Raw genomic sequence first — 104,525 nt, forward strand, 5'->3', positions numbered from 1 at the left:
AGGTCCGCACTAGATATTGGAGTTCCTGGATATCTGGTGAAAAATGGGTTACAGGACTCAGGACTGTTGGCTGAGCAACCAGGGCCAGCAGCTGCAGAACTACTGGAAGAAAAGGTGTTTACCCTTCGCAGATACACAGTGATGGAAAACAAAGAAATAATGATCTGTTACTACAGATCAAGTCCAACAAGAAGAGGATATCTAAAACTAATGCACCAGTTCTGGAAAGAACAACATCCAGAATCAGAAATAACAGAACAGAGACTAGCAGATCAACGCCGATTTATAATACTAAATAAAGTATTCACAGAAACAGAATTGGATGAACTGCAAAGGTTTACCCAGGGCAAAGAAATCAAAGCCTTACAAGAAGTAATTCAGAATGTAGAGGCAAACCAGGGGGAGTTGGCCGTGAAAGAATCCAGTAGAGATATACAACTGTTCTCATTTGGAAACCAGGCACCTCTTCCTCAGGAAGAACAAAACCCTCTAACTAAAGAAATAAAAGAATTGAAACAAAGAATAACTGAGCATCGAGAACAGCACAAAAACAACAGAATAAGGCTGCCTGCATTGAAGCTTGTTTCAAAGAAACAGCTAGCACAAGCATTAAAAGATGCAAATACTGCAATAGCAAGTATAAGCACCAATTCACTGCAAGAAACAAACCAACTAATGTACATCACAGCTGCAGTTATAACAGAATACCTGGGATGTAAAATCAACAAAAAAGAAAAACAAACAAACAGTGCACCACAAAAATGGAAGTTTAGACTAGAAAATAAGATCAGCAAGTTAAGATCACATGCAAGCAAGCTAGAACAGATGAAAGAAAAGAAGCTGAAGAACAAGAAGACCAAAGAATACCTAATCAAGAAATACCACTTAGGAACAAGGAAGATCAAGGAAGCACTGGAAATAATAAAGCAACAAATAACAGCTATAGCCAGGAAAAGCAGTAGATATGAAGCTCGAATTGCAAACTATAGGCAGAACCTCCAATTTCAATCCAATCAGAAACGTTTCTACCAATCCATCAATGGAGAAACTGCAAGGAATCAGTCAGTACCTGACAAGGAAAAACAGTGCAGTTCTGGAAGCAGATATGGGATAACCCAAAGAAATACAACAAGGATGCGGCTTGGTTAAAAGAGGTGGATGCAAATAAAACAGAAGTTGAAATGAAAGAACTAGTAATAACAACAAATAGATAGCAAAAAGAGCAAAGAAAATCAAAATGGTCACACCACAGGAAGATAACTGCTGGGTTTTTGGTTGAAACATCTAACTGTTAACCACCGCCTCACTCATTGACACCGTTCACAATATACTACAAGGAGGAGAAATTGAAAAGTGCTAACAACTGACTGGGAAAACCTACGCTAGTAATGAAATCCAGCAAAAGGGGCACACCAGTACTACAGGCCAATTAACCTGCTACCAACAATTTTCCAATTACTAACTTGTTTGGTAGCTGTCGTCACACAGCATCTAGTTGAAAACAATCTCTTTCCACCTGAGCAGAAAGGAAACCGCCCCAATAGCAGAGGAACAAAAGATCAACTCCTAATAGACAAATTGATCTTGGAAAACTGCAAGAGAAGGAAGACCAACCTGAATGTGGCATGGATTGACTACAAAAAGGCATTTGACTCTCTGCCACATGATTGGATGATCAAGTGCCTAGAAATAACAGGAGTCAGTAGAAACATCAGAAAATTTGTGCAAAAATCGATGGCACAATGGAAGACACAGTTGCAGATCAATTGAAAGCTGGGAGAAAAGGGGGTGTTTTTTTTAATATCAAGGAGAATTTCAAGGAGATTCATTATCACCATTCTATTTGTTTATTGCACTGTTCTCTGTCAAGATACTGGTCACTCAGGACATGGCTATCAAACATCAAAAACATCTGCCAGACTATCCCACCTCCTTTATATGGATGATCTGAATCTGTATGGAAAAACATCATCTGAAATAGAATCGCTGCTCAACACTGTCTGTATATATAGCCAAGATATTGTAATGGAGTTTGGCTTGGACAAATGTGCCACGCTTACTATCAAACAAGGAAAAATAATGAAAACTGAAGGAATCAAGATGCCCCACGAAAATAACATTAAGAGTCTGGATGAGGAAGAGTACTACAAATACTTTGGTATCCTTCAAGCTGACAACATCAATCACACTGAAGTCAAGAAAAAGATTAGAGGTGAATACATCAAGAGAGTGAAGAAGATCTTAAAGTCCAAACTCAATGGAGGAAATACCATAAGGGCAATCAACACCTGGGCAATCCCAGTCATTATGTACACAGCTGGAATAGTGGACTGGACTCAAGCAGAACTAAAAGCAATGGATAGGCAGACCAGAAAAATAATGACAATGAATCATGCCCTTCATCCACGCAGTGACATTGATAGACTTTATCTACCAAGGCAAATAGGTGGGCGTGGAATGCTACACGTACATCAGATGGTTGAAGAAGAAAAAATGGCTTTGGAAGAATATCTGAAGAACAATGATGAAGATGCACTGAAATTAGTATATCATGAAGGCTTACTAACTACTGGAGAGACCAAACTGGCCTTCAAGAAAGACCAAATGAAGAACAGAATAGAGGCATGGGAAGACAAAGCACTACATGGCCAATACGTTAAAAAAATAGCTGGGAAAGCAGATAATAACAAGACCTGGCAATGGCTAAGAGCAGGAAAATTGAAGAAAGAGACCGAGGACTAATTCTGGCTGCACAAGACCAAGCCTTAAGGACAAATGCATATAAAGTCAAAATTGAGAAGACAGCAACAGACAGTAAGTGCTGCCTATGCAAAGAAGCTGAAGAAACAGTGGACCACCTGGTAAGCTGTTGCAAGAAGATTGCACAGACTGACTACAAGCAGCGGCATGACAAAGTATCAACAATGGTGCATTGGAAGATCTGCAAAAAATAACATTTGCCTGTAAGCGAAAACTGGTGGGATCATAAAATAGAGAAAGTCATAGAAAATGATAAAATTAAACTGCTCTGGGACTTCAGAATTCAAACAGACAAGCACCTGCAACATAACACCCCAGACATAACAATTGTCGATAAGAAAGACAAAAAAGTCTGGATAGTGGACGTGGCAGTGCCTGGAGACAGCAGAATAGATGAGAAAGAACTGGAGAAGATCACAAAATACAAAGACCTACAATAGAAATAGAAAGACTGTGGCAATAGCAAGCAAGGGTAGTACCATAGTCCTATAGCTCCCTTGGCGTGCAATCCCAAAACAGACTGGATCACCACTTGAAACACAATTGTCATTGACGAATTCAGCTATTAGTCAATTGCAAAAGGCGGCCTTATTAGGAAACTGCTTCCATCCTGCGACGATATCTGTAATACCATCAAACAGCCACATCTGCCTATCCCAGGTCCTGGGTAAGGACTCGATAGGTAGACAAAATGCCAAATCCAGTCTGAACATCTGGCTGACTGTGCGATGAGCCATAATAATAATAATAAGTATAATAATCATAATAAATAATAATTAATAATAATAATAATAATTAAGAATAGTGATAGCTCCTTGGGTGCAATCCCAAAACAACTGGAGTACCACTTGAACACCATTGGCATTGACAAATTCGCTATTAGTCAATTGCAAAAGGCGGCCTTACTAGGAACTGCTTCCATCCTGCGACGATACCTGTAATACCATCAAACATCCACATCTGCCTATCCCAGGTCCTGGGTAAGGACTCGATAGGTAGACAAAATGCCAAACATCTGGCTGACTGTGCGATGATCCATAATAATAATAAAGTTGGAAGGGACCTTGGTGGTCATCTAATCCAACCCCCTGCTCAGGCAGGAAACCCTATACCATTTTGGAAAAATGGCTGTCCAGTCTCTTCTTAAAAACTTCCAGTGTTGGAGCATTCACCGCTTCTGGAGGCAGGTTGTTCCACTGGTTAATTGTTCTAACTGTCAGAAAATTTCTCCTTAGTTCTAAGTTGCTTCTTGTCCTGCCTTCAGGGGCTTTGGAGAATAGCTTGACTCCCTCTTCTTTGGGGCAATCCTTGAGATATTAGAACTCTGCTGTCATGTCCCCTATATGCTTTAGCCTCTAGTCCCCTGATCATCTTTGTTGCTCTTCTCTGCACTCTTTCTAGAGTCTCAACATCTTTTTTACATCGTGGTGACCAGAACTGGATGCCGTATTCTAAGTGTGGCCTTACCAAGGCCTTGTAAAGTGGTATTAACATTTCCCGTGATCATGCAGTTGCAACATTTCGCACTGTGTCAGTCAGGGGGGTATGGGTTAGTCCTCAACTTAGGATTACAATTCAGCCCAAAATTGCTCTTGCTAAGCGAGACAGTTATTTGGTGAGTTTTGCCCCATTTTATGACCTTTCCTATCAACATCTGTTAAGTGAATCACTGCAGCTGTTAAGTTAGTAACATTCTGGGAGTTAAAGTCCATGAGTCATAAAAGAGCCAAGGTTGCCTACCCCTGGCCTACACTAGCAATAAGCCTAGCTTGATTTTTGGGGGTGGGCCTAACATAAGACCTATCCCAAAAATAAGCCCTAGTTTTGAGGCGAGGCACACACCTAAAAATCAAGCTGGGGTGAGGGTGTGGAGCTGCCCCACCCGCCCCGCACCCGCTTTCCTTGCAGCCAGGCCTATCCTCCCTGGCCCACTTCTTCTTCTGAAGCCTCTTCTGCAGCCAGGCGTGCATTTCTCAGTCACAGGGCTTTCCGAAAGGCCTGTGCAGCCGAGAACTGAGCTATGGATTCAATCCAAAGCTCGGTTCTGCAAGACCTCAGCAGCCGAGCACTGAGCTATGGATTGAATCCACAGCTCGGTACTCGGCTGCCTAGACCTTCTGGAAAGGCCTGACTGTAAAATGCAGGCCCGAATGCAGCTGCAGAACTTCGGCCCCTGAGGAAGTGAACCGGCTGGGTGGCGCTGTCAGTGCTGGAGGTGATGTAAGGTCTCCCCTGAAAATAAGACCTGCTGCTTCTTTTGGAGACAAAAATAAATAAATAAAATAAGACCTGGTCTTATTTGGGGGAAAACATAGTAGCTGTACACCTCTATTCACTTCTTTTCCCCCCTGGCCCTCTATTCCACGCCCCCCCCGTTTGTGTCACCTCAGGTGCCCGCCTCTGATGGATATCACTCTGCATATGCTGAATGGCTACCTGCTGGCTTCCAAAGCCTACCTGAGCGCTCACCTGAAAGAAACAGCAGATCAGGACGTCAGGCCTTTGCAAAACAACGCAATGGGTTTGGAAGCCCCGGAAGTGACGCGGGACGAACTGAAAAACGCCTTGCTAGCAGCCCAGGTAATTTTGCAAATATTCAGCTCTCGAAACGGCCAGTTTTCAACAGCTTAGCTTCAACAGCAGGTGTTATGGTTCCGGTTAATGAAACATTTCAAAGAACTTCCAGGCATTTATTTTCCTAAAAGTCTTTTACTATTACAAAATGTCGGCACAGGCACAATGGAGGGATGCTAGGATCTAAGTTCTCTTCCTCTGAGCCAATTAGCCGTCATATCTCACATTATCCAATTAGTGTGAAGGTCAAAGGTTTTCTTCCTCTTTCTTTCCCGGGCTTTACCCCCATCCCCCTTCTGCTCTGTATTAACCCCATAATTACCAGACAATTTTGCATATTGTCAAAAGCAAGAATATACAATATTTGCAGCGTTGACATCAGGCTGGCTGAGAGTAGCTGGGCCTTAAGCTGAGCTTTCAACATGCCTGCCGCCCTCTTGCAGTTTGCACCATTGAAACTGACACGATATGTACATATCGTCCTCAGCTTTACAACAGTTCATTTAGTGACCGTTCGAAGATACAACGGCCCTGGGAAAAAAGTGGCCCAGGTTTTTCACACTTTTTTTTCATACTTCGGACCATTGCAGCACTCCCATACTCACCTGATTAAAATTCAGATGCTTGGCAGATGACTCAAATTTACGACGGTTGCAATGTCCTGGGGGGGTGTTCATGTGATCCCCTTTCGCGACCAAAGTCAATGGGGAGGCCAGTTTCACTTAACGATCGTGTTACTAATGAACCAATGATTAAGAAGGGATTTTGTTTAACCGCCGGGTGGCTAACTTAGCTCCTGCCGTGATTCACTTTGCAACTGGGGCAGGAAAGGTCGTAAAACGGGGCAAAACTCGCTTACCCACTATCGTGCTTAGCAACAGAAACTTACGAGGTTGTAAGTGGAGGACTACCTGAATTATGGGGTTAATGCAGCTCCTGGTGGTTGGCTTCTGGCTGCCAGCGCAGAATTCAGTGGGCCATTTATCCTTTGCGCTTTCTGTCTCTGCACAAAAGGCTGCCAACTTGCGTCCCACCTGCCTTCACCAGAGAGAGTTGCAGAATTTGGTCTTTAAATGTGACCTTTTGGTGCGCCAGGCAAAGTTCAGCACATTCTTACTGGCTGAAATGAGGGATCCTTGGTGGTCTCTGTGCTCCTCTGGATGCTGGTGGGGAAGTGTTTTTGGTCTTTTTGTTCCCTTTCTGGCTTGTTGATTGTGTCTTTTGCGTAGTGTGTAAATATTGTTTATATCTATGTGTCTGTTGAAGGCTAATTTGTTGAGAGTGCCAAGCTTCTAGAAATTCCCTAGCACCCAGATGAGCCTAGATCAGTGGTTCTCAACCTTTTTAATGCCGCGACCCCCAACCGGTCGTAAGTCGAAGACTACTCAACCGGTCGTAAGTCGAGGACTACTCAACTGGTGCAGCACCATTTGCAGAATTGGACTTTTGGCGGGCTCAGCAGGGCAGAGACAGCCTGGACAATTCCTATTGGCTTTTGAAAGCCAATAGAATTAGACACTATTCAAGAGAGTCTATTCTATTGGCTTTCAAAAGCCAATAGAATAAAAGGGAGTAGCACAGCTAAGGAAAAGGGGGAAAAAATGGCGGACTGCGTTGTTTGGCAACCCCCATGAAATGGTCGTTCGACCCCAAATGGGGTCCCGACCCACAAGTTGAGAACCACTGGCCTAGATTAACTCCCCAAGATTAGCACCAGACTAGCAGTCAAGAAGTAGAACAACTTGACTCCAGAAGTTGTGAATGCTCCAACACTGGAGGTTTTAAAGAAGAGATCGGACAACCATTTGTCTGAATGAGGTTTCCTGCCTGAGTAGGGGGTTGGACTAGAAGACCTCCAAGGTCCCTTCCAGCTTCTATCCTATCCTATCCTATCCTATCCTATCCTATCCTATCCTATCCTATTCTTCTATTCCTCAAGTAAACAATATCTCCATCAAGGAACTGCCAAACATGCTTACACTAAAGACCCGAACCAAAGAACCTCCAAGACCATCCCCCCAACACTGAGAGAGCAAGCCACTAGAATATAAAATGAGTGCAAACCCCGCTCCCTACTAGCACTGATGATGTTACCTAATTTGGGTAGTGAAACGTCTGCAAGAAAACAAGTTCAGGCCTTTATTACTTTATAAGTATCTTAAGACGGCAAACATAATTAATATCCTTCTTCCTCCATTTTCCCTACAACAATTCAGTGAATTGGGTTGCGCTGAGAGAGAGCAGTTGGCCCAAGTCACCCAGTTGGCTTTCATGCCTACGGTGGAACTAGAACACACCCTCGCCTGGCAATTGACCCAAAGTCCCCCATCTGGCTTTCATGCCTAAGGCGGAACTAGAACTCACCATCTCCTGGTGATTGGCTCAAGTCACTTAGCCGGCTTTCATGCCTAAGGCGGAACTAGAACTCACCCTCTCCTAGCGATTGATCCAAAGTCACCCATCTGGCTTTCATGCCTTAAGGCGGAACTAGAACTCACCGTCTCCTGGTGATTGGCCCAAAATCACCCATCTGGCTTTCATGCCTAAAGCGGAACTAGAATTCACCATCTCCTGGTGATTGGCCCAAGTCGCTTAGCCGGCTTTCATGCCTAAGGCAGAACTAGAACTCGCTGTCTTCTGATGATTGACCCAAAGTCACCCATCTGGCTTTCATGCCTAAGGTGGAACTAGAACTCACTGTCTCCTGGCGGTAAACCCAAAGTCACCCATCTGGCTTTCATGCCCAAGGCGGAACTAGAACTCACCGTCTCCTGGTGATTGGCTCAAGTCACTTAGCCGGCTTTCATGCCTAAGGCGGAACTAGAACTCACCCTCTCCTAGCGATTGATCCAAAGTCACCCATCTGGCTTTCATGCCTTAAGGCGGAACTAGAACTCACCGTCTCCTGGTGATTGGCCCAAAAATCACCCATCTGGTTTTCATGCCTAAGGCGGAACTAGAACTCACCCTCTCCTGGTGATTGGCCCAAGTCACTTAGCTGGCTTTCATGCCTAAGGCAGAACTAGAACTCGCTGTCTTCTGATGATTGACCCAAAGTCCCCCATCTGGCTTTCATGCCTAAGGTGGAACTAGAACTCATCCTCTCCTGGCGATTGACCCAAAGTCACCCATCTGGCTTTCATGCCTAAGGCGGAACTAGAACTCACCATCTCCTGACTTGCCTTCTTCCAGGATAGCGCTGCGGTGCAGATCCTTCTGGAGGTTTGCTTGCCTTTGGAAGAAGAAACCTCTCCAGGTAGCAGGTCCAGCAGATTGCTGATGAGCCAGCTGGGAACCGCTGAACGCAGTCCTCAAAACATGCAACCCAAGGAGAAAGAACGGGAAGAGGAGGAGAAGGAAGATGGAGAGGGGGAGGGAGTAGAAGACAGCCTTCTCTGCAACCTGCGGGAAGTCCAGTGTCTGGTCTGCTGTCTGGTGCACCAGATGTTCATCGCCGATCCCAACATCGCTAAGCTAGTTCACTTCCAGGTGTGTGTTGGCTGTTTTGCAAGAGGCCCTTTGGAGAGGTTGGGTCTTTCCTGGCTTCTTTCACACTTGACCTTGAGGTGCCTTCAATTACCGTGTTTCCCAGAATATAAGACCCAACTGGAAAATAAGCTCCAGCACATGGTTCTCAACCTTTTTAATGCCATGACCCCCAACCGGTTGTAAGTCGAGGACTAAACCAGTTGTAAGTCGAGGACTAAACCAGTCGTAAGTCGAGGGCTACCCAACCGGTCGTAGGTCGAGGACTTTCCCTGTCTGGGAGCGCCACGCATGCGTGGTGCCACCCCCTGCGCCAGCCAAAGCGTAGCTGGCAAGCGGCAGAGACAGAGCAGGCCGACCTCCGGCTGAGCCACCAGCTGGCCCAGCCCAAGGGAGGTAAGGCACCCGCTGGAAAAGGGGAAAAGGCGGACAGCCTTGCTTGGCGACCCCTGTGAAATGGTCGATCGACCCCAAATGGGGGGTCACGACCCATAGGTTGAGAACTGCTGCTCCAGCATGATTTTTCAGGATGCGTGTAATATAAGCCCCACCCTCAAAATAAGCCCCAGTTAAGATCTTCAGCATTTAGTATTTTCCCGAATATAAACCCTAGCCGTAAAATAAGCCCTCATGCTTTTGGAGCAAAAATTAAGACCCGGGGAAACACGGTAAATATGTCAGATAATTACAGGTAATCCTCAGGTTATAACAATTATGGAGCTTGCCCATGACGGTCATAGGTTGTAGCAGTTGTCAAATGGGATAGGTGACCACATAGAAGAGGGAGTCAAGCTGTTCTCCAAAGCGCCTGAGGGCAGGACAAGAAGCAACGGATGGAAACTAATCAAGGAGAGAAGCAACCTAGAACTAAGGAGAAACTTCCTGACAGTTAGAACAATTAACCAGTGGAACAACCTGCCTCCAGAAGTGGTGAATGCTCCAACACTGCAAGTTTTTAAGAAGAGACTGGACAGCCATTTGTCTGAAATGGTATAGGGCAGTGATGGCGAACCTTTTAGAGACCAAGTGCCCAAACTGCCACCCAAAACCCACTTATGCATCATCGGGGGTCGGGTGGGTGTGGCCATTGGGTGGGTGTGGCCCATTGGGTGGGCGTGGCTGCGGTGTAACGGCAGACTGGGTGGGACTAAAAAGTTCAATCAATTCCAACTTTGCAAGATCTTTTTTTTTCCCGCAAGAAGTTAAAACTGGCTGATTGAACCTTTTTTTTTTTTTTTTTACACATGGCGGCGAAGGCCTAAAGCGAAAAGGTTTTATAAAACCCAGCTGAAGGCATAGGACTGGGGCAACGACGCGCGTGCCCACAGAGAGAGCTCTGTGTGCCGCCTCTGGCACCCATGCCATAGGTTCGCCACCACTGGTATAGGGTTTCCTGCCTTAGCAGGGGGTTGGACTAGATGACCTCCAATGTTCTTTCCATCTTCATCATTATTATTATTATTATTATTATTATTATTATTATTATTATTATTATCCCAGTTTATGAACATTACCACTGTTGACTGTAATGGGCAGTCCCCGTTATGGTCCTGTATTATCTGACATATTTAATTGATGGCATCTCGAGCCTAATGGGTAGGTAACCTTGGCTCTTTTATGACTCGTGGACTTCAACTCCCAGAATTCCTGAGCCAGCTTGGCTCAGCATGGAAACCTCTCCCTTTCTCCTCAGCATGGCTGGCTCAGGAATACTGGGAGTTGAAGTCCACGAGTCATAAAAGAGCCAAGGTTGCCTACCCCTGGGCTAAGCCATATGGACTACTCTTTTTCATCCCTTTCTCTCCAAACAGGGCTATCCTTGTGAACTGCTCCCCCTCACCGTGGCTGGCATCCCCTCTATGCATATCTGCCTGGACTTCATACCTGAGTTGATTGCTCAGCCTGAACTCGAGAAACAGGTACGGTTGCCTCCCTCCCCCCTTCTCCTTCCCGTACGTGTGGGTCTGGGGTCTTCGATCAGGGGTTTTATTGGTTTCAACCCAATCTGGAAGAGTGGCTGTGTGCCAGGTCCCCTTGGCGAAGAAGCAATGTCCCCTGGTGGGTCCCCAGGAAGCAGCTCACCTTGGTGTCCTGGCACGTGTTCTGTTGGAATAGGCTTCCCCAGAAATATGGATGGCCCCAAATTTGTTGCTTTTCCCAAAGTTGGGAAGACCTGGCTCTTCTCCCAGGCTTCAGGGCCAGGACGTTCCTTTGGAGGGCTCTCCATGGGTGAATGCGTAGGGTGAACGAGCTGAGACTTTTTTTGGGGGGGAGGGTAGGTTTTTAGGCATTATACTTTTATTCGATCTGCGATTCAGACATTCCCGACAATGGTTGGAAACCGATCAAAGAGAGAAGCAATCTGGAATTAAGGAGAAACTTCCAAATAGTGAGGACAATTAACCAGTGGAACAGCTGGCCACCAGAAATCGTGGGCACTCCGTCACTGGAGGTCTTTAAGAAGAGGCTAGACAGACACTTGTGTGAGATGGCATAGGTCACAGGTCGGCAACCTGCGGCTCCAGAGCCGCATGCGGCTCTTTGAGCCTTGCCCTGTGGCTCCCAGCCTCCTCTGCCTTTGCAGAGAGAGAGAGACAGAGAGAGGCAATTGCGCTTCCCTGCTTCAATCTCTCTCTCTCTCTCTCTCTGTGTGTGTGTGTGTTTGTGTTTTGTGTGTGTGTGTGTGTGTATGTATAAAAGAGAGTGTACTCACATGTTCTCCGAGGAGCTGAAAAGCTTACTGGGCGGAGCTCCTCCCTTTGCTACATCTCAACAGGAAGCAGGAAGGGCAGGAGAGAGCTAGCTAGCCCAGCTAGGCTGACTCAGGAATTCTGGGAGTTGAAGTCCATGAGTCATAAAAGAGATGAGGTTGCCTACCCCTGATCTTGTTGGACAACAGCTTGAAGCTTGCCAGGTGAGCAGCAGATAGGAGAGGGGGGGGGGAGAAAGAGAGAGAGAGAGAGAGAGAGGGAGGGAGAGAGGAGAGAGAGAGAGAGAGAAAGAGAGTGGGGGAAGAGGAGTGGTAGACCAAGGGCAGATAGAGAGGGAGGGAGAGAGACAGAGAGAGAGAGAGACCCTCTTGACATCTAAAATGAAGATAACACTGCATATATACTTTTTTTAACCTGTGTGTGTGTGTGTGTGTGTATACACATACATACATACATACATACATACATACATACATACATATACATATACACACAAACACACACACCTATAATAAAGGTAAAAAAGGATATATGCAGTGTTATCTTCATTTTAGATATCAAAAGGGTTTTGCGGCTCCCAGTGTTTTGTTTTTGGTGGGAAACAGGTCCAAGTGGCTCTTTAAGTGTTTTGGGTTGCCTACCCCTGGCATAGGTTCTCCTGCTTGAGCAGGGGGCTGGACTAGGAAGACCTCCAAGGTCCCTTCCGACTTTTATTATTATTATGATTCTGTAACGCAGATCATAAGTATGCTTATTCCAGGATAAAATCTGTCCACGGGCATCTCTGGTGGCTCAATCAACCTAGCAATCTTTTCTTGACTGCTGTTCTAGATTTGGTTGTCCCTTTTTTTCCAGATTTTCGCTATCCAATTGCTGTCCCACTTGTGCATTCAGTATGCTCTGCCCAAATCCCTCAGCGTGGCACGTTTGGCTATCAATGTCATGGGAACGCTCCTGACAGGTAAGCAGTGCTAAAGGTAAAAGTTTCCACTGTCCAATTGTGTTTGACTCTAGATGCCATTGGTGCTCACCTCGGTTTGTTAGCCAAAGGAGCCAGCGTAGTTCGAAGACATTTTTCATAGTCACATGGCGAGCGTGACTAGATGCCTAAGGCAGGGGTCCTCAAACTTGGCCACTTTAAGACTTGTGGACTTCAACTCCCAGAATTCCCCAGCCAGCATGGCTGGCGGGGGAATTCTGGGAGTTGAAGTCCACAAGTCTTAAAGTGGCCAAGATTGGGAACTCTGGAAGGGCACAGAACCCTGTTACCGAATTGCAGTTATCTTATAAACAAAGAAAGAAAATAAGTTCACCTCTGTTTCTTCAAACTCTAGAATAGATTAGAATAGAATGAAATAATATTTAGCGTAGAGTAGAGTAGAGTAGAGTAGAATAGAATAGAATAGAATAGAAAATAGAATAGAAAATAGAATAGAATCTTTAATTAAAATAGAATAGAATAGAATGGAATGGAACAGAATAGAACAGAATAGAAAATAGAATAGAATAGAATCTTTATTGAGAATAGAATAGAATAGAATAGAATAGAATAGAAAATAGAATAGAAAATAGAATAGAATCTTTAATTAAAATAGAATAGAATAGAATGGAATGGAACAGAATAGAACAGAATAGAAAATAGAATAGAATAGAATCTTTATTGAGAATAGAATAGGAATAGAATAGAATAGAATAATATTATTAGGATGTGAGGAGTCTGCAAGTGTTTTCTCAGTCCTCTTTCTGGTCCGTGCAGACCAGCACAGACAATGTTTCTCTCGTCTCAACAGTTCTCACCGAGGCCAAGCGTTACACGTTCTTTATGCCGACCCTTCCCTGCTTAGTCTCCTTCTGCCAAGCTTTCCCTCCGTTGTACGAAGACATCATGGCGCTGCTCGTTCAGATCGGACAAGTCTGCGCTTCGGACGTGGCCACCGAGACGAGGGATTTTGATCCAATCATTACACGTAAGCCATTGTGTCCAACGCTTTCAGCCTCTTTGGCTTCCCTCGGGCGCCTCCTGGCTTCAGTTGTAGTACAGGTCGTCCTCATCTTACAGCAATTCGTTTAGTGACCATTCAAAGATACCGCCACAGTGAAAAAAAAATGACTTAAAACAATCATTTTTACACACTTACAGCCACGGCAGCATCCCCAGGGTCACGTGATCAAAAGTCAGATGCTTGGCAACTGACTCGTATTTATGATGGTGGCAGTGTCCCCGGAGAATCACGTGATCCCCTTTGGCGACTTTCTGACAAGCACAGTCAGTGGGGGGAAGCTGGGGTCACTTAACAACCCATGTTGCTCACTTAACAACGGCAGTGATTCGCTGAACAACTGTTGCAAAAAAAAAAAAGGTCATGAAATGGAGCAAGAGTCACCTAATGACTGATTTGCTTAGCAGTGGAAATTCTGGGTTCAGTTGTGGTCGTAAGTTGAGGACTCTCTGTACCCCCGCTAGAAACTGGTTCCAAGCTCCCACTATTCTTTCTGTGAAGTTGTCCAAGTTTTGAACTTCCCTCCTGTCCCTTTGACGTTATGTCCCCGTTCTTGATTTGTGCTTAATGTTGAAAATGCTGCCTTCTAGAGCCCTATTCCCACCCTTATGAGCCCTGGTGGTGCAGTGGTTAGAAGGCAGTATTGCAGGCTACCCACTGCCTGGAGTTCAATCCTGACCGGCTCAGAGTTGACTCAGCCTTCTATCCTTCCGAGGACGATAAAATGAGGACCCAGATTGTTGGGGGCAAATAGGCTGACTCTGTAAACAGCTTAGAGAGGGCTGTAAAGCATTGTGAAGCGGTCTATACTTGCTATTGCTTCCTTCCCTTCTTTCTCTCCCTCCCTCCCTTTTCTCTTTCCTTCCTCCCTCCTCTCTCCCTTCCTTCCTATGGTGGTGCAATGGTTAGAATGCAGTATTGCAGGCTGACTCTGCCCACTGCCAGGAGTTTGATCCTAACCAGCTCAAGGTTGACTCAGCCTTCCCTCCTTCCGAGGTCGGTAAAAGGAGGACCCAGAATTAGTATGCAAATATGCAAAATAATGCTTCTACATTGTAAATCTCCCAGAGAGTGCTGTGAAGCGCTATGGGGACAGTATATAAATGTAAATGCTATTAATATATTTAAAGGTTTCAATCATGTGCCTTTTTTTCTTATGCTCTTCAGGCTTGTACATAGTCAGATTCCCCCAGTCTCTCCTGATATTTTTATCCCTTAGACCGGGGGTAGGGCAACCTTGGCTCTTTTATGACTTGTGGACTTCAACTCCCAGAATTCCTGAGCCAGCATGGCTCAGCATGGAAACCTCTCCCTTTCTCCTCAGCATGGCTGGCTCAGGAATTCTGGGAGTTGAAGTCCACGAGTCATGAGGGGTCCAATAGTTCCCCCATATTGGCTCAGGAATTCTGGGAGTTGAAGTCCACAAGTCTTAGAGCTGCCAAGGTTGAGGACCCCTGATATAGGGCAGGGGTGGGGAACCTTGTCTCTTTTATGACTGGTGGACTTCAACTCCCAGAATTCCTGAGCCAGCACGGCTCAGCATGGAAACCTCTCCATTTCTCCTCAACATGGCTGGCTCAGGAATTCTGGGAGTTGAAGTCCACCAGTCATAAAAGAGCCCAGGTTGCCTACCCCTGCACTAGACTTTGCACCGTTTTTATTGCCCATTTCTGGACTCTCTCAATCTTAACCACTTTCCCAACCTCTGGGCTCATCTGCTGATGGATGGTGATAATGTTATCCATTCCGTCATGTCTGGCGAGTCTGTGGGCCACATCTTCCCATCTCGCACTGCTTCTTTGAGTTGTTCTATGCTCTGCCTGGTGTCAGTTTTGATGGCATCCAGCCACCATGTTCTTTGCTGGCCTGCTTTCCTTTTACCACTAACTCTCCCCAACATAATGGCTTTCTCCGGTGAATCTCCCTGCATGACATTGCCAAAGTAAGAGAGACACAGTTTTGTGATTTTTTCCCCCCTTCCAGCGACATGTCTGGTGTTATGCGCACCAATACTTGCTTGTTAGTCCCCGTTGCTGTCCAGGGAATACGCAGGGGCCTTCTCCTGCACCACAGCTCAAACAAATCGATTTTCTTCCCGTCTGTTCTGTCCCAGCCTACGTGAGTCCTTGTTAACTCACAAGGAGAAACCCCTCTTCCAACAAGCGGGCTGGAACTGTAGGAAAAACAAACCCCTTCTCTTATTATTTACAGACCTGCAAAATGTCCAAAGGCAAAGGCCAAACAAACACGATTAAATGAAACTGGATTCTTTCTCAAACGGGAAATCGTTCCAAAGTCATAGGCAGACAAAACACAATTCAAACAAACTTGATTCCTTCACAAACGGTTGCCTTCAGCAACCAGCCCCTCCCACACCTTCCCTTTTTATTATGCAGCCCCAATGGCGTGGCTTCCTAATGCCTTCTCCTCTGCCTTTGGAGTCGCCCCGTTACCTCCCTCTGTCCTGCTCTTGTTGCTTGTCGGCGTTTGCGAGCATCTGTGATGTCTGCCAGCTGTGAGTCCTCAGAGTCTGACTCGGCTTCCCAGCACAGCTGTGACTCAGCCTGAGCACGAGTGGAGGGGCCAGGCTCCTCATCAGATTGTAAGTCTTGGAGCTCCTCAGAGCCTTCCTCTGACACTGATGGCACTCCAGGCCCCTCCTCCTCCTTCTCCTGCTCCTCCTCCTCCTCTGATTCCCCAGACTCAGTTGCTGGGCCCACTGGCTGGCGAAGAATCACAACACCTTCTTGTTTTTTTTTAAACTCCAACTTTCAAGGCCAGTTAGGGAACACACTTAACATTAATAGCCGGGCTGATATCCTTATTTTTCCATGCTGATGGGCATCCTGTGCCTAACTTCATCTAAGCCTTTCTACTCTCCACGTTTAACTTTTTGTCGTTTTTATTTTTCCTGCCCTGAATTCTCTCTTAGGCCTCCAGCAACTGAAGGAAAAACCTACCGAACACGTGAGGCTTCCTAAGAATCTGACTCACAAGACCGGAGGAGGGACCACCAGCACAGACCCCAATGTCCAGCTTTGTCACTGCATCGAAAACACCTTCGTCGAAATCATTAATATGAGCGTCGGCGCCGTTTAAACGCATCTGGGTCGGTTGGCTTGTCACCGAGTGTGAGATGCGTCTGGATTTGGGGCTGACGTAAAAACCAAGGATTGTCCAGAAACATGTGGAACGTTTTTCACTCACCGCAAGTCAACAACAGCTGCTTTCAGAGAAAGGGTCTCTAGGCTGGGATGATTAAGATCTGTTTTGTCCAGCCAGACCTCTTCAGACAACCGTCCTGACTGGAGATTCTGAGAAAGAGGAGCATGGATCAAAGGCAGGGAAAGCTGGTCTGGTGTTACCCTTTCCCTTAATTGGGAATCCAGGTTTCCTTGCATTCCCAAGAGAAGGCCGTGCAAAACATGATTGCCAGTGTATAATGTAACATCATTCGTAGAATTGGATTGACCTTTTGTAAAAAAAAAAATGTCTTATATTCCTTCACCTGACTCCATCGTATCTTGGATTAAAGCTGAAAAGGTTAAACCTTAATCTATGGAAATGACTTATGACAGTCCCATCAAGAGTTGTGGGGCTGTGAAACACGCTCTCCTCTTAACTCCCAAGCAAGAATTCAGAGGAAGCTGGTAAAAAGAAAGAGAAAGAGATTATGGACATGCCATTTTGAGGGAACCATCTATTTTACAGGCAGTCCTGGACTTCCAACCACAACCGAGCCCCAAATTTCCATCGCTAAGCAAGACAGTGGTCATGCTTTGCCCTCTTTTACAACCTATCTAGTTGTTAAGTGAACCACTGCTCTTGTTACGTTTACACCAGTGGTTCTCAACCTGTGGGTCGGGACCCCATTTGGGGTCGAACGACCATTTCACGGGAGTCGCCAAACAACGCAGTCCGCCATTTTTTCCCCTTTTCCTTAGCTGTGCTACTCCCTTTTATTCTATTGGCTTTTGAAAGCCAATAGAATAACTCTCTTGAATAGAGTCTAATTCTATTGGCTTTCAAAAGCCAATAGGAATTGTCCAGGCTGTCTCTGCCCTGCTGAGCCCGCCAAAAGTCCCATTCTGCAAACGGTGCTGCACCAGTTGAGTAGTCCTCGACTTCCGATCGGTTGAGTAGTCTTCGACTTACGACCGGTTGGGGGTCACGGCATTAAAAAGGTTGAGAACCACTGGTTTACACGGTTGTAATGTGAATCCAGCTTCCCCCTATTGAGTTTGCTTGTCAGAAGTTCGCAAAAGAGGATCATACGATCCCTGGCCACATTTTGATCACGTGACCATGGAGATGTTGCAGTGGTCATAAGTGTGAAAAACACCAAGTTATGTTTTTTCAGCGCTGTTGTAATTTTGAACGGTCGCTAAATGGACGATTGTAAGTCGAGGATATTTGCGCTGGCATGTCCATATGTAGCGGTCGTAAAATCTGAAATGCTGAATAGGGAAGTTAGGAACTAAAGAGCCTTGGAGAGTCAGTGCAATTCAGCTGTTTTTGATGCCTCATCTCGCCTCCAGCTTTTAAACTGGAGGAGGACTCCGAAGAGTAATAAATACCTGTTTGTTTCTGCAAAGTAGAAAAAGTTTAAACCCCCTTTGAAAATTGGGAGGGAGCATGACTTTCACTTGCTTGGAAGGGAAAGAGTTTCTAAGCAGATCCTTGAAATCCATTTTTATTCTTTTTAATGGTGTTGGGTGTTGGGGGAGGAAAGCAGCTTTAAAATAGGATTTCACAAGAGCTATGTTAGGCTTTTCTTATCCTTTCCTCCCTTTTTTTTAGCAAAACAAAAGATACGTGAGGGAGCAGTCTTTCTCAAACTTAGCAACTTTTAAGGTGTGTGGACGTCAACGCCCAGAATTCCCCAGCCAGCATGCCAGATTTATATGCCAATATGCAAGAAAAATCAGCACGTTTATGAGTTGGAAACATTAAAAGTTGGCATGGGAAATTTTTGGCCCTCCAGGTATTGCCAGCCTAACTCCTATCCACTCTAATGTCTCTTACCATTAGCCAGTCTGCCCAAACACTGTTTTTTTCACATCTACAAAAATGTAATACCGTATATTCCGGCGTATAAGGCGACCCGGCGTATAAGATGATCCCTGACTTCGGCGCCAAGTCGCATGCCTAGAAAGTCGTCTTATACGCCGGAAACTACCGTTATTTCCGGCGTATAAGACAACTCGGCGTATAAGACAACCACTGACTTCGGCGCCAATTTTAATGCTTGCGAAAGTTGTCTTATACGCCGGAAAGTACGGTAATTTTTGTTTCCAATCAAGAATTAAAGATATTTACGATGTTTACGATGAGGAAGAGATTTTTGGGAGAAGGAATTATTCCCCTGTATAATTCCTTCTCCCAAAAATCTCTTCCTCATTTCAGAACTGTTGATACTACTTAACATTTCAAAACTGTTGAAACTGTTAAGTAGATATACTTAACAAACTGGTCTTAGTTAAGTATATCTACTAAGATCATTTCTAATCATTGTGCTTTTATCCATTACTTGGAGCCCAATCTTTGACAGCCGTGGATGTTTAGGGGCTTTGTGTGTCTGTGTGTGTGTGTGTGTGTGTGTTTTAATGATTGAAGAACAAAACACAAATTCATATGTTACATTAATAGAAGAGAATTATTCGAGTTAATATGGTATAACAATCAATCCTTGGCCAGCTGAGAGTCTAAAACTGTTAGATCTGGTCTCTCAAAAAGTCCAAATAATTTTGGCCTTCGGATATTTTAGCATAATTTTGCTGAGATGGCTAATATCAGTGCTACAAAGCAATATTATTATTCTTTTTTGTATGTATTGTCGAGATGCATTTAGAATGCCGTTTTTATCATATAGATAGGCGTCTTGTGGATAGTGATGTAATATTTGTACAGAGTTTTTGTTTTCATTGCTGCAGTTTCAAAATGGGTGCCGTGTTTTAACCTGTAATTGATAAGCATTCAATTTCAAAGAGATTCATTGGAAAGAATAAGTTTCTTACTGTATAAATAGGTGTACTTTTTCTATTCATTCTTTTTTTAAAAAAACAACACCCCAATGTCTCTTGTACAGTCATAGCAGATTCTTATGCATTCAAACAGATCTAACTCATACAAGAGAGGAAATATTGGAAGTTTGCGGGAACATTTTCAGACATGTAGAAAGTCTGCTCTAAACACATCTTGAGCAAAAGACTGTTCCTGTTTCCAAATAAATGCTGTCCTTGGAGACCAAGATGTAAAAAAGATGTTGAGACTCTAGAAAAAGTACAAAGAGCAACAAAGATGGTTAGAGGTCTGGAGGCTAAAAATATAAAGAACAGTTGCTGGAATTGGGTATGTCTAGTAGCTTAATGAAGAGAAGGATGAGGGGGGACATGATAGCAACCTTCCAATATCTCGGGCTGCCCCAAAGAAGAGGGAGTCAAGCTATTTTCCAAAGCGCCTGAAGGCAGGACAAGAAGCAACAGATGGAAACTCATCAAGGAGAGAAGCAACCTAGAAGTAAGGAGAAACTTCCTGACAGTGAGAACAATTAACCAGTGGAACAACTTGCCTCCAGAAGCGGTGAATGCTCCAACATTGGAAGTTTTTAAGAAGAGACTGGACAGCCATTTATCTGAAATGGTATAGGGTTTCCTGCCTGAGCATGGGGTTGGACTAGATGACCTCCAAGGTCCCTTCCAACTTTATTATTTTTATTATTAAGATAGTCCTCGACTTATGACCGATTGCTTAGCAACTGATTGACATTACAATGGACCTACCTGGGGAATACTTATGATTTGATATGAAATTCCCGCAGCTGCCCCGTGATCACATGAGCACCTCTCCGAGATTTGTAGCCTTCTGCTGCATCCTACAGTCATGTCACCGCGTTTTATAATGGTTTTGCTAAAAACCAGCAATTCCTGTTTTTGGCAAAACCCTCCCTTAGATATGGTTCACTTAACACCAAAAAAAAAAAAGTTATAACATCAGGTCAATCACGTGGGTGACCCAATTTACAAGCATCACGATGTAGACCTGATGGGCAGGCTCCATTATGACCCTAAACTGGGGACTTTGAATTACTGTATGCCTAGAGTGGGATATGTATTTGATAATGTTAATTGAAAATAATTCTTGGCTGTGCACTGTTGTTTAGAAATCACCATATTAAAATAAAATAATTACTCCTTTTAGTATGCCACCACAAATCAGACATGTTTCTCTTTTGTGATAAAGCTTAAGAACTGCAACTGTCACTTAATAAATTAGCACATTTCAGCCCCTTGCGGATTTCAGCTGTAGATTTTTTTTCCCATAAACCTTTTGAATGCATAGTGTAGAAGGCAGTAGATAGAAGAAATAGAATAATAACTTTATTGTCACTTTGAATGTACATTGCATTCAAATTTCATTAAAATGAAATTTCATTGTATACAGCTCTCAGAGGGTCACCACCTCCAATATACACTACATAAATCTGACAAAAATAAATACAGAATTATGCATATACCCACATATATGACACAGAGACAACACAGTCTAGTTCGGATTATGTAGATATTCCCAGTGGTGGGATTCAAAGATGTGAACAACCGGTTCTCTGTGTGGATGCCACTTCCGGAAGTTCATTCTGGGCCTGGGCAACAAAAAATTAGCTACCAGTTCTGCTGAAGTAGTATGAACTGGCTGAATCCCACCACTGGATATTCCCAGTTTCAACCTATATATAGGTTTATACATACATAGATACATACATACATATAAATAAAACAACCCAAAATTATTTGGGACACCATCTCTCCTAACATTAGATGGGCTTCAGCTGTATTGACGTGTCAACTGAAGACCCTGATGGTATGGCTAGGGACCCTCTGGAGGTAGGCAGCCTGCAGGGGTAGCTGTATTCATAAATTTCTGATTGACACTCCCATGTTTTATGTTTTTAACCATTAACTTTTTTACCATTTTGGTTGCTTATTTATTCATGTTTTGTGGTTTTAACTTTGTGAGCCCACCCACCACCAGTTCACGCATGTAGGATATGTGGCTATATTCATTCCTGTGGGGATCTTTGGCGCTCTCTGAGCTTGGTTGTTTTCTTGCAGACGTTTCATTACCCTACTAGGTATTATCATCAGTGGGGTTTGTTTTCTGTTTATACATGTGGGATTCGTTGTCTAGTTGAAATAAACAATCACCAGCCAAAACTTCCAAGAGAAAACAATGGTTTTGTACTCCTTTGCAAAGAGGATGCTCCTTGTGCATGCAAGCACACAGTGGACACACCTTGAATCTTCATTCTTTATAGCAGTGGTTCTCAACCTTTTTAATGCCGCGACCCCCAACCGGTCGTAAATCGAGGACTACTCAACCAGTCGTAAGTCGAGGACTACTCAACTAGTGCAGCACTGTTTGCAGAATGGGACTTTTCGCGGGCTCAGCAGGGCAGAGACAGCCTGGGCAATTCCTATTGGCTTTTGAAAGCCAATAGAATTAGACTCTATTCAAGAGAGTCTAATTCTATTGGCTTTCAAAAGCCAATAGAATAAAAGGGAGTAGCACAGCTAAGGAAAAGGGGGAAAAATGGCGGACTGCGTTGTTTGGCGACCCCCGTGAAATGGTCGTTCGACCCCAAATAGGGTCCCGTCCCATAGGTTGAGAACCACTGCTTTATAGTCTCCATTGCGGTTACAAATTTACCTCCCACTTCTGCTCATTGGCTTAGTAATTATGCTGGAATCATGCCCTCACAACCTATCCAAAGCTTCTAAAGTGAATATATTATCTCAACCCTTGATTACGTCCCCCACTCCTCTAATTTGATCATCCCCTGCCCTTTAGGACTGTTAGTTCCTAGGGATTGTCTCAATTCTCAAGTTTCAGCTAGGCTCATGAGATTAAAATATATACAGTGTATTTCTTCACAGGCTAGCATGTCTTCTGCAGTTTCTGTAAAAACAATAGGCCTTTTTTCTCATATACACAAGTGACTTGCCCTATCTGTGTTGGTGGGTATTCTTGGTAGACCCTTGATTAGGCTGTTACTTACTTAATTTGAGTTAGTAGTTCCTTGATTGGGGTATTGTTTGCTTATTGATTGTTGGTCTAAAATTAATCTTGAAGTTAAATCTCTGTTCATCTGGATGTTGATTGCTGGTGAAGAGGTATTTTGGTCTGAGATGTGTTTAAGTATTAGTATTTTGGTCTTTTTGCTTCCTTTTTTGCTTTTTGCTTTGTCTCTTTTGAATAGTATGTAGTTGGTACTCAAGAGAGCTACAAGTATTCTTGTACTAATTCCATTCCTCTCCACAAGATGTCACTATAAGCTAAGTTATCAAGAGTTGTGTCAAAACCACATCCCATTGACCTTGCTTGTCAGGATTCTGCTGGGAAAGTCACAAATGGTGATCACTTGATCTGGGATGCTAACCCCCCCCCGTAAATAAAGGTAGTCCTTAACTTATGACCACAATTGAGCCCAAAATTTATGTTGCAAAGGGAGACCTTTGTTAAGTGAGTTTTGCCCCCTTTTATGACTTTTCTTGCCTCGTTTGTTAATTGAATTACTGCAGTTCTTAAATTAGTAACAGTTAAGTGAATCTGGTTTGCTCATTGACTTTGCTTGTCAGAAGGTCGCAAAAGAGGATCACATGACTTTGGGCACTGCAACCATCATAAATGTGTCAGTTGTCAAGCACCTGAATGTAAATCATGTGACCATGGGGATGCTGCAAAGGTGGTAAGTGTGAAACATGGTCATGTCACTTTTCAGTGCCGTTGTAACTTTGAATGGTCACTAAATAAACTTGTAAATCAAGGACTACCTCGACCTGCCAGGTGCCAAGCACCCGAATTTTGATCACAGGACTATGAGCGTGCAATCGCAGTTGTCTTAAGTATGGGGACTGGTTGAAAGCCACTTTTTTCAATGCCGTTGTTATCTTCAAAGGGTTGCTAAATGAATGGTTGTAAATCAAGGACTACTTGTATTTATCTGCAGAAAATACTGTTGAAGGAAAAATCTTCACCAGGATCCAGTCCAAGCCGGGAATAATCAAAATGGAGACTGCTTTAGAAAGAAGGTTGTAGTTTATTGAAGAGAGTCAGACAGAAAGATGGCTCTGGGAAAACTGACCACATGTAGCTGTGAGTGGTGGGTTTTTATACCTTCTGGGGCTCTTGAGGTTGTTTGAGGCTTTGTATTTCCTGTGTCATGTACTTTGACCTGGGTCTCTGTGTGCCCTTTTGGTATTGGTGGGTTAATCCTATTATGTTTCCTGTCCTTAGAGTTTGGGTGGGGGTATGTAGATTTTAGGGGGCCTTTGTCTTCCTAATCTCATCAGCTTCTAGCTTCCTGGCTCCAATCTTTCTGAAAGGATTATCACATCTGCATTTCTAAAAGCTGGCCTCTGCTTGGTTTCTGCTTGAGGGGAGAGGAGCTGAGGCTGGTTTCTGTCTTTTTTTAGATCTTATCCATTATTCCTCTGGGGAAATATATTCTGCCCTTTTAATATTCCTCAAAATATTTATTTCTCTGGATTCTTCCCACAATGGATAGAGTCAGAGAGCACAAGTTGTTTGGGGAAAAAAGGCAGGACCTCTGATTACTGTCTTTTAAGACAAAGAGCAAGCACGGGCGGTAGAATAAATCAATGTTTATTGATGGCTGGGGAGTTCTGGGAATTGAAATCTACCCATCTCAAACCTTGGCTGGCTGGGGAATTCTGGGAGTTGAAGTCCACCCAACTCAAACCATGGCTGGCTGGGGAATTCTGAAGTCCACATTGTAATCACACTTTAACCTTCTTCCCATAATCCACTGTCCATCTTGCGCACTCAAAGATCATGAGGCGCTATAGAGTCAGTGTCAAGGGATCAAAGCCTCTACCAGTTCGAAAGACCCTTCATGGTGTTGCGTTAGGGGTCTTCCCCTCAGCCAACTGAATGTGAATTCCTCAAATTCTTGGATTAGCCGGCGGAATTCACGCCAACCCAACAGAAGACCACTAATCTGTCCCCGAAAGCAAGACCGGGAGATCTAGGCCGCGAGGTATCTAAGCAACCGAAGGACACCGGAAGCCGCGCTACCGACGGCTCTCGTTGGCGCTTCCAGCTCACCGCTGATTGGCAGAAAGGCCGGAAGGGGGCGGACGCAGCCGAGGCGGGAAGGAAGGTTCGAAGTCGGAAAAAGCGAGTGAAGAAGCGCTTGGCACCCTGAGGTAACTCTTCTTGCGCGCGCTGGGAAGAGAGGGGCGCGTATTGGTTCCTGCGCGTTTAGATGAGTCCAAAAAGCGGGTGGCTGGCGGGGGGGGGGGAAGAGTACAGCACCTTTCGACTCTTCCATTCCGAAGAGGGGGGGAGATTTGTTTTTAAAGCACGCTCGGATTTTGTGCCTTTCTTTTTCTCTGACATAAAAGGGTTTTTGAAGGATCAAAAAGTGGGGCTTAGGGGAGAAAATAAAATGCCCCCTCCAGCGTTTAGTGAGTCAAAAAGTCTTTTTTCGGGGTGGTGGTGGTGGTGGGTTATTGGAAAGAACCACCATCCCGCAAGTAAAGTTTGCTTTTTTTCGTGCATCAATTCCTTTAAAAAAAATATTCCTAAAATTCCTAAAATTATTCCTAACCTCCATTAGTTATTTAATTTTAATTTTCCATAGTCGGTTCAATTATATTCGAATCGATATATATATGTATGTGTGTGTGTGTATCGATGGCATTAAAAGTATTACTATTATATTATTACTATTAGTGTTATATTTTATCTATCAAATGAGATAAAATGTATATATTTTATCTCATTAGGTAGATAAAATATAATATAGTATAGTATACAATAGATAGTATATCTTAGATAGATAGATATATATACATAGATAGATGTAGGCAGATAGATAGATAGATAGATAGATAGATAGATAGATAGATAGATAGATAGATAGATAGATTCTAATAGTAGGAATAATACTTTTAATGCCATTGAATATCCACATCTGTCTATCCTGGGTCCTTGGGAAGGACTCGGAGAGATGGATAAAAATGCCAAATCCAGTCTAAACATCTGGCTGCGTGTGCGAGAAACCGTGATAATACATTGTATAGGCTGACTACAAATACCAGCATGGCAAAGTAGCAACAATAGTGCATTGGAAGACCTGCAAGAAATACCATTTCTATGCAGATAATCCTCAACTCATAGCGATTCATTTAGTGACCATTTGAAGTTACAATGGCACTGAAGAAAGTCTTACGACAGTTTTTCACTGGGCATTCCTGCAGCAGCACTAAGATAATAGCTTGACTCCTTGTGACTTCACAGATCAAAGCTCTGGGAGTTTCCTTATTAGCGAAGTAGAGGTGGTTTGAACTAGCCTTTCTTCACTTAGGGATGTTGAAATTCTCAGCTGAGAAATTATTTTATTTTATATTTGTTTGTTTGTTTGTATCATGCCTTCAAGTAACTCCAGGCGGCAAATGTATCCAACACATCTTCCTCCTCCTATTTTTATCACAATAACAACCCTCGTTGGTGAGTTGGACCGAGAGGGAGGGACTGACCCAAAGTCACCCAGCTGGATTCACGGCTAAAACAGGACTAGAACTCTCAATCTCCTGGTGATTGGCCCAAGGTCACTGTGATGGTTCCGGCTAACGAAACACTTCAAAGAACTTCCAGGCATTGATTTCCCTAAAAGTCTTTTATTGCTTCAAAATGTCGGCACAGGCATAACGGAAGGTTTATTCTAAAGCCTTTATTACCAGTGTTACAAACTGACGGCACATCATGGAGGTTTATGCCAGAATCTGAATTCCTCTTGCTGGCATCTAACTTTTTTTGCTAAATCCCTCTCTTTTCTCTGTCATCTGAATTAACTCTAAAAATACCAGACAGTTCTGCATATTTTGTCAAAGCAAGAATATTCAATATTAGCAGCGTTGACAGTCACCCAAACAGCTCTCATGGTTAAGGCAGGACTAGAACTCACTGTCTCCCGGTGATTGGACCAAGGTTTTCATGTCTAAGGTGGGGCTAGAAATCTCAGTTTCCTGGTGATTGGCCCAAGGTCACCCAAACAGCTCTCCTGATGATTGGCCAAAGTCATCCAGTGGACTTTCAAGTCTGAGGTGGGATTGAAATTCAGAGGTTTATAATTTAAAACACTGCTTCTTTTTTCTTGAAGGTGGATTGTCCTGAAAAGTCAACGTGATTATGGCATTACAAACATCAGAATACACCATTGGTGGAGTGAAAATTATCTTCCCTTGTAAGGCTTATCCATCACAGCTTGCTATGATGAATGCAGTAAGTCTGTAAAGCAATGATTTTACAACAGTGATTGTAAGGTTATGCTTAAGTCTTTGCAGCAATGTTTCTTAACCTTGGTAACTTAAATGTGGACTTGAACTCCCAGAATTTGAAAAGTTGAGAGAAGAGCAACTAAGATAGTAATAGTAGTAAAGTTGGAAGGGACCTTGGAGGTCATCTAGTCCAACCCCCTGCTCAGGCAGGACACCCTACACCATTTTGGACAAATGGCTGTCCAGTCTCTTCTTAAAAGCTTCCAGTGTTGGAGCATTCACTGCTTCTGGAGGCAGGTTGTTCCACTGATTAATTGTTCTCACTGTCAGGAAGTTTCTCCTTAGTTCTAGGTTGCTTCTCTCCTTGATTAGTTTCCACCCGTTGCTTCTTGTCCTGCCTTCAGGTGCTTTGGAAAATAGCTTAATAACTTAATGATTAAAGGCCTGGAGACTAAAGCATATGAAGAGCAGTTGCAGGAATTGGGTATGGCCAGTCTAGAGAACTGAAGGTCTAGGGGGTACATGATAGCAATGTTCCAGTATTTGAGGGGCTGCCACAAAAGAAGAGGGAGTCAACTTATTTTCCAAAGTACCAGAAGTAAGGACATGAAACAATGGATGGAAACTAATCAAGGAGAGAAGCAACCTGGAATTAAGGAGAAACTTCCTAACAGTGAGAACAATTAACCAGTGGAACAGCTGGCCTCCAGAAGTTGTGGGCCCTCCATCACTGGAGGCTTTTATGAAAAAACTGGACAGCCACCTATCTGAAAGGGTATAGGGTCTCCTGCTAGAGCAGAGCAATTTTGGTCACCACCATGTAAAAAATGTTGGAGTCTCTGGAAAGAGTGCAGAGAACAGCAACAAAGATGATCAGGAGACTGGAGGCTAAAACATATAATGAACGGTTGCTGGAATTGGGTATGTCTAGTTTAATGAAGAGAAGGACGAGGGGGGACAGGATAGCAGTCTTCCAATATCTCAGGGGCTGCCCCAAAGAAGAAGGAATCAAGCTATTCTCCAAGGCAGAACAAGAAGCAATGGATGGAAACTCATCAAGGAGAGAAGCAACCTAGAACTAAGGAGAAACTTCCTGACAGTTAGGGTTGGACTAGATGACCTCCAAGGTACCTTCTTTCTCTATTCCAATTGATTGAATTGTTAGATCCATGCAGCTGGCCAGCCTGCTGGATGGGGAATTCTAGGAGTTGAAGTCCACACTTTTAAAAATTGCCAAGATTGAGAAACACCGCTTAATAGTTCGTTGCAAATCAGGATTTTCTCCAGCTTCCCTGAATTTTTTTTGTCTTTCAACTTTTAAAATATTTGCTTGGTGCTGTTTTTTTTTTAAAGCAACAGGATTAAATTCAAAATTTTTAAATCAGTGAAAATTATTAGCCCCATTTTGTGACCTTTTTTTGCTGCGGTTGTTAAGTGAATCACAGCAGTTGTTAAGTGAATTACATGATTGCTAAGCAAATCTGGCTTGCTTCATTACTTTATTGGTTGGAAGCTGGCTGGGAAAGTTACAAATGATGAGCACATGATCCCAAGATGATGCAGGCAATTCAAATTAGAAATGAAAAGTTTTTAATATTGGTTGGGGAGTCAGGATCCAACATGTCTCACTGAGTAGAAATGGTTTTTTTCCATTGAAATTCCATGTTTTAAAGTAGATGGCCACCTACATTGTTCTTCAAATTCAGTTCTGCAATGAATGAAATTAGGGGAATAGTTTGAAAGCAACAGGTAAATCAGATTTTCAGGGTTTTTTTAGTTGCCGTCTTACAGCACAAAAAAACCAACAACAGCAGCTAGTTTTTCATGCTGGTAAAAATTCATCTCCTTTGCAGATTGTGAAGGGGCTGAGCTCCAAGCAACACTGCCTGCTGGAGAGTCCCACAGGAAGTGGAAAGAGCTTGGCGCTGCTCTGCTCTGCGCTGGCCTGGCAGCAGTCCCTTTATGGTGAGGCCTTAGGTAGGCCAGCTTGAGCCCATCAAGACTCTGCTGTTGGCTTCATTTTCCCTGCTAAAATGTCTATTTATCCATATATATCCATCCATCCATCTAACCATATGTATCCGTCCATTATCTCTCTCTCTCTCTCCATTATCCATCCCTACCCATTATCGCTCTCTCTCTCTCCATTATCCATCCCTACCCATTATCGCTCTCTCTCTCTCCATTATCCATCCATCCCTATCCATTCTCTCTCTCTCTCTTTCTCTCTCTCTCCATTATCCACCCATCCATATCCATTCTCTCTCTCTCTCTCTCTCTCTCTCCATTATCCATCCATCCCTATCCATTATCTTTCTCTCTCCATTATCCATCCATCCCTATCCATTATCTCTCTCCATTATCTATCCATCCCTATCCATTATCTCTGTCTATCCATCAATCCATTATTTATCCATTTTCTATTCATATATTCATTATCCACCCATCCTTATCTATCTATCTATCTATCCATATATTCATTATCCATCCATCCCTATCCATTATATCTATCTATCTATCTATCTATCTATCTATCTATCTATCTATCTATCTTTCTATCTATCTATCTATCCATTATATAGCTATGTGTCCATCCATGTATGTATGTATGTATCTATCTATCTAACTAACTATCCATCCATATATTCATTATCTATCCATCCATCCATCTAGCTAGCTAGCTATCTTATTTAAAAACTGTCTATCTCCCTCACAGAATAAAATATTAAAAGCATAAAAACAGTATATAAAATTTAAAAGAGGCTGTTAAAAATTGATTAAAGGTGGGAGGGGAAGAGCTTTCAGGTTGCTAGCAGTTGTGCCCTTTTTTGCCACCGTCGTTAAGCAAATCACTGCAGTTGTGAAGCAAACCACACGGTTCTTAAGTAAATCTTCCTTACCCCATTGACTTTGCTTGTTGGAAGCTGGCTGGGAATGTTACAATTGGTGATGATATGTTCCTTGGATGCTGCAACCATCGTAAATACAGGCTGATTGCCAAGTGCCCCAATTTTGATCATGTGATCCTGGGGATGCTGCAACAATTGTAGGTTTGAAAAAAACTGTCATAAATTCACCTTTTTCAAGCCCATTGTAATTTGAATGGTCATTAAACAAATGGTTGTAACTCAAGAATTACCTGTATTTTTTTTTTTAAAAAAAAAAAACTTGTCTGCTCTTTAGATAAACCGCTGGATGACTCAAAAGAATGCAAGAAGACTGGGGCTTTGAAACCGTGCCGCTGCCCATGCCATGCTAAATCGTCTGGTCAGGATCTACAAGGAGGCAGCCAAAGCACATCTTCTTTCTTCCCCAACCATGCAACAGAGACCTCACCAGGCAGTGGAAGTAGCTCATTCAACAAAGGTATTGTCTTATCTGAGGGGCTTTTAAGGACACCACCCTCATTTATAACAGAATAACAGAGTGGGAAGGGACATTGGAGGTCATCTAGTCCAACCCTCTGGTCAGGCAGGAAACCCTATACCATTTCAGACAAATGGCTGTCCAGTCTCTTCTTAAAAACCTCCAGTGTTGGAGCATTCACCGCTTCTGGAGGCAGGTTGTTCCACTGGCTAATTGTTCTCACTGTCAGGAAGTTTCTCCTTAGTTCTAGATTGCTTCTCTCTTTGATTAGTTTCCATCCGTTCATTGCTTCTTGTCCTGCCTTCAGGAGCTTTGGAGAATAGCTTGACTCCCTCTTCTTTGGGGCAGCCCCTGAGATACTGGAAGACTGCTCTTATGTCCCCCCTTATCCTTCTCTTCGTTATACTAGACAGACCCAATTCCAGCAACCGTTCCTTATATGTTTTAGCCTCCAGACCTCTAATCATCTTTGTTGCTCTTCTCTGTACTCTTTCTAGAGTCTCCACAAGTTCTCCATTTTTATTTCCTTCTTACCTGCCGGGTTGTGTTTTTCTGTTGAATTAGGATGTTTATAAAATTGTTTTCTGTTTCACAGACTCCCTTTGATGTAATTGTTATTGCAGAAAGCCTCTCACGAACGACATTGGCTTCAAAACTGTCTGCCAAACAGCAAGCCTCGTCCCATGAAGAAGACGACAGCGACAACGATTTCAAAGTAGAAAGGAAGAGGATTCGTTCACTCGAAGCAGAGAACCAGGTTGGCAAAAACGTATACAGGCAGTCCCCATCTTACAACCATTAGTTTAGTGAGCGTTCGAAGTTACAGTTGCCACTAAGACAAGTGGCCTCTGGCTATTTTGCACATGACGGTTGCAGCATGCCTTTGGGCACGTGATCAAAATGCAATCACTTTAGCAACTGTTTCATATTTACGATGCTTGCAGTGTCCCAGGGTGTTTATATAGAATAAAGCTGGAAGGGACCTTGGAGGTCTTCTAGTCCAGCCCCCCGCTTAAGCAGGAGAACCTACACCATCTCAGACAGGTGATTGTCTATCTTTTCTTAAAGATCTCCAGTGATGGGGTGCCTACGATTTCTGGAGGCCAGCTGTTCCACTGGTTGATTGTCCTCACTGTCAGGAAGTTTCTCCTTAAATCCAGGTTGCTTCTCTCCTTGGTCAATTCCCAGCCATTGTTTCTCGTCTTTCCCTCTGGTGCTGTGGTACACAACGTGACCCCCTCTTTTTTGTGGCAGCCCCTCAGATACTGGAACACTGCTATCATGTCTCCCCTATTCTTCTCTTTAGACTGGCCAAACCCAAGTCCCGCAGCCATTCTTCGTATGTTTTAGTCTTAGTTGATCATCTTAGTTGCTCTTCTCTGAATTTTTTCTAAACTCTCAACATCTTTTTTGTGATATGGTGACCAAAACTGGCTTCAGTATTCCAGATGTGGTCTCACTAGGGATTTGTAAAGCGGTACTAATACTTCGCGTGATCTTGATTTTATGCCTCTGTTTATACAACCCAGGATTGTATTAGCCTTTTGGGTTGCTGCCGCACACGGCTGGCTCATAGTCAAGTGATTGTCCGCTAGGATTCCAAGGTCCCTCTCACAGTTACTGACTCACAACAATTCGTTTACCAATCTGGTTACGAGTACTGGTTATAAATACTAAACACCTCTGGAGTGGCAGAACAGCGAAGAACATCTCCCATTGTGCCAGCTTTTCAACCTCTTCCTCTTCAGACCTTTCTCTCCATGCCACAGCCTGCGATGTGCTCCTTGGGGCAAAAAGAGACCTTTTTCCCAGTGGCCGTTGTGCTTTTTGCAGGGACATCACCTCTTGAGGCACAGTGGCTCAGTGGCTGAATGACGCTGGAGATGGTTTCTGCTCCAGCGGTTTGACTCCTAGCACAGTGTGGCAGGGTGAGCTCCCATCCTTTGCCTCAGCGTCTGTCCACCTAACAGTTCGAAAGCATGTTCTCTGTGAGTAGATAAATAGGTACCACTTCAGCGGGGAGGCAAGTTGGTGCTCTGTGTAGGCAGTCAGTGTTATGGTTCCGGCTAATGAAACATTTCAAAGAACTTCCAGGCATTGATTTTCCTAAAAGTCTTTTATTGTTACAAAATGTCGGCACAGGCACAACGGAGGGATGCTAGGATCTAAGTTCTCTTCCTCTGAGCAGTTAAATTATCAGCGTGTTCCCTCCCTAAATTAGCCGTCATATCTCACATTATCCAATTAGTGCGAAGGTCATAGGTTTTCTTCCTCTTTCTTTCCCGGGCTTTACCCCCATCCCCCTTCTGCTCTGTTTTAACCCCATAAATACCAGACAGTTCTGCATATTGTCAAAAGCAAGAATATACAATATTTGCAGCGTTGACATCCGCCCCCCTCCCCCCTTACAAGAAGGACAGATCCTGTAAAGTAAACAAAAGCATATGTTAAGGGTTATCTTTCGCTTTGTTGGGGCGTTTCATATGAAACCTTTTGACCAATCTGTCAGCTTTCACTTTGCTGGCTTTCACCCAGGTGGCTTCAGACAACGGGTATCCTTTCCATTGGATTAGGTACTGCAATTTCCCTGTAAAAATTCTAGAATCAAGAATACGTTTTACTTCATTGTGGGTCTGTCCCGCGACTACGAGGGGCCCAGGCGCCTTCTTCGGAGGAGGTCTTAAAGTGGAGCCCCGATAAGGCTTCAACAAGCTACAATGGAAAACTGAGTGAATTTTCCCCCCAAAGTCTAGGGAGTTTTAGTTCTACTGTAACCGGGTTGATGATCCTTACTATGGGGAAAGGCCCCAAGAATTTTGATCCCAATTTCTTGCTGGGCAATTTGAGGCGTAGATATTTAGTTGACAGTCAGATTCCTGCCCGCTAGGAACCTTCCCGGTTGCGGTGCCTGTTTGCGAGGTGGCTCCAGGGAAGGTAGCGGACCTTGGGAAACGTTGCGGGAAGATCTGCTTGTGTTTCTTTCTGGTGTGAAGCCAGTTCACCCTCCTTGGGAAGCGCACGAACGTTTCCTAGAACAGCCAGAACGGGACAACTCAAGCCGCCACGGGACAACTTGCCACGGTCAACTTGCTGCAGGACAGCTCGCTGCGGGACAGTTCAACAATTCAATTTAATTATCTAAAACAGTTAAATTGTTTTATTTTTTGTCATTCGCGTTCCATTTCGTCCCTCCCTTGGCGCCCTTTCTTTAGCGATTCTGTTCCGCCATTTCCTCGATACTAGTGTAATTCTTGTTCCGTGGCACATTGTCCTGTGGCAAGGTGGCCATGGTGAGTTCGCAGTTAGTTAGAGTGCAGTACTGCAGGCCACTTTAGCTGACTGTGTTCAGCAAGTCAGCGGTTCAAATCTCACCGGCTCAAGGTTGACTCAGCCGTCCATCCTTCCGGGGTAGGTAAAATGAGGATCCAGATTGTTGGGGGCAATGTAAAATATATATATACACATTGCTTACTGGTGTACACCGCTTAGGGCAGTGGTTCTCAACCTGTGGGTCGGGACCCCATTTGGGGTCGAACGACCATTTCACGGGGGTCGCCAAACAACGCAGTCCGCCATTTTTTTCCCCTTTTCTTTGGCCACGCCCCTGGCACCCAGTGATGTATAAGTGGTTGGGGGTCACCACAACATGGGGAACTGTATTATGGGGTCGCGGCATTAGAAAGGTTGAGAACCACTGGCTTAGAGAGTGCTTGCACTTAAAGCGGTATATAAGTCTCATAAATAAATAAATAAATAAAATAAAATTGGCTGTGGTTAATTGGCAGCCAAGCTACTATTCTGCAATTGCATTGGGGTCTCCTGGCTACTGTAACAACACCATAGGTTAATAACAACAACAAACTTCATCTCTTCAATTCTCCTAGCCCTCTGTTGCTGTTTCTCTTTCTAATAACTTGTCTTTATTAGAAAAAACACTTTATTTGGGGAGGGAAAAAAAAACATTGATTTGTAGACTTTTAGCCTTCTGAATTCAAAGGCATGTTTGCGTGGCTTATAGGCGAGAAAGCGATATCGGCTGGCCACAGGAACCCAGCTGGTGGATGCTTTGGAAGTTCACGAACAGCGGAAAAATGGGGAATTGACTGTGACTCTTGGGAAAAGTGATCCTTCCTCACTTAAAACCGTAAGTACAGTAATACTAAGATTTATTTTATTTTATTTTTAAAAAAAAGACGTATTGCATCGGTTTGGAAGAGCTCAGAATTAAGCTATGTGAAAAGATTGCTTGGATTTTGCCTCCTAGTCTAGTTACAGGTAGTCCTTGACCAGTGGTGGGATTCAAATACCTGAACAACTTGTTCTCTGCGTGGACACCACTTCCGGAAGTCCGTTCTGAATTGGGGAGGCCTCCCAGACCCAGAACGGCCCACCGGAAGTGCGTGGATGCCACTTCCATTGGGCTGTTCTGGGCCTGGAAGGCCTCCCCGGATCAGAACAGACTTCCGGAAGTGGCGTCCATGCACTTCCGGCGGTCCTTTCTGGGCCTTGCGAAAAAGGGCTAGGGCATCAGCTGATTCAACGAAGTCAACAAAAAATTAGCTACCGGTTCTATTGAACCGATGCAAACCGGCTGAATCTCACCACTGTTCTTGACTTACAACTATTCAAGTTATGACAGATTCCCCAAAGTTATGATGCCTCTCCCTGTCACTTGATTACATTTCGGGTGATTGATTGATTGATTTTTTGTGTGTGTTGCGTAACCAACCACCCATCTCCCTCAGACAGATTGTTTGTTTATTTATTTATGAAATTTATATGCTGCCCTTCTTGCTAATCCGAAGTGACCTTCGCTTCTGGTTTTTGGCAAAAATGCCCCAGAGCGAACAAGGGCTTTGCTTAATGACCATAGCATTCATTTAACAACTGCTTCAAAAAGATCATAAAATCGGGTCTCTTATGTGGATGACCCCTTTATAGCCATCGTGACTTACTAAGGTAATGAGCAGGCTCCGGTACAGTGGTAAATTGAAGACTACAGATAGTTCTCCACTTACAACAATTTGTTTAGTGACCGCTCAAAGTTACACTACCAAAGGTGACTTTTCACACTTAACAACCGTTGCAGCATCCCCATGGTGTCTGACCAAAATTTCAGATGCTTGGCAAATGACTCAGATTTATGACGTTCACACTGTCCCAGCGGTCATGTAATCATTTTTTTGCGACCTTATGGGAAGCAAAGTCAATGGGGAAGCTAGATTCACTTAACATCCCGGTCACTAACTTAAGAATTGCAGTGATTCACAACTATGGTAAGAGAAGTCATAAAATGGGGCAAAATTCACTTAACCACTGTCTTGTTTAGCAACAGAAATTTTGGACTGTATTGTGGTCCTTAGTCAAGGACTATCTGTAGTGCTTTAAAACCGAGATGCGCTTTTGGCTGTGTTCAGCCTGGCATACTTTACAGACATTCTGGCTGAAATTTTATGCTTTCTGTTTTCTTCTCCCTACTCTCTTGTTTCTGTTTCTCTGAGTCAGATATTTGTACTTTCCTTCATCTCTTATCTTTTTTGAAAGTATGGAAAGGTTTTCACAAATTGAGCCTGGAGCAGCTCCTATTGCTACCCTCCTTCCCCCCCCCCAAACTGGCTCAGTGCTACCTGTCAGAATTTGAGATGTACACCTCTAGAATGAAGGGGGCCTCTGAGATTCAAATGGTCTGACTCTGTCACGATAATGATTTAAAAGCTAACCAGCTGATGTAAGATGTTGCAATGATGGGAATGACTCAGCAGGGTCTGTGTCCCTTTAAGAGCCTGAGTATAAAAGGGAGGCTTTGCGCTGGAGTCTCTCTCTCTCTCTCTCTCTCTCTCTCTCTCTCTCTCTCTCTCTCTCTCTCTCTCTCGTTTCCTGCTGTAACTGTAGATCTGCTGTATTACCACATGTATGTTTTTTCTGGGTGTATGATATTGTAGATAGTGTAAGATAAACCACCATTTCATATAGACCACTGTTTACTATGCTTACTCCTGGGTTACCTTGCACAATAAGACTGTGCACGCTCCGACAGACTCTACTAGTCCACGTAGTCCTTGACTTATGACTGGTCACTTAGCAACTGTTTGAAATTACAATGGACCTACCTTTGGGGTTCCCATTGCATGGATTTGAAGATCCAGAGGTCAGCCCCCCCTCCCCCCTGTGGTGACATGGCTGAAGTCCAGGCTTGGCCTGGTGGCTGCATTTACAGTTGTGTACACCATCCTGCACTCACATGACCGTATTTTACGACGGTCTTGATGAAAACTGGCATTTTTGCTTTGGGGCCTTTGATTCGCTTAATGACCTTGACATTTGCTTAGTGACTCCAGCATTCACTTAACGACCGTAGTGTTTGCTTATTCATCACTGCAAAAGAGCCCTAAGATCCTTTACGACCATTACAACTTACGAATCTGTATTTTAAAAGGACTACCTGTATTTTAAAACAGGGGTCCCCAACCCCTGGTCCGTGGACCAGTACCGGGCCATGGCATGCCAGCAACCGGTCCGCACAAACAAGGAAAGCCCCATCCACAGAATGCAGGCAGTACACAAAACCATGCACCAAATGAAATTCAAAATGAAATTCAATGGTGAAAAAAGCAAGGTTCTACATTTAGGCAAGAAAAAACAAATGCACAGCATAGGTGGCACCATGCTCAATAGTAGCAACTGTGAGAGGGACCTCGGAGTCCTAGTAGACAATCACCTAAATATGAGCCAGCAGTGTGCTGCAGCTGCCAAAAAGGCCAACACAGTGCTAGGCTGCATTAACAGAGGGATAGAATCAAGATCACGTGAAGTATTAATGCCACTCTGCAATGCCTTGGTAAGGGCACACTTGGAATACTGCATCCAGTTTTGGTCACCACGATCTAAAAAAGATGTTGAGACTCTAGAAAGAGTACAGAGAAGAGCAACAAAGATGATTAGGGGACTGGAGGCTGAAACATATAAGGAACGGTTGCTAGAATTGGGTATGTCTAGTTTAATGAAGAGAAGGACAAGGGGGGGACATGATAGCAGTATTCCAATATCTCAGGGGCTGCCATAAAGAAGAGGGAATTAAGCTATTTTCCAAAGCGCCTGAAGGCAGGACAAGAAGCAACGGATGGAAACTAATCAAGGAGAGAAGCAACCTAGAACTAAGGAGAAACTTCCTGACAGTGAGAACAATTAATCAGTGGAACAACCTGCCTTCAGAAGCGGTGAATGCTCCAACACTGGAAGTTTTTAAGAAGAGACTGGACAGCCATTTATCCGAAATGGTGTAGGGTTTCCTGCCTGAGCAGGGGATTGGACTAGATGACCTCCAAGGTCCCTTCCAACTTTACTATTATTATTATTATGTCCACGGAAAAACCTCTCTCCCTGGTGCCCCAAAGGTTGGGGACCTCTGTTTTAAAAGGCCCTGAACACTTGGCTCTTCACCCAGACTTTTAGTATGGATGACTGACCTCCCCCCTTCCCCCCCCCTTTTCCTTGTAAAACCATCCAGAGTCACTGGATGTCAGGTGATGCAATTGTTAACTTGGATCTGAACATATACTACTATGCTGATATATTACATCTTCTTAGGAGGTTCTTGGACAGAACTTGATGTGTATGAAGGCCTTCATCAGCTAAAGAACAGGCAGCTGTGATTTCATATTTTTGTACTCCTTATAACAATATGTCCCTAAAATGCTACCATCTAAGGAGAAAAGAAAGATGTTAAAATATCTTAAGCTCAAGGAATGGACAGCAATTGTAGAGATACGTTTCTGCCTGCGGAATTAATCAGGCCACTTATTGTTTATGTGTTTTTTTTAAAAAAATCTTCAAGATTTCTTTTGCCATAGTTAACAGTGGCACCCCTAGAAGAAATTAGGTAGCAATTTCTTAGAAAGTTACGTTTTGGGGTCTTGAGGTTTTATATGGCAATGTTTTTCAAACTTGGCAATTTTAAGATACGCAGATTCAATTCTCCACTGGGGAATTCTGGGAGTTGAAGTCCACGTGTTTTCAAGTTGCCAAGTTTGAAAAGCATTTTTTTTTTCCTCTTCCTAGGGCACTTCAGGATGGCAAAATGCCTGGGCAATTTTGGATAACAGTTTACAAGCTGTTTTACAGAAGCAGTTAGAAATCCATTCCGCCAAGCAACAGAGCCTCAGAAACATTAAGAAACAGTCTGAAGATCAGCCACAAAGTTATTAGAAAAAAAAAACAACAACTCCAGCCATGAGCAAAAAAGTGTAATTCAAGAGAATCAGACTCCAGGGGTTACAAAGGTCACGGATTGGAACCCCAGAGTAGCTAATTCAGACCCAAATGCTGTTGGTTTTTTTGCATGCATTGGCTCTGCTTCTTTAATGTTTTTGCTTTTTGAGACGCTCTTAGACTCAGCTGTTAATCCTTGGAGATTAACCAAAAAAGGACTGTTTGTGTGTGCGAATAAACCCATTAATCCCTAGTAAAGTTTTCCAGCAATTTGGTGACCCTAGACCTACTTAACCATTCCATCTTAATCTTTTTGAGGTTTTGTTCAGGGTCAGGCTGGGAATCAGAAGCCCTGTCCCCTCAATGGTTCAGATCTTCTTGACATTGTGTCTCCCGAGGACTTGGGCCTTTGGGATGGCGGTCTAATTCATCCACTGGAAGGTCTAAGACAGTGATGGTGAACCTTTTAGAGCAGTGGTTCTCAACCTTTTTAATGCCGCGACCCCCAACCGATCATAAGCCGAGGACTACTCAACCGGTCATAAGTCGAGGGCTACTCAACTGGTGCAGCACCCTTTGCAGAATGGGACTTTTGGCGGGCTCAGCAGGGCAGAGACAGCCTGGACAATTCCTATTGGCTTTTGAAAGCCAATAGAATTAGACTCTATTCAAGAGAGTCTATTCTATTGGCTTTCAAAAGCCAATAGAATAAAAGGGAGTAGCACAGCTAAGGAAAAGGGGGGGAAAATGGCGGACTGTGTTGTTTGGCGACCCCCGTGAAATAGTTGTTCGACCCCAAAGGGGGTCCCGACCCACAGGTTGAGAACCACTGTTTTAGAGACCCAAGTGCCCCAAAACTGTCCCGCCCCCAGCCCACCCCCGCTCCACTCCCTGCCCCGCCCACTCCACCCCTGCTCTGCCCCGCCCCCCACCCGCCCACAGAGCCACCCACCGCAGATCGCCCAGGTGGCCCTGCAATGCCATGGTGGCCACGCCCTCCGCCCATGCCCCGGGGCATCATCTCTGCGCAACAGGGCACGAGGGCAGAGTCTTGTCGCTGCTGCCCGGCTGCCATGTCCTTGGCTGCACTGCTCCGCGCAGGCTGGGCCTGGGGACAACTCTCCTCCGGGGGGGGCTGCTGGTGAGGAGGGGGCCATGGGGGAAAGTGGGGCTGGGGCAATGGTGCGCGTGCCCACAAAGAGGGCTCCGAGTGCCGCCTCTGGCATGTGTGCCATTGGTTCGCCATCACTGGTCTAAGAGCTTTTTTTCCAACCAGTGTACCTAGGACCCCATCCAAGACCAGAGATGACTGAATTTGGACCAGTTTTGGTCCAATTCTCCGCGGACCAAAGAGCCCTGAACCCAGAGTCCCAAAAGTGTTTTTTTCAGGAGGCAATTGGACTTTGTTTTTTTTTTTTAAATTTCATTTCTCATCCAAGAAGCTTCTTCAGCTCTGACTGGATGGTGAGGAATGGAAAGATTTATACTCCTTGCAGACTGCCGGTCATTTGCATTCTTTTAGAGTGTCGTTGAGGCCACCTGGAGGTTTGTCTGTGTCCTCAGGGTCACCTGGGTGGTGCAAATGGGTGTGGAGCCTTCTTGGCTACAGAATGTTTTCTGCCCTGGGTCCCTTCCCGGTTGAAGACAAGCACACAGGCTGTTAGGGATGAGTCTGTGTGGTCTCCATCTCAAACTGAAGCGCAAGTGGTTCCTGTAGGCTGCAACGTTTTCTGGAAATCCGTTCATATTCCGCACCCAGAGCCATTCCATCTTGCTAGCGTTCTCAAAAAAGAACATTTCAGTCCTGTTCCCCATCCATCCCCATAACTTTAGGTCAGCCTTCCGAAGCAGGAAGTGACTTTCAGCACCCCACCTGCATTCTATTATCCATTTGAGGCTCTCTGCTTTCATAATCATGGAATCAGAGGTCCTTGGTGCTCTTTGAGCTTGGTGGTTTTTCTTGCGGACTGATTGAGCATGATGATGTTACCTAGTTGGGTTATGAAACGTCTGCAAGAAAACCACCAAGCTCAGAGAGCACCAAGGACCTGACAAATTAAAATCAATTTTGCAGTCTGCCTTTACAATCTTTGTACAGGAAGAGTTGGTCCGAGGGATCCTTGGTGCTCTCTGAGCTTTTTGGGGTTTTTGTAAATGTTTCATTGGCTAACAAGATCCATCCATCAAGACCACTCCCATGAAAACTGACAGGGCAAGCAAGGCACTAGAATATAAACAAACCTCACACTCCTTTCTGGTACTGATGATGTTCCCTAGTTGGGTCATGAAACGTCTGCAAGAAAACCACCAAGCTCAGAGAGCACCAAGGACCTGACAAATTAAAATCAATTTTGCAGTCTGCCTTTACAATCTTTGTACAGAAAGAGTTGGTCCGAGGGATCCTTGGTGCTCTCTGAGCTTTGTGGGTTTTTTTGTAAATGTTTAATTGGTTAACTAGATCCATCCATCAAGACTACTCCCATGAAAACTGACAGGGCAAGCAAGGCACTAGAATATAAACAAATCTCGCACTCCTTTCTGGTACTGATGATGTTCCCTAGTTGGGTCATGAAACGTCTGCAAGAAAACCACCAAGCTCAGAGAGTACCCAGGACTCCATAGTTGTCATCGTCGTCGTCCTCCTCCTCCTCCTCCTCCTCCTCCTCCTCCTCCTCCCTCTCCCTTCTAGCACTGATGATGTTCCCTAGTTGGGTCATGAAACGTCTGCAAGAAAACCACCAAGCTCAGAGAGCACCAAGGACCCCCTCATTTCAACCCTGAGCTACCAATATTCTCCTTTACTGGAATCATGAAATCTTAGAAATTAAGATTAGGCCCAAGGCAAGTGGTTGGTTTTGCAGTATGCTGTCTTCCCATTTTTTTTTAAAATTAAAAGCGACTTTAAGAAAAAAATCAGCCGAATCAGGAAGCTCGGTCCTTTGAAAGGAGAAATCATTGGGTACAGATAGTCCTCAACGTACGACCACAGTTGAGCCCCATATTTCTGTTGCTAAGTAAGACAGGTTAAGTGAGTTTTGCCCCATTTTATGACCTTCCTTGCCACAGCTGTTAAGCGAATTGCTGCAGTTGCTAAGTTGGTTGTTGATGTGAATCCGGCTTCCCCATTGACTGCTTGTCATAGGGTCGCAAAAGGGGAGCACGTGACCCCCAGATGCTGCAAGCGTCGTAAATATGAGCCGGTTGTCAAACGTCCGAATTTTGATCATGCAATCACGAAGATGCTACAACAATCTTAAATGAAAATTGGTCATAATTCGGGGTTTTTTTTGGTGCCATTGCAACTTTGATCACTAAGGAAAGGTTGTAAGATGAGGACTGCCTATATTGAACTGATGATTTTGAAGGAAATATCACCCCCCCTTCTTAACGACTCAATTTCGTTGTTGGATACACAATGACAATAAAGATATTCTATTCTATTCTAGTCCTGTAATTCTATTCTATTCTATTCTCAATATTCTATTCTATTCTTTTGGTCTTGCCATGATAAGCCTGCTGATATGGTCCCTTTCAAGATCTCCAAAGTTGGACAAGATCTTTGCATAGCTCAGAAAAGCACACACAGGCACACACACAAACCCACACATAATGCTTTGTTGATACCTCTGCTTTTCTAATCTTTTTACGGTAGGAAAAGTTTTCTCTGTTTGGAGCTGTGACAGGCAACGGTGACAAGAACACGCATCTATTCCCAAAGCAGTGTTCTTAGGGTCATGTACAGGCCATCTTTAACTTACGACTGCAACCGAGCCCAGATTTTTTTGTGGCTAAGCGAGACAGTTGTTAAGTGAAGTTTGCCCCATTTTACGACCTACCTTGCCTTAGTTGTTAAGCAAATCAAAGTTTGTTTTTGTTAATTGTGAAGTCGTGTCTGACCCATCGTGGCCCCATGGACAACGTTCCTCCAGGTCTTCCTGTCCTCTACCATCTTCTGGAGTCCATTTAAGCACACGCCTACTGCTTCAGTGACTCCATCCAGCCACCTCATTCTCTGTCGTCCCCTTCTTCTATTGCCCTCCATCTTTCCCAGCATCAGGTTCTTCTCCAGTGAGTCCTTCCTTCTCATTAGGTGGCCAGAGTACTTGAGTTTCAACTTCAGGATGTGGCCTTCTAAAGAGCGGTCAGGGTTGATCTCCTCTAGGACTGACCGGTTGGATCGCCTTGCAGTCCAGGGGACTCGCAGGAGTCTTCTCCAGCACCAGAGTTCAAAGGCCTCCATTCTTTGGCGCTCAGCCTTTCTTATGGTCCAACTTTCACAGCCATCCATTGCAACTGGGAAAACCATGGCCTTGACTATATGTACTTTTGTTGGCAGAGTGATGTCTCTGCTTTTTAGTATGCTGTCTAGATTTGCCATTGCTTTCCTCCCCAGGAGCAAGCATCTTTTAATTTCTTGGCTGCAGTCCCCATCTGTGGTGATCTTGGAGCCCAGGAAGATAAAATCTGTCACTACCTCCATTTCTTCCCCATCTATTTGCCAGGAATGGAGAGGGCCATTAGCAACACGGTTGTTAAGTGAATCTGTCTTTCCCCTTGACTTGGGGTAGTCAGAAAGTCGCAGAAGGGGATCATCTGACCCCGGGGCACTATAATGATTGTAATTATGTGCCAAGTGTGTGAGTGTTCATCACGTGACCCATGGGAATGCTGCAGTGGTCATAAATGTAGGAAACGGTCGTAGATGCCTTTTTCCCCATGAAAACATTTTGCTTCTCATCCAAGAGGCTTTTTCAGTTCTAGTGATTACTTCCTAGGGCAGGGGTCCCCAACCTGTGGGCCACAGCCCACTACCGGAGCATCCCGCTGCCGCTAGCACCACCCCGCCCTAAGCACCCGACCCACGCTAGCGCTGCCCCGCCTCTGAGCGTCCCACTGGCACTAACGCTGCCCCCGAGCATCCTGCCGGCATTAGTGCCGCCCACAGTGTTCCGCCAGCGCCCGTTTGCACATGTACATGTGCTCGCATGCGGCCTTTTGTGTGTGCACACGCGCTTGCACGCGGCCCATTTGTGCACGCGTGGGCAGGGGTCATTTTTGCGCATACACACTCGTGGCCCATTTCTCCACGCACATGTAGTAGTGCATGCCCCTTTTTCCGGGCCACCAAAACAAAACGGTTGGAGACCTCTGACCTAGGACAGGGGTAGGCAACCTCGGCTCTTTTATGACTCGTGGACTTCAACTCCCAGATTTCCTGGCTGGCTCAGAAATTCTGGGAGTTGAAGTCCACGAGTCATAAAAGAGCTGAGGTTGCCTACCCCTGTCCTAGGAGATCAGGAAGGGTTCTGAAGCCAAGGGGGATATAAAGATAAAACCAGAAACTTTTCTTTTCAGTTTAATGGAAAAAGAGTCCGGGGGGGGGGGGGAAAGGATGGTACTCTGATGTTTATGTTGACATCAGCAAGCTTACTTTACGCACAAAAATGGAAAGACACTTTGATTCCCACAATGGACGAACGGCTGCACGAGTTGGTGGAGTTAGCAGAAATGGCTAAACTGACTGCTTTGATTAAAGCAAAAAAAAAAAAAAACTTCACACAATTGCTTTTGTTTCTACTTGGAAACCGCTTCTGGACTTGGTGCTTGGGGTGGAAAAAAAAAATGAAACTTTGATTTTGGGTTTTACCAATTAGATCAGTGGTTCTCAACCTGTGGGTCGGGACCCCATTTGGGGTCGAACGACCATTTCACGGGGGTTGCCAAACAACGCAGTCCGCCATTTTTTTCCCCGTTTCCTTAGCTGTGCTACTCCCTTTTATTCTATTGGCTTTTGAAAGCCAATAGAATAGACTCTCTTGAATAGAGTCTAATTCTATTGGCTTTCAAAAGCCAATAGGAATTGTCCAGGCTGTCTCTGCCCCGCTGAGCCCGCCAAAAGTCCCATTCTGCAAACGGTGCTGCACCAGTTGAGTAGTCCTCGACTTACGAGTGGCTGAGTAGTCCTTGACTTACGACCGGTTGGGGGTCGCGGCTTTTAAAAGGTTGAGAACCACTGAATTAGATAGGCTTGTTGTTATAGTGATATGGCTGATTTATACTATTATGTAAAAGTAAAATGTTGAGGTTGGAGGCTATTATCTTATTCTACTGCCCCAAAGGGAGTCGGAAGTCAACGCCTTTTCTTTCTTTCTCCCCCTTTCCATACACTTTCCCCTTCCCTTCTCTCTTCCCTACTTCCCTATTTACTTTTGTAGTTTTGTATTTTATGTTTACTTATTTTTTTAAAAAAGAAAGGATTCTAAAGCTGTTTTCTTTAAGTAAATGCTTTAAACAAATAAGTGAGGACTGGATCATTCTGAGACGCCACTTAATGCAAATGAGTTGTCTGCCAAGGTAATTCGCATTGATTTTTTCTCCCACTTCACTGAAAACCTGTCAGCAGAAAAAAAAAATCTGGCCCTGTAAACCAGTGCATAAACTTTTAGTGTGCTGCAGCTGCCAAAAAAGCCAACACAGTGCTAGGCTGCATTAACAGAGGGATAGAATCAAGATCACGTGAAGTGTTAATACCACTATACAAGGCCTTGGTAAGGCCACACTTGGAATGCGGCATCCAGTGTTGGTCACCGCGATGTAAAAAAGATGCTGAGACTCTAGAACAGTGGTTCTCAACCTTTTTAATGCTGCGACCTCCAACCGGTCGTAAATCGAGGACTACTCAACCGATCGTAAGTCGAGGACTATTCAACTGATGCAGCACCGTTTGCAGAATGGGACTTTTGGCGGGCTCAGCAGGGCAGAGACAGCTTGGACAATTCCTATTGGCTTTTGAAAGCCAATAGAATTAGACTCTATTCAAGAGAGTCTATTCTATTGGCTTTCAAAAGCCAGTAGAATAAAAGGGAGTAGCACAGCTAAGGAAAAGGGGGAAAAAATGGCAGACTGCGTTGTTTGGCGACCCCCGTGAAATGGGGTCCCGACCCACAGGTTGAGAACCACTGCTCTAGAAAGAGTACAGAGAAGAGCAACAAAGATGATTAGGGGACTGGAGGCTAAAACATATAAGGAACGGTTGCTAGAATTGGGTATGTCTAGTTTAATGAAGAGAGGGATGAGGAGGGACATGATAGCAAGTCTTCCAGTATCTCAGGGGTTGCTCCAAAGAAGAGGGAGTCAAGCTGTTCTCCAAAGCACCCGAAGGCAGGACAAGAAGCAACGGGTGGAAACTAATCAAGGAGAGAAGCAACCTGGAACTAAGGAGGAATTTCCTGACAGTTAGAACAATTAACCAATGGAACAACCTGCCTCCAGAAGCGGTGAATGCTCCAACACTGGAGGTTTTTAAGAAGAAATTGGGCAGCCATTTGTCCGAAATGGTGTAGGGTTTCTTGCCTGAGCAGGGGGTTGGACTAGATGACCTCCAAGGTCCCTTCCAACTTTATCATTATTATTATTATATATGACACTCTAATTAGTGTGAACCTGGTTTGTTTAACCCAGAGTAGATTGGGATCCAGCACAGCCTGCCCAAAATGTGGGAAGTTGACTGTCCTTCTCTGCTTTCGTCTTCTACCCAGAGGCTTTTAATTTTTGCCATAAGAAATACAGGTAGTCCTCAACTTACAACCATTTCATTTAGTGACCGTTCAAAGTTACTACTGCACTGAAAAAAGGGAACTATGGCCGTTTTTTCACACTTACGACTGTGGCGACATCCCCATGGTCACGTGATCAGAACTCAAGACGCTTGGCAACTGGCTCATATTTATGACGGTCGCAGTGACCCGGGATCACGTGATCCCCTTTTGCAACCTTCAGACAAGCAAAGTCCATGGGGAAGACCCAGATTCACTTTACAACCGTGTGACTAATTTAACAATTGCAGGAATTCACTTAACAACCGTGGCAAGCCACGTCGTCAAATGGGGCAAAATTCACTTAACAACTGTCTTGCTTAGCGACTGACTCATATTTATGATGGTTGCAGTATCCTAAGGTCATGTGATGACCTTTTATGATCTTCTGACAAGCCCAGTCAATGGGGGAAACCAGATTCACTTAACATCCGTTACTAATTGAAGAACTATAGCGATTCACTTAAGAACTGTGGCAAGAAAGGTTGTAAAATAGGGCAAAAGTTATTTAACAACTGCCTTGCTTAGCAGTGGAAATTCTGGGCTAAAGTGTGGCCGTAAATCGAGGACTACCAATAATCTGGTGGGATTTTTTTCCTTGTTTTGATGACTTTTCACTTCATTACAAATTTACGCTTTATATCTTGAGGTCTATAAAAAGGTTGTTGTTGTTGTTAGTTGTGAAGTCTTGTCCGACCCATCACGACCCCATGGACAATGTTCCTCCAGGCCTTCCTGTCCTCTACCATTTTTTGGAGTCCATTTAAGCTCACGCCTGCCGCTTCAGTTACTCCATCCAGCCACCTCATTCTCTGTCGTCCCCTTCTTCTCTTGCCCTCCATCTTTCCCAGCATTAGGCTCTTCTCCAGTGAGTCCTTCCTTCTCATTAGGTGGCCAAAGGACTTGAGTTTCAGCTTCAGGATCTGGCCTTCTAAAGAGCAGTCGGGGTTGATCTCCTCTAGGACTGACCCGTTGGATCGCCTTGCAGTCCAGGGGACTCGCAGGAGTCTTCTCCAGCACCAGAGTTCAAAGGCCTCCATTCTTTGGCGCTCAGCCTTTCTTATGGTCCAACTTTCACAGCCATACATTGCAACTGGGAAAACCACGGCCATGACTATACGCACTTTTGTTGGCAGAATGATGTCTCTGCTTCTTAGTATGCTGTCTAGATTTGCCATAGCTTTCCTCCCCTGGAGCAAGCGTCTTTTAATTTCTTGGCTGCAGTCCCCCTCTGTGGTGATCTTGGAGCCCAGGAAGAATTATGCTATATCTTGCATATCTTTCAGAAGAGGAATTGTGTTGGTGGGCTGAAACAAATTTATTAAACTTGAAATTTGTCAAGCTTTGGAATTTCATGTCAAATAATTCTGAGGACCAGCAGGGGTTGCTGTTGGTTTTCAGATGCAAATCCTTTAAAAAAATAATAATCATTAACCTGCTCAGTTTCCTGAAAAATGGTAAGACAGGCCATGATTGCTAAGGCAAGTTAGGGCATATATGGATGGCCGTGGTAAACCACAGTGTGAAGATTTGTATATGTATTTAGTAATAGTAGTAAAGTTGGAAGGGACCTTGGAGGTCATCTAGTCCAACCCTCTGCTCAGGCAGGAAACCCTACACCGTTTCAGACAAATGTCTGCCCAGTCTCTTCTTAAAAACTTCCAGTGTTGGAGCATTCACCCCTTCTGGAGGCAGGCTGTTCCATTGGTTAATTGTTCTCACTGTCAGGAAGTTTCTCCTTAGTTCTAGGTTGCTTCTCTCCTTGATTAGTTTCTACCTGTTGCTTCTTGTCCTGCCTTCAGGTGCTTTGGAAAATAGCTTGATTCCCTCTTCTTTATGGCAGCCCCTGAGATATTGGAATACTGCTATCATGTCCCCCCTTGTCCTTCTCTTCATTAAACTAGACATACCCAATTCTAGCAAACGTTCCTTATATGTTTTAGCCTCCAGTCCCCTGATCATCTTTGTTGCTCTTCTCTGCACTCTTTTTTAAAGTCTCAACATCTTTTTTACATCGTGGTGACCAAAACTGGATGCAGTATTCCAAATGTGGCCTTACCAAGGCATTGAAGAGTGGTATTAATACTTCACGTGATCTTGATTCTATCCCTCTGTTAATGCAGCCTAGCATAGTATTTTATCCAAACAGGCTTCAGAATTATAAACCGTTCCTTAAACATTAACAATATTGCCCACTGGCAAGAGAAGACTATTTCTGCTTTCAAGAAGCAAAAAAATATAGTTTCTGTTTCTATTCGCAAATCTTACTGATATTTGAAATCAAAAGTGAATTGATGGATTATTGACAAGTTTTCCCAATAGTTCAGCACTCATATTATTGCAAATAGAAAGCAGAGCATTGAGTTTATTTCAATTTTTGTTTTATTTACCTACATTTGTATACTTCCAAATCCAGAAAGCTCTAAGTAGCAACTGAAGGATGAGAAAAGCTACTTTTGAAATGTTCATAGTGACTCAAAGTATCTTATTATCAAGAAGAGTGGATTGTTTGAGATGTCTATATTACTGTTTTTCTCTACAAATCTTCTACTATTCTTTGTCTTCTTGTTTTATCTCTCCGAGAAAAAAAAGAAAGTAAGAAAGGATTTCCTAGCCGTGTCCACCTTTGACCGTGTTCACCAGGAAAATCTAGTCTGTAGTCCTATCTATTAGGGATTTACATTGAGTGGGATCACGAAAAAGGGCTTTGTTGATCGTGGCCCGTTTTCTGGGTAACAACTTTCTCCTGGAGGAACAATTGGTTCCCACCTTGTTGCTTTTTGAAAGCCCCTGAAGACATGGTTTTGACAACGAGCTTGGAGACCCCGAATAGAGATGGAGCTGATCAAGTAGTTGGTTTGATCGTGTTGCTGCTATCATGGAGGAATGGGCTTTTAATGGTTTTTATATGGTGGATTTTTTAATGTTGTAAGTGTTATGGTTCCGGCTAATGAAACACTTCAAAGAACTTCCAGGCATTGATTTCCCTAAAAGTCTTTTATTGCTTCAAAATGTCGGCACAGGCATAAGGAAGTTTTATGCTAAGATCTGAGTTCTCTTCCTCTGAGCGGTTAAATTATCAGCATGTTCCCTCCCTAAATTAGCTGTCATATATCACATTATCCAATTAGTGTGAAGGTCAAAGGTTTCCTTCCTCTTTCTTTCCCCCTGGCTTTGCCCCCACCCCCTTCTGCTCTGTATTAACCTCAAAAATACCAGACAGGTCTGCATATTGTCAAAGCAAGAATATACAATATTTGCAGCGTTGACAGTAAGCCTCTTGGAGTCACCTGTGCGTGAGTTGGGTGGCCATATGAATTTGAAAAGAGCCTAATGCTGGGAAAGATGGAGGGCAATAGAAGGAGGGGACGACAGAGAATGAGGTGGCTGGATGGAGTCCCTGAAGCAGGAGGCGTGAGCTTAAATGGATTCCAGAAGATGATAGAGGACAGGAAGGCCTGGAGGAACGTTGTCCATGGGGTCGCGATGGGTCGGATACGACTTCGCAACTAACAACAACAACAAAATGAATTTGAAGAAAGAGAGAGAGAGATAGGAGGAAAGAAAGCAGGCAGGCAGGCAGGAAGGAAGGAAAGACGGAAGGAAGGAAGGAGCTGATTTAGTGGAAAAAAATAAACTTAACCATAATCTGGAGACTGCACCCTTTTCCCCTTCTTTTAGGGAAGAGGTAGGCAACCTTGGCTCTTTTATGACTCCTGGACTTCAACTCCCAGAATTCCTGAGCCAGCCACGCTAAGGAGAAAGGGAGAGGTTTCCATGCTGAGCCATGCTAGCTCAGTAATTCTGGGAGTTGAAGTCCACGAGTCATAAAAGAGCCAAGGTTTCCTACCTCCTGTTTTAGGGTATGACCAAGGTTCCTTTCTTTAGCTAATCCCAGTTCCGTTCTTTAGCTAATCCCATCAGACCCAAGTTGCTCAGTGAATCTGACTTCCCCATTGCTTGTCTGAAGATTGTAAAAGGTGATCACATGATCCCGGGACACTTGCAACCATGATAAATATGAGCCAGTTGCCAAGTGTCTGAATTTTGATCACATGACCGTGGCAATGCTGCAGTGGTCTTGAGTGTGAACAAATGGTCTTAAGTCACTTTTTTCAGTGCAGTTGCAGCTTCGAACAGCTATTCAAGTTTTAATTTAAGGATGACCTGTCCTAGAGTAAATCTTGTATCTGAGCACCTGAAGGCAGGAGAAGAAGCAACAGGTGGAAACTAATCAAGGAGAGAAGCAACCTAGAACGAAGGAGAAATTTCCTGACAGTGAGGACAATATATAAGGAGAATAATAGAGTTGGAAGGGGACTGGAGGCTAAAACATATAATGAACGGGTTGCTGGAATTGGGTATGTCTAGTTTAACAAAGAGAAGGACGAGGGGTGACACAATAGCGGTCTTCCAGTATCTCAGGGGCTGCCCCAAAGAAGAGGGAGTCAAGCTATTCTCCAAAGCACCTGAAGGCAGGACAAGAAGCAACGGATGGAAACTAACCAAGGAGAGAAGCAACCTGGAACTAAGGAGAAACTTCCTGACAGTTAGAACAATTAACCAGTGGAACAACCTCCCTCCAGAAGCGGTGAATGCTCCAACACTGGAAGTTTTTAAGAGGAGACTGGACAGCCATTTGTCTGAAATGTTATAGGGTTTCCTGCCTGAGCAGGGGGTTGGACTAGATGACCTCTAAGGTCCCTTCTGTCTCTGCTATTCTGTACAGGTAGTCCTTAACAACCTTTTATTTATAAAACAGCCTACAAAGTTACAACAGCCCTGAAAAAGGGACGTATGTCTGTTTTTCACACTTGCGACCACTTCAGCATCCCTGTGGTTACATGACCAAAATTCAGGCGCTTGGCACCTGGCTCACATTTACGACGGCTGCAGAGTTCTGAGGTCACGTGATCCCCAGTGTGCGACTTTCTGACGAGCAAAGTCAATGGAGAAGCCAGATTCACTTAACAACCGTGTCACTGACTTGACAACTGCAGCGATTCGCTTAATGCAGTGTTTCTCAACCTTGACCATTTTAAGGCATGTGGACCAACTCCCAGAATTCCACAGCCAGCAATGCTGGCTGTGGAATTCTGGGAGTTGAAGTCCACATGCCTTAAAATGGTCAAGGTTGAGAAACACTGCCTTAACGATTGTGGCAGGAAAGGTTGTCAAAATGGGACACAACTCACTTAAGCCTATGTCTCGCTTTGCCACAGAACGTTTGGGCTTAGTTGCGTCTGTAGGCCGAGGACCTACCTTGTCTTGTAGAAACACATTGTCCAAAGGAATTACCTTTCAGTTGCCGACCTTCGGCTGCGCATTCATTTTTTCTCTTGAAATGAGCTCTGATAAGTAACAATTCTAACATTTCTGAGAAAAGCAGACAAATGTGAGATGGAGGATAAAGCCACAGGTCCACCCTCTGCTTTTATTCCCTTTGTGATCCCCCGCACAGCGGATGTGTATTGTGCCAGCCTGGTGTTCGTTGACAATCCATCCTTTCATGGATGTTTTTCTTTCTCTTCTGCTCTTTATGCTAACAAATGACTTCTCCAAGCAAGGCTACACACAGCAGGCCCTTTTGAAAATCTGCAGATGTTGGTTTTGGAGATCCTCTTTTGTCCTCCATTCACAGAGCATGTATTTCCAGTGCAACAATTAAGAGCATATTTATTCAGTTAAAAAGACTTGTCATCCGTTTTGGGAGAAGAGAAGAAGAATAGAAAGAGGAAAAACTGGCGGTTGTGTTGTTTTGAGCTGAGCTACATGTATGTTCACAGTTAAAAGGGGCTGCGCTGTTTGGGTTGGGCACGATCTTTCATCGGAAAACAATGCCTGTTTTGTAAAGTTGACCCTTGAATGCATCTGGGACTTGGCAGTGAAGGTGATTTCAGAGAGTCAAAGAGAATGGATAGCATTCAGTAAAGGTAGCCCATCTGCTCACCTTTAGCAGAATAGCAGAGTTGGAAGGGACCTTGGAGGTCTTCTAGTCCAACCCCCTGCTCAAGCAGGAGACACTATCCCATTTCAGACAATGACTGTCCAATCTCTTCTTGAAAACCTCCAGTGATGGAGCATCCACAACTTCTGGAGGCAGGTCGTTCCATTGATTAATTATTCTTACCGTCAGGAAGTTTCTCCTTAGTTCCAGGTTGCTTCTCTCCTTGATTAGTTTCCATCCATTGCTTCTTGTCCTGCCTTCAGGCGCTTTGGAAAATAGCTTGACTTCCTCTTCTTTGGGGCAGCCCCTGAGATACTGGAACATTGCTATAATGTCCCCCCTCGTCCTTCTCTCCACTAAACTAGACATATCAAATTCCAGCAACTGTTCCTTGTATGTTTTAGCCTCCCCTGATCATCTCTGTTGCTCTTCTCTGCACTCTTTCTAGACTCAACATCTTTTTTGCATCCTGGTGACCAAAACTGGATGCAGTACTCCAAGTGTGGCCTTACCGAGGCCTTGTAAAGTGGTATGAACACTTCACGTGATCTTGATTCTATCCCTCTGTCAATGCAGCCTAACACTGTGTTGGCTTTTTTGGCAGCTGCAGCACAGTGCTGGCTCATATTCGTTGACTACCTTTGTACAGGTAGTCTTTGATTTATGACTACAATTAGGACCCGAATCCTGGTTGTTGAGTCCAGTGGTTAAAGCTTCGCTTCATGGCCACCCTCCTGGCACTCCCAATTGTGGTCATTGAGTAGTCTCCCAGGGCGTTGCAAAAGAGCTGTCTGCTGAAGGATTTCAGCTTCACAGGGGGCCGAGTCTTCTGGTTGGCAGGCAGCTCTTTGAGAGCAAAAGGGCTGCCTGCTGGAGGGATTCAGCTTCACACGGAGCTGAAATCTTTTGATTAGGCAGCTCTTTCAACCAGCCTCTAGAGACAAGAGGGAGCTTCTAAGCAGGTAGCAGCAGCTTTCAACCTTCCCTGCCAGTTTCCCCATTGAATTTCTGGGGAAGTTGGCAGAGGAGATTGCAAATACAGATAGTTTTCGACTTAACAACCATTTGTTTAGTGACTGTTCAAAGTTACAGCTGCACTGAAAAAAAATGGACTTATGACTGTTTTTCAACACTTACGACTGTTGCAGCACCCCCACGGTCGTATGATCCAAATTCAGATGCTTAGCAACTGATTCATATTTATGACGGTTGGCCGGGTCCTGTGATCCCCTTTTGCGACCTTCTGACAAGCAAATTCAATGGGGAAGCCAGATTCACTTAACGCAGTGATTCTCAACCTGTGGGTCGGGACCCCATTTGGGGTCGAACGACCATTTCACGGGGGTCGCCAAACAACGCAGTCCGCCATTCCCCCCCCCTTTTTTTTTTTAGCTGTGCTACTCCCTTTTAGTCTATTGGCTTTTGAAAGCCAATAGAATAGACTCTCTTGAATAGAGTCTAATTCTATTGGCTTTCAAAAGCCAATAGGAATTGTCCAGGCTGTCTCTGCCCTGCTGAGCCCCCCAAAAGTCCCATTCTGCAAACGGTGCTGCACCAGTTGAGTAGTCCTCGACTTACGACCGGTTGAGTAGTCCTCGACTTACAACCGGTTGGGGGTCGCGGCATTAAAAAGGTTGAGAACCACTGACTTAACGCCTGTCTTGCTAACTTAACAGTGGCAATGATTCACTTAACCACTATGGTAAGAAAGGTCGCAAAATGGGGGAAAACTGGCTTAGCAACTGTCTGGCTTAGCAATGGAAATTTGGGGCTCAGTTGTAGTTGTAAGTTGAGGACTATCTGGGAGCCCCTGTAGCACAGAGAGTAGAATGCAGTATTCCAAGCTAACTGTGCCGACTAACAGCAGTTCGATTCTCACCGGCTTCCTTCCTTCCTTCCTTCCTTCCTTCCTTCCTTCCTTCCTTCCTTCCTTCCTTCCTTCCTTCCTTCCTTCCTTCCTAGGTTGGTAAAATGGGGACCCAGATTATTGGGGGGCAAGATGCTGACTGTAAACCGTTTAGAGACGGCTGTAAAGTACTGTGAAGCGGTATATAAGTGCTATTCCTTCCTCCCTCCCTCCCTCCCTCCCTCCCTCCCTCCCTCACTCGCCATGTTGACGCTGTGGTTAAAATGCAGTATTGCAGGGTGACTTTGCCCACAGCCAGCAGTTCGATCCTGACTGGCTGAAGGTTGACTCAGCCTTCCGTCCTTCCGAGGTCGGTAAAATGAGGACCCAGATTGTTGGGGGCCATAGGATGACCCAGTGAACTGCTTAGAGAGGGCTGTAAAGTACTAAGAAGCGGTATATAAGTGCTATTCCTTCCTCCCTCCCTCCCTTCCTATGGTGGCGCAGTGGCTAATGTGCAGTATTGCGTGCTGACTTTGCCCACTGCCAGGAGTTCGATCCTGACCGGCTCAAGGTTGACTCGGTCTTCCATCCTTCTGAGGTCGCACAGATTGTTGTGGGTGGGGGGGGGGGCAATAGGCTGACTCTGAAAATCACTTAGAGAGTGTTGCAAAGCATTGAGGGGCAGTATATAAGTCAGGGGTCTTCGAACTTGGCCCTTTTATGACTTGTGGACTTCAACTCCCAGAATTCCTCAGCCAGGCACGCGTGCCTGGCTGAGGAATTCTGGGAGTTGAAGTCCACAAGTCATAAAAGGGCCAAGTTTGAAGGCCCCCGATATAAGTCTAAGTGCTAGTGCTATTGCTATCTACTCTGAGTTGCTAGAGAGAGTCAGTCTTCAGCCCGCCTGCCAGAGATTCCACGTTCCGCTGTCTTTTTTCTTTGGGAAGGAGCCCCTTCCTCCTGCAGACCACGTTCCATCCCGTCTCCTAGAGGTTCTGCTTCGTCCTTGCCTTCTTTTTTTGACCCCTTCCTTCCTATGAGGTCTTGAAACGTCCATGTACTTGCTGTGCCCTTCAAAATCTGCTGAGGTCAGTGGAACATCTTCATGCCTCCTGGATTGGACAGCCCAGTAAACACCTAAGCATCTATTTATTTATTTTTAAATTTATTTGCCACTTGCTTGCCTGCTCTAGGTGTGTGTGTGTGTGTGTGTGTGTGTGTGTGTGTGTGTGTGTATATGTAGGTCTTTGGTTGTTCGGGTTTTCTCCCATGTAAAATTGGAAGTGTCTTGGCGACGTTTCGACGAAGTCCCATTCGTCATCTTCAGGCTGGTGTTTTCAGCTTCGTGCCTTGAGCAGCAATTGTATTTAAATGTAATACAATATATATGTATTTTTACCTTGAATGAACACCCTGTCAGCCCAAATATGGGAGAAAGAAATCTTCTTTCTTTTTCTTTTCTTTTGCCTGTATCAGCTCAATCTAGAGCCATCCACAAGCAGCAGTCGCCAACTGCGACATCATTTTTCATTTTGAAAAATATGAAAAATATATATGTATGTATATATAATGACCCACTCTTCCAGTTTCCCTTCAGTTATTCCTTGGTGCTCTCTGAGCTCGCTTCTTTCCTTGCAGACATTTCTTTCATTCAGAGAAGCAGCCAGCCAGCCAGTTTGATCTAGTGGCTGAGGCACCAGGAGTTCGAGTCCTGCCTTAGCCGTGAAAACCTGCTGGGTGACCTTGGGCCAGTCTCTCTCTCTCTCTCTCTCTCTCTCTCTCTCTCTCTCTCTCTCTCTCTCAGCCCAGCCCACTTCACAGGGTGGTTGCAAGAAAATAACCAAGCTCAGAGAAAGTACCACGGATGCCACAGTCCTCCTCCACCTCCTCTTCCTCACAAACCCCCCCCACTCCCTTGTAGCACTGATGATGTTACCTAGTTGGGTAATGAAACGTCTGCAAGAAAACCAAGCTCAGAGAGCACCAAGGCACCCACAGTCGTCGTCGTCCTCCTCCTCCTCCTGTCCACAAACCTCCCTCCCTTCTAGTACTGATGATGTTACCTAGTTGGGTAATGAAACATCTGCAAGAAAACAGCCAAGCTCAGAGAGCACCAAGGGACCCACAGTCCTCCTCCTCCTCTCCACAAACCTCCCTCCCTTCTAGTACTGATGATGTTACCTAGTTGGGTAATGAAACGTCTGCAAGAAAACCACCAAACTCAGAACACCAAGGACCCCACAGTCCTCTTCCTCCTCCTCCTCCTCCTCCTCTTCTTCCTCCTCCTCCTCCCACAAACTTCCCTTCCTTCTAGCACTGATGATGTTGCCTAGTTGGGTAATGAAACGTCTGCAAGAAAACCACCAAGTTCAGAGAGCACCAAGGATCTCACAGTTGTCCTCCTCCTCTTCCCCCCCTTCTTTCTAGCACTGAAGAAGTTACCTAGTTGGGGTAACGAAATATCTGCAAGAAAATCACCAAGCTCAGAGAGTATCAAGGAGCCCACAGTTCCCTCCCTCCTCCTTCTCCTCCCCTCCCTCCCGTCTAGCACTGATGATGTTACCTAGTTGGGTCATGAAACGTCTTTTTTCAAAAAACAAAAACAAAACCCCAAGCCCAGAGAGCACCAAGGACCTCACAGTTCAACCCTGATTTAGAAATAGTGTCTCTGCTACTGATAGAATCGTCCCTGTCGACAAAAGGCAACAAAGATTCAGGTCAAGCCCCTGTTAATTAATCCCACCCAAGTGCAAATGCTCTTGTAATCTTTTCTCTCCGAGGAACAAGGGGGCGGCTGCAAGAAGGAAGGAATCCCCATGTAGCCAAGGCAGGAAAGTAAACAGTGAACGGAGAAGCGTGAAACAAACACTCGGGGTATCAAGAAACAGCTGCGACAAGCATCTCGCTTAATGCGCCTGCCTGTGTGGTTGAACATATTGCTTACCAACCTCACAAAAGGGAGCCGAGGGATCTCAGTTACACATTCCCGGAGAACGGCAGCCTACGAGAATCGAAAGCCCTGGCTTTCGAGGCGGGCAAGCTCACCGCCGGCGCGATGAAGGAATCATGGATTTGTATTACCTTCTGCCACCTGACCCACATCTGATGCTGGGCTGCTGTTGATTGATGTCCTGAATGAAGCCTTTGAAGGGAGTCCCAGCTTAATTAAAATGTTTGCTTGGCTCGCTGTGATCTGTGAAGCTCTCGATAAATATTGAATTGGGTTCATCTGCTGGTTACTGCCAGGGGATAAACAGATGCTTTGTGCTGCTTAATCAAGAAGCCAAGGCTATTTTATTTTTTTAAAAGGAAGGGTTTTTTTCAATCAGGCCGCTTCGGGATCTCGGCCGTGTGTGCTTGTGTGGGATTTCGCACACCCGGCACTCTCGGCGAACCAGTTTTGTTTCCCCATAATATGTATTTTAGGGGCTTGGAGAAAGAATTGTCTCAATAAGGTTTGGAGGCTAAAGCATATAAGGAACAGCTGCTGGAATTGAGTAGGTCCAGTTTAACGAAGAGAAGGACAAGGGGGGACATGATAGCAGTATTCCAATATCTCAGGGGCTGCCCCAAAGAAGAGGGAGTCAAGCTGTTCTCCAAAGCGCCTGAAGGCAGGACAAGAAGCAACGGGTGGAAACTAATCAAGGAGAGAAGCAACCTAGAACTAAGGAGAAACTTCCTGACAGTTAGAACAATTAACCAATGGAACAACCGGCCTCCAGAAGCGGTGAATGCTCCAACACTGGGAGTTTTTAAGAAGAGACTGGACAGCCATTTGTCAGAAATGGTGTAGGGTTTCCTGCCTGAGCCAGGGGGTTGGACTAGATGACCTCCAAGGTCCCTTCCATCATCATCATTATTATTATTATTATTATTATTATTAATATTTGCTCAGGAGGAGGGTTTTTTAGTGCTGTTTGAGCTTGGTTGTTTTCTTGCAGACATCTCATTACCCAACTAGCTAACATCATCAAGGGTGGTGTGAATTGTCTTTGTTTTTTAAGTACAGGTAATTCCTCCACTTACAACCATTCGTTTAGTGACTGTTCCAAGTTACAACAACACTGAAAACGGTGACTTATCACCAGTCCTCATACTTATGACCATCATGGCATCTTCACAGTTACATGATCAAAATGGCGCACATTTACAACAGTTGCCATGTCCTGAGGTCTTGTGATCACCCTTTGCAGCTTTTCCAGCCGGCTTCTGACAAGCAAAGTCAGTGGGTGAAGCCAGATTTACTTAATGACTGCATGATTCACAACATCTGCAGTGATTCACTTAACAACCATGGCAGAAAGACGGTAAAATGGGGCATGACTCATTTAATGCTTGTTTTGCTTAACAGTGGAAATTTGGGGTTCAATTGTGTCATAAGTCAAAGACTATCTGTAACTATATATGAAGAGATAGATTGATAGACAGACGGACGGACGGACAGATCCAGGAGATAGATAGATCCAGGAGATGATAGATAGATAGATAGATAGATAGATAGATAGATAGATAGATAGATAGATAGACAGACAGACAGACAGACAGACAGACAGACAGACAGACAGACAGACAGACATGGATGATAGATAGATAGATAGATAGATAGATAGATAGATAGATAGATAGATAGATAGATAGATAGATAGATAGATAGATAGATAGATAGATAGAATGACAGACAGGCAGACAGACAGATAAATTGATAGATAGACAGATCCAGGAGATAGATAGATCGAGATGATTGAGAGACAGATTGTTTTAGAAGTGTGCAAGCGTGCTTGTTGGTATGTTTGCCTCAGGGGTGCACGAGATCCAGTTGGAGGAAATGCAGTTTGCTCACGCTGCAGGGTATGATAGCCTTTGCTTCTTTGTGTGTCCAGGTGTTGTTTTTTGGGTTCTGTTGGGAAACTGCCAGATAGGCTGGATGAAGGAGTCAAACGAGGGCGTAGCTTAGAGTCCTTGCCAGCTGCAAGGGGCATAATAAGCCTGACCTTCCCCAAGACCCATGGAAGCCTTATCTGGGCAGGTTTTTGAAATAGTTAAAGTTGCTGACTTTGGCTGTTTGTAAGAAACTACAGTTGCTTGTGCCTGCCAGGTGTGTCGGGAGAATATGTGGCAGAGGATTTTCATAGCTTGAGGGGACTTTTTTGGTTATGACTGAATGGCCGGTATTTGCCAAGTTCCTTTTTTTTTAATAATCATTTTTTTATTTTATTCAGTATTAAAAAACAAACTCAAAAAGGATACAAAAACAAAACACAACTAACATGGCCACAGAAAAAAGGAAAAAAAACCAAACCAGATGTATACATAAATTGCTCCCTCTAGTTCAGGGGTAAGCAACCTTGGCTCTTTTATGACTCGTGGACTTCAACTCCCAGAATTCCTGAGCCGGCACGGCTCAGCATGGAAACCTCTCCCTGTCCCCTCAGCATGGCTGGCTCAGGAATTCTGGGAGTTGAAGTCCACGAGTCATAAAAGAGCCAAGGTTGCCCACCTCTGCTCTAGTTGAATACTGATATACTTCAAAGGTAATAACTCCTCACTTCGGGGTTTGCCTAGCTTCTAAGAGGAGATATACTTAGTCAATTCCAGCCTAGGGGTAAGGAATGGAAAGATTTAAGGGATTTTTTTTGTTTGTTTGATTGATTGTCTGTGGGTCACTGACAGGATAGGGATGGTCAGAGTTTGTGAGTGGAGGGGATAGCACGGGTGGCCTGTAAGTTTTCCTTCTCATTCTCCCTTCCCAGGATGATATTGATGTTATTCATTTAATTGTGTCCGATTCTGTTCTGTTCAGATGGTCTCCCTAGGTCAGGGGTAGGCAACCTTAGCTCTTTTATGACTCGTGGACTTCAACTCCCAGAATTCCTGAGCCAGCCATGCTGAAGAGAAAGGGAGAGGTTTCCATGCTGAGCCATGCTGGCTCAGGAATTCTGGGAGTTGAAGTCCACAAGTCATAAAAGAGCCAAGGTTGCCTACCCCTGACCTATGTCTTCCAATCTTGCACTGCTTCTTTGAGTTGTTCTGTTCTTCGACTGGTATCAGCTTTGATGGTTTCCAGCCACCCTGTTCTTTGGTGGCCTCGTTTCCTTTTTCCACTAACTCTTCCCAACATAATTGCTTTCTTCGGTGAATTTCCCTGCATGACATGGTCGAAATAAATGAGACACAGTTGTGTGATTTTTTTTTTCCCCCTTCCAGTAAAATATCTGATATTATGCGCTCCAGGACTTGCTTGTTCATCCCCTTTGCTTTCCAAGGAGCCTTCTCCATCACCACAGCTCAGACGAGTCAATTTTTTTCTTCCTATCTTGCTCTCAACCTCTCTTAAAAACTTTTGGTTGTCCCTTATTCAGGGTCTCTTTCCTGGAAAGCAAGTACCTAACGATCTTGTAATAAAGCACTCTTCTGTTTAGGAGGAAAAAAAAAATCACAACATTAACATAGGCTTCCTCTGTTTTGGGGCATGTATCTTTCCCAGCTTCCCGAGATAATATCAATAATCACACATGAAATCTTTTTCAGGTAAAACTGTAGCTTCTTCCTTAGGAAATTGCCAGAGATAGATAATTGATCCATCTGGTAAATTGGACAGTTGATCCGTTTAGAGTTATTCTGTGATTTTAAGCCAGCCCGAGAATCCAAATAAAACTCCAGGTTCATTCCGTTTCCAAAAATCTTACTGTTTATTGAATACATTGCTTGGTTATGCCAAAGCAAAACTAACTCTGAGGTTCCAACACCAATTCATAAGCTTAAGCAATAATTTCCCCAGCCAAACCCCCAACGTCTTACGTAATCCATATTAACAAGCTCATTTTTTTATGGAAACCGTCTCCTTCAAATCCACACCTGTTCTGCTGTCCTTGACAAGGCTTTGGGCTCCCACCATCTGCAGCTGAATCAAAGAAGTTTCGTTTCTCCATCTTACCCAATTGAAAGTAACACCTCTCCCCCCCTCAATCTAAAGGCAAGTTGAAACGCAGAGGCACATAGCTGCCAAAGTTTCATCCTTGATCGTGGTGACACACAGACAATAACACCTATATATACCTGCCTTTTGTGTCCCGATCAATGTACACTTGAGAACCTCATCACAGCGCGACAGAATACAATTAACGTTGCTAGTTTCTGGGCAGGATCTGTTTAACCTGTACATCCTTTAATCTTACATTTTACATTTTAAATGCTACATCACATAGTATGCCTTATTTTAATTGTGATGCTTCTGACACAAATAAACAAACAAACCTATGTTTGGTTGCCAGGCTGATGTCCTTCCCCCTTCCCTATTCCTCCGTTACAGGTTGTCCTCAACCTATGACCACAACGGAGGCCAAAATTTCTGTTGTTAAGTGAGCTTTGCTCCATTGTATGACCTTTCTTGCCACAGTTGTTAAGTGAGTCACTGGGGTTGCTAAAGTTGGTAACCCGGTTGTTAAGTGAATCTGGCTTTCCCCCTTGACTTTGCTTGTCAGAACTTCGTAAAAGGGGATCAGATGGCCTTGGGACACAGCAACGATCATAAATATGTCAACTCTACAACGAAATTAGCTGAAACCATTTTCCCCTTCGTTTTCGGTTGCCATAGACCAGTGATGGCGAACCTTTCAGGGACTGAGTGCCCAAACCGCAACCCAAAACCCACTTATTTATCGCAAAGTGCTAGGGGCAGGGAGGTGCCTCTGAGTGCCACCTCTTGGCATGCAAAAACCAGGGGTGCAAAAATGGGCCATCGTACTGCAAGGCGCAAACACGGCCGCCGCCGCGCCGCAGGGTGCAAGTACAAGGCACTGCACCATGCAAGAACGGGGCAGGGCTGGTGAGTATCACACAGCCACTAGCCCCGCCCCATTTGCAGCACGTGCATGCTCGCAGCCCCATGCATGCACGCACGCATGTAAAATGCTTCCCTCTCTCTTTTCTTCCAGTCCGTCAATCGACAATGGTTGGTGACCTCTGCTCTACCACCTCTACTCGAGCTTGCTAATTGGCCACTTCACCTTCTTTGCGCTGGGCAGGGCTCTGGGTGGCAGGGGCGGCCTGATGGACCTGCTGCTGGTGGCGGCGGCGCATGTGCCAACAGAAAGGGCTCTGAGTGCCGCCTCTGGCACATGTGCCATAGGTTCACCACCACTGCCATAGACAGACTTGGGAGTAGGGAGATGAGAGTTTTATCTTAAGCCATAAAAATACATTGTTCTGTGGGAACCAAGGTCATTGCTAGCTGCATTTTGGCGGGTTGTATCTTTAGAAAGCCCGTGCAAGTAATTAATTGGGGAATGTGATTTATAACAGGGGTGGGAAGTTTCGCTTGTAACTTTGTAACCTTAGTGTGTGGGGGTTTTCAGTCTTGGGTTCACTTTTGACCGTGCCGATATTATGTAGCCAAATAAATATGTTCTTTAAGTAAGCTTTTTTAGCATGGGAGTTCTTTTTACTGGTCTCATCTATCGGAACCACAACATACGAAGCAGTTGCCATGGGGATGCTGCAAAGGTCGTCACCGTGAAGTCACTTTCCCCAGTGTCGTTGCAACTTTGAACTGTCACTAAATGAACCGTTGTAAGTCGAGGACTACCTGTATTTCCTGAAACCTCCTGCCCCATAGACGGGTTCCTGACCAGGTGTTCCCCGTTGGGTCAAACACCCCTACCAACCATTCCATCAGCAGGCGCTGTACCCTAGTTTTGTGTGCTCGTGTTCAGGGCTGCGTGCGCCTAGCGATCTCTTTCCTCCTTTTTTTCTGAAAAAAAAACACAAAACAAAACCCGACAAGTGTCGACTGTAATATCACGCGGCATAGTTTGAGTTCCAGGTTTTCTGTCCGACTACGGAGCCCAGGCCAAGAAAGTGGGGTATGTAACAGACACCCAGTGTCAGCTGTTTTCTCCTCACTGGCGGACAAGGGGCCCCATTCATCAAGTCTCCCTTTTATCCTTGGGGGTGAATAAGTAATTATTCAATATCGAGAAGAGCGGCTATTTGGAAGCCTCTGTTTAATGTCGCAGGACGACATAATGAAATCTGCCGTTTCTGGCAACCCGAGAGAGGAATGTAACAATTCCAGCGCGGCCGGTAACTTTATCCACGCGGACGGCCCCGTTTCTTTGGCACGTCAACTGGCCTTTTATCCCGCTGGCTGGCAGCTCCTGAAGGGGTTGCATTGACAGCCCGTTCTACCCTGCATTGTCATTTTTAACGCCAGACACGCTCGAGTGGGGACGAGGGGTAATTGGAACCCGCTTTTCCATAGAGCCCAGGCGAAGAGATAGTTGATCCTGACTACTGTAGCATAACGCGCCCAGTGACTTAGCATTTGCTTACCCGGGGTGGGTGGGTGGGTGGGGGAGGATAATCTTACTGATTACAATTAAGAGGATGGAGGGAGGAAGGATTTGGACAGAAGTACTGTATGTGTCTGCTTCTCCATGTCAGTGTGACATTTTTTTTTATGCTGGGAAGATGATGTGGCCTTGCTGTCATTGTCGCTGTTACTATTGGCCTTGTAAGGATCACAGATCAGAGTGAACGCTAGAATCCCGGAGGTGGAAGGAATCATTTAGACCTGGAAATCAACCCGACAGCTCGAAATTAAAGCAGGTCTGACAGATGGCTATCCATCTTCTGCCAATCACCAGGAGACTGAGAGTGTTAGACCTGCCTTAGAAATGAAAGCTGGCCGAGTGACTTTGGGCCAATCACCAGGAGACTGAGATTTCTAGACCTGTCATAGGCTTGAAAGCCAATTGGATGACTTTGGGCCAATCACCAGGAGACTGAGGTTTCTAGACCCGTCATAGGCTTGAAAGCCAATTGGGTGACTTTGGGCCAATCACCAGGAAACTGAGAGTTCTAGTCCCGCCTTAGACATGAAAGCCAGCTGGGTGACCTTGGGCCAATCACCAGGAGACAGTGAGTTATAGTCCTGCCTTAGGCAGGAAAGCCAGCTGGGTGGCTTTGGGCCAGTCACAAGAGAGTGTGAGTTATAGTCCCTCCTTAGACATGAATCCCAGTGGGGTCACCTTGGGCCAGTCCCTCTCTCAGCCCAACTCAGCTCACAGGGCTGTTGTGAGGAAAAGAAGAGGAAGACGAAGCATTTGATATGTTTGCTGTCTTGAGTGGTTTATAAAAATAATAACGGCGGAATATAAATCATATAAACAAACTGCTTACCTCCCAATTGGTCCAGTACAGTGGTTCTCAACCTGTGGGTCGGGACCCCATTTGGGGTCGAACGACCATTTCACGGGGGTTGCCAAACAATGCAGTCCGCCATTTTTTCCCCCTTTTCCTACTCCCTTTTATTCTATTGGCTTTTGAAAGCCAATAGAATAGACTCTCTTGAATAGAGTCTAATTCTATTGGCTTTCAAAAGCCAATAGGAATTGTCCAGGCTGTCTCTGCCCTGCTGAGCCCGCCAAAAGTCCCATTCTGCAAACGGTGCTGCACCAGTTGAGTAGTCCTCGACTTACGACCGGTTGAGTAGTCCTCGACTTACGACCGGTTGGGGGTCACGGCATTAAAAAGGTTGAGAACCACTGGTCCAGTAGGATTGCAGTGACTGCCCCTTCCATCCAGTTTTTGCCAAATTAATATCTTTAATGGGATTTTTTCCCCCCCATAGTTACAACCGCCCAATCCCTGCACCACGTGTTCTTGCTCCGATCTTGAGCAAAACACCAAAAATGCTTCTGAGGCCAAGAAGGAGAATGGAGGGAAGTTGCCGATCCCCAAAATATTTTTCGGCACCCGAACTCACAAGCAAATAGCTCAGATTGTGAAGGAGCTGCACCGGACTCGCTACTCAAGAGTGCGCATGACCATTCTGTCAAGTAGAGAGTATTCCTGCGTCCATCCACGGGTCTCCCGAGGGAGCAACAAGAATGAAAAGTGCTCAGAGTTGCTGGAAGGAAAAGAGGTGAGTGTGTTTTCAGAATAACAGAATTGGAAGGGACCTTGGAGGTCTTCTAGCCCAGTGGTTCTTAACCTTTTTGAACGAATCGACCCCTTGAGCCAATGAGGAAGTTGTCATCGCCCCCCTCCCTCAACATAACCTCTCAATCATAACATAGGAAATAATTCTTCAATTTATGCAAACACTTCTTTTGTTTTCTTTAAAATTGTCATCGGGACATATCGATGCAAATAATTTATTTCCAGTCTTTTCCCCATATTTAGTTATTTATTTATTTATGAGACTTATATACCGCTTTAAGTGCAAGCACTCTCTAAGCGGTGTACACCAGTAAGCAATGTATGTATATATTTACATTGCCCCCAACAATCTGGGTCCTCATTTTACCTACCTCGGAAGGATGGAAGGCTGAGTCAACCTTGAGCCGGTGAGATTTGAACCACATCTCCCATATTCTGGCTAATGGCGCGCCACTGTATGGGTAGAGGGCTACGCAACGCGCATGAAGATAAGCGATGCGTATTCACATATGTACGGCGTTCTGTACTGAAGCTAGCGGGAGGAACATTTAAAACCACAATTCAATCCACTAATAGCGAGCGATCTGATGTTTTTGTACGACAGATATACAGCGATTCACTGCACGAAAAAGTCTCAAAAGTGTCCCCAAAACTTCTCGCTCCATCGCTCCCATATCGCCATATTTTCGTTCATTCTCCCCCCTGAAAAATGAAATCGCCCCCTGGGGGGCAATATCGCCCAGGTTAAGAACCACTGTTCTAGTCCAACCCCCTGCTCAGGCAGGAAACCCTATACAGGTAGTCTCGACCTGTGACCACAACTGAGCCCAGGATTTTTGTTGCTAAGCGAGAAATTTGTTCAGTGAGTTTTGCCCCATTTTACGACTTTTCTTGCCATGATTGTTAAGTAAATCACTACAGTGATTCAATTAGCAACCCAGTTGTTAAGCGAATCTGGCTTCCCCATTGACTTTCCTGGTCAGGAGGTCGCAAAAGGGGGTCACTGCAACCGTCATAAATATGAGTCAGTTGCCAAGTGCCCGAATTTTGATCCCGTGACGGTGGGGACGCTGCAATGATCGTGTGACGAACGGTCCTACGTCACTTTTTTCAGGGCCGTTCTAACTTAGGACGGTCACTAAATGAACGGCTGTAAGTCGAGGACTACCTGCACATGAAGGTTCGTGGCTTTTTTTAAAAAAAAAAAAAATCTCAATTGTCTGCTTCCAGGGTGTCTCTTGTTCTTTTTATCATGGAGCCCATAGGCTGACCGAGTGTCTCTCGATACCGTCGGCAGATAGAAAACATCAGACTTGGGATTTGGAAGAATTGGTGAGCTTGGGAAAGAAACTCCGATCCTGCGCCTACTTTGCAGCTCGTGAGCTAATGGCGTATGCCGAGATTGTGTTCTGTCCATACAACTATCTTTTGGACTCTCAGATAAGAGAAAGCGTAAGTATGAATATCATTTCCCAGGATTGTCTGGGACGCTACACATTCTTTTCACGACCTGTTTTCCTTGTACCTTGTGGGGGGGGGCCTCCGTGGTATCTGAAGCAGAACATCAATAATAATAATAATAGTAATAATAATGACAAAGTAGCAACAATGGTGCATTGGAAGATCTGCAAGAAATATCATTTGCCTGTAAGCAAGAACTGGTGGGATCATAAAATAGAGAAAGTCATAGAAAATGATAGAATTAAGCTGTTCTGGGACTTCAGAATTCAAACAGACAAGCACCTGTAACATAACACCCCGGACTTAACAACTGTCGATAAGAAAGACAAAAAAGTCTGGATAGTGGACATGGAAGTGCCTGGAGACAGCAGAATAGACGAGAAAGAACTGGAGAAGATAACAAAATACAAAGACATAGAAATAGAAATAGAATGACTGTGGCAAAGGCAAGCAAGGGTAGTACCAATAGTAATAGGTGCGTTGGGTGCAATCCCAAAACAACTGGAGCACCACTTGAACACCATTGGCATTGACAAATTCACCATTAGTCAATTGCAAAAGGTGGCTTTACTGGGAACAGCTTCCATCCTGCGACGATATCTGTAATACCATCAAACGTCCACATCTGCCTATCCCAGGTCCTTGGTAAGGACTCGATAGGTAGACAAAAATGCCAAATCCAGTCTGAACATCTGGCTGACTGTGTGATGATTAATAATAATAATAATAATAATAATAATAATAATAATATAGAGTTGGAAGGGACCTTGGAGGTCTTCTAGTCCAACCCCCTGCTCAGGCAGGAAACCCTATACCATTTCAGACAAATGGCAGTTCAGTTTCTTCTTAAAAAATTCCAGTGTTGGAGCATTCACAATGTTCCAAATAACTTCCTGACTGTCAGAACAATTAACCAGTGGAACAACTTGCCTCCATAAGCGGTGAATGCTCCAACACTGGAAGTTTTTAAGAAGAGATTGTCTGAAATGGTATAGGGCCATGGTGGCGAACCTATGGCACGAGTGCCGGAGGCGGCACTCAGAGCCCTCTCTGTGGGCAGGCGTGCTGTTGCCCCAGTCCTTCAGCTGGGTTTTATAAAACCTTTTCGCTTTAGGCCTCCGCCACTGTGTGCACAAAAAAAAAAAAAAAAAAAAAAAAAAGTTCAATCAATCCATCAATGTCAACTTCTCGTGGGAAAAAAAAAGATCTCACAAAGTTGGAATTGATTGATTGAACTTTTTAGCCCCCCCCCCCCAGTCTGCCGTTACCACTGCAGCCACGCCCACCCAATGGGCCACGCCCACCTGTCACCCGACGATACATAAGTGGGTTTTGGGTTGCAGTTTGGGCACTCGGTCTCTAAAAGGTTTACCATCACTGGTATAGAGTTTCCTGCCTGAGCAGGGGGTTGGACTAGATGACCTCCAAGGTCCCTCCCAACTTTATTATTATTATTATCGATCATCGCACAGTCAGCCAGATGTTCAGACTGGATTTGGCATTTTGTCTACCTATCGAGTCCTTACCCAGGACCTGGGATAGGCAGATGTGGATGTTTGATGGTATTACAGATATCGTCGCAGGATGGAAGCAGTTCCTAATAAGGCTGCCTTTTGCAATTGACTAATAGCGAATTTGTCAATGCCAATGGTGTTCAAGTGGTGCTCCAGTTGTTTTGGGATTGCACCCAAGGAGCCTATGACTATTGGTACTACCCTTGCTTGCTTTTGCCACAGTCTTTCTATTTCTATTTGTAGGTCTTTGTATTTTGTTATCTTCTCCAGTTCTTTCTCTTCTATTCTGCTATCTCCAGGCACTGCCACGTCCACTATCCAGACTTTTTTGTCTTTCTTATCGACAATTGTTAAGTCTGGGGTGTTATGTTGCAGGTGCTTGTCTGTTTGAATTCTGAAGTCCCAGAGCAGTTTAATTTTATCATTTTCTATGACTTTCTCTATTTTATGATCCCACCAGTTTTTGCTTACAGGCAAATGATATTTTTTGCAGATCTTCCAATGCACCATTGTTGCTACTTTGTCATGCCGCTGCTTGTAATCAGTTTGTGCAATCTTCTTGCAACAGCTTACCAAGTGGTCAATAGAATGACTGTGGCAAAGGCAAGCAAGGGTAGTACCAATAGTAATAGGTGCGTTGGGTGCAATCCCAAAACAACTGGAGCACCACTTGAACACCATTGGCATTGACAAATTCACCATTAGTCAATTGCAAAAGGTGGCTTTACTGGGAACAGCTTCCATCCTGCGACGATATCTGTAATACCATCAAACGTCCACATCTGCCTATCCCAGGTCCTTGGTAAGGACTCGATAGGTAGACAAAAATGCCAAATCCAGTCTGAACATCTGGCTGACTGTGTGATGATTAATAATAATAATAATAATAATAATAATAATAATAATAATAATAATAAGTATTTACAGAAACAGAATTAGACGAACTGCAAAGGTTTACCCAGGGCAAAGAAATCAAAGCCTTACAAGAAGTAATTCAGAATGTAGAGGCAAACCAGGGGGAGTTGGCAGTGAAAGAATCCAGTAGAGATATACAACTGTTCTCATTTGGAAACCAGGCACCTCTTCCTCAGGAAGAACAAAACCCTCTAACTAAAGAAATAAAAGAATTGAAACAAAGAATAATTGAGCATCTAGAACAGCACAAAAACAACAGAATAAGGCTGCCTGCATTGAAGCTTGTTCCAAAGAAACAGCTAGCACAAGCATTAAAAGATGCAAATACTGCAATAGCAAGTATAAGCACCAATTCACTGCAAGAAACAAACCAACTAATGTACAGCACAGCTGCAGTTATAACAGAATACCTGGGATGTAAAATCAACAAAAAAGAAACACAAACAAACAGTGCACCACAAAAATGGAAGGTTAGACTAGAAAATAAGATCAGCAAGTTAAGATCACATGCAAGCAAGCTAGAACAGATGAAAGAAAAGAAGCTGAAGAACAAGAAGACCAAAGAATACCTAATCAAGAAATACCACTTAGAAACAAGGAAGATCAAGGAAGCACTGGAAATAATAAAGCAACAAATAACAGCTATAGCCAGGAAAATCAGTAGATATGAAGCTCGAATTGCAAACTATAGGCAGAACCTCCAATTTCAATCCAATCAGAAACGTTTCTACCAATCCATCAATGGAGAAACTGCAATGAATCAGTCAGTACCTGACAAGGAAGAAACAGTGCAGTTCTGGAAGCAGATATGGGATAACCCAAAGAAATACAACAAGGATGCAGCTTGGTTAAAAGAGGTGGATGCAAATAAAACAGAAGTTGAAATGAAAGAACTAGTAATAACAACAAAATGGTAGAAAAAAGAGCAAGGAAAATCAAAAATTGGTCAGCACCAGGTGAAGATGAACTGCATGGGTTTTGGTTGAAACATCTAACTGTTATACACCCACTCATTGCCAAGCAGTTCAACAATATACTACAAGGAGGAGAAATTGAAAAGTGGCTAACAACTGGGAAAACCTACCTAATAATGAAAAATCCAGCAAAAGGGGCAACACCAGGCAACTACAGGCCAATTACCTGCTTACCAACAACTTTCAAATTACTAACTGGTGTGGTAGCTGATGCAGTACAACAACATCTAGTTGAAAACAATCTCTTTCCACCTGAGCAGAAAGGAAACCGCCCCAATAGCAGAGGAACAAAAGATCAACTCCTAATAGACAAAATGATCTTGGAAAACTGCAAGAGAAGGAAGACCAACCTGAATGTGGCATGGATTGACTACAAAAAGGCATTTGACTCTCTGCCACATGATTGGATAATCCAGTGCCTAGAAATAACAGGAGTAAGTAGAAACATCAGAAAATTTGTGCAAAGATCGATGGCACAATGGAAGACACAGTTGCAGATCAATGGTGAGAAGCTGGGAGAGGTTAATATCAAGAGAGGAATATTTCAAGGAGATTCATTATCACCATTACTATTTGTTATTGCACTGTTTCCTCTGTCAACAATACTGAATAACTCAGGACATGGCTATCAAACATCAAAAACATCTGCTAGACTATCCCACCTCCTTTACATGGATGATCTGAAGCTGTATGGAAAAACATCATCTGAAATAGAATCGCTGCTCCACACTGTCCGTATATATAGCCAAGATATTGTAATGGAGTTTGGCTTGGACAAATGTGCCACACTTACTATCAAACAAGGAAAAATAGTGAAAACTGAAGGAATCAAGATGCCCCACGAACACCATTGGCATTGACAAATTTGCTATTAGTCAATTGCAAAAAGCGGCCTTATTAGGAACTGCTTCTATCCTGCGACGATACCTGTAATACCATCAAACATCCACATCTGCCTATCCCAGGTCCTGGGTAAGGACTCGATAGGTAGACAAAATGCCAAATCCAGTCTGAACATCTGGCTGACTGTGCGATGATTGATATAATAATATAAAATCATATAATTAATATAATATAATTATTTTATTATTATTATTATTATATTTTTTAGTGTTATTTATGAGACTTATATACCGCTTTAAGTGCAAGCACTCTCTAAGCGGTGTACACCAGTAAGCAATGTATATATATATTTACATTGCCCCCAACAATCTGGGTCCTCATTTTACCTACCCCGGAAGGATGGAAGGCTGAGTCAACCTTGAGCCGGTGAGATTTCAACCGCTGACCTACTGAACACAGTCAGCTAAAGTGGCCTGCAGTACTGCACTCTAACTGCTGCGCCACCTCGGCTCTTTTAGAATAATAATAATACAGTATACATGTTATACTTTGATAATAAAGGTTCATTCATTCTTATTAAGGAGACAGTCCTACGACATGATTACAAATTATTAGGCAAAAACAGTGCTGGGGAATTATGTGTGTAGAAGAGTGATGGCATGAGGGAAAAATGACTGTGAACATGGCACCAGGTTAGAAACCAGCAATTGGTGAATTCTAGTTCTACCTCAGGCATGAAAGCCAGTTGGATGACCTTTGGCCAGTTACTCTTTCTCAGTCCAAATCATCTCACAGAATTATTGCTGTGAGGAAAATAGCAGGACGAAATGCATTAGATATGCTCACTGCCTTCAGTCATTTGTAAAAGTAACAATGGCATGTTTTTTAAAAATCTTTTTTAAAAAAGTTGGTTCCTCTCCAGCCAGACTCTTACAATATCCAATAGCATCAGTTGTCTAGCCAATTGTCTAGCCAGTATATGTATGTAAACACTGTACTATACAGTATTTACGTACATATACTGTACCATACTGACGTTAACATATGCAGAGCCATCAGATGATCTCATCCAGCAGTTTCATGTCAATGTAAAAGAGAAGAGACCTGCACTGAGGCGGCACAATTGCAGGGGCTGAGGGCTTGACTTATCCCCCATCAACAATTGAGGAGGTCATGGAGAAAGGAGGAGAAACACTACATAATGGTGCCTTCTACTCCCAATCCCAAATCTATTCCAAAAGATACCAAAGTCAAAACCACCCAGAAATCCAAGAGAGCCATGACGGTTACACCACTCCATCCCAAGGTCACCAGTGGGCTCATCGTGGCCCCCTTGGAGTCCAGTCTGGAGGAAGAGGAGGAATTCGAACTGGGACCATTTGACAGGGATGACACGTCTCTCTTGGCATGTTTGAAGAGGCTAGGGCCTGAGGATGATGCTGTCCTGGGCCCCTCTGGTATTGGGGGAGGTGGTAGGCAAAAAGCTGCCTGCCTTCACAGACACAGGGGAGGATCAGCTGCTGACAGGCAGTGCTGCTGATAGGCAGCAGATCTCCTCTGATGAGGAACAGCTGCCTCCTCCACTTGATCCAAGGGCACGAAGAGTGGAACATACCCTAGCTCTGTGAACTTTACTTTCAGAACTGCCTTTGCCTTGTCCCCTGCCTTTGCTTTGAGGACTGCCATTTGCCCTAATCTTGTGAACTGTGTTTGCTCTTTGCTTTGCTTTAGCTTTAGAACTACCTTTGTCTTGTACCTTGTCATTGCCCTGAGGGCTGCCATTTCTCCTATGCCTGGAATTTGCCTTGTGGACTTTCCTGGTAACATTTGGGCTGTCTTCAAGATAACATGGGGTGGAGCTGCCTTCAAGGAGCTGCCTTCAAGATAACATGGGGTGGAGCCTTACAGGTTGTTGGAGGGCCATTTGTTGAACACTTCTTGGGGACAATAAAGGACTCTCTAAAGGCTTGCCTTGCCTTGAGTCATAACAATCCTATCCTATCCTATCTTATCCTATCCTATCCTACCTATCTCGTTTGTTTTGTTTTCCATTCCTTGGGAAATCCTACTCATCTAAGCTTGTATTTGTGGGCAGATCTCTTTTTATGGGCAATCTATAAATAGGACAGAAACCAATGATCCTGTAAAGATGTACCTCAGCTGGGCCATGCAAGAAAGCAGAACTTTTGAGGTTTCAAGATCCTTCAGTTATGGCTGAAGTATGAATACTAGCCTCCCTTTATACTGGTCCTTTGGAGTGCATCTGAAGATGACAACATGAGAAGAATCACAAAATGTTTCCACCAGCTTAGGGTTGAAGCTGAGATCAAGGTCTCAAGATGAGGACAATCACAGCACCCACTATTTAGTTTGCTTTCCTTCAAGCTATGAAAACAATTTAAATATAATGGGCATCATAACTGGAGAAAATTCAGCTGATGTTAGATCCATAGATATGCCCAGGGCACAGCAACATTTCTTGAAAAAGTGCTGCTAACACATTCACATTCACAAACTCACTGCTTCTTGAAATAATCACATTTGAATGGAATCATTTAGCATTCTATATCTTCAAGCAAATGGCCTTTATTCTAAGGATAAAGCAGGCATGCCTTAGTCTTCAGCAGATGAATCTATTAAAGTCAGAACACTTTAAAAACACACAGGAGGAAACTTGAATGATATTATGACAGCATTAAAAAAAGTGTCCTGCTTTATCAGCACTTTAAAAAAAAACTGAAGACAATTCCAATATAACCTTGGTAGCAAAGAGACATAAAAAGTTTAGCTCTGCTAAATATGTTAGGGAAATGAAGACACTGTGTATGATTTTTTTTAAAGCAATAATATACTAAGATGCAAAAAAAGCAACATTGATAGGCCAAACTAATTATGATTGTCTGCCAAGACCTCCTTTTTCACGACTGTACTGTGTTGCTATAAATTTGTATAACCCAAAATGATGCCCCTGCTGCTTTAGTTGCTTCTCAATATTGCTGTTGCAAAACAAGTTGGTCCCAAGATATTGCCTTTATCCAGTTAACAACCTCATGTTACCCTATATTGCTGTGAATTAGTGCAATTTGCCAGAGTTACACAACTTCTCAACTTAATTAGGATACCACAAAGATTTTCCACATTCATAAACCATCCCATCCCACACAGGAGGATCTACAGCACAACAAAGCCCTGCACAGTTTTGCTTTTGCCAATATATCTTGTGAATTTTAGTTCTGCTCTGTTTTCCTCTGCTATGCCACACTCCTCGGGAACTGCTCCAAGATGCACTTGGGGGAAGCTGTTCTTAATATCTTACTCCAGTAGTTTTGGGGAAAGCTATTTTTAATAATTTATTCCAGTAGTTTTGAATTATACACCCAAACCTTAACCCTTCCAATTCATGATCACAGGTGCTACTGCCATAATGGTTCTACATAGTGGTGGGATTCAAATATGTGAACAACTGGTTCTCTGTGTGGATGCCACTTCCACAAGTCCATTCTGGGCCTGGGCAATAAAAAATTAGCTACCAGTTCTGCTGAACTGATGCAAACCGGCTGAATCCCACCACTGGTTCTACAATCCTAAGACTTTGCAGGAAGCTGGTTAGTTGAAAAACACTGAAGTAAAATCAGCTCCAATCTACAGATTCTGGGTGATATAAAATACAGTCTTGGCTTTAGAGCAGCGGTTCTCAACCTGTGGGTCGCGACCCTTTTGGGGGTCACATGAGCCTTTCACAGGGGTCACCTAAGACCATCGGCTATTTCCGATGGTCTTAGGCAGGGCTTGTCAACCACCTTCTCTCCCTCCCCCCTCCGCTCCATCTCACTTGTTTGTGGAAAATATGCTGCTTGGCGGCAGTCTGCACGAATTCTACCAAATGTGCCCTGCTGGGGGCGCATGAAGAGCGCAGGTGCAGAGCAAGGCCCTGCCCTCCCCAGGGACTCATTGTGCAGCAACCGGATTGACTTCTTCTCATGCACACAGGTCAGTGAAGGGGAGGCCGCACAGCACCCAACTCCTGTGCCTGTTAGCTGGCGATCCCTGAACTTGCGCTTGTCAGTCAGGAGGTCTGGCAATGGCTGCCGGTCTCCTTTGCCACCCCACCCGTCCTCGACTTCTCCTCTGCCCATTCATGTCAAGCCCGCCGGGGCTTGACAGGAAGAGAGGGAGGGAAGGAGGAAGGAACTCCTCCTCCTCTCCTAAGCTTCAAATCGGCTTCCCAAGGGCACCACAATCCTCATGAAAGCGGGGGGTAGAAGCAAAGGGGACGAGAAAGTTCATGGCAGGCTCGAAGGAGCACCTGTCAGCGTTGGTGATGAGAAATTCCCCACAAACCCAGGGAAGGGGTGGAGAAAAGGAGCCCCCTTTGGGAGGAAACTGCCACCTTCTTCTCCTTGGCTTTGCGCTCTTCTGTTTCTCGGCAGCCGGGCTGGCAAGCCTCTCCTGGCTGGAACTTCCTTTCCTTCCCTCCCTCTTGTCTCTTCCTCCTTCCCTTCCTCTCCCATTGCCCCTTCCTTCCTTTCCTTCACCTCCCTCTTTGTTCCTCCTTCCCTCCCTCTCTCCCCTTGTCCCTTCCTTCCTTCCTTCCTTCCTTCCTTGTTTCCTTCCTTCCTTCCTTTCCTTCCTTCCTTTCCTTCGCCTCCCTCTTTGTCCCTCCTTCCCTCCCTCTTTCCCCTTGTCCCTTCCATCCTTCCTTCCTTCCCTCTTATACAGGATCGGGGTGAACCTCTACAGCTGATCTGTGCTTTTGCAGAGCAGCCAAGAAGCAGGTCGGCTGTAGCAGCTCTCCTTGGCTCCTGCCCAGCAAACTTGCTCAAGCTTTGCTAGAAAACACGCCACTTGCTAATTTAGCAGAAGCGCAAATAAGCTGTAGCCTGGTACTGATCCTGGGGCTTCTGCTATCTTAACAAGCGGCATGTTTTCCGGCGAAGCTGAGCAAGTGAGCTGGGTGGAGCTCTCCTCTGCCTCTGGCAGCCTGTCCCCCTCCCCTTGTCCCTTCCTGGGCACGGAGGGGGAAGGAAGGAAGGGACGAAGAGGGAGGTAAGTAAGGGACAATGAGAGAGGGAAGGAAGGAAGGAACAATGGAAGGGAGGGAAGGAAGGAAGGGACAAAGAGGGAAGGAAGGAAGGAAGGAAGGAAGGAAGGAAGAAAGAAAGAAAGAAAGAAAGAAAGAAAGAAAGAAAGGGACAATGGGAAAGAAGAAGGGAAGGAGGAAGAGACTAAGGGAGGTGAAGGAAAGGAAGGAAAGAAGGAAGGAAGGGACAATGGGAGAGAGAGAGGGAAGAAGGAAGAGACTAAGAAGGAGAGGAAGGAAAGGAAGGAAAGAAGGAAAGGACAATGGGAAAGAGGGAGGGAAGGAGGAAGAGACTAAGGGAGGTGAAGGAAAGGAAGGAAAGAAGAAAGGAAGGGACAATGGGAGACAGGGAGGGAAGGAGGAAGAGACTAAGAAGGAGAGGAAGGAAAGAAGGAAGAGACAATGGGAAAGAGAGGGAAGGAGGAAGACTAAGGGAGGTGAAGGAAAGGAAGGAAAGAAGAAGGAAGAGACAATGGGAAAGAGGGAAGGAAGGAGGAAGAGACTAAGAAGGAGTTGAAGGAAAGGAAAGAAAGAAGGAAGGGACAATGGGAAAGAGGGAAGGAAGGAAGAAGAGACTAAGGGAGGTGAAGGAAAGGAAGGAAAGAAGGAAGGAAGGGACAATGGGAGAGGGAGGGAAGGAGGAAGAGACTAAGAGGGAGGTGAAGGAAAGGAAGAAAAGAAGGAAGGAAGGGACAAGGGGAGAGAAGGGAGGAAAGGAAGGCAGGCACCCAGCCCAGTCCCATCCCAGAGACCCAGAGATTCCCCCCCCCACAGGCACTCTGCAACCTGAGTGATCAGCTGGCCACGCCCCCTGGCCGTTGATCACGTGACCCTGGGACACTGTAAATGTCATAAGTATGAATCAGTTGTCTAGCATCCGAATGTAAATCACATGACCCTGGGGATGCTGCAACAATCATAAGTGTGAAAAATGATCATAATTCGCTTTTTCAGTGCTGTTGTAACTTCAAACAGTCACTAAGTGAATTGTTGTAAGTCGAGGACTACTTATACTTTCCCAATTTTTTTTCCTCTTTTTTTGGTCAAGTTTTTGATACCCCCCAGCCAGCTGGATGGGGGGTTGGGGGTCACCACAACATGAGGAACTGTATTAAAGGGTCACGGCATTAGGAAGGTTGAGAACCACTGCTTTAGAGGATCTTTAGCACAGGACTGAAAGGAGAATACTCAAAACAGAAGAGTTGACTGTTAACTCAGGAATCTGACAATTAGGAAGAGAATTAATGTAGGCTGGCAGACTCAAAGCAGTAAAAGAGAAATGAAAACTTAGTTTAGGAATCCGAAATCAGAGAGTAAGAAAGAGAGGGGAGAGAGAGGGAGGGAAAAAGGGAGGAAGTCCACAAGTCATATAAGGGCCAGGTTTGAAGACCCCTGAACTAGATCAAAAGGGAGAGCAAGCTGGGTGGCATATAAGTTTAATAAATAAATAAAAAGAGCAGAAAAACAATATGCAACAAAAACTGAGGCTAGGAGTAAAGAACACAAAGCAGGGATTTGGTAGGATGTTACAGCAAATTAGATGGTACTTAAAATGTCAGTTGTTTCTAGGTTAGAGTATGGGAAATAAAAAAAAACAAGAACTAAAGATCTGAATTCAGAAAGACAAATCTGAACTGATCTGAATTTAGGTGCTCTGATACCTATGACTGGTACACAGCACTGGAAGGCTAAAATTTATTCAAAAGGAGCAGACCAAAAGTGGCGAGGAGGTCTATCATCTACTGTATAAAGAAAAAAATATATAATTTTAAGAAATCAGATCATGGAAGTTCGATTAAAATTATTTAGATAATAAGAAGAAGACAGAAATGTGAAAGTGATACCATTGTAGGAGTTATAGCTTACCTGGCAAAAGAAACAAATAAGGGTTTTCATCATCAGATCACCAATTTTTCAAAGACATATGTAAAAATAATAATGGGGGATTTCTATTATTCTGGCATCCGCTAGAAATCTAACTCTGTCAGGAGTCAGAGGTCCAACAAATTCTTGCTGTCTCTCACTGACAACTTCATTCATCAAAAAATAGAATGAAGAACAAAAGGTTTTATCCTGGATCTGATCCTCAACAGGAAGGAATAATTTGTTGAAGAATTCAATATAACTGACATCTTGAGGGAAATGATTAGGTTGTCCTTGAATCTGAGATATCTAGAGGAGATGGAACCAAGAGTCAGGCTGCATATATCAGACTTCAAAAAAGCAGATTTAGAATCCAAAGAAATGGCTTGAAATCCTGAGGGAGAAGAGAGACCAATGGGCAATGTTACAAATCGAGGTTGAGCATTTCAGAGATGTTCAAGTGAATCCAGCACTGAGCAGGGTTGGACCAGGTGATATTTATAGTGTTTTCAACTCTGTCCCAATGCCCAGAGACTGTGGGAATTGGGTGGGGAACAACAGTTCAACTTGCAAGACTGAGTGACTCTGGATTTGGGGGCCTTCTGGATCTGGGCTTTGTCATTTTTGGTACTGGTAATGCATAATCTGGGAGTCCTACTAGATTCATAATTCCTGCTCAAGAAGCAGGTGGCAGTTACGGCTAAGACGCCTTTGCACATTTTCATGTTGTGTGACAGATGCATCTTTTCTTGGATCATGAGGCTCTGTTTACAGCAGGGGTCTTCAAACTTGGCCCTTTTATGACTTGTGGACTTCAACTCCCAGAATTCCAGGGTGAGATATTCTGGAAGTTGAAATCCACAAGTCATAAAAGGGCCACATTTGAAGACCCCTGGTTTACAGTCATTCATGCCCTGGTTATCTTCAGATTACTGTAATGTGCTGTACATAAGGCCATCCTCGAAGAGTATCTGGAAGTTTCAAATGGTGTAGAACAGGGCTTTTCACCCATTGTACCATTTTTAGGATACGGCAATATCCGAGTACAACCTAGCAAGGTGTCAAAAACTTGATGACAAAAAAAAAGGAAAAAAGTGATGAAGTACAGGTAGTCCTCAACTTACAACAGTTCGCTTAGTGACTGTTTGAACTTACGATAGCATAAAAAAGTGCCCCCCACGCCAAAGCCGAGCAAGACACCTGCCTGCCCACCTGGTGGCGCTCTTCCTCCTGTTCGAGGTTTCCATTGTTGTGAGCATTTCTGTTGAGGATTGGCAGCGGGGGTGGGGTGAGGGTGTGTGGTTTTTATTCCCCCCGTCTGATGGGTGGTTGCAGCAGGTTTTGGTCACTTCACATGACCTTGGAACACTGTGACCATCATAAATATGAATCAGTTCCCACGCATCTGAATGTAAATCACAAGACCCTGGAGATAAGGCAACATTCCAGCTGATTGATGCTTCTTCAGGGCTCAGCAGAAGTGCCAGGATCAGCGCCGAGCTCCAGCTGGAGCCTGGCACTGATCCTGGTGCTTCCATTGAACCCTGACAATCCTGAAGAAGCACCAATCAGCTGGAAAGCGGCACTGATCCTGGCGTTTCTGCTGAGCCCTGACAGCCCTGTAGCTCCAGCCATCTCTAGCTCAGGCTTGTGCAGTGCTGCCACCGGTTCAGCTCATTCCCCTCCCCTGCTACTTTTCTAGGATGGTTGCATACCTCCTGCCAGGTGCCAATGTACCACAGGTGGTATCCGTACCACTGGTTGAAAAGCCCTGGTGTAGAATGTGATTGTACGAACGTTATGTATACTGCTAGGAATACACACATTACACGTCTGTTCTACAAGCTGCATTGGTTGCTGATCTGCTTCTGGGTGCTATTCAAGGTGCTAGTTTTGACTTTTCAAGCCCTACATGGCAAGGGAACAGGCTATTTGAGGGACCATCTCTTCCTAATCACATCTATCAATCTCATCAGATTATGAAGATGATAATATGATGATATGACATGTTATCGTTCATTCACTCTGGATAATTCCTTGCACTTATTTGCTCTCTTTACTTCCTCCACATAAAGTAGTTCTTGACTTATAACTACATTGGAGCCCAGAATTTCAATCATAAGTCATTCTGGTCATAAATCGAGGCACCACGTGACTGGTTTCAATTTTACTACCCTTTTTTAAAAATTATAAAGCAAGCCACTGCAATCAAAGTGAATCACTTGGTTGTTAAGCAAATTCATTTTTCCGAATGGACATTTTTTTGTCAGAAACTGGAAAAAAGCATCGCAAGTCATAGCTATGTGACTGCAGCACACTGCAACTGCTTGTAAATGCGAGCTGGTTGCCAAGCACCTGAAATGCAATCACATAACCATGGGAGGGGGGAGAGGGAGCAGCCATAAGTTTGAGGACAGGTCCTAAGTAGCTTTTTTTTAAAGCCTTTCATAACTTGTGTTTAAAAGCCTTTCATAAGTTGTTAAAGGACTACTGTTAAGTCAAGGACTACCTGTACAGCTTTAAGAACCTGGCATAACGCAAGAAAATATACACAAGTCCTAGGGATCAATCTATTGATGTTACGCACAGTCAGACACTGAGGGAAGGAAAATGTTTTATTGGGCCTAAGGCAGAGTTCTGGCTGCTCATCTGCTTCCTAGAACTGTTCTTCCAGACCAGTGCTATTCTGGACATGCTCCCTCTGCTTCCTAGAGACACTGCTTTACTCTTGTAGAGGCTGCTTCATAAGAAACTTGGCAGAATATCTGTAGCATTCTCAAAAGTGAAGTAATTGCTGTTTTCTATGTGATAGATCCTTATTTAAACAGGTGGCATTAGTAGTAGCAGAGCTAAGCATACTGTAGCCACAAAGAGTCATAGCAAAAATATGGAAGATCCAGAAATGGGGTTTGTAGAGGCAAGAAAGAAAAACTACAGATTTAGGTCCGCAAACTACAGATTGTCACTCTCCTTTCACTCAGAAGACCTTGAATCTCCACTCTGTAGACAGAAATTTGTCTTCCCTGTCATAAACAACAGGAAAAAAGTCCAAGAAACGTATAAGAGTAATAAAGGGTAACCTCAACACAATACACATGTATACATATATGGCCTTTTACTCATTTTTATAGATACATGTTTACTTAGTTTACACTTAGTATTTCTCTATTTAAAAGAAGGAGAATGTTTCTTAAAAATCTGAAAAGAGGCTAACAGGAAGGGATCAAAAAGGTTGGATCCCGGTCCAGTTGCAGCTTTTCTAAGACAACAAGAAAGAAAGAAAGAAAGAAAGAAAGAAAGAAAGAAAGAAAGAAAGAAAGAAAGAAAGAAAGAAAGAAAGAAAGAAAGAAAGAAAGAAAGAAAGAAAGAAAGAAATCAGAACCATTATTAGGCTGAAGCTCGTATATCTGAGGGTGGTTCTTCACTAGAATACAGATAATTCTTCTCTTTAATTAGAGACCTCGGAGTATGTCCCAACTTGCCCATGTGAAAAATCTTGCTTGCTTCCAAAGGAAGAGATGGCAGATCTGAACAGGCAGCCTATAAACTCATTTATTGTGTTTTTGTGTACCCAACCAGATGTAGTCAAACTGAGTAAAGGTATGCTATATCTATCAGCCCCTTCACAGTATTGCTAGATCATATTGATCAAAACAAAATTCTTGAATTCAAGAAATCATTGAATCTCTAGCTTGACATATTTGTTTTAAATACATCCTTAATATGAGAAGATGTTGTGATTATCTATCAGCAAACTATCGATCATGCATGCTAACATGTATTCAGGTAAAGAATCATTTCCAATTGATGGACATTTCTTCCACTACACTTCTACTCATAGTAACATCAATAATGTCAGACAGAACACAAATGCTTTTATGTGTTCTTTAAAAGTTTTGATATTCCTAGCCAGAGAAAAATGTTGAATCAATGCAATAAGCAATGAATAAATATTTACTTAAGACATGTGATTAGAATAAACAAAATGAATCTTATTTCAGATTAAACAATGCTTGACATATTTGATTAACATACCTCTTCAGCTAATGAATCTGTAAGTGATAAAAATGGATTTTCAGATATATAAGCAGCTGCAACCCTGCTAATAAAGCTTTATAGAGCCAAAGAAAAGTCTGTGAGGCTGTTTGGTATAATTTAATCCAACATAATCCAGAGTGAAAAAGTGAAAAATATAAATCCTGTAAGCATATTAAGGGATGGAATTAGGGATATGTTGTCCCAAACTACATAAACTCAACCAAAATGCAAAATAGTATAGAATTTTCATTCCAATTATCCTTTCAAAAAACTATTCCGGGGGGGGTGTCTTTCCTTAATGTGTGTTATATTATATGATTCAAAATTCATTTTTCTCTCTTCCAATATTGAAATCCTATAAATTTGACTGGGATACATCCATGCATGATTAGATGCAGCCAGATAGTATTCACAAGATATGTTTATCCAATCTAGATAAACTAAAAAGCCTACACTAGTGAATTAAGGGCTATTTTTAATGTATCTGAATCCTATACAGTATATATTTATTTTCAGCAAACTGGTTCCTGCTATTAAGCCACTTTGGATAGATCAATATTAGATGGAAAAGAGATGAGAAGATATAACTATTCTTCAAATCCCAATTTTGTATTAAAAATACATGGTGTGCAATTTCAGGTTCTCAAATTTGGAGAGTGTGTGTGTGCGTGCATATATATGTATGTCATAGGTGACTCTAATGGCTTTCAATTTTTTTAAAAATGAACCATATAATAAAATCAGTTAAAAGAAACACCACACCACCCACTCCCCATGGCAACAACAGTACAATCAAATTAGCTACTTGATGAGCTCCATCTTTATTCATAGTTCCCAGACCAGGTGACAAAACAATGTCTTTAGGGAAGGAGTCTTCAAACTTGGTCCTTTTATGACTTGTGGACATCAACTCCCAGAATTCCTCAGCCAGGCATGCTGCTTTAGGGCCTTTTGGAAAAGCAACAGGAAAAGCAACAGGGAGAATGATGTTCCATAAAAACGGTAGCTACCATTAAGAAGGCCCTTTTTCATGGTCCCACCAGATGATAAATTCTAATTGATAGAACCGATAATATCCACCCTGCCTTTCATTCTGATGGGCCAGGTGGATGTAATAAAGGAGAAGCAGACCTTTAAATAGCCTGGCCCCAAGCCATGTAGGGCTTTAAAGGTGATAACCAGCACCTTGAATTGTACCCGAAGAAGATTGGCAGCTAGTGCATCTGCAACAGAAGAGGTGGCACACGCTCAAGTTTAAGCTTGTGCAAAACTGTTTGGGCCACTACATTCTGAACTAGATGAAGCTTCTGAAATAATCTTTAAGAGCAGTCCCAATAAGAATAATGTGCATTACACAGTGATAATTTGAATTGTGTCTGGAAAAAAGCTGGTACCATTCTTCATTTATTGGAGTCCAATCTAGCCAAAACATCATTATTGGTTATATAAAATGTCCAACTGAATGGCAACATCTAGGCAACCTTGGACTGGGAGAACATCAGAAAATGCCATTGTTGTACAGTAGGTTTAACTGGTTTTTTTTAAAAAAATAAAAAGTAATGACAGACTCTTTCTAAACTGCTCCCTAGAAAACAAGGTGACTTGTCATTCATTGCTTGCAGAATATAAAAGCTGCTGAAAGTGGCAAAGATTATGCATCAATGAAACCAAAGGAAAAATATGTTCCCTCTTCTCCATGCCAAAATCCCATATATCACTATGATTCAGAGGCTATTTCTCCAGCAGGGATGGCCAAATACATTTTCTAGCTGATTCCTCAGCAGAAGATATGAACTGAGATCTCAGAATATTGCAACCCAGGAGAGAAGCATTATTCTCTTTTTTATCATTAAACAATTAGGTCCAAGATCCTTTAATCTAATTTTCATTGAATCATTTCCTTCTGCTGTAAGGGGAAAGAATGTTTTGACAGCTCCAGCACTATTTTCTTTTCCTATCTCCAACTCTTTTTTCTCCCCTTTTGTTTGATGTTGTTTATTTGCTTCATCTAACCTTTCTAGATGGGATAAATCACAGAAATTTAATTTGAAGATCATATCCCTGGCTGGGAAATCAGACAAGGTCAGCCCTCAGCTTGCTATACTCCCCTCTTCGCTAATTGTGTAACAGTCCTGCTTTCCAATTTGGCTGAAATGCTTTACAGCCTAACTGTGCTAACTCTGGTCTTATAAGGTGTTCACTGGATACTTACAAATGGCACACTGGCTAGAAGCCAAACCTGTTTCACTGCTATTGAAGGGTAATCATGCTTCACTTAAGAACTCTACTAAGTTCCCATAAGAATGAATCCAAAGACTTTGGGAATCCCCAGGCATAAAAAAATGCCAAGTTCTGTCTGTTTCACCACCTAGGCTGCAGCCCAGGTTGCTGTGCCGTTTCCCTAAAGAAACCAAATCCCAAGTACACAGGTAAGTTTAGCTGCTAGTTGTTTTTCTCATGTAATTTGTGCCATCAGCGCTGCACCAAATGAAAAGTGAAAGAGCTCTAATGCAATTTCATGGGACTAATTTACCAGTAATAAATAACAGCTGGAAGCAGGGGCAGCCATAAAATGAATGAAAGATATTTGCAGAGAATAGAAGATGCCTTGCCCGGACTCTGAGTTAGTTTTGTGTTATCATTATTTCGCCAAATTTGCTTGACTAAAGCGGCATCGTCAGGAAACCTAATCAGAGCGAGGACTAGGCTCATTATATAGCCAACTCTGATTAATTGCATCGTAAAGCATCGTTGTCCTACTGCCGCCAATAACTATGTGAACCGAGCATGCTCTGCCATAATGCAGTACTTTGCATTGAGGCAGCAGTGCCCTCCTTCTCAAGATCATAGGGCTGATAGGCCTAAAACAAGCAACCAATGCTTGCATACAAGTTGCTTTTCTCCATCAAAATGGAGTGGAATGGCCTCTCAGGAGTGGGGAGCAGAGAGTCACTTTTTTCACTGTGATGTCCAGAAGGAAAGGCTTTGATCACCCCCTTGTCACAGCCAGTCTTCCACTGAAGCCTTACACAGTCCTACTGTCCACATGCATTTGTTATTAGAAACAGCATGGCAAAATTAGTGAAAAGAGGACTTCTGAATAGGGACAGAAGAACACCTGGAAAGGTTAAGTAAATGGGAATATTCAGCCCCCCCCCCTAGATGTTTGAGAACCACCATTTTCGCTCATCCCAACTAGTTTTCCCTTCCAGCAGTCTGGCTCCTAAACATAAAAAAGATAAATTGTGATGGATGGTTGACAAGTAATAGCTTGATAAATTAAGCTATAAACTTTGTCTCTTGAGAAACCTCAGAATGATTTTCTGGAAGGACTGGAATCAGTCTTGACTGAGTCATCTTCTAGGTAGAATCAATAGTCCTCCCCCACATTTTTTTAAAAGGGAAGGTTTGTGATGCTCTTTACTGAGAAACAAAAATTTACTAAACATTAATGTAGTTTAAAGTCATATGCTTCTCTGTCACCCTTAGGAACTTCTGTAACTGACGGGCAAACAAAGACTCAAAAAATGAGCCTGTATTAGTTAGAATACTCAATAGCCAGACAATAGAAAAAGCTGCCTGCACAAAGGGAGAAAATTAAACAAATCCATGTTTTAAAACACAAGCTATGGAGAGATGAGAATGGCATAACTATCTCTCCATATGTTCCCTTTTTAAAGTAGGCCAGATCAAGTGACAGATTCCATAGGTAATGCCAGAACTCCATTGTCATAGGTGACAGTAACAGAATCTTGAAAGCCTAAAAGCATTTTCCCTTTCCTTTTGCTTGTTATAGCAAAGACAGTCAAGGCAGATTCGCTATAACTTTTTTTCTAATGTGTGCTTCGTTTTCCAGTCCCAATTCATGTTTTTCTAACTTCCTTTTCCAAAGTTATCTCTGTGGTTCTTTGTACCACAGCTGTCAAACTTCATTGCATCACGTGACATATTGCAACATTTTGTGCCTTTGCAGAGCTGGAGTGGGTGTGGCCTGCACGTGACGCATCTGTCCCATGGGCCGCCAATTTGACACACCTGCTCTACACCATCTGACTTGGGAGAAAAAAAAATCATAAAATAGGAGACCTGTTGTCAATCTGCTAACTTCTAGAACATCATCCATAACCAACTTAATTGATAGACATTTTTCCCTAAAATGATTTGCTTACCTTTTCATTGATTGTTTAAAAGCATATTAACTTAATACTGTTTAATTTACACTAATTTAATTTCACTATTTCTTTATAATAAGTCCTTGTATATAAAAATTAGTCTTTAAACCAACTGAATCCAAAGGCTTTTCTAGTACTGAGTTAAAATCTGCAGGCTGAGAAGTGGAGAACATCTTGGTGGTTTCAAGACATAGCAATTTCCACTTGGAAATGAAACATTGAACTTTTGCTTCCTTGTTATTCCAGAACACCACAAAAAATGTTTGGGTATTCTCAGGAGAAAAAGTCAACCACCCATTTCAAGCATCCAGAACAACCCTCAGGAGAAAGCCTGTTTTATTCTTTATATTAACTACCACCACTCAAACTCTTTTTTTTTTTTTAGTGGAGAGCTTTCTTCAAAATTTTAAACAGCTTTCTCTTTCTCTGTGCTCTCAAGGTCCCTGGCTCAAGATAAGATGAATTATTATCCATCATATTGGAATGGAATCAATATGAAGAAGATGCTTAAAAATTTTACTGCAAGGAATCAGAACAAGCAACTCAGTCATGCTGGATGTTGAATCAGAGCCTTAATCTTTCTGTGATCAAGAGAACCTGCAGGGAGCAAATAATAATTTCTGAGTCTTTCTTTGCTGCTCTTCCATCCAACTAGCAGATGAACAAAAGGATCTAGTTATTGCCCTAGCCAATAAGGTCTTGTCTGACACTAATTGATGATTGGACTGGGTTTTCATTCCTAGAATTGAGTATTCAGCCTGGATTAAGTTACTGTAGATTTGGAATCTCTGCCTGAGTTTAGTAAGGTGCTAGCTTTACCCTGCCAAGTGGCAGTCAGCCCTGACACACACATTTGCTTAATGGAAAAATACTGACTAGAATAGTGGCATTCTCTTTGCAGTCCAATACAATAACAACAAGAAAACAATTTTTATTACCCACCGAGGAGATTCTTCCAACATATATATTTTCTGAACAAGCACATCTAAAAACATGACAGTTTGGCACCACATAAAAGCCTAAGGGGGTTGAAAAGCCCCCAAAGCAAGAAGGGAAACAAACTGAACTACCTCAGCATTCAGAACTATAGGGATAAGCAGATGGTTATAAAATGGCACAGTATGCTACACTGCACAGCAAAATGAGTGCATCATTGTCCGTTTTGCCTTTATAGCAACATTTGCCAAAGCTGCTGATGTTAAAGAAGGGACATTTTAATCACTGTTTGTTATGCTTGGCTTGTTTGCTTCTTTATTGAATTTCACCCTGCTCTTTGACTGAAGTCCTCAAAGTGGCACCCAAAGTTAATAAAGTGCTATTCGAACATTAAAAGTCATGCACTTGAAATTAAATCAAGACAGGTTAGCAGGAATAAGGCAGACAACTACTGATACTCTGACTTGCAGGATGCTTCCTTCCTTCCTTCCTTCCTTCCTTCCTTCCTTCCTTCCTTCCTTCTTTCCTTCCTTCCTTCCATATTATTATGAAACTTGGTGTCCTTTTCAGTACATGAATAGTCTCCTTATGAAAATGGTTGCACTTCACTCGGTAATTGTGTTTAGGTGTTATAGTCAGGTGAGAAAATCCGTTCTCAGGGGACACAAATAAAGGAATTCAAGGCTTATGTGCATCAGATTCCCCGGCAAAGTCACTTGAAAATTTATAATTTTTTTTCTTTCCTGAGTACTCAGTTATCATATTAAAGTAATGTAATTGCAACCCACAAATGCCCATGGCATATACATGGCTTTCTTCAAAATGATACATTTTGTGTGATTTCTGTATATTTTTCCAACTTTAAAACAAGCCACTTCAACTTTAAAGTCATATGTCATCACAAAACCTGATATATTTAACAGCCCCAATAGTTTTCCTTCTTTAGAGTCCTTCATCTATATGTTTTGGCAAACAATAACCTTAAAATGATGTGCTGCAAAGTGTTATCTGAATGTTACATGTGATCAGATACTGGATTGACTAAGTCACAGGTCGGCAACCTGCGGCTCCGGAGCCGCATGCGGCTCTTTGAGCCTTCCCCTGTGGCTCCCAGCCTCCTCTGCCTTTGCAGAGAGAGACAGAGACAGAGAGAGGCAATTGCACTTCCCTGATTCTCTCTCTCTCTCTCTCTCTCTCTCTCTCTGTGTGTGTGTGTGTGTGTGTGTGTGTGTGTGTGTTTTGTGTGTGTGTGTGTGTATATATATGTATAAAAGAGAGTGCACTCACATTGTTCTCCGAGGAGCTGAAAAGCTTTCTGGGCGGAGCTCCTCCCTTTGCTGCGTCTCTGAAGGAAGCAGGAAGCAGGAAGGGCAGGAGAGAGCTAGCTAGCCCAGCTAGGCTGACTCAGGAATTCTGGGAGTTGAAGTCCATGAGTCATAAAAGAGACGAGGTTGCCTACCCGGAGGTTGTTGGACAACAGCTTGAAGCTTGCCAGGTGAGCAGCAGATAGGGGGGGGGAGAAAGAGAGAGAGAGAAAGAGAGAGAGAGGGAGAGAGAGAGTGGGGGAAGAGGAGTGGCAGACCAAGGGCAGATAGAGAGGGAGGGAGAGAGAGACCCTTTTGACATCTAAAATGAAGATAACACTGCATATATACTTTTTTTACCTGTGTGTGTATGTAATTTTATTCTCTTAAAGCATTCTCTTGGTGATCATTGTTTTAATAGTATGGATATTCCCAAGAGTCATATTTTTACTTTTATTTTTAATGTGTGTGTGTGTGTGTGTGTGTGTGTGTATACACATATACACATACACATACACACACCTATAATAAAGGTAAAAAAGGATATATGCAGTGTTATCTTCATTTTAGATATTAAAAGGGTTTTGCGGCTCCCAGTGTTTTGTTTTTGGTGGGAAACGGGTCCAAGTGGCTCTTTGAGTGTTTTGGGTTGCCTACCCCTGGACTAAGTTATCCATATTAAACCTCTAATGTGAACTAAATTTCTGGTAAAATGCTCCTCTGAGATCAGTTAAAAATAGAATTGGAATGACACAAATTAACTTGTCCATTCAGCAGCAGCAAGCCCTGTTAGCAACAAACCAACTTACCTTCAGAAACAGACTTATATAATGCAGCACATTATGTTTGGTCTTGCAGTAGCTGCTGACTTTACAAACATTACTTATTTGAGCTCTGCTGAATATATTGAATTATGTGATCTCTTCATATATGGGAAACCAAGGCACCAATGAAACCATTTCTTGAAAAAAGTAAAATAAATATGGATGCTTTTCAAAACAATTCTTTTTTTCCTTTTCTGTTGGGAAGAATCTGAAGAACACCAATTCCCCATTCTCATTCTTATCTCCCAAAAAAGTCTTTTTCTTTACCAAAAGTTTGATTAACTATGGATTCACAGAAGCAAAGTTCTTATGCTATTCAAGGACTGCCTGGGGATCATAGAAAGATCCTTATAAAAGGTAGCTGCAGAGAATGTATAATGGGGAATGATAACAAAATGGAAAGTGAAGCCTTCTCATCATAATCTGAGTTTTGTAGGATGGAACAATCCCTGTGTGGTAGGTATAAATGTACCAGTAGCAAACATTACTTTTGAATTGTTTTACATTTCTCCATCACATGGTAAATTCATTCAAATTCAAGACTGTATCACTGAAGCTGGTGAAGAATGTTTATTTAATTGTTTGTTTATAAAATTTATTAGCTCCCATATTACCACAGGGTAACATCCTCTCGGTTCTTAAACCTAAGTGTTTAAGACTATGATTGTGTGATCAGCCATCAGCTAAAATTGACCAGGAGTGATTCGTTCATGACAACGGAACCATACAGGATTCCTCTACTTTCAAATCACCTGAGCACAAAGCAAATTCAGCACTTGCCTATCTGCACTTGTAAGGCTAGATGCCATTTCTGACAGCATTAAGGTCATCATGGGAGTCCTGGCATCCTGATAGATTCCTAACCACACAACTTCAGCGTAGATAATGAAATTCCTCCAAGACAAGAAGTCTAGGGTAGTCCACTGTCACACTAAAAATTACCCTGACCAACACATGCAACAAGAAACCAGCAAGGCTGATGATGTAACAAAAGCATTCCTACACTATTATCATCAAACACCCAACAACTACCAAATGATCAGATTGTGATGAGATGCAATTCCTATAGACCAGAGTTCCCAACCTTTGCAGTTTTTCATACCAGTTGGGGGGGGGAGATGGGATGGTTCAGCATGAGTGGTGAGCTTGTGCAAATGGAGCACATGTGCACATGCTCACCTGCTGCTCATGCAAGGGGGGATGCGGGCAGCCCAATTTTGAACAGTTCACAGCCTGCTAGTGGGCTATAGCCTGGAATCTGGGGACACCTGCTATAAACTATGGTCACATCACCATTCTGAAGTTCTTTCCTGGCTCAGTAATCCCGCAGACAAAGCTGGAGAGGTTAACTCTTCCCATCCCCTCTTAGCCAGGTCTCTGTAATATATGGCAGGTCAGTATGCTTTCAACCAGGATTAAATCCTGGATAATAGAAGTTTTACCAGTAAATGCTGTCAACACTATTGCTGATTTCCTTGGTTGGGCTGCAGCTTGAAAGAAAAGGGGAGCACCCTCAGTGCCCTCCAGATACTGGCATCCCAAGTCATAAAGAATGAATTTGGTATGGAAATAAACTGGGAGACATATATTATGCCAGCCATAAAGTGCTGATATAACATATTCATATTGCCCAGTTCCAGTTAATATTTTGTTATAACATTTTATGTAAACTGAAGTTTCTGCAGTCTTCTAAGCCTTGTATATAATGCAATGCAGTAATCTAAATGAGAAGTCACTAGGCAATAAATTACTATAGCAAGTCTATCTCTATCCAAGTCAAGCTATAGCTGATACACTGTACAGAGCTAATGAAAGGTGCATTGTACCATAGAGACCACCTGTGCTTCTAACATCAAAAATGAATCCATAGGTACCTCCAAGTAATACAGTTGATTCTTTAATGGGAATGCAATCTCATTCAGAACAGAATGAACTCTACTCATGTGGATGGATAAACCATCCTTTAACAGCACTTCTCTCTTCTGTAGTATGAGCTTTTTCTAGTTTGTTACATTAGACTGACCTTGATTCAGTATTTCTACTGCCTTCTTTCAATCTGATGGAATGGATAGGGTGGATGTCATTATCATACTGATATCATTTTATTCTGAATTTCAGAATGTAACGGTATAGTCAAGGCCCTGGTTTTCCCAGTAGCAATGTATGGCTGTGAAAGTTGAACCATAAGAAAGGCTGAGCGCCAAAGAATTGAGGCCTTTGAACTACGGTGCTGGAGAAGACTCCTGCGAGTCCCCTGGACTGCAAGGCGATCAAACTGGTCAGTCCTAGAGGAGATCAACCCTGACTGCTCTTTAGAAGGCCAGATCCTGAAGTGGAAACTCAAATACTTTGCCCACCAAATGAGAAGGAAGGACTCACTGGAGAAGAGCCTGGTGCTGGGAAAGATTGAGGGCAATAGAAGAAGGAGATGACGGAGAATGAGGTGGCTGGATGGAGTCACTGAAGCAATAGGTGTGAGCTTAAATGGACTCCAAAAGATGGTAGAGGACAGGAAGGCCTGGAGGAATGTTGTCCATGGGGTTACGATGGGTCGGACACAACTTTGCAACTAACAACAACAAATATAATTTTTAATTAATAGAATTTAACATGTTGATTGGAGATGAAGGGCCAAAATATTGAGAGCAGGCTATAGGTTATTTTAGAGATATATTTTCAAAACAATACAATTCTGGATTTCTATCTTTTGCAGACAAAATGCTTCATATGTACAGTTCCTATCATAGACCAATGAAATAGTAACTAACTCAGGAATGCATTCTCAAATCTTAATACAACAATTACTATATTAACAGCAAGATTAATAGTATCTGGTTTGCTTAGTTTTTTAGTCTGGAACTTGTGGAAGTTTCTGGCAACACTTTCAGGACTCTATATGAACAATGAGTCACCCATGCACACAGGTATCGGATGTCCAGAAAATCTTCACTTTCCATTGTTTGACCATCCAGGTTGGTGTGAGATTCTAAAAATAGATATTTTTTTTACATTGTGGAGTGTTCTCCTAAATTCTTGATACCTTTATCTTAATTATAATAGCCATAGCTATTATAATTAAGGTATCCATCAAACTTATGTCAATGTATGCCCTTCTCCCCAAGGGTGTAACATTGCCTTGTTCAAGCCATTAATAATACAAATCTCTTATTAAAACATTTATTTATCCAAATGTTAATTCCATAAGTTTTCATATAAATGAGACTAAAATAGCACAAGTTTATAAGTTTCAATATATTAGCTAAAAAGCTGTAAACTGTCTTATTCTTGCTTTTTCTTTGAGGCAGTATATTAGTTTAGTGCAGGCAAGGGCCATGTGGGAGTTGCTAGAAGTTTGTAGAGAAGGATTCCAGCTCACTTCTATCGTGAGTGTTAAATTGGGCCACATGGCTGACTCATTTCCATAAAAACATTTCTAAATGTTTAGTTTTTCTTTCACAAAGATAAAAAAACTGGTAAAAACTATCATATATGAAATATGCAGATGCATTTTAACATCAGTCTTTTTCAAAGAAATGAAATTTCCTGTTCCAGTAAATCAATAATTACAAAGAACATTTTACAGGATAATTCTAATCCACAAATCAATGTAAGTAACTGCTGTTATTATAATTATTGATTAATGTTATTATTTCCCTCTGTGCTGTGAATCTCAGATCAATGTAACTAGGGAAAAAAGAATTCTATAAATACTGAAATCTGTATGTACAGTACATATTAGATTAGAATTGGAAAGTGGTTATGCTGGAAGTTCAACTAAATAATAACTACTTTCCGAAGACTGCCTAGTAAACTTGACAGGGACTGGAAATTTCATCCTAAGATTCTTACAATTGCCTCTCATGTCTCTTTATTATGTAGTAGATCAGTGGTTTTCAACCTTCCTAATGCCGTGACCCTTTAATACAGTTTCTCATGTTGTGGTGACCCCCAGCAAGGCATGGTCCACTGGAAGAGCCTCACTGTTCCTCTCAGGTCATGCGGGGGGGGGGGGCTTATGGAGCTAAGACTGAATGTGTTTCAGCATAGATGGCCACCACAAAATTGTACATTGGCTCCCGGCTGGCCTGGGCCAGGGCCATGGCAGAGGGGGCCATTCCCTCACTTTCCAGGATGGCTTCGCAGGCCACATGAAACCACTTCTTGGGCTGCATCCGGCCCCTGGGCCCTGTGTTTGACATGTCTGTTCTAGACTCTTTTGTTATCTGCCTCCCATTTCAACTTCTCTCCAAACTTTCCAAAAGGAGATCTCTCCTCAACTATGGGGCTTAGAAGTGAGCCTCGCACAAACTTGTGGGCTTGCCCGCAAAAGAATCTGCATATACGACCACCCCACATGGCCTAACTTCTTTCCCATTAGTAGCATAAAGCCCCGTCCTAATCTTAGTTATTCCGGTCCTCTAGCTCGAAGCCGCAAGGAAAACAGGGAGCCGCTCCCACCCCGAAATGAGCCCTCCCCTTCTCTCCCAACCCCCATCACTCATACGGTCTCCAGGCCAGAGGTTCTCCCGAGCACGCAGGCACAAAAAGCTTTTCCAGGGAAGAGAGGAAAAAGGTGCACATGCGTAGAAGGCAAGACTGTCGCCGGCACCGGGCAAAAGGCGCTCTCTCTCTCTCTCTCTCTCTCTCTCTCTCTCTCTCTCTCTCTCTTAGCCTCGAAGAAGCTGGAGTAGGGAGCTGCGAGCCAATCCAAGGAGGTGAAAGACGTCTTTATTTAGGAAAGGGGAATGGAGCTAGAGCTGAGTGTGTCTCAGTTCCTAAGACCATCGGAAATATGTGTTTTCCGATGGTCTTAGGCGACCCCTGTGAAAGAGTTGTTCGACCCCCAAAGGGGTCGCAACCCACAGATTGAGACCTGCTGTAGTGGATTGATTTCTTCAAATGTTAATAATAAATAATCTCATAAAACTATGAAGAGAATATCCTTTAAGAAATTAGCCTAACCAAGTGATTCTTGACTGAAGCTATGGAGATCCTCAAGCACAATTTATAAATAACACGAGGTATTTGAGAACAAGGATGGTCATTTGGAATATTAGGGCTGAGGGAAGCCCCATCTCCTTGCATTAGTTAATGACAACCAGAACTGGTCTGTTTTGAATTAATCACTCCAACCTCAGGACAAAATCTAAATTCAAAATTATACACCCTCCCCAAAAGCTGCATAGAAATGGGAAATTAAATCTTTTTGCCCTATACCAAATCAAACAATGCTAAGCAGCAGCCCTCCTTCATTTTTATTTGCAAAATATTTATCCTACATTTTATTTATGAAAAAAAAAAACTATTTCTACTAAGTGTCTGGTGAGTCTACATTTGCAGAAACAGCACAGTAGATGCAATATAAAGGCCAGGACAAATAAGTCAATGTTTTTATTTTTATATGATTTTAATCCATTGATTCAACCATTCATCTTTCAACAGCAAAGCAAATAGTGTAGTAGCTATAATGGGCCCTGCCATGTTCCTACTATGCTACTTCTGTTCGGGGGGTAGGGGAAAGGGTGGGGATAAAACAAAAATCTTTCCGATGCTCTTTTGCAAGAGCTAATACTATGAAATGATTAAAAAGAATAATTTGATTGCAAATCTAAATGAGAATAAATCATTCAGAGTCATATGGTGAGATGTTTTTTGAAGTTAGATCTTCCAGGCGCTGTTGGAGTCTGTTTTATATTCCTGTCTTACTCTACAAAGTTTTCTATAGCTTGGAACATATTCTATGTCCTTTTATTTAAACTGAATCTGGTCAGCTGAGAAAATTCCAAATCCACTGTCCATCTTCAACTATCCATGTTGAGTTTACAAATCATACCAAGCCTACATCCATGTATCTAACATGGGCCCTATCTAACAACATGAAATTCAGCATAGATAAAAGTAAGATTTTTTTTTACAAACTTTTTTTTTAAAAAAAGGTTTTTTTAAATAAAGTTTTACACATAGGCAAGAAAAAACAACTGTATAGGAAGAGACTAGGTGAAACCTTGCTTAATGCCAGTAACTGTGAGAGGATCTTGGAATCCTAGTGGACAATCACCTAAATATGAGCCAGCAGTGGGCAGAAGCTGCCAAAAAAGCCAATGCAATCTAGGCTGCATGAATAGAGGGATAAAATCAAGATCACGTGAAGTTCTAGTACCGCTTTACAAAGTCTTAGCAAGACCACACTTGGAATACTGAAACCAGTTCTAGTCACTACAATATCAAAAAGATGTTGATACTCTGAAAAAAGTGTAGAGAAGAGCAACAAGAATGATTAGGGAGCTGGAGGCTAAAATATACGAAGAAGGGTTACAGGAATTGGGTATGTCTAATATAATGAAAAAAAGGACTAGGGGTGGCATGACCAATATTTGTGGGGCTCCTACAAAGATGAGTGGGTCAAACTATTTTCCAAAGCACCAAAAGTCAAAACAAGAAAAAATGGATGGAAACTAACCAAGGAGAGAAGCAACCGAGAATTAAGGAGAAAATTCCTAATGATGAAAGCAATCAACCAATGGGACAGCATGCCACAGCATGCCACAGCATGCTTTTAAAAAGAGATTGGAGAACCATTTGTCTGAAATGGTATAGGGTCTCCTGTTTTAGCAGGGAATTGGACTAGCAAATATCCAAGGCCCTTACAACTCTATTATTTTATGTTCTATGTTTATATTTCACACAATTTCCTTTTTTTCAGAAGCAAATTATATTTCCAATTTGTATCCTAAATGACTAGCATGTAAGCTAGTGTATGTCTGTATGTATGTGTGTGTGTTCTCTCTCTCTCTCTCTGTGTGTGTGTGTGTGTGTGTGTGTGTGTGTGTGTGTGAAAAAGAGAGAGAGAGAGAGAGAGAGAGAGAGAGAGAGAGAGAGAGAGAGAGAGAGAGGTTTATATGCTAGTTAATTAGGGTACAAACTAAAAATATAATGCTCCTGAAAAACAAAAAGGAAATTATGTGAAATATAAACATGGATATTCTTTATTCCCTCCAAATGATTGCTTTGACCACCACCATCCATCCCACAGAATCCCCATGAAACAGCTTTTAGAAAATCTAGATGCTACTCCCAAACTGGGAAAATATCCTTATGGAGATAAAGAATGAAATTCTTGTTTGTTTTCAGAATTGGTCTGTTCTCAGATAGCTTTCATCTCTTTTATGTCAGCTTGTCACACAGATCCTGTCATTCAAGATGTGTTATGTGCCAGATTCTGTATCACCCATAATTAACACCAACATTTCTCTTATTGTGGTACCACACCAGCTAATTATACTGGGTCATCACATCTCCGACAGTGGCGGAGAAGTTGTTGCCAGCAGCATCTGTTTCCTCACTTCTGATACTATCTGGAATATTATCATTGTTCCTACTGTTCTTGCTCCTTTTTAAATTTAAATCTGAACCTCTTCATGATGATGGCTGTCTTTTAATCCAGCTCTTCACCATATTATTTATTATTATTATTTCTGCTCCCATAGGATTTGGCAGGTCCTCTGAATCATTGACCAATTAATTGCTGAAAACTAGACTGTTTCTAGAGAAAAAAGAAGAGATGAGAAAAATTCAATTTAAAAAAACGTGCTACATAAAGAGGATGAGAGCACATGGCCTACTGCAGTCCTCTTCTCCTTCCAGTTTGACTCAGGACCTTTGATTTCCTTTTGCAGAAATAATTCTATAGAGAAAGGTCACATCAGCTGTTATTGCTCCCTTCTCAGGGACGAGATAATCTCTGGCTTTTTTTTCAAAATGGCTTTTCTAGAAACAATGTACTTAAATATCTAGAATGACAAGGGCTGAACAGAAGGATGGTGTTGAGTCCTCGGTTAATGGCAATAACGTCACGAAGCATCTCGTAGTTTCAGGAGCCTCTTTATTTGTTGTTCTGTAGCCCCGTTACAACTCTGAGGTGTGAAAACCTCTCAGCCTCTCTTAAAGACAATCCCCGGGCCAAAAGGCAACATTTAGGTGCGCTGCGCGCGAGCGCTGGCGCCAGCCAGTCTGGTCCTGGGCAGCTTGCAACTGCCCGGGACCGTTGCAACGTCCCAAGCCTGCCTTTGCAGGCTCAGGACACAACAGATGGGAACCTGTTTTTTGCTAAAGATGCTGGCATTAAAAAATTCTTTTTCTTATTCCAAATCCTATCTACTCCTGGTGCTTGTTTCTCTTGGATGCCATCGCTTACAGCCTGTGCACTTAGAAACAACTAAAGATCAAATCAATGCACCTAAACTGAGTTGTAACATGGCCAAATGGTCTTGGGAACCTAAGACATTAAAATTATAATGGCCACTGTGGTCAACTTTTTTGAACTACAACATCCATTCACCTCAGTGCTTTATTCTAGGAATGTTGTCCCATTTCTCGGCAATTCATTTATAAGAAAGTTAATGGGTGAATTAGCACACAGTCATATCCAACCATATGAATACTGGTGGACGAGCCACAGAAATAAACCAGCCTTTTTATTATCTATTATCCAATAGCAGGCCTATGTGTATTTCTTCTGGCATACATCCTACTGTGATGGGCTACATGGGATCCTTTTCTTGGTACATATCTTACTATAACATGTGATATGGAACCATTACATTAATATGCATATATCCCTTTCAACAACATATGTCCCATTCCTTCAACTTTTCCTCTTGAGTACAAAATGTACCTATGGGTACAGCATTATGGTGTTTTCTTCTAAGATTGGCTGACATATAAACTCCTGGGTCTCTTATACCCACTTCAAAGGATAGATAATGTTTTAAGGAGAATGAACTCTTCTCCAACCTGGATCAATGTCATTTTCTAAATGAATTGGCTCAAGAATTGATTCAAAGGCCAATCATTATTTATTTATCTATCCATTTGTTCACTTTATAGCCTGCGGTTCTGTTCTTCTGAACACGAAAAACAACAGGAATACAAAACACTAAATAAAGCTGGTGAATACTAAAATAATTTGAGACTAAATGCCTGATGAACGGGATGCATATTCACTGATTTAGAATTAAAGGCAGAATGTGAATTTTCTATTTCGGGTTGTGGACCCCAGAAATTCATCCATGCTCCCAAATTCAATTAGTTAAAACAAATACAAGTGAAAAAAAAGGCCATGGCTTTGTCAAGAGACTGATTCATCTTCCTAAGCTCATACATGTGATAAACAATTTTTTCCATAAGCTGAATGTTTTGTCTGTAGGAAGCAATGGAGAAGATAGAATTTGGGAACCGTGGATCAAAGAATCTGCAAAACAATTTGTGTATGAACTGTTCCATGCTCAGAACAGCTAGTTTGGGGTGGCTCGGGCTCAAATTGAGATATATGGGTTGATCCAGCTATGGAATAAAACAGCTGTTTCATTCTGGTTATGGGACAAAATATGGTTGCCCTGGACAGAGGAGTATGGTGACCTAAGGGTTAAGATGCTGAGCTTGTCAACCAGAAGGCAGGCAATTTGAGAACCAAGTGCTGCGTGATGGGGTTCGCTTCCATTCTTGCCCCAGGTCCTGCTAACCTAGTTGTTTGAAAGCATGAAAATGCAAATAGATAGATATCATTTCAGTAGGAAGGTAACAGCGTTCCGTGCACCTTGGCATGTAGTCATGGTGACCACATGCCCACAGAACCATCTTTGGACAATGCTGCCTCCCTCGGCTAGGAAACAAACATTCGCACCAACCCTATAGTTAGACATGATTGGACAGAGGAAACCTTTACCTTTACTTTTATCTGGACTGAAGTGTTTAAGGAGAGAGAGAAGGGGGAAAGGCCAAGGGCCATAATGTGGGAAAATAAGGGGCTAGAGGAACTTAGAAAATCAGAGAAGGTAGACCAGTAAGATATGCTGCACTGGGATTTCTTAGAAAGCAGAAGTGAATTGCATGCCCCATTCTTGCCCAAATTGTCTGATAAAATCATTTCAAGATTCCTGTGGGGTTTTTCCTGACCAAAACACAGATAGCAAAAGTGTTTGGAGTTTTGTTTCTACCAAACTGTAGCCAAATCAGGGTAGTTCACCAGAATTTTCAGAATTTATTTGCTTCAGATTCAAAACAAAATATATTTTTCATTTCATTGACACCCCTAAGTGGACATTTCCTTCAAATAGCTCATTTTCAACCAAGACTTCATTTGTGTCTTTCTAAACAAATGGTTATTTCCTGGTTTGTTTGTTTTTTTCATGGATTGTTTTTCATCTCCTCGATTCAGCAAATGGCAGCCCCAAGCTGACCTAGTTTACATTCAAAATTAAACTGTCTCAAGCATGATTAGTAATTGGATAGGAGACTACTATACAGGAATATCATTAGGCTGATATTGAAAAGCGTTCCCAATGGTGATAATCCTTAAGTGACTTCTGCAGTTTTGCCAAACATGGGCATGAATGTGTCTACAGATTCATTAGACTCCAATTCATTTATAATAAAATAAGCAATCTTTATTTAAGAAAAAATAGATTTTTATACAACAGATGGTAAAACACAAATAAATAGTCATAAGCAGATCTCTGAACCAAATTATTCCAAGATGGCTAGGCCACCCATACAAATGTAGAATACCACTGCAAGCTCTTCATTGCTTCTCTGAGAAAGAAGTAAAGTTTCAACAATGCTGTCTGAAACAGACACGCCTATCAAAAAAGGATTCCAACTTTCCTTTGAAAAGCAGAATTCTAAAAGATTTTGAGGTCAACAACTGGCATACATGGATATAAAGACATGCAATATGGAGGCCCTTTTTAGATTATTCCCCCTGGTAGCTGCCCCACAGAGCACCACTCAACTGCAGGAGCCCATTTGTAACAGCCTCCTACTGAATAAAATGTCTCCCATCTGTTTCAGTTCACAGTTAAAGAAATTCAGAGGAAAACATAAGAATAATAGGCAAGTCATTCAGCTAATAGAAAACTGTAATGATGTAAATTGAGTAGCCTTATGGATAATTCGTTTCCTCAAACAGGCAAAATTTCAGTAATGCTGTTCTTATTGAAGAATACAGAACACCTAATAGACATAAATTGGCAAATTCTTCCCAGTGTTGTTTTCCTCTTTTCCCACCAAACATTATCAGTCCACAACAAAACATCCACCCATCACTCTCTTTGATGGAGATGAGGTTGGGAAAGAGGAACAATCTGACAGGTGGCCAGACCAGCAGGTTGAACTGCCAAAGTTCTGTTTTGTTTTGTGTGTAAATCTTTTGTGCTTGGTTATTAGGCAAATGTGTAATAGCATTAATGATTTGTTTTAAAGGAGTTGAACTATTAACCAGTCAGCTGGTAGACTCTTGCCTTTTGGATATAGGTTTTGAGTTATATAGGTATAGATAAATATATAGATAATATCTATATATAGATATTATATCCATATATATAGATAAATTCAATGCAACCCACAAAACAGTCAGCAAAGGTATTCAAATATAGTTAACCACCCTCAAATATAATTGTACTCAACTATATCTATGAGTGACTCTATTTCTTTAATGGAATGTCTGTTTTGATAGTTATAAAAAGATAGCTTTAAAAAAGATCAACATTAATAACAATGCTTTTTCTTCTTCTTCAGTTGTCTGGGGTTCTTGCACACTTGTGGTCTTTCGGAAGTAAAATCTGTCATCATCATTGTATGGATGAAGGGTAGATTCATTGTCATTATTTTTATGATCTTCCTATCCAAAATTTTTACATCAGCTTGAGCCCAGTTCACTTATCCAACTGTGTATGTAATAACTGCAATTGCCCAGATGATAATTACCTTGATGGTATTTCTCCACTGATTTTGGACTTTAAGATCTTCATTCTTCTGATGTATTCCTTACTAACCTTTTTTTTACTTCAATATGCTTGATGGATGCCCAGATATGATGATAATGATTGATGATTGATGATGATCATGATGAATGATGATGATTGGAATCTACAATTAGATTCACCATCAAAGACTTAATTATTCAAGTCTTAACCAAAAACTAGGGATATAGGCAATTCCAAGCACAGTATTTATTTTGTAAAATTAGAGTATTCGGGTCTGATAATCAAAATTTTCAAATATCAAGGAGTCCTTTAAGTATTGTTCCCAGGGCTCCAAAAACATTTGGTATAATGGTGGATTTTTTTTTCTATAAGTGATCAATTTCAGTCTGCAAGTTCTGATGTTTTGCATTTTTTTTCTTCATTGCTTTTCCTGTCTGTTTGGATTTTAAAGTCTCATGAGATCTAAACTTGCTCCTTTTTCAAAAAGTTCTTAGCTTGATGGCCCTAGTGGTTCTTGCTACATTTAAATTCAAAAATCTGGCAAAGTTTCCAAAGAATAATACTGACAACTCAGTCACGATGCTGTTTATAGTTTGTGAAATTTTGCTGCAGCCACTGATCAAATGGTCAATTGTTTCCTCCTTTTCATTACAAAGGCGACATTTGCTGGTTTTTGTTACATAATGAATATTCGTTTTCATGTAATTAGTCAGCAAAGCTTGCTCTTGAGCCACTAAAATAAAGGCTTCAGTTTCCTTCTTTAACGCTCCTGATCTTGATCAGCTCCATGTGGAGTTTTTGCTTTTCCTTCTACACCCTTCAAGTATTGAGTGTGTATTGACTTGTTCTTCCAATTAACAAACAAATTGGTTTTCAATTGTTTCTTCTCTATACTTAGCCTTCACCTTTGCAGTTTTCAAAAGCTTTCCTTGACTCTCTTCTTTCAATTGCTTTTCTTAATATAATCATTGAAGCCATGTTCTTCCTCCAGTATGTTTTATCTGTAGTTCTCTGGAAGGAAGGAAAGGTTACCCGTATATTTCTTTCTTTAGTACTCCTGATTTTAATCAGCTCCATGTGGGATTTTTAATTGGATTTTCAATCTATATCTTTCAAATTTGCATTGGCTTTTTCTTCCAATTAACAAATCAGTTTTCAATGGCATGTTATTTCTCATTTCAGGTCCCTATAGTAATTATTTCTTTGGAACATGAGGTTCTCCCAGTAAGTGAAGGACTTACCTTGACCAGATAAAAGTCAGAGATATAAACAATCTTAAGAAAGAAAAAAGGAGAATGGACAGAAATGAGAGGGAGGGAGGGGCACTTTTTCTGACAATGGCTATTTTGTAGCAAGATACATTTTTATAAAATGGTCCTATCTAATTCCAAATCTTTACAGTTCAAACAATACGTCTGTAAATTCATTTAAGTGACTGCCAATGCCTTTTCAGTTTGACACTTTTCTAGTTCTAAAAGCAAATTAGAATACTATCAAATTCTATATCACCTTTTCTTGAAAATGTCATTTTCAAGGTACTTGAGAATTTCACTTGATGATGCTTCTTAGCATCTTTTATCTCTGTCAGATGTTGGCAAGAGCTAGTGCTGGATTTTGGAAAATGCCCCTTACTATTACCCTGTAATCTTCCTATTACTTAGGAAATTGTTTGAAAATGCTATTTCCTTATAGTGCCTTCTGTTGGTATTTAAGCGTAGCACATAAAACCAAGACAGCTGAAGTCTGCTTGGAAAATTGCAAAGAAAGATAGAATAATCACAGGGGAGATCTGACATTTTATAGCTATGATAATCCCCATGAGTATTTCACCCACATGTTCTTTAAAAAAAAACATTTAAAAGCAATAATCTCAAAACTTTGAAAGATAGCAGTAAAAACTGAGGTAGAGATAATGAAACCTATCACTGTATATAAAACTACAGATGTATTTGGAAAGGTGTGGAAAAGCCCAAATAATTTCCCATAGTGTCTTGATGGCTCCCTTATGAACAAAGGTAGGTGTGAAAACAAATTGAGTGATAAATAGTTAAAAACTCCAGAACACATTTTCAGTACATTACTCTAAACAGCCTTGCTTTCAAATAAATATTTAAATGACATTTTATGAGAAACTACACATCCCCCCCCCCCCGCACTGGTTTCATCTGAGCATAGATTTCTTTCAATAGATACATATTGCTCTTCCAACTTGAGTTTTCATTTGTTCTGGCTGTTGTGTTAAACTTTTAGCTCAATATTTTACCTTGTACTATTTGAGTTTGTGTATAAGTTTGTGTACCTTATATTGCTGGAAATTCTGTAACTACAAATAATTCCTAAATGCCTTCTCTTCTGCTAATTGATAGGCTTGTGTATCTAGAAGGACTTTTCATACTTTTCCAAACACATCCCCATCCTCACATCAAGCATTATTTTTCTCCAACAATCAGTATATATTTTATCACTTATGAGGAGAAATGAAGCACTGTGTACAGACAGAGTTTCAATTCATGGTTTGTTACTATTTTACTGATTTCTAATATTCAAGAGAGTTAATCCCAAAGTAACTTTGATTTAAATGCCCTTGTTAGAAACATTTAAAGTCAAGACAGCGGGGACGAAATGAAGGTAATAGTTCATTGTTTGACTTAGTGAACATGTAATTAGAATATATATATATATATATATATTTCTAAAATTTGGATTGCTAGCAAAGAATTAAGGGAGAACTGAAATAGCTTATTTATTAAAATCAATAAATAGTCAATCACCAAGAGAATAAAAATATAAAAATATAAAAGATTTTATTTACTGAACCTTGCTTTCATCAAGAGCTCTTGACATCATCAGGGTGTAAACAGAGCTGAGTGCAAATGATTAGCGGTTGCATATAAGCTTTCCCAATGACTACCGTTTACACCCTGATGATGTCAAGACCTCTTGATGAAAGCTAGTTTCAGTAAATAAAATCTTTTATATTTTTATATTTTTATTCTCTTGGTGATTGACTATTTATTGATTTTAACATGAATATACCCAAGAGTCATATTTTTACTTGTATAGCTGATTTTATATAATCAAATATAAATATATATAATCAAAGCAGGAATAAGAGAATTAATCCTGTACCCATTGTCAGTTTTTACTTGAAGTGAGAAAAACTAAGTTCTTCATTTGACCAAAAGTATAAATATTATAGGAAACCAAACCACTGTCAGTATATGTATAGAAAAAAATATCTATATACAGGAAAAATTAACACTTCTTGGATAATCATGATGCTCAGGCTAAAACAGCCATAGAGCAAATTACAGATCTGCATAGGCCATAAATTGCTCAAATAGGTATTTAAACAATGTCACTATCTAATAGCTATCACTGATGATTTCCTACCTGATTTTTCCAGTGAAAATATTTTCACTGTTTCTTATATGAATTCTGGCAGGAGAAATTGAATTAAAAATCAAGATATTTTCCATACCTTTTGGCTTTTGCAGGTGGCTATGCTTCCCAACATGCATCTTAAAGAAAACTAAACCAGACACTCAAAGGGTTGCCTGGTTTGAAGACAATTGCAGATGACATCTTGATTATTGGAAAAAGGAGCAAATGATACAGAAGCAGAAAAAGACCATAATCACAATACCCGCTTTTTCCTCTCAGCGCTGCAGAGAGATCATCAAATTAAACCTGGAGAAAATAAAATTCAGACAATGATAAAGGACATACATAGGATGTGTCTTGTCAGCTGAAGGACAGAAACCCAATCTTGGCAAAGTAGATGCTGTTCAGAACATGCCATCAACAAATGATAGACCAGGAAGCAGCATTTTGTGGAATTAATAAATTTCCTGGCTAAATTCTCCCAACATTTGCCAACTGAAGCACAGCCATTAAATTAGTGAAGACCAAACAAAATCATTTGAGAAATTAAAGTGATTCATCATTGATAACTGTGTCCTAAAATATTGCAATCAGGGGAGCAGCTGACTTTACAGTGTAAAGATCTCAAAAGCAAACAAATGTAACTCTTTCATAGCAGCAGCCTGTTAAAGGGTATGTATGGATACAGAAAGGAGGTGCGATGGCTCAGCAGTTAAA

General features: G+C 42.8%; 2 protein-coding genes across 3 annotated transcripts; both read left to right on the forward strand.

Moving 5' to 3' along the window:
- Positions 1 to 4,925: 4,925 nt before the first annotated feature.
- On the forward strand, positions 4,926 to 17,080 carry LOC120308262 (integrator complex subunit 2-like). Its single transcript, XM_039344061.1, has 6 exons — positions 4,926 to 5,340; positions 8,527 to 8,823; positions 10,632 to 10,739; positions 12,387 to 12,492; positions 13,322 to 13,498; positions 16,464 to 17,080. Exons 1-6 carry the CDS (start codon positions 5,164 to 5,166, stop codon positions 16,628 to 16,630), a joined length of 1,032 nt encoding a protein of 343 aa, XP_039199995.1. The 5' UTR covers positions 4,926 to 5,163; the 3' UTR covers positions 16,631 to 17,080.
- Positions 17,081 to 24,248: 7,168 nt separating this feature from the next.
- On the forward strand, positions 24,249 to 66,206 carry LOC120308263 (Fanconi anemia group J protein homolog). Of its 2 annotated transcripts, none has more exons than XM_039344063.1 (8): positions 24,249 to 24,756; positions 26,715 to 26,836; positions 28,686 to 28,809; positions 30,016 to 30,198; positions 30,822 to 30,955; positions 34,217 to 34,342; positions 64,428 to 64,721; positions 66,036 to 66,206. In XM_039344063.1, exons 2-8 carry the CDS (start codon positions 26,744 to 26,746, stop codon positions 66,072 to 66,074), a joined length of 993 nt encoding a protein of 330 aa, XP_039199997.1. In that variant the 5' UTR covers positions 24,249 to 24,756; positions 26,715 to 26,743; the 3' UTR covers positions 66,075 to 66,206. The 2 variants fall into 2 exon arrangements, with proteins under 2 accessions (XP_039199997.1, XP_039199998.1); XM_039344064.1 differs by having other exon boundaries at positions 66,004 to 66,174.
- The last annotated feature ends 38,319 nt before the right edge of the window (positions 66,207 to 104,525 follow it).

The sequence above is a fragment of the Crotalus tigris genome, unplaced genomic scaffold (genome assembly GCF_016545835.1).
Source record: "Crotalus tigris isolate CLP2741 ecotype Arizona unplaced genomic scaffold, ASM1654583v1 scf7180000017889.104525, whole genome shotgun sequence".
Taxonomy (NCBI): Eukaryota; Metazoa; Chordata; class Lepidosauria; order Squamata; family Viperidae; genus Crotalus; species Crotalus tigris.

Excerpts from the sequence above, each read along its gene's own strand:
- LOC120308263 (XM_039344063.1), top strand. The coding sequence starts at position 26,744 with ATGGCATTACAAACATCAGAATACACCATTGGTGGAGTGAAAATTATC. Across the intron at positions 28,810-30,015 it reads CCTTTATGGTGAGGCCTTAG|ATAAACCGCTGGATGACTCA; the intron begins GTAGGCCAGCTT and ends TCTGCTCTTTAG. Across the intron at positions 30,956-34,216 it reads CACTCGAAGCAGAGAACCAG|GCGAGAAAGCGATATCGGCT; the intron begins GTTGGCAAAAAC and ends CGTGGCTTATAG.
- LOC120308262 (XM_039344061.1), top strand. The coding sequence starts at position 5,164 with ATGGATATCACTCTGCATATGCTGAATGGCTACCTGCTGGCTTCCAAA. Across the intron at positions 10,740-12,386 it reads AGCCTGAACTCGAGAAACAG|ATTTTCGCTATCCAATTGCT; the intron begins GTACGGTTGCCT and ends CTTTTTTTCCAG. Across the intron at positions 12,493-13,321 it reads CATGGGAACGCTCCTGACAG|TTCTCACCGAGGCCAAGCGT; the intron begins GTAAGCAGTGCT and ends TCGTCTCAACAG.